Source organism: Hippopotamus amphibius, chromosome 11 (genome assembly GCF_030028045.1).
Source record: "Hippopotamus amphibius kiboko isolate mHipAmp2 chromosome 11, mHipAmp2.hap2, whole genome shotgun sequence".
Classification (NCBI taxonomy): domain Eukaryota; kingdom Metazoa; phylum Chordata; class Mammalia; order Artiodactyla; family Hippopotamidae; genus Hippopotamus; species Hippopotamus amphibius.
The window spans coordinates 41,867,647-41,996,134 of NC_080196.1; the positions used below are offsets into that span (position 1 = coordinate 41,867,647).

The 128,488-nt window shown below is 42.4% G+C and overlaps 1 protein-coding gene and 2 pseudogenes across 2 annotated transcripts; 1 reads left to right on the plus strand and 2 right to left on the minus strand.

Annotated features, from left to right (window-relative positions):
• Positions 1-3,538: 3,538 nt before the first annotated feature.
• Positions 3,539-107,598, plus strand: ILRUN (inflammation and lipid regulator with UBA-like and NBR1-like domains). 2 transcript variants are annotated; one of them, XM_057698983.1, is made up of 5 exons: positions 3,539-3,884; positions 42,580-42,734; positions 48,817-49,014; positions 89,304-89,632; positions 105,578-107,598. In XM_057698983.1, the coding sequence occupies exons 1-5, from the start codon at positions 3,727-3,729 to the stop codon at positions 105,611-105,613; spliced, it is 876 nt and encodes a 291-aa protein (XP_057554966.1). In that variant the 5' UTR covers positions 3,539-3,726; the 3' UTR covers positions 105,614-107,598. The 2 variants fall into 2 exon arrangements, with proteins under 2 accessions (XP_057554966.1, XP_057554967.1); XM_057698984.1 differs by having other exon boundaries at positions 89,304-89,407.
• Positions 55,807-56,244, minus strand: LOC130831183 (60S ribosomal protein L26-like; annotated as a pseudogene).
• On the minus strand, positions 74,056-74,225 carry LOC130831184 (40S ribosomal protein S29-like; annotated as a pseudogene).
• Positions 107,599-128,488: the final 20,890 nt, after the last annotated feature.

Here is a 128,488-nt window from a genome sequence, read left to right on the forward strand (position 1 = left end):
TCCACCAACTCACTGAGTTCCAATTCCAAATTGCTGAGAGAGAGAATCTGATTGGCTGATCCTGGGTCTGGTGTCTCCCTCTTGTCCAATCAATGAAAGCTAAGGGACATGGTTATGTGGGGCAGAGATGGCTGCTGAGGGCCAACCAGAGGGTTGTTAATGACTTGAAGAGAAAGGAGGTCGTCATAGGTTGGATGTATACCCAGGTTTCTGCTACAAGTTGCTATTATCATATAATGTATCCTGACATCAATTTGGACTGTTTATTCTCTGAATCAGTTATGCTGCAACATAATCTTGGTACTAGCTGGCTTTGGCAAGTCTGAATCTTAAGGACTTGGAGACACGGAGGCAATCTAGGCTGCTCTGGTGAAATGAATCACTTTTCTCCTAGACTTTCAACTTCTGAATGACAGAATGGTTTAACTTCCTTTAGAAACCCTGAAACTGACCTGGTCTGGGGATCTGGGATTAGTTTAAATTTTTTTACACAAGATGACCAGCCCAAGAAATTTGGAAAGAAAGTGGCAGGTCTTGGGCATATTCCAGGAAGTGACACATTCAAGCATAGCCCCTGACATGGTTCTAAGATGGTGCCTAGAAGCCCTTTTGTCGGCTTTCCTTCCTTAAGGTGGTGCTCAGCAATTTGTCCTTTTGCCTCTCAACCAGTCCTTCTCCAGGCCCTCTCCTCAACAAAACCAAACCAAACTGCAGAGCCATCAGGGCAGGACCATAGGTGTTGTTGTATAACCTTTCAGACTCAAGCGGAGATTCACATTTCTGAGAGTCTCCTGATTGGGTAACACCTCATTTCCTCCATTTCATATCCCACCCCAACAAAAGAATCTTTCCATGGGGGAGTGGGGGTGGGCTGGTTCTTCATATCTAATGTGCTAGTCACCTTGGTCAGTGTACACAGTGGTTAGAAATGGGACAGTTTTGCTTTTGTTTCTGTTTTTTTGGCTGTGCTGTGCAGCATGCAGGATCCTAGTTCCCCAACCAGGGATCAAACCTGTGCTCCCTGCAGTGGAAGCTCGGAGTCCTAACCACTGGACCGCCAGGGAAGTCCCATGGGATGGGACAGTTTTTTTTATTGCGCATGACTGTCCCAAGAATTGTAGATGATTAGCATCTCTGGTCCTCAGGGAATTAAACGGCCAGGGTACCACCCATAATCACATGAAAACCAAAAATGTCCCCACAAAGTTTCAGAATTCACTTAGGGAGTAGTTATACTTCTTTGAGATAATTCCTATCTTGAACTGAAGTTCTGAGCCATTTGGGTCTTTTATTTACAAGGGTCTTTTTGCATTATGCAGGCTGTTTATGTGACAGCTAAGACCCTAGTACTGCATGGGGTTGGCCAAGAGCATTTAATTTCCTTTGGGTTAGCATTCTAATAGAGTCATCAGATTCCAATAAGATTTTCTTCTTTTAGATCCTTGATCAACACAACTTTAATCCATGAATGTTGCAAGTTGAAACACTTCTTAGAAAGTGTATAATCTAACATCAAATCAGCTCTTGGGTCTACATTTCAAATTATTTTGTACGTAAGGCCACATTGAAGTCAAAGTGTAAAGGGAATTGTAGCAGGATGTAGTAGATAGGGTGCTAGACGGAGTGTGTGCGATTACTAGCTGTGTGGTTTTGCGTTAATCAATTCTCCTCTCTTGGTTTCAGTTCCTTCATCTGTAAAGCAGGGAGGTTAGATTAGACAGTCTCAGTTCTTTTCAGCTCTAATGTTGGGATTTTTATAATCTTTCTGCGTTCCCATTCCATCATCCGTAAGATTGGGACAGTGTGTGCTCACTTCTAAGGGAGACTAAATTTTCCTTAATAGTAGTGAAATATTCCAACATTCTGACATCCAAAAATTAGGCCTTGGCAATGATCTAAGCTTCTGCACAGATCTTAGATACCCAAGAACAGTTTCTTATAAAATGTTTATAACTACTGTCTAATATGAGTTTGTAAGTGTTTGTAAGTATGCTGTTCTCACAAAATATTCCTGTTGGAGGAAAAAAATCATTGGAGAGAGAAAGTGTGGTCCCTTTTTAAGAAAAAAGAAAGGGCACGTATTTCATATTTTAATGGAGGGCCAGTGAGGGAAGTGAAGTAGAGGAAGGACCAGATGAAGAAGTAACCCCTGCTTACTTATATCACTGTCTAACCCCATAGCCATCGCAAGTTTATGGCCACAATACTAGTTACCACTTCTTGAGTGCTTCTTATGGAGCAGGCAGGGTACTGAGCTTATGTATTGTTACCTCATTTAATCCTCACAACAAACCTATCTGGGCAAGCACTATGATTACCAATAACTGGCAGAATGAGAATTTGAATCCCAAATGCGTGTGACCCCAGAACCTAGGCTTTTAAAGCCATTGTTTTTAGTCTTATTCCAAAATCTCATAGCACCCCGGATACTACTGGCCACTTATTCTAGTTGTTGTCTGCCTGTTGAAATTGTTATGGAAAACAGACACCATTAGGAATGAAAGATGGGTTCTGGTTTCGCTGCTCTATATTTTTGGACAAGGCATACAAACTTTCTGAATCTCACTTTCCTTATTTCTAAGAAAGACAGAGAGCCACTTGAAGGTAGGAGACCATTTCTTATTCATCTTTTCCCCGAGTGGCTGTAGCAGAGTGTCGGGCAACTCGTGGTGAAAGAAGGAATGAAGGGAGGTAGAAAAGATGGTCCCTATGCTGCATTTCTCATTCTTTGATCTTGAAACGGGGCATTGACCAGTTAGGTGTACTATATGTACAGTAACACTTTGCCTTCTAAAAACTGAACAAGGCATGTCAAATTCTCGGGACTTAACCTTTGAGAGGGTTGGTCTTGACGGAGTGGGTGGAAGATTATGTGCGGTGTTCGTCTATGATTTACGTTTGTATCCAGGCCTCCTTTACTTTACGGAGACTGGAGACTACCGTTGCATAACGGAAACTGCACCAGTAAACTGTAGTAATCATCACTGAGGGTGGCCCAGAGCCTAGGATTTTAGGGCATTATCCCTCTGCGAAAGCAGCTCTAGAAACTTATGCAAACAAATCCTTCCAGCGCAAGGGGCAAAGCCCTGGCTGGGAAGACGGGCTCTTGCGTGCAACCTGGTACTTGATCTTGCCTCTGTTCTTCCCCGACTTCAGTTTCCTCACCTCCAAAACGCCACAGTTGTCGTAGACCAAGATCCCCGAGCTTTTCCCCCCAACCCCAGGCTTTAACTCCTCCCCTCAGGGTGTGGGCGGGGCGAGGAAAAGGTCAGGCCGGGAGTCACCTCCTTGCGCCGCCCGGCCGTCCCCTTCCTCCTTCCCACTGCCCACCCCCTCGCTCCACCGCGGTGAGGTCACGCGGGGGACGTCACGGGTTTGTGACGCTACTGAGGGGCGGGCCTCCGGGAGAGGAAGGGGCGGGGCCTAGGCGGACGACGCTTGCGCAGTGGGCGCGGCGCGGGAGGAGGCGGAGGCGGCGGCGAAGCTAGAAGCGGCGGCGGCGGCGGCGGTGGCGGCGCTGGGGGGGGTGGGAGGGGGGGGAGCTCGAGAGTGAGTGAGTGGCTGAGTGAGTTTACCCCTATGAGGCGGTGAGAGGCCCGGGGCCTACCTCAGAGGAGCGGGGTCGCGGCGCCAGCTAGCAGCGGGCCCCCTCCCGGTCCCCGGGCCCGGCGGCGCGGCGGCGGCTTAGTTGTGAGGAGGCGGGGAAGCGAGTGTCCGACCCCAGCCATGGAGGGCATGGACGTGGACCTGGACCCCGAGCTGATGCAGAAGTTCAGCTGCCTGGGCACCACCGACAAGGACGTGCTCATCTCCGAGTTCCAGCGGTTGCTTGGCTTCCAGCTCAACCCGGCCGGCTGCGCCTTCTTCCTGGACATGACCAACTGGTGAGCCGGCCCCGCCGCGCCAGCCCTGGCAGCGGCCTCGGGGCCCCGAGGGGAAGGGAAGAGACACCCGAGCTCGGCGGCAGGGCGGGACGGTCGGGCACAGAGGGGCACCCCCTTTCCGGGGCGGGGAGGGAGTGTGGGGAGCCCCAGGGGCCTAGGAGAAATTTGGGGGCCGAGCAAGGGTAGAGGGGATGTACGAGGAGAGTTGGGGGCCGTGGAGGGCAGGAGAGGCGGAAGGGAGGTGGGGGGGGGTTGTTCTTGAGGTTCTGCGGAGTATTAGCGGCCGAGGAACGTGGGAAGAAGCAGAAAGACTTGAGCATCCAGGCATGGGGTCGACCTGGGAGGAAGAGGGCTGTGGTGTTGGCTAAGAGTAAAAAGCACAGAAAATCTGAATTTCGAGAGTGGAAAACAGTTTGGGGTATGGAGTTAGGGGTTGAGGATGACAAGGATGAGGGGAAACTGAGGGAGAGAATTAGGTGCTTTGGAAGAACCTGGCACACGGGTGAGACTTGGAAGTTAAGAGCAGAGAACAGATATTGTGTGTGTGTGTGTGTGTGTGTGTGTGTGTGTGTGTGTGTCTTTCGAGGACAGATAGGGAAAAGGGAAAAACTTTATAGGGGAGAACAAGTGAATACAGTAAGAAAGATCACTTTCTGAAGAGTTGTGCCAGGGAGGGGTGGGATCGGCTAATGGAGGACCGAGAGTGCTAGACCTGGGGCAGGGTCTGGGAAAAACCTTGAGAAAAGTGAAGGAGAGGAGATTATCTTGGGGAAGGGAACTTTCTAAAGGAATTGGAGCTCTGGGCACCAGAATGCGGGAATGGGTGGGAGGCTTATCCAGAGGGACTTAGTGGAAAGAAAGCTGGGTTGGTAGATGTTTGGGAAAATGGAGAACTTGACTTAGGCTGGGAACCAAGTATTTTTGGCTTGGAATCTCGTTGTAGAAGAGTAAATTGGGACAGAAGACCATGATAACTTAGATAAAGGAGTGTTTCTTGGCTTTGGGTGGAGCACTTGCTATTTGTGATAAGCAGGGCTTCCCCTTGTTCTTTGAGGAGGGGTTGTCGAGTTCATTCAGGGTGAGTGATAAAGTGGAGACCATTAGACTTCCTTTGAAAGGATTTCAGGTGAAACAACTCATCTTTCTTTGGTCAGAAAGCCATGAGATGATTGCCCTTTGCTCTCTGTGTTGGGCATTCAGTCCCCTGACATGTTTCTCTTGGCATCACTTATACAACCAGCCTCTCCTTTATTCCCTGTCCGCTGGATGCCTCAAGCAATGCCAGAAAAAGAGGCTGTAAGCCTTTAGTGGTAGGCTGTAGTCTTTATCCCATTTCTCATGGAGCCCTATTCTGAGTGATGCCCATCTTTTTAATGGGAGCCTTATAGCTGTGGTGACTCCGGAGGTGATGTATGAATTTTTTTCTGTGCAGCATTATTGGTGAGTCCTGTTGTTTTATCTTTAAAGTTGATTGTTAAGAGTGGGTTTGAGTTTCTAGATGTTTAGAAAACTCTTTGAACGCAAGAGATAGTCTTTATGATTAAAGAAGCATTTGTGATCCCTTCTTGTATCTTTTATGTCCAGGATAATCTCAGACAGGGACTACAGCCTACATTAATTTTCTGAACATCAGCCTGTATGTTTAGTAGAGGGTGACAGGGGTTATTGAAAACACCAAGAAGAGGTATTACACTGGTGAAATTTAGAAGTAAAACTGTATCTTGAGGAGGGTTGTTCCTTTGCCTGCCTGCTTCCCACCCCCAGCTCCTTTTCTTCCTTGTTTACACTAGTTCAGCATAGGAAACTTGGCATATTGTTGCTGCCAGTTTGGTAGGGGAGGATCATTATTTCTCCCCACCCTCTTGTGAGTTGTACCATTTAAATTCTGCCCTAATAAGTTTTTAGTTTTTTAGAGTCAGTATTAGTGTAATTATTATGGCTACAAAAATAATGTAATTAATTTTATGTGCTTGAGGTGTGTGTGTTTAACATCTAAGATTGTTTTTAAGTGTTACGAAAGGTGAGGCCCAATGTAGATAAGAAACAAAATAAAAATTATGGTTACATTATAAAAATTTTATTTGAATTTTATATAAAGATTAAGCTTAGTGACACTGAATAGCATGTATTCTGTTGAGATGTTATCTTTGTATAAAACAAGATGATATCAACAAAGGAGTGAGCTATTAAAAAATTTATTCTGGTTTTAAAGCAGTTAGAAGTCAGTAGCTTCTTAGGAATCCAGAAAATTAAGTCATAACTCAGCTTTAAGTACATTACCTTATTTTTTGACTGTAGAAGTCATGTTCTTTTCTTTGATTATAAAATGAAAAATTTGTGAACTGAAGGAAGTAAGGCTTGTTATTATTTTCTTTCTAATGAAAGGAGTTAGTTTCATAATCCAATATTGTGTTTTGATACCTGTGTTGACCTGGCTAAGTTTGTCTTGTTAGATTTTTATTTTAAATAAATACTCATAATTAATAAAATCTAGTTAAAATACATACATGAATGCATACTTGGTCAAAATATTTGTGTGTCAAATAAATATCTAAAGTCTAGAAAAGTAGTTTTTAAGTATCATTTAATGTCTGACTTTGGCAACTGTTGAGATAGTCCCAATACAGGTTGCCAAAATTTCTCTCAAATTGCTGTGGTTAACCTGTTGAATTTGAGATGATTAACCTTCTTGTGACTTCATAAGTGCCTGCTTTGGGTTGTAATAAATAATCATCATTCAGTTGTCTAGTGACTATTAAAAAATAATGTGGTACAAATGGGCAGAAGACCTAAATAGACATTTCTCCAAAGAAGACATACAGATGGCCAACAAACACATGAAAAGATGCTCAACATCACTCATCATCAGAGAAATGCAAGTCAAAGCCACAATGAGGTATCACCTCACACCAGTCAGAATGGCCATCATCACAAAGTCTGGAAACAACAAATGTTGGAGAGGGTGTGGAGAAAAAGGAACTCTCCTGCACTGTTGGTGGGACTGTAAATTGGTACAGCCACTATGGAAAACAATTTGGAGGTTCCTTAAAAAACTACAAATAGAACTACCATATGATCCAGTCATCCCACTACTGGGCATATACCCAAAGAAAACCATAATCCCAAAAGAAACTTGTACCATAATGTTTATTGCAGCACTATTTACAATAGCCAGGACATGGAAGCAACCTAAATGCCCATCAACAAATGAATGGATACAGAAGATGTGGCATATATATACAATGGAATATTACTCAGCTATAAAAAGGGATGAGATGGAGCTATATGTAATCAGGTGGATAGAACTACAGTCTGTCATACAGAGTGAAGTAAGTCAGAAAGAGAAAGACAAATATTGTATGCTAACTCACATATACGGAATCTAAAAATGGTACTGTTGGACTCAGTGACCAGAACAAGGATGCAGATACAGAGAATGGACTGGAGAACTCGAGGTATGGGAGGGGGCGGGGGGTGAAGGGGAAACTGAGACGAAGCGAGAGAGTAACACAGACATATATATACTACCAACTGTAAAATAGTCAGTGGGAAGTTGTTGTATAACAAAGGGAGTCCAACTTGAGGATGGAAGATGCCTTTGAGGACTGGGGCGGGGGGGGGGGGGCTTGGGGGTGGGGAGTCAAGGAAGGGAGGGAAGATGGGGATATGTGTATAAAAACGGATGATTGAACCTGGTGTACCCCCCCCAAAAAATAAATAAATAAATAAATAAAAAATAATGTGGTAAAATAAAAATGATTATTTTAAAATGAAGGCCATGAGTCTTCTAAAATGAAACGCTATTTGGAAAGACTATGTATTTATTTTCAAAAGTAAGAATTTATTTTCTGTTGTTGGTAACAAACAACTTTTTAAGAAGCTGCTGAAAATTGACTAAACTGAGTGTTTTGGCCTTATAAATTACCTACCCTGTAAACATAGATTTTTTTGTTTGCTTTAGTGTTAGTGTTAGGTTGGCTGTGCATTATGTAGATATTTCTGTTTAATTTAGAACTCAGTATTATTTCATTTTTGTACTGTTAATACCTGAGGCTGGCAGCTATGCTGCTGGAGATTGGTAGAACTGCCTCTTAACAAAAGTAGTCCAGTTTTTAGTTCCTGAGTGAGTACATAAAGCGCATAAATGATGTGGTGAAGGAACCCAGTATCTGAAGCCAAACTGAAATGACTTGTAGATTAGATTAACTTTCTATAGGTGGGTTCTCTTGAAGAGACACTATTGGGCTGTGAGTATAGAGCTTGGAATTCTGAAACTGGAAACTGATTCTCTAGTTCATTCCGGTTTTTCCTGCAAAATTGCATGTAACCCTTCCAGGATAGCTTATTCTTGCATCCCTGAGGGCAGAGATTTGCATGATACTTTATTGTAGTGTTTAATTACCTTTCTAGTTAGACTTATGTCAAAACTAAATTTTTCTTACTGTAATTTAAGCTTTTTTCATTTGCTTGTGTCCTCCTTGGAGATGAAGAATATGTACTAAACACCTTCCTTAAGAGGTCAGAAATCTTCTATTAATACAAATCACTAGAAATTTTCAACCATGTATAGTTTAAACACACTCAGTTTTATGGTTTCTCATCCTTTAACATAGTCTGATAGATTTATATATTTTTTTCAGCGGAGACCAACAGGTTGGAGAGGAGAGCTTAATTGTGGTGAAATATACATAACGAAAAATTTACCACTTTTAATCAATTTTAAATTTACAGTTCAGTGTTACATAAGATTTTAAATTAAGTTGTGGTCCTCAAAGTCATTTGTCTCTGTTATGTTTTCAAAGTGAGTTATTCTTTAGCGTTTGTGACAAGAGGTTTTTTAGAGGATGTTAATGTAGGAGTTAGTTCTCATTATAGGGATAAGTAAATTATCTTTGACTAACATATAGACATTGTTGGTTGTTTTTGTCCCTCCTATTCATTAGGCTAGTGCTTTGCAGTTTTGGTATTGCAACATCCTAGGTTACCTCCAGGTGTCTTCAGGAAGCAGCACGTGTTTTTTGGAACTCCACATGCACCCATCATGAATACATCAGATGTTTTCTAGAAAAATAACTCAGGAAAAGCATTTTTGTAAAATAATGTCCTGTTGACTTTCTCAACATTGTCAGAGGCACCCTTCTGGATAAAATGAAGGTATAACCACTATGCAGTGAAGTGAAATCAGAATCTAGATGTGAAAATCAGTTGTATTTCTTATCTGATCTCACAGTGCCTCCCCTGCCTGATCTTAATCCATTTATCAGTCACCTGCATGCTGAAGGAGTTTCTCATCCACTCTCTGGTTTGTGTGTATGACTGGCAGAAGAAACATGATATTAATAATGGTTTCCTTTAAAAATGCGTGCCAAACAGCAACTTTAGGAAGAGTTGTAGGAAGGGTTACATAACAGTGATAGAGTGTCGTGCACGCTATTGCATTTTTAAGAAAGTTGGGAGTTCTTGATTTGGACATTCTTCTTTCCCACTTTTTTTGGTCTTTTTTGAGTGGCACACACAGGTTGGGATTCTGGGTATAATATAAAATAGTTTACAAATAGAGCATCCAGATTCATTTTAGTTTTAAAAGGAACACAGTAAAAAGTGCGTTGTGGTCCTGTAGGAAGTTTTTTTTTACTGTTCAATTGCTGTGGGACTTGCATTTCTGATTATGTATCAAGTCAGAACTAATCGCCATTATAGCTAGGGTGGGTGGAGGTGTTTCTTTACCACCTCTTATCTTCCGACTCCCCCACCCCAATTTGTCTAGCACATAACAGCAAAAACTCAACCAGACAGTGTTTATTTATTACTTATTTATTTATTTGTCGGTCACACGGCTGTGGGATCTTACATGGCCTTGTGGGATCTTCCAAGTCCTTACCACTGGACTGCCAGGGAATTCCCTCAACCAGATAGTATTTAAACAAATATATTTTGGATAGACCTCTGGCAGATAGTGTAATACAAAAGCAGAAGACAGCCTCTATCATAATTTGCCCTCTAATTGGAAAAGAACATACCTGAAACTATGAGAGAAAAAGTTTGGGGATAATAAGGAGGAAACATGCATATGTTAACTGAATTAACTGAGTAAAATTTTAGAACAGGTAGGAATGGACTGAATCAAACAGAACCAGTGATTCACAAATATTGAGAGTTTGCTGTGGACAGGTTGCTTTCTCAGAAGGTTTGAAATGGTTGGGGATTTGAATTGATGGAAAAGTTGTGTAATGTTAGGTGGAGGATATTTCCTGAGTGAAACCAGGAAGGAGCAAGGTGGAGCAGAGCTGTCTGTAAGATTGGCTTGGCAAGAATGTGGTTAATGGGATCAGAAGTGACAAGAGATGGAGCTTATTTTTATTTTTTGCTTTGGAATATTGTTGGTTTTTTAAAAATTGTGGTGAAATTGACATAAAATTGAACCATGGTAAAATGAACAATTCAGTTTTATTTAGTGTATTCACAGTGTTGTGCAACCACACACTGTCTAGCTGAAGCATTTTCATCAGTCCAGAAGGAAACCCCACACGGAATAAGAAGTTGCTCCCCATTCCCTTCTCCCCCCAGCCCCTGGCAACCACCAGTCTGCGTTCTTTCTCTATGGATATACCTATTCTGGATATCTCATATAAATGGAATCATAAGATGTTTTTCCTTTTGTGTGTGGCTTCTTTCAAGCTTCATCTGTGTTGTGTATAGCACGTATCAGTACTTCATTCCTTTTAATGTCTGTATAATATTCTAGTGTATGTGTATACCACAGTTGTCCATTCATCCGTTGGTGGACCTTTGAGCCATTTCCAGCTTTTGGCTGTTGTGAATAGCGCTGCTGTGAACATGCGTTTAGGTGTACTTGTTTGAGTACCTGTTTTCATTTCTTTGGATATATATGTAGGAGTTGAATTGCTGGGTCGTGTGGTAATTCTATGTTTAACTTTTTGAGGAGCTGCCAAACTGTTTTCCACAGTGGCTGAATCATTTACATTCCCCTAGCAATGTATGAGGGTCTGTATCAGTTTTTCTACAAAGTTGCCAATGCTTATTTTCCTTTTTTAAATTATAGTGAGTCTGAAGTGGTAACCTCATTGTGAGATTGATTTGCATTTCTCTGATTATTAATCATATTGAATGTCTTTTCATATGCTTATTGGCCATTTGTCTATCTTTTTTGGAGAAATGTCTATGAAAGTCCTTTGCTGGTTTTTTAACTGGACTTGTTTGTCTTTCGGTTGTAAGAGTTCTTTATTACATTTTGGATACTAGACCCTTATCAGATATGTGACTTGCAAATATTTTCTCCAGTTCTATGGATTGTTTTTAAAATTTTGTTAATGTCCTTTGATGCATAAATGTTTTTAATTTTAATGAGGTCCAATTTATTTATTTGTTGTTGCTTGTGCTTTTGGTGTTATATCTAATAATTTATTCCCAATCCAAGATCGTGAAGGTTTACCTCTGTGTTTTCTAAGAATTTTATGGTTTCAGTTCTAATATTTATATCATTGATCCATTTTGAGTTAATTTTTGCATACGATTGAGGTAGGAGTCCATCTTCATTCTATAGAGTTTAATTTTGATCATATTAAATAGTCTGGAACTGGCTTCTCATTTACTCTTCATTAACTATATCCTTTACTTGTATTAAACATGTATTTTACTTTCTTTGGCCACCACTGAAAATTGGGCCGGAAAAGCGTGCAAGGTTTTCTGATGGGGGAAAAAACTTATGCATGTTCTATTGGCACCCAGAACTAAATGTATGTTCAAAAGGTCAGTCCCCCCTACTGCTGCCCCCAGTCCTTCAGCTTTTCTTTCTGACTTTTCCCTGTTCAGTTAATAGCTCCAGTGGTCTTCCAGACATAAGGCTTGAACTGAGTTATCTCCAGTGCCCTCTTTTTCCTGGATACCCCAGATCATATGCCAAACCGAGTTCATTTCCACTGCAGTGCACCTCCCAACTGTCTCATTTTTCCATTCTCTTTGCCATCACCTTAGTTTATAGATTATGTTACCACTTAAACAGGGTAGTATAGAAGTAGTATCCAAACTGATTTTCTACACCAGGCTCTCCTTCTTCCAGTCCATTTTTTGGACATACCACTACCAGGTCAGTCTTTCTGAATCACAGCTTTGATCAGGGCCCTTCTTTTCTCAGAAACCTTTGTTCCCTGTTGCAGATCAGATGAAGAGCAGAGAGCTTTAGTTAGCTTGACATTCAGGACCCTCCATAGATTGATCTGGCATATCTTTTGTGATGGATATCCTGCTCCTCTGCCACATTCAAGCTGGCCGGTTGCTCATTTCCCACACATACTTTTGCTTTCCCAATTTTTAACTTTTTTCTTCTAAAGAGAATGCTGTTATTTTCTCTCTTTATACCTCATGAAATTATATTTTTATATATATATATTTTGAAATTGGGACACTAATTCTTGGTAGTGCTGTCTCCTCTGAACTCCACTCTTGCCTTTAAAAAAAAATTTATTTATTTATTGGCTGCATTGGGTCTTCGTTGCTGTGCGTGGGCTTTCTCTAGGTGCAGCCAGCTGGGGCTACTCCTAATTGCAGTGCTCAAGCTTCTTACTGCAGTGGCTTCTTGTTGTGGAGCATGGGCTTCTAGGTGCGTTGACTTCAGTAGTTGTGGCACACAGGCCCAGTAGTTGTGGCTCGAAGGCTCAAGAGCGCAGACTCAGTAGTTGTGGTGCATGGGCTTAGTTGCTCTGCAGCATGTGGGATCCTCCTGGACCAGGGCTCGAACCCGTATCCCCTGCATTGGCAGGTGGATTCTTAACCACTGCACCACCGGGGAAGTCCCTACTCTTGCCTTTTTAATAACAGTTATCACATATGATATATACACCCTGGAGAGGAAAATGTCCCCTAATAGCCTTTGTTTCTCTCTAAGTGTCTGATGCAACGCTTTGTATGTAGTAGGTGCTCAATAAGTATTTGTTGAAGTGGTGCCTGAAGGTAGATGGGAAAAATATTTTGTAAAATCTCTGAAGTTCTCCTGGATCTTTGCCAGTATGTTTTGTTGAGGAAAAACTTTAAAAAGCAGTATAAACACATAGTAAGTTCAAATAGTTTAGAAGGGTCTAAACAGGAATTGCAAACTAAAATGCTTGTAAATGCCAGGTGGGGTACGTGAGCAGTTCAAGTATGTGTGAACTAGAAAGCACTTGCTGTTTTTATGAAGAGGATATCTGGTACTTGCCTTAAATCAAATATTACCACGCTGGAATGGGGGCCCAGTGTTCTTAGATTTTTTTCCACTTTTTTCAAGAGAAGCCAGAAATTCAGATTTTTATGGGTAATTTCCTGATTTTCAAATGTTGGCAACTATCTTAAATATTTTTAAAACACTGTATGGGCCAAATAAAGCACGTCTGTAGGTGGGATGTAGTCCTTGGGCCGCTAATTTGCAATCTCTGGATGAATAGTGGAAAGCAAAAATCTCCTCTCCTTTCTAGATATAGCCACCACTGTTTCTTCTGTACCTTTTAGAAAATTTCCACGTCTGTAGACTTTTGTACGTATACATAAGTAATTTTTATGCGTGTGTACATGTGTATATACATATATAACAAGTAAAATGTATGTAAATTTTTTTTAACAGCAGTGGTATTGCTATTTGAATAATTATTCTTCTTATCCAGAGTAGTGGGTACCATATCTCTTGTACCTCCTTTGCTTCGTTGGGCACTGAATTAGCTGTCAAGGCACTTGGATAGGCTGATGAAATAGATATGCTTTTTTAATTGACATTGCAGTGGTGAAACTGATATATTGTAAATCAACTATACTTCAATAAAAAAGACACAATAAAAGGCAACAAAAAGCAACAAAAAACCCACGCAGTGGTGGATTTAGTCTCTTGAAGTATAGTAAAATTCCTTCACTGTATTAACAGACTCTTACCTAGTGATTACATATACTTATTAAACCTTTATTTTGCTGTGTTAAGAGCAAAATATGTTAAGTAAACTAGTAGTGAGCTCATCTGAATTTACTTATGAGGTATTGTCAGAGAACACATTTCATAATTTGAACTTTTTAGGGATCCAAAACACAAGACTGAAACTCACTGAAGAAGTTTAACTCTTTTTTTGGAAATATATTTATTTGTTTATTTATTTATTGGCTGTGTTGGGTCTTTGTTGCTGCGCACAAACTTTCTCTAGTTGCAGCAAGTGCAGGCTACTCTTCGTTGTGGTGCACGGGCTTCTCACTGTGGTGGCTTCCCTTGTTGCAGAGCACAGGCTCTAGGCGCGTGGGCTTCAGTAGTTGTGGCTCGAAGGCTCAAGAGCCCAGGCTCAGTAGTTGTGGTACATGGGCTTAGTTGCTCCACAGCACGTGGGATCCTCCCAGACCAGGGCTCAAACCCGCGTCCCTTGCATTGGCAGGCGGATTCTTAACCGCTGCGCCACTGGGGAAGTCCTAACTCTATTAAACTACCTTGTGCAGATGACACTAATCCAGTTTTCATTATAGAAGGGCAGTTGATTCTGTAAGTGATTTTCTAATGATTTGCCAAAGTTAATGTATGTCTTGAGAGAGGTAGAAGTTTATTCTAAATATGGAACTCAGCCTCACTGAATTTACTATGTACTGGGTTTGAAAAGACTCACTTTTAAATATGAACGGTTATGTTTTCTTAAAATGTTTGAGCCTCAGGTCTGTAAAGTGTTTCCAAGAGTTTAAACTTGAATTATTATGCTTGAGGTCAGTGATTCATAGCCTATTATGCAGCAACAGCGTGCTGTTGATTGATTGGTACATGATGTGCTTCTAAAATGCTTTCTGGTCAGCATCTATCTTCTAGAATAAATTTTGCTTTTTAAGTAAAAAAATACTTTGATAACAGGCTTTGTGTAGTGGAAATCATTAGCTGAGGGATGGGGTTTGCATACAACTGTAACTGGGAACTATTGCCTTTAAAATATTTTAAAATTTAAAAATAATTTTATTACAACATAGTTTTATTATGACATAAATTTTATTGCATATAAGCTAGAAAGTATCAAAAAACAAAAAGAAAAAAACAAGCCATACTCATAGGACCCAGAAATAAGCAATTTTAACCTTTTGAGCTATATTTTTCTAATACTATTGTGTGTGTGTGTGTGTGTGTACCTGTGTTTGCTTTACAAAAATGGAGTATTTACTATATTCTGGGTATTGTTTTAAGTGATTAAGTTTAATATATAATTTAATGTTCATAAGTAATGAAATAAATCCTGTTATTTAGAGACTCAGTGAGGTTAAATAACATCTAAAGTTATGTGGGTAATAAATGATAGAAATAGGATTCACATGTAAGCAGTCTGGGACCAGAGTCTGCTCTTGATTGTTATGTTTTACACCTGTATGGCTTTCTAGGACTGCGATAAAAAATTACCACAGACTGGATAGCTTAAAACATTTGTTTTCTTACAGTTCTGGAGGTTGCAAGTCTGAATTCAGGGCATCAGCAGGGCCATGCTCCCTCTGAAGGGTCTTAGGGAAGAATTCTTCCTTACCTCTTCTTAGCTTCTGTTAGCTCCTGGCGTTTCTTGGTGTTCCTTGGCTTGTAAATGCATCACTCAAGTTTCTGTCTCAGAAGTCACATGACCTTCTTCCGCGTGCGCTTGTGTTTGTGTGAGGTGGGGGGGAGGTGGGAGGGGTGTGAGTCTCCTTAGAAGGACACCAGCCAGTTGGATTTAGGACCCAGCCTAATCTTGTGTGACCACATCTTAACTGATTACGTCTGCAAAGACTGTATTTCCAAATAAGATCACAGTTCTGAGGTTATGGGAGGACATGAATTCAGGGCGATACCCTTCAACCAATATACACATTATTTGTAATCTGTTTTCACTTAAAAATCTTTTATGACCATTTCTCCATTCTTAGTAAGTATGATTCTACACTTTTATTTTAAAGGCTTCACAGTATTCCTTTATGTGGATATAGAACTTTACCCCTCCTCAGTGCTTTAAAACAAACTTTAACATGTTGTTGAGTATGGATTTTAGGCCAAGCCATTTCAGGTCCATCATCCACCTCAGTTGTCAAGGTGTTTTTTAACTGGGAGAGCAGGATGTGTAGGTGCACCATCTCATGTATAGAGGTCTTATCCCCTTCCTACTTTAAAACACACACACAAATGGCATCACACTATACATACTGTTCTTAGGTTAGCTTGTTTAACTTCACATGCAGATGTTATTTTTCTTTCTTTTTTTTTTTAATGGATGTATGGTATTCCATTGTGGCTGACTGCATTTTGTTTAAACACTTCCTTACTGATGGATAGTTAGTTTCTATGTATTTGCTTTTATAAAGCTCCTCTGGTATATGTATCTTTATACAGAGGTGTGGATACAGTCCTAGAAGTGGGATTATTGGGGTTAGGTGTATGGGCAGTTTAAATTTTGATAGGTAGTATCAAATTCACTTCAAAAGTATTGTACCAATTTTCATTTTTACTATCAGTATACAAGAGTGCTTGTTTTGCCACTCTCTTAGCGATGGAAGAATGGTCTTTACATTGTTGCTGGTCTGATAGGTTAAATATATATTCATTATAATTTGTATTGCTCTGATTATGAGTGAGGTAGGACATCTTTCCTTATCCTTATTGGCCATTTGTATTCCCCCCAACTTTATTGAGGCCATTTATATTTTTCTGTGACTATTTTGTGTTTTCCTCTCTACCTCTATTGGATTGTTATTCTTTTTTTCATTGATTTGTGTGTTATTTGCATATTAAGGAAGATAGCTTATTAAATGCTTGCCTTTCCTCCAGGTTGTCTTTTAACATGGTTTATGATTTTTTAAACTAAGTAGCAGTTTTTTTGGTGAATTTTTATGAAGTTGAATCCAACATTTTCCTTTTTGATTTCTGCTTTTGGTTTTATGCTTAGAAATCCTTCCTCCACCTAATTGTTATATAATTATTCACCTCTGTTTTCTTTATAATTGCATAATTTACATATAAATCTTCTTTACACAGCTGAAATTTATTTGGCAGTGTGCTGGGGTTGATATCTAACATGTTTTTCAGATGATGAGTCATTTTTCCCATTTATTATGAAATTCACATTTACCCCCAATGATTTGAAACACTATCTTTATCATGTATCAGATGCTTATGTATATATTTGGGCTTGATTTTGAGCTTCTTCCTCTGTTGTATTGGTGTGTATGTCAGGTTTTCTAAGATTGAATAAGAATTTTAATGTTCACTTAAAAAGTATTTTTAAAGGGAAATATATTTTCTTATAGTTTTCATTTTATCCAAGTTATAAATGCACCTAGTAAGGTGTAAAGGGTAAGGTAGTTCTATAGGCTTGTTATAAGGAACCAGGGATTCTAGGCTCCTTTTTTCTTATCTCATTCCCCAAAGGCAATCTTTTTAAATTGTTTCAGGTGATTTTGGGGTTTTTACCTCTCTACCGATTTTTTTCTTCTGTTTTGACCATTATCTGTTGGCTTCCCACAGGGAGATGAGGATGTTGAGCCAATGTGGTGGTGAAGAGCAAAGTTCAAAGCTTCTGCTGTTTACTATCTGTGTGACCTTTGGCAAGTTATTTTATTCTCTCTGTGCTTTGGTTCCTTATATATAAGGACAGTATCAGTTTTTTTTCTGAGGATTGGATAAATTAATATGTGTAAAGATTTTGAGCTGTACCCAGCACATGGTAATTTTTAGTTACACCTAACCTCTTTCTTATGCTCCCATTTCGTTTAATTGTAATTTGGTTAAATCAGTTTTCAGTGTTTATGTTGTTTTAACTATTTAAATCCTTATTGGCACTTGAGCTATTAGTGTACCAGGATTCATTTTCCTTTTCTGCATGATCATTTGCTGCCCTCACTGGAATCATAGTCTTGATTCTTTTGATCTACCCAGTCTCTCAGATAGTTTTAAAATTCTTTATTTATTAAGTTTCAGGTATACAGCATTATAGTTCAACATCTGTTTATAACATCTGTATACAGGATATATAGAAAATTCTGTTTTTTCTGTATAGGGATAAGATTTTTTAAACTAAGTTATCCTCAAACTCCTTACCAACTATGACTCTCTTCTCAGTAGGTTTAGACACTTCAGGTGTTCTTTCAGTTTTATCTTTGTGAAGAAGTCTCTTCTAGAGTGTTAGACCTACTATGACTGGACTGCTAGAACTCTAGGTCTGCTGCACGGCTCTGCTGAGTACCCTGGGGATTTCTTTCATACTTCCCCCACTTTGTTGGAACCCATGTTTCCTGGACCCCATTTTTGTAAACTTCCTAAGAGTGCAGAGGAGATAAAATTTGAGACTCTAGAATTCTGAAACTGTGTTTTACTCTGATCTGTGTTTAGTTGATATGCCAGGTTTGGTTAGGTAGCAATTTGAAGATTGGAAATACTTTTCTCAGAATTTTTTTATTTTTTGGCACATGGGCTTAGTTGCTCCGCGGCATGTGGGTTCTTCCTGGAGCAGGGATTGAACTCATGTCCTCTGCATTGGCAGGCGGATTCCCAACCACTGCGCCACCTAGGAAGCCCTTTCTCAGAATTTTGAAGGCACTGTTCCTTTGTCTTGTGTTTTTCAGTGGAGATGTTGAAATGGGATGCTGTTCTGGTTCTTTGTTCTTCGAATGAATTCTGTTTTTTCCTTTTCTGGAAGCTTTTGATAACTTTGCTGTGTCCCCGGTGTCCTGAAATTTGATGGTAATGCATCTCAGCCTGTGTTCTCTTACATCGTGCTTAGCTTTGGGGAGCCTTTTTAGTCTGGAAACTGTCCTCTGTTCTTGGAATGTTTCTTATTTTTTTCTTCCAGTTTTATTGAAATATGGTTGACATACAGCACTGTATAAATTGGAGGTGTACAGCATAATGATTTGACTTACATCATGGAATGATAATCTTAGTAAGCTTAATAAACATCCGTCATGTCAGATAAAAAATTAAAGAAATAGAAAAAAATTTCTTGTGAGAGAGCTCTTAGAATTTACTCTTACTAACCTTCATATATAACATATAGCAATGTGTATATTTATCATGTTGTACATTACATCCCTAGTACTTATTTATCTTATCTCTGAGAGTTTGTACCTTTTGACTGTCTTCCTGCAATTCCCCCCTCCGCCTCTGGTAACCACAAATCTGATCTCTTTTTCAATGAGTTTTTTTCATTTTTGAAGTGTAATTGACCTGCAACAACACTGTGTTAGTTCCTCTTACACAACATAGTGATTTGGTATTTCTGTACATTTCAAAATGATCACAATAAGTCTGATAAGTCTAGTTATGATAGGTCATCATACAAAGATATTACATAGTTATTGATTATATTCCTCAGACTGTACATTTCATAACTGACTCATTTTTTTTGCAGCTGGAAGTTTGTTCTTCTTAATCTCCCTCACCTATTTCTTTCCTCCCCCTACCCCTCTTCTCTCGCAACCACCTGTTTGTTCTTGCACTCTATACCTCTGTTTCTGTTTTATGATGTTTGTTCATTTGTTTGGTTTTTTTAGATCTTGGAAATTTTCTTGGATTAATTCTTTGTTTTCTTCCTCTTCATTTTCTCTGTTCTCTTAGATCCTATTTTTCAGCCACTGAGTTTTATGGTCTGGTCCTCTATCCTTTTGTTTTTTTCTCTTTTCATCTTTTGACAGAATTTTTGCTCTGTTTTCTGAGATCTCAATGTTGTTTTCTCCAAGTTGCCTTTCTGTTTGCTTGCTTTATTATTATTTTTCTTTCATATTAGATACTTTACCTTAAGTACTTGTTATTTCTTAGCTATCTATTCCTATTTAAGAGTAGGACACACACACAAAAAATAAAAAAAATTAAAAAAAAAAAAAGAGTAGGACACAAAAAGTGGTTTTAAAGTTGTGGGCCTGACTGTAGCATTTGTTAAATGAGGGCTTAACAGCTCCACCCATTTCCTCCAGGGTGGGGCAGTCACCAGCTGTGCAGTGTTTAGACTATATTGGGGATCTGAGGACTAATGCATAGTTTAGGCAAATGCATTTCTCCTGTTTTTAATCCATGTCTTCGCCTTCACTTGTGTAGGGTACCTGGTGCTCTTAATTTCTCTTCAATTCTGAACCTTTTGGGAATTCCTCATTTTAAGTTTGATTGCTTCTCTACTTGTCCCCATTGCTGGCTAAAGAGGAGTCATCTTTCTCAGGTTGGCTAAGTCATTTATCACTTGTCTGTCTGCTTTCTAGCAACGCAAATGTTCCCTCCTCACTTGCTCATTTTGTCCTTGTCAATATCTTTTTACCCCCCGCGTTTTTCTTCATTCAGGCTACTGTAACAAAAATATCAGAGAATGTGTGGCTTATGAACAACAGAGATTTATTTCTCACAAATCTGGAGCTGGGAAGTCTAAGGTCAGGGTGCCAGCAGATTTGATGTCTGGTGAGAGTCTGATTCCTGTTTCTAGATGACTGACTTTTCACTGTAACCCCATGTGGTGGAAGGGGCAGGGGAGCTCTCTGGGATGTCCAGTTCCATTCCTGAGGGCTTTACTCTCATGACCTAATCACCTCCCAAAGGCCTCACCTCCTATTACCATCACAGTGGGAGTTAGGGTTTCACAGTTAATTTTTGGGAGGACACAAACATTCATTCAGATCATAACACTGTACCTATATTTTAGGAGGATTTTGGGGGAGAGCTGAGGCTAGTGTATGAAATTTTATTAGGAAGCTGAAAGGAAGTATTGGATTTGCATCTAAAATGTTTTTATTCTTATTATGATTAATGTGATTGGATATAAAATTTCAGTATACCAGTTGAATAAATTGATCAAGTTGTGATGATGTATTTAGAATTTTCTTGTTTTATACTTTTTCTTTTTCACGTTATTTTATTATTATTAGTTTTAAAATATTTATTATTTGGTTGCACCAGGTCTTAGTTGCAGCAGGCAGACTCCTTAATTGTGGCTCATGGGCTCCTTAGTTGTGGCTTGCCAGCTCCTTAGTTGTGGCAGGTGGGCTCCTTAGTTGTGGCATGTGAGCTCTTAGTTGCGGCACGCATGTAGAATCTAGTTCTCTGACCAGTGATTGACCTCGGGCCCCCTGCATTGGGACCGCGGAGTCTTAACCACTGTGCCACCAGGGAAGTCCCTCTTTTTCACTTTTTAAAAAAAATAAATTTATTTATTTATTTGTTCATTGGCTGTGTTGGGTCTTCATTGCTGCACACTGGCTTTCTGTAGTTGCGGCGAGCAGGGGCTGCTCTTCTTTGTGGTGCGCGGGCTTCTCATTGCCATGGCTTCTCTTGTAGCAGAGCACAGGCTTTAGACATATGGGTTCAGTAGTTGTGGCACGTGGGCTCAGTAGTTGTGGCACACAGGCTTAGTTGCTCCGCAGCATGTGGGATCTTCCTAGAGCGGGGATTGAACCTGTGTCCCCTGCGTTGGCAGGCAGATTCTTAACCACTGTGCCAACAAGGAAGCTCCCCCTCTTTTTCACTTTAATTCTCAAATTTTCTATAATGAATATGTATTACTTGTGTAATTAGGAGAAAATACTACCTAATTAGAGAAAAATTGTTAATCACATCCTTAGATAAAAATTGGCCCTAGGTTCCAATGTGTTCTTCTCTTATTTAATCCTAAATCTATCACAGTTGTGCTCTGTCCTTTACTTCCTTTAGGTAATATGCAGTTAGAAACACTAATTTTGGGGTGAGTTTGTGTGCTTTGCAGAGTTCATTCTGATCTATCCCCCCAGCTTTTTATTTTGAAGACTTTCAAAACTGTAAAAGTTGAAAGACTAGCACAGTGAATACATGTATCATTGCCATTTTACCATATCTGCTTTATTTTTTAAGTATCTTTATTGAAATATAATTTATATATCATAAATTAACCCATTTAAAATAGATAATTGAATGATTTTTAGTAAGTTTACAGAACTGAGCAACCATCACTACAATCCAGTTGTGTAATATTTTCTTCATTCCAGTAAGATTTAGTCTGTCTGTTCACAGTTAATTCCTATTCCTACTCCCAGCCTCAGGCAAGCACTAATTTTTTTTCTGTCTCTAAATAGTTGCCTTTTCTTTACTTTTTATACTGATGGAATCATATAATAAGTGGTCTTTTGTATTTGGCTGTTTTCACTTAGCGTTTTGTTTATGAGGTTTATCCATGTTTTAGCATGTATCAGTATTTTTATTGTGGAGTAATTTTCCATTGCATGGATATACCACATTTTGTTTATCCATTTACCAGCTGACGGACATTTGGAATTTTTCTGCTTGGCTATTATGAATAAAAATGCTGTGAACATTCACTTGTAAGACTTTGAATGTGTGTTTTAATTTCTTCTGATTGCTATTTTGTATTGTAAAGTTATGTCTTCTTAAGAAACTGCCAAACTCTTTTCCAAAGTAACTACCATTTTACATTCCCACCAGCAGTGTATGAAAGTTCTTGCTCTGGATTTTATACTTTTTTTTTTCCCCTGAACCATTTGAGGTAAATTGCAGACATCATGACATTTCAGTCCTTAGCAGATATCTTCTAAGAACAAGGGTGTCATCCTACATATGTGTAATGTCATTGTCACTCCCAAGGAATTTCGCCTGGAAATAATAGCGTTATCCAATATACAATTCATATCTAGATTTTCCTATTTGTTCCCCAAATGCCCTTTATAAGTTTTTAGAAAAAAATCCAAAATCTTGTCAAGCATCTCATGCTATATTAGGTTGTCATGTCTTTAATCTAGAACAGTCCCTCACCTTTGCCGTTAGTGTGTTTTATGTTATTGACATTTTTTAAAAGTCCAGGCCAGTTGTCCTCTGGAGTGATCCATATTGTTGATTAGTCTGTTTCCTCAGGGTTAAATTCAGGTTAAACGTTTTGTTGTTGTTGTTAGAAATAATTGTCTGCTGTTGCCTCACATCAGGAGGCATCTGCTCTTTGTCCCATTATTATGCTAAATTTGAGTAGTTAAGACAGAGTCCACCTGTTATTCTCCTTTGTAATTAATAACTAATCTGTTAGAGACTGTGAGAATATCCTTTTCCCCAGCAATCTTTCTCCTGTTTTAGCATCTGTTGCTGGTCCTTGCTTGAGTTGTTTATTGCCTAGTGGTTGCAAAAAGATAATTTCCTAATTCTGCTGTTCCTTTTGTGTTTATTAGTTGGCAGTCTTTTGTAAAGATATTGCTAATTTTTAAATGGAACTTATCAAAGTCATGAATAATTTTATGGCAAATGAAGCAGATTTTTATTACTTGTCTTAATAGTGTGGAGCTAAGCATATTTACCTTACTCTCAGCCACGGAGGATCCAAAGTACCGGTACTGGAGAGAGAGAGATCTCCTTGACCTTTGCGAAGCTTGAAATACATAAACTTTTTCACTGAGTTTACATTATTTGGGGATGTTTGCTGCTTTTCTCTCTTTGAGAGAGCACTCTTTTTAAGGAAGAATTAAAAAAAGCTACAGAAACGGTTTTTCCTGAGTTTTTATTAGTTTTTCTTGTAAACCAAATTAGTTACCCCCCCCACCCCCCATTTGTTTGGATGGTTTTGTGATATATGTTTTGGTAGTAATTTAACTGGTGGTAATTATGCAGTATCATGCAAAGTAGCGATTTTTTAAAATTGTTTTCTTCTGTAATGTAAAAGAAATGCCATAGTTGGATGAGCTGTCCAAACCTGACTGCTTCTTATGTGCAGGTGGTTGCCCAGACATGAAAACATTAACAAGAGTATGTGAGACTGTCTGCAAATGTCATAGGACTTTTACAGGAAATATTCTTTGCAAGTTGTCTTCCTTGTTTTTTCTCAGGGATTAGTTACTACTAAAAATGGCACCAATTTCTGACTTCTTAGTATACTGTTTTATTAGTTTGTAAAAGAAAAGGGGGGGCCTGGTCCTCTCAGGTTCGTGGGCTGTGGTAAAGTCTGCCTTTATCCTGGTCTTTTTCCAAATTCTTTCCAATTTAATTTAGTCTTCCAGCTGTAAGTATGTAGCTTTTTAAGGTACCTATCTCACATGTACCAGAGAACAGCCAAATGTAGCCACACAGTATTTGGAGATGGGTTGGCTGCAGAATGAACAGAGTAGGCATTTAAGGCCCTGTGACATTATTTGGTGGTGATGATAACAGTTGCATTGGCTTTGTTCATCATATTACATAGAACTTGGCCAAGTTTTATTTATCTTTTTGTTCTTAGAGGACAGAATAAGATTCATAAAGTAGGGTCTTAGACACGTATGCTAGTATGCATTTTTGTAGATGAAATATGCTGAGGCTTAGTGTTGTATTCTCCAAAGATGGTCAGCGTGGTTCTCTAGGGGTGATGAAACTGAAGAGGCTTTGATGCTAGCCACTGTAGCACACCATCAGGAAATCTCTAGGCAAGACGTTAGACGGGTGTGGAGCATTTTAATCAAAGGTTTATGTAAAAGATATGTGATTTCTTTTCAAAGCTCCTGCATTTTTTTTTTTTACCTCTGTATGCAGAAACAACAGCTAGATTTGAGAGTGGAATGTTGGTTTACAATTTAGCTTTTTGGCACTTTTTCCTTTTTTAAAAATAAAACAGAAGTTCCTAGTATCTTTTATAAAACAGGTCTCTGACTAGTCTGTAGGATGAGACACATTTTAACCATTGCTGGCTTATTCTAAATTCTTCGTGAGGTAAACACACTTTTGAAAACCATGCTTAATTATCGTTTTACCTGATTGTTTCATAATTGCTACTTTAAATTATGTCCCATGAACAACAATAAGCCACAAATGTTTTATTTATGAAGATGGTTTTGTCTGAATCACGTTTTCTCTTTGTCATCCTGGGACTTTTTTGGGTATCATGCATTTTCATGTCTACTTTGGTCATGTCTGCTCTGTTCTAGTATCTTCAAAAATTTCAGTTAGCACTGAACTTAGTGATTACTTACCTTTTTAGGAAGTATCCATGACAGTTACATGGTGGGTGGGTGGGATGGAGGCAACAAAAATAGGAGTTACTTCTAAATGTGCATCTTTAATGGATAATTGAGTTCTTGAGAGCAGAGTTACCATGAAGGAAATGACTCAGCAGAAATAGCACCTTTTTGTTTGTAACCTTTCTTTAGTTTTTTATATTCATAGTTGTATGATGAAGAAACATAAAGTAGAAAGAATAATACAACAAATAGCCATTGTATTAATTTTGTGCTGTTGTTAATAAATTACCACAAACTTAGTGGTTTAAAAAAACACCATTTTATGGTTTTACAGTTATGGAGGTCAGAAATCCAAAATGAGTCTCACTGGGCTAAAATTAAGGTGTATCAGGGCTGTGTTCTTGCTGGAGAATTTGTTTCTTTAGCCTTTTCCCACTTACAGAGCCCACATGCCATCCCTTGGCTTAGGGCCTCATTTCTCCATCTTCAAAGCCAGCATGTCATGTGGGTCACACTGCTCTCTCTCTCTAGTTCTCTCTTCCAGTTCCCTCTTCCATGCTTAAGAAAGTGATTACATTGAGTTCACCTGGATAATCCAGGATACTGGTACTATGTTCAGGTCACCTGATTAGCATCCTTAATTCCCCTGTGCAGTTAACATAACAGATATACATGTTGTGGGGATTAAGACATTATTGCGATGATGAAAATATTCTGAAACATGGTGATGGTTTTACAGTTCAGTAACTACCAAAAATCATTGAATTGCATAGTTGAAATGGGTGAGTTTTATGCTGCATGTCATACTTCAATAAAATTGTTTTTTTAACCTTTAGATGTTCTCCTTTGCTTTTAGGAGTTAAGTTCAAATTTTTTTTTTTTTTTAATTAATTAATTAATTTATTTATTTAATTGGCTGTGTTGGGTCTTCGTTGCTGCGCATGGGCCTTCTCTAGCTGTGGCGAGCGGGGGCTACTCTTCGTTGCGGTGCGTAGGCCTCTCATTGCGGCGGCCCCTCCCGTTCCAGAGCACGGGCTCTAGGCGTATGGGCCCCAGTAGCTGCGGCACATGGGCTCAACAGCTGTGGCCCACGGGCTCTAGAGCACAGGCTCAACAGCCGTGGCGCACGGGCTTAGTCGCTCCGCAGCATGTGGCATCCTCCTGGGGCAGGGCTCGAACCCATGTCCCCTGCATTGGCAGGCGGATTCCCACCCACTGCGCCACCCAGGAAGTCCCCAAGTTCAAATTTTTTAATGAAGCATATTGGTCTCATTCTAATTAAAATTTTTTAAAATTGTGGTTAAATACACATAACATAGAATTTATCATCTTAACCATTTTTAAGTGTACAGTTCAGTAGTGTTCAGCATGTTGTACAGTTAATCTCCAGAACTTTTTCATCTTGCAAAACAGAAACTATACCCATAAACAATAACTCCTCATTTTCCCCTTCCCTTAGCCTGTCAGTCATCATTCTACCTTCTGTTTCTATGAATTCGACTACTCTAGATACCTCATTTAATAATACAGTATTTGTCTTTTTGTGACAGCTTATTTCTCTTAGCATAATGTCCTCAAGGTTTATCCATGTTTCAGCATGTCACAGTTTTTCCTTTTTAAGGTTGAGTAATATTTCACTGCATATGTAGATCACCTTTTGTTTAATCTGTTCATCCATTGATAGACATTTGCTTCCATCTTTTGGCTATTGTGAATAATGCTGCTATGAACATGGTTGTGTACATTTCTCTTTGTGACTCTGCTTTCAACTCTTTTGGATATATACCCAAAAGTGGATTGCTGGATCTGAGTTTTTTAATTTACCTTTCCAGCTCCTCTTTGCCTTTTGTAATAGGCTTTGCACCAGACATACACACTCTATCTCTGGACTACACTATACAATTTTGAATTAATCTGGGATTACTATGTTGCAGGTAACTTCAATCTAGATAATGCTAAAGGGTTGAGGGTATTTTAAAGATGTTTCTGTGTTACACAGAACCCAAAGGCAGGAATAAGTTTGGGCTTCAGGAACAACTGGAACCAAGGACTAAAAAACCCTTCAGAGTCCTTTCTATGTATGTTGTATCTAGGTGTTTGTAGTGGTCCCCTATCTTTGCTGAAGAGAACCACGACTGTCAGAAGCCCCCAGATGTATAGTTTATGGCCCAGATATTAAGGGAAAAACTCGTTTCTAAATTTCAGTTACAAATTTCTGGGTGTCCATACCCCCTCATCAACTCTGGAATGACCTCACTCTGTATTAAGGAGTTCTACTTGCAGGTGGGGGCATTGCCAAACATATAACAACTACACATGCTCTCATCCCCCTCTCCAGTGGGAGATGACCCCTAGTTGGGTCCAGCTATTACTTTATGACTTATATTGTCCCAGGTACCCTATCCCACCAACTGAAGGTCTTTCTTTGAGTGATAGCAGTGCTTTGCCTAGTTTGGTCTTGATTGGCCCACATGTACATTTGCATGATCCTGCACTCTGTAGGCTAAATGATACATTTTGTTGTGGTTGGCATTCCTCTGCTGTCTGTTATATTGGGTTGGCCAAAAAGTTCATTTGGGTTCTTCTGTAAGATGTTATGGAAAAACCCAAAAAACTTTTTGACCAGACCAATATATAGGCATACCTTGGAGATATACCTGGTTTGGTTCCAGACCACTGTAATAAACTGAGTATTGCCATAAAGCGAGTCACACGAATTTTGTGGTTTTCCAGTACATGTAAAAGTCATGTTTAGACTATACTGTAGTCTATCAAGTGTGCAATAGTATTATGTCTAAGAAAACAATGTACGTATCCTAATTAAAAAATATTTTATTGGCAAAAACTGCTAACCATCATCTGAGCCTTCAGTGAGTTGTAATCTTTTTTGCTGGTGGAGGGTCTTGCCTCCATGCTGATGGCTGCGGACCGATCAGCTTGGTAGTTGCTGATGAAGTTTGCTGCACTGACTGACTCTTCCTTTCACAAACGACTTCCCTGTAGCATGCAGTGCTGTTTGATAGCATTTTGCCCAGAGGAGAACGTCTTTCAAAATTGGGAGTCAGTCCTTTCAGACCCTGCCACTGCTTTATCAAGTAAGTTTATACAATAGTCTGAGTCCTTTGTTGTCATTTCAGCAGTCTTCACAGCATCTTCACCAGGGTGGATACCATCTCCAGGAGCCACTTTCTTTGCTCATCGTAAAAAGTAACTCCCCATCGGTTACAGTTTCATCCTGAGAGGGCAGCAATTCAGTCACATCTTGCAGGCTCTGCTTCTAGTTCTCTTGCTACATCCACCACATCTGCAGTTACTTCCTCGGCTGAAGTCTCAAACCCCTCCAAAGTCATCCATGAGGGTTGCAATCAACTTCTTCCAGACTCCTTAGTTAATGTTGATATTTTGACCTCCTCCCGTGAATCACAAATGTTCTTAATGGCATCTAGAACAGTTTTCCAAAAGGTTTTCAATTGCCTTTGTCCATATTCACCGGAGGATTCACTACCTATGGCAGCTATAGCCCCACAAAATGTATTTCTTAAAGAATAAGACCTGAAAGTGGAAATGACTCGTTGATCTATGGCTACAGAATGGATGATGTGTTAGAAGGCAGGAAAACAACGTTAATCTCGTTGTATATCTCCATCAGAGCTTGTGGGTGACCAGGAGCATTGTTAATGAGTGGTAATTTTTTTCTAAACTACTATCATTTAATTATTTATTTTTTAATTTTAATTTTTTAATATTTATTTATTGGCTGCATTGGGTCTTCGTTGCTGCATGCAGGCTTTCTCTAGTTGTGGTAAACAGGGGCTACTCTTTGTTTTGTGGGCTTCTCCGTGGCAGTGGCTTCTCATTGTGGAGTACGGGCTCTAGGTACATGGGTTTCAGTAGTTGCAGCACATGGGCTTGGTAGTTCTGACACACAGGCTTAGTTGCTCTGCAGCTTGTGGGCTCTTCCCGAACCAGGGATCAAACCCTTGTCCCCTGCCTTGGCAGTCAGATTTTTTTTTTTTTTTTTGATAGGAAAGAAGTGGATTTATTTAGAGAGACACACACTCCACAGAGTGTGGGCCATCTCAGATGTGAGAAAGGCACCAAGATATGGGGGTTGTCAGTTTTTATAAGAGTGGGTAATTTCATAGGCTAATCAGTGGGAGGAGTATTCCAGCTATTTTGGGAAGGGGCAGGGATTTCCAGGAATTGGGCCACCGCCCACTTTTTTGATCCTCGTGGTCGGCCTTAGAACTGTCATGGCGGGCAGGCATCCGGATTCTTAACCGCTGCGCCACCAGGGAAGTCCACAGTAATATTTTAAAGGAAATCTTTTTCTGAGCAGTAGGTCTCAGCAGTAAACCATGTTGTAAACAGATGTACAGCCATCCAGATTTCATTGTTGCTTTTACAGAACACAGATGGTAGATTTAGCGAAGTTCTTACTAAGGGCCCTAGGGTATTCGAATGGTAAATAAGCATAAACCTCAACTGAAAACCACCAGCTACAGTAGCCCCTAAGAGAGTCAGTCTCTCCTTTTGAAGCTTTGAAGCCAGGCATTGACTTCTCTCTAGCCACGAAAACCCTAGTTGACATCTTCTTCCAATATAAGGCTGTTTCGTCTACATTGAAAATCTAGCCACCTTCATGAGTTAATCTTATCTGGATCTCCTGGATAACTTGTTGCAGCTTCTACATCAGCACTTGCTCCTTCACCTTGCACTTTTATGTTATAGAGACGGCTTCTTTCCTTAAACTTCAAGAGCCAACCTCTGCTAGCTTTAACCTTTTTTTTCTTTTTTCTTTTTGCAACTTCCTCTCCTCTCTCAGCCTTCATAGAGTTGAAGAAAGTTAGGGCCTTGCTCTGAATTAGGTTTTGGCTTTAGGGAATGCTGTGGCTGATTTGATTTCCTATCAGACCACTCAAACTTTCTCCACATCAGCAATAAGATTGTTTCACTTTCTTATGATTCATGTGTTCACTGGAGTAGCACTATTCGTTTCCTTGAAGAACTTTTCCTTTGCTTTCAAAACTTGGCCTTTCGGTGCAAGATGCCTAGCTTTTGGTCTTGTCTTTTGACATGCCTTCCTCACTAAGCTCAACCATTTCTAGCTTTTAATTTAAAGTGAGAGATGTGTGACTCTTCCTTTCACTTCAACACTTAGAGGCCATTGAAGGGTTATCAGCTGGCCTAATTTCAATATTGTGTCTCAGGGAATAGGGAGGCCCAAGGAGAAGGGAGAGAGAGATGGAGAAATGGCTAATTGGTGGAATGGTCAGAACACACACATTTACCAATTAGTTCACAGTCTTATGTGGGCACCGTTAATGGCACCCCAAAACAGTTACAATAGAAACATCATAGATCTCTGATTACCTATCACCATAACAAATATAATAATAATGAAAAAATTTGAAATATTGTAAGAATTACCAAAATGTGACACAGAGACACAAAGTGAGCAAATGCTGTTGGAAAAATCGCACTAATAGATTTGCTTGCTCTAGGGTTGCCACAAACTTTCAATTTGTAAAAAAACAATTTTCTGTAAATGCCTATAGTCCTGGTATCAAATCGTGAGGGGAAAAGGTGATAAAAGGAAAGGGAAAGTTGAGTTGACCTTTTAACAATTCAGGGTTTAGGGATGCAGACCCTCTGTTCAGTGGAAAATCTGTGTATAATTTATAATCTGGCCCTCCATTTCAGCACTTCCGAATCTGTGGATTCAGCCCATCTTGGATTGTGTGGTACTGTAGTGTTTACTATTGAAAAAAATCTGAAAATCTACAAACACTAAATGTTGGAGAGGGTGTGGAGAAAAGGGAACTCTCTTGCACTGTTGGTGGGAATGTAAACTGATACAGCCACTATGGAGAACAGTATGGAGGTTCCTTGAAAAACTAAAAATAGAGTTACTATATGACCTAGTAATCCCACTAGTGGACATATACCCAAAGAACACCATAATTCAAAAAGACACATGCACTGCAGGGTTCACTGCAGCACTATTTGCAATAGCCAGGTCACAGAAGCAACCTAAATGTCCATCAACAGATGAATGGATAAAGAAGATGTGGTGCATATATACAATGGAATATTTCTCAGCCGTAAAAAGGAACGAAATTGGGACATTTGTAGAGACATGGATGGACCTAGAGACTGTCATACAGAGTGAAGTGAGTCAGAAAGAGAAAAACATCGTATATTAACACATATATGCAGAATATAGAAAAATGGTACAAATCAACCAGTTTGCAAGGTAGAAATAGAGACACAGATGTAGAGAACAAACATATGGACACCAAGTGGGGAAAGCAGGGGGTTGGGTGGGATGAATTGGGAGATTGGGATTGGGATTGCCATATATATATTACTAATAAGAAAAAGAAAATCAAATTGTACACTTTAAATATATGCAGTTTATTGTATATCAATTGTATCTCAATAAAAGTTCTTAAAAAGAAAAAAAAATCTAAGTATAGTGGACCCACCCAACTCACCTCGTGTTGGTCAAGGGTCAGCTGTACTATATTTTGGTCACTAGGGTATTCCATTCAACAGATATTTGTTAAGCACCTTCTATATGCCAGGTACTGTTCTCAGCCTGGGGGATATAAACAGAAAGAGTTACAAGTGTACACTCTCTTCATTGGGACACGAGCAGTAAAATACTGTCAGCAAGTCTCATGGTCACCTGTTAACTCATTTCATTGGCAGAGAACTGAAGGTCTTAGCCTAGCTTCCCCCAGAAAAATTCCCGGTGTCTGATATTCTTCATGACCATCCTTGAGAGGAGCACAGGAAATGTAGGGGCAGGGTGGGAGATAGTTACTTTATGAGGACCATGCTGCTTCAGCTTTACTCTTAACAGTAAGATGCTACTTTTGGGACCTAGGACTTGACCAGGGGTATAATAATTATAGGCTCTCGATAACAGAATTTTTTTAAATCTTAAGTTCATTGCTCATCCACTTCATATTTGGACATTCCCTTTGATAAATAACCAACTCCAGTAATGTTGTAATTAGATTTTAGTCTCCAAGATTGCTAAGGAGAATTGCTATGACTGACTTAGCTTTAGCTTTGCTTATTATTCCAGGTTAAAGGTCTCTACTCAAGGCATGGATGGATAATTCTGGATTTAGAGTTTTCTCAAATCTTCTGTGGAATGTCACCCCCTAAATTTCCCCTCTCCCCAGCTATGTTTCTTTCACATATGCTTTATAATGAAGGGGAGGAGATGGCAGTTTGGGGAACCCTGGGAGAAGTGCTTGAAAGGGGCTATCTACGTTGTATTCATCGGGGTCTAACAGTTTTAGTGATGCAGAGAATTCAGGTGCTCAAATTCAGCACCTGAATTCTTATTATCTGACCATTAGAGGTTTCAGATCTCTGGCTTTAGGCAGAAAGTTATATTCTTATCTTGCATATCATATCTTCTATCTGGAAGGTCACATTGGAATGGGTTGTGTTTTGCAGATTGAATTGTCCTGAAGAACGTTACTGAAGTTTGCACAGTGTCCTGTGGGCAATTTCCTTTTATTGTCCAAGATCCAAAAGCTCCATCTAGTTTTGGTGTGCATATGGAGTATAACCAGTTGCTTTGCTACATACAAGGACTGCTACCTTGTTAAGCCCGAGATGGAGGGGAGCCCATTTCTTCCTACTTCACCTTGACTTTATTATACATTGTGGATTTTTAACTTTTGCAATACCCAGTCTTGTATCAGTTAGGACTTTATTGGAGGTGAACAGAACCCTGTCTTAAACTAGCCTGAATAAAAGTAAGAATTAATAAGGATACAGAAGGATACAGGAATATCTTAGAACCTAAGTTAGAAATTCGTTTGGGCTTCAGAAACAACCAGAACCAGGGACCTGAATGTTGTCAGGCCTCTCTTTTTCTGGCTGTTTGTGAGTTTGTGGTGTTCTTGTGACTCTCATATATCTGTGTGCTTTTACGTATTCTCTTCCTCTATCTGAAATGCCCCTTCACCCCCTTCTCCAGGTGGTTAACTAGTTCATTGGGGTACAGTTTTGATGTTACCTGGTTGTTGAAGCGTTCCCTGAATTCATAAGTTTGAGTAAGGTATCTTTTCTGTATTTTTTTTTTGTTAGGGAGTGCTGCGTGGGGTCTTCGTTGCTGCACACGGGCTTTCTCTAGTTGTGGCAAGCGGGGGCTACCCTTCATTGTGGTGTGTGGGCTTCTCATTGCTGTGGTTTCTCCTGTTGTGGCGCGCAGGCTCTAGGCGTGCGGGCTTCAGTAGTTGCAGTACACGGGCTCAGTAGTTGTGGCACACAGGCTTAGTTGCTCCGCGGCATGTGGGATCTTCCCAGATCAGGGATCGAACCCATGTTCCCTGCATTGGCAGGTGGATTTGTAACCATTGTGCTGCCAGGGAAGCCCCTCTTTTTTGTACTTTTGCAGTTCTTGGTTATGTTGCTTCTCTGAAATTTACCTCATTGAATTGTGATTACTTGTTTCCAAATCTTTCTTAATAGACTTTGTGTTCCTTGTAGTAAAGACTATGTCTTATTTATCTTTACATTTCTAATACCTAGAATCATGAATGAGTGGAAACTGTAAAAAAAAAAAAAGAAATATAAAAGAAGTAAATACTATATACTTATTGATTGGCAGATAGGGAAAAAGTTTTTGTGTTGATAATTTAGTTTGATTCTGAACATGGATGTTGTTGATTCTTTCAGTCCTAGAAACTGTGTTTGGGAATAGGAAATATCTTTTAGGGTGATCAGAACATGAGCATACCATATTTGAGTTATGGTGAGGTGCAGTGCAAGTCTCAACTTGTTCTCCTACTCGGTTTACCATGTCTGAGCTTTGCCGTTTATTGCACTTGCCATGGAAGTGTCACCCAAGGCTAATAACTAGGATCACACATAGGGCAGTATCCCACTCATACCCAAGAGTCTGTCCAACTTTTTTTTCTCTTAAAAATGTTTGATCTTCTTTAACACATGGTGCTGGTACAACTGGATAACCACAGGCAAAAGAATGAAGTCAGCCCCCCACCTCTCTTTATACAAAAATAAACTGAAAATGAATCAATGACCAAAGTAAAAGCAAAACAATAAAACTGTTAGAAGAAACATAGGGATAAATCTTCACGAGCTCGGATTTGGCTGCCAATTCTTAGATTTGACATCAAAGTCACAAGCAACAAAAGAAAAGCTAGATAAATTAGACTGCAACAAGATTAAAAACTTTGTTGTGTATCAAAAGGCATTGTCAAGAAAGTGAAAAGACGGTCACCATAATGGGAGAAAATACCTGTAAATCATATATCTGATAAGGGTCTAGTATTGCTGCACGATAGGAAGACAAGCAACCTAGTCACAAAAATGAGCAAAGGATTTGAATAGACATATCTCCAAAGAGGATATTCAAATAGCCAACAAGTACATGAAAAGTTGTTTAGGATCATTGGTCATTAAGGAAATGGAAATCAAAACCACAGTCAGATATCACTTCACACCAACTAGGATGGCTATATAAAAAAAGAAAAAAACAAGACGAGTTGGCGAAGACGTGGAGACATAGGACCACTTGACTTGTACGTTGTTGGTGGAAATGTAAAATGGTTCAGCTGTTGTGGAAAGCAGTTTGGTGGTTTTTCAAAAAGTTAAACATAGAATTACACATGGCCCAGAAGTTCTACTCCTAGGTCTATCTCTAAAGAACACATATACCCACACAGACATTTGTATGTGAATATTTATGGCAGTATTACTCAGTAGTCGAAAGGTAGAAACAATCCAAATGCCCATCAGCAGATGACTGGATAGTCCAAATGTGATATGTACATATAGGTGGACTATTATTTAGCCGTAAAAAGGAGTGAAATACTAATCAACATGTTACCATTTGGGATAAGTTTCAAAAATATATATGCCAGGTGGAAGAAGCCAGACACAGAGGTTCATATTGTGTCATTCCTTTTGTATAAATTATCCAAAATAGACAAATTCATAGAGACAGAAAACAGATTTGCAGTTGCCAGGGGATGGAGGGAAGGAATAATGAGAAATGATTACTGAATGGGTATGTGGTATTTTTAATGGGTATGAGATGATGTAAAAGTTTTGAAAGTAGAGGTGGTGGTTGTACAACATTGTGAATGCAGTAAATACCATTGAATTATATACTTTAAATTATGTGGTTAATTGTATGTTATGTGAATTTCACTTCAGTTTTTTTAAAAGAGGAAAAATAGTTTGATCCTGACACATTAGCCAAAGGCAGTCAGAAATTAAACTCTATAATGCCAGTGTCAAATTGGTGTTTCCTCAGAATCTGCCCCTTCCCTTGCCCCCTTTTTAAACAATGAGCCAATTGTATTTTCTCAAATGACATCAATACCCAATGTAAGATGGCTCTGGGCTTGCCTGATTTAGCAATTCAGCTATATCATCAAGGACAACACAATTTTATTTCCCTTTTTGATCTGTCATTGTCATCATGTCAACCTTATTCTCATTAGGTCTCCTGGGGTTCCCAGTAAGTTCCTTCATGTTCCCCAGATGCTCCTAAAAAAGATACCTTTTCTTTCTTCTGTTTTTTTTTTTCCATTTACCTTTTTTTTTAATGAACTCTTCAAACCTACAGAAAAATTTAAAAGAATCAGAGTATATACCCTTATACTCACCACCTAATTCAACAACAGTGATTAACATATTTGCCGTAGTTTGTTTTCTTTATGTGAAATTTTTTTTGGAATCATGTGAGAGTTGCAGACATCACGACCCTTCATCCTTAAATATTTCAGCATGCTTCTCCTAAAAAAAGGACATTCTCTTACATAACCACGTACTAAGACACTAAGATAATTTACGGAAATTCTTTACTACTAAAAAGCATCAAGGGACTTCCCTGGTCCGAGGAGATCCCACATACCTCAGAGCAACTAAGCCTGTGCGCCACAACTACTGAGCTCATGTGCTGCAACTGCTGAAGCCCAAGTACCTAGAGCCTGTGCTCCGCAACAAGAGAAGCTACTGCAGTGAGAAGCCTACTCACTGCAACGATGAGTTAGAATCCACTCGCCACAAGTAGAGAAAGCCTGCATGCAGCAACGAAGACCCAGCACAGGCCCCCCCCCCCCCACCAAAAAAAATCCAGTGCATGTTTTAAATTTGCTTAGTTGTTTCCAAATGTATCATATATAACCTTGTTTTTTGTTTTTTGTTTTTTGTTTTTAGTAGAATCAGAATCCATTCAAGGACCTCAAGGATAATATATTGCATTTGGTTGTTATGCCTCTGAATTTTTGGGGGGGTGGGTGCTCAGTGAGGTTTGAGGAATCTTAGTTCCCCAACCAGGAACTGAACCCTGGCCATGCCAGTGAAACCATCAAGCCCTTCCATTTAAACCTAGAACAGTGTCACCGCCTTGGGTTTTCATGGCAGAATGCTAGTTATTGTATTTTCTCTTTGGAAGAGGTGTAGCTGCTCATGTTAGTTAGAGGGACCAGTTCTAAAAAGTATTAAAATTAATGGATCAATAAACAGCCAGGAAAAGAAGCGAGAAGAAACAGACTTGCTAGGGCTCTAAGAAGTGGGTAAACACTGGTGTGAGCTTCATTGCTCCTCTTATTGAAATCTTTCACAAGTTCTTTCTTGTTACTGTCTTCAGTATTAAATACTATCATCTATTAGTTAATTTTTAGGTTTGAAAATATTTTGTCTTCTTTAGTCCAACTTCTATTCCCTGCCTGCATTCATCTTTGTTTTAATGAAATTCTCAGCTTCTTCGCAGGCCTTAAAATTCACAAGTCACAAGTACATATTTTTTGGCCCCTCTTTTTGGTCTTGCATGTTAGATGCCTGTTGAATTGATGTTGGAAAGCCCTGGTGAGAACTGCTATCTGTTTTGCTGAGCCTTTTTCTAGTCAGGTGTTTTCCAGTCATTCAGAGATAGTGAGGTCTTTCTGGTTCCTGATGAGCTTGTGCCTTAGGAGCAGTATCATTGGCACTCCATGAGTGAGGGAAACTTCTTCAAGTTCAGGATAGGTATTGCTTGAAGCCTGAAGATGCTACTGTTCATGTTTAACTGGATTGATTCATTATTCTGATTTCCCATTTTATGTCCAAATTAGATGGATAGTTTTTTTTTTCTTATAAATAATTTGGATCCTTTTGAGTTTCTTACTTGTTCAGAGAGTGGAAAGAGAAGGTGTCTAATTTTATTTTGCTGAGAATCTGAGCTAATACTCAGACTTCTGGCATTCCCTCTTTAATTCTGATTTCTTAGTTTTCTTAACGGTTTTCTTCTACTCCCCCTCCCCCCCTCCGTTTTTTGGGATGATGTTCCTGTTTGTGTATTCAGTATACAGATGATTTTTCTCCTTAAGACTGTCAGTCTGATTTAAGTTTCTGTAAATAGTACAAAAATAAATGTTTTGTGTTTGTGACTATTTGCAAAATTAGGCATTTGACCACTTTTGGAATTCAGCTTAATGAGAAATTACAATTCATTTATAAAATTCATGATGGTATTTAATATGTTCATAAGAAAATAAGATGTTCAGAGCATTAGTAGATAATTGGAAAATTCTGGGTAAGTTAAAAGTTTTATGTCTTTGAATAGATGTGATTCTGAGCTCTACTAATAATTGACTATCTAGCCTGGGGCAAGTTATTTATCTGTCAGCGCACCTGTGGCCTCATATATAAAATGAAGGTTGGACAGTATTGCTTCTGAGTTACAAAATTGCATTTCATCAGGAAACACTGTCAGCATCACCATATTCTTCTACTCCAGAATCAGGTTAAGCGGATTATCAGTGCAGTTGAAACTGTGTTGTGCACCAAGCCCATTTTTTTACCCTGAGATGGAAAAGCTGCCTTGGGCTGATAAGCCTCAGTGTGAGACATAGTTGCAGTTACCCTTGTTTGAGTGTCCCTGGTTTGCTGCAGTCTGCTCGGCTTTGTAAGGGATAGGGCGCTTGCCTGTTTTGCTGTCTTTTCTGTCCCTAGTCCCAGGCCGAGTGCCTAGCACATGGATAAATGTTCATTAATTAAATATTTGTTGAATGAGTGACTGCCAGCCTAAGGCACTGGCATTTATACACACTGCCTTATGCAATCTTCACAGCCAACCTTATAACACCAACTTCGTAATATAAAATATAAGCCAACCTTATAATAAAAAAAACTCAGTTTTGACCATGAGTAAACTAACACAGATGCTTAGCCACTTGTTCAAAGCTCCACAACCAGGGGTTAGGAGCTGCCTCCAAACAAAGCCACTTAAAATTTTACCGTTTTAGGACTTCCCTGATGGCACAGTGGTTAAGAATCCACCTGCCAAAGCAGGGGACGCGGGTTCGATCCCTGGTCTGGGAAGATCCCACATGCCTCGGAGCAACTAAGGCTGTGCACCACAACTACTGAGCCTGCGCTCGAGCCCACAAGCCACAACTCTTGAGCCCACGTGCCACAACTACTGAAGTCCGTGCACCTAGAGCCCATGCTCCGCAAGAGAAGCCACTGCACTGAGAAGCCCACGCATCGCAACAAAGAGTAGCTCCCGCTCACTGCAACTAGAGAAAGCCCGCACAGCAATGAAGACCCAACACAGCCAATAAGTAAATTAATTAATTAATTTTTAAAATGTTACTATTTTATAATCAAATGGGACCTAATCAAAAACTTACAAGCTTTTGCACAGCGAGGAAACCATAAGCAAAACGGAAAGACAACCTATGGACTGGGAGAAAATATTTGCAAACAATGCAAACAAACTGCCAAGAGCTTAATTTCCAAAATATACAAACAGCTCATACAACTCAATGACAAAGAAACAAACAACCCAATGAAAAACTGGGCAGGTGATCTAAACAGACATTTCTTCAAAGAAGACATACAGATGGCCAATAGGCACCTGAAAAGATGCTCGATATCATAAATCAAAACTGCAATGAGGTATCACCTCACACCGGTCAGAATGGCCATCATTAAAAAATCCATAAATAACATGCTGGATAGGGTGTAGAGGAAAGGGAACCCTCCTACACTGTTGGTGGGAATGTAAATTGGTGCAGCCATTAGGGGAAACAGTATGGAGCTTCCTTAAAAAACTAAAAATAGAGTTGCCATGTGATCCAGCACTTCCACTTCCATGCATATATTGGGAGGAAACTCTAAGTTGAAAAGATACATGCACCCCCATGTTCATAGCAGCACTAGTCACAATAGCCAAGACATGGAAGCAACCTGAATGTCCATTAACAGATGAATGGATAGCAAAGATGTGGTAAATATATACAATAGAGTACTACTCATCCATAAAAAAGAATGAAATAATGCCATTTGCAGCAACATGGATGGACCTAGAAATTATCATACTAAGTGAATGAAGTAAGTCAGAAAAGGCAGATGGAATCTAATATATGATCCAAATGAATTTACTTACAAAACAGACTCACAGACATAGAAAGCAAACTTATGGTTACCAAAGGGGAATGGGGATAGGGGAGAGATAAATTAGGAGTTCGGGATTAGCAGATACAAACTATCTGATAAACAGCAAGGTCCTACTGTATAGCACAGGGAACTCTATTCAATATCCTGTAATAAACCAAAATGGAAAAGAATATGATAAATCTATATATATAATCTGAATCACTATGCTGTACATCAGAAACTAACATAACGTAAATCAACTACACTTCAATAAAAAATAAAGTAAAATGACATTTGACCATGTTAACAATATTTAAGTGCACAGGTCTGTGGCATAAAGTGTATTCACAATGTTATGTAACCATCACCATCATCCATCTTCGCCTCTGCCTTTTTTCCCCCCATTACACTGCCTTCCTTTGCTCTTTAGGGCACTTTTAACTACTACTTGAAAATAAAACATTTCTTGAGCAAAACCACTGAAGGAACCTGGAAGTTTAAACTTTTAGGCTGGGCTTAATACTGAGTCAGTGTCCTCCCTTTCCCATCTCCTCAGCCAGCTCTGTTTCACGTAGAGTTTCTTATTGGCTGATAATAGTTGAGTATGTTGTTTTGAACAGGAATACAGGCTATCATGTCTGCTTGTTCTTACACTGAATTGGAGCTGTTTAGTCTGTTCCTGCTGTTCCTTGGCCCAGTGAGGCAGGGATCTAAATGGTGCAGGCACTGAGGAGCTTTGTACCTGCCTGATAGGTTAGAGCACCACCCAGCTAATGTCTTCTATCTGCCTTGTACTTGGGAAATGATTATGCTTTGTCATCCTTCACTCCTTCCTGCCAGGAGTCCAGTTCACTACTTTCAGTTTCACTTTGGGCTTTAAAAATGTTTCTTAATCTTTCTCTGGCTGAATTTTCTGTATAATATAGGTACAAGCAAGCAGTTTTGTTGGCTTGGCTGTGGAATAAGTTGGAATGTGTGAAAGGAGATTTGAGGAGGGGGATGGATCTGCCCAAGTAGGGTAGCTGGACTTTTCCACTTGTTTAGTGTTTCTGCTGTGCTGGTCTTGAAGTCCTGTCTGATATCAGGCAGAGCCAAGTGGTGAAATATGACACAGGCTGAGGATGAGAAGTGGCAATTGTCCTGAGGGCACAAATAGTCTCTTCCCTCCCAAGCATATTTTACGGCCAAGTGAACAGAAAACACAATTCAGTCTGTTTGCCTGAGACCTTCAGCTGAAAAGTTATCTTTATAAAAAGGTGGACACTTAAATATCAAAGTGTACACTTTAAATATATGGAGTTTATTGTATGTCAATTTTATCTCAATAAAAGATCTTTAAAAAATTTAAAAAATATAATAAAATATGGGGGGAAAAAAAAGGTGGACACTTGGCTTTTATAAAAAGTTTTCCGAAGAACAAAATGCAAACTAGGCTTATTTTTCTCTCGTTTTATCTCTGATCCCTAAGTGTAGAGCTAGTTGCAGATGTACTTCTAAATCTGTTTGTGGGTGATAGGATCTGACCTTCCCAAGTTTGACCAGTGACTTATTCTTCACTTTAGATCAGTGTCAGCTAGATAAGGAAGTTGCTGGAAAGACTAAAGTCCAAGCCTTCCTACTGAATGGTCAAGTAAACAGGCACAGATTGGACCCTGGCCCAGCTCTGCTCCATGCAAATTTTATCTAGCACACACATGACAGGCCAGCAGTTGGTGGTGGTGTAATTCCAGTCATTACTCACTAATACTGCAGGCCACCATTGCATGACGCTTGACCTGAGGTAGCTGCTCTAAATATAGCCTTCCTTTCTGGCAGCTGCAAACACCTGGAAGAGCAGACAGGCCCCCAGCAGAAAAGTATTTGCTGTTAATAGCATATCTGTAGAACAGTTGTGTACTGTCAGAGCTTATTTCATGCTATGTTTATGCATAAGTAAAAACAACCTGCTGGATCCATTGGCTTATGGTTGGGTTATGTTTAGAAAAGTGCTATTTGTGTTTTATTCTGTCGGGACTGGGGATGGTGTCACTAATTTGAGAAAGACCATAAAAGAAACAGGAAATGTGATTACCAACAATTTCTTTGATCTTTAATGAACACGGCTAACTTAAACCCCTTAGTGGCCTTTGGTTTCTGGCACTGAAGAACTAAGCTGTCAATCATGTGATTCTGTTCAGTTAGGGACTCTAGATTGTGTGCTTGATAGTTTCTTCTGACATGGGGGGAGTGGTTATAAGTAATAAAAAAGAACACCAATATTTACAAAATGGTGCTTTCAAAAAGAAGCTACAAATGGGTTGTAAACATGTAAAAGATATTTAGCCTCTCATAAAAAAGAGAAAACCATTTTAAGACCCTGCCGAGATCTTATTTTCTTACCTATCAGATTGACAAAAATCCGAAATGTTGGCAAAACACTGTTGATGAACAAGTGGGGAAATAGATACCCTCATACATTCTTGGTGGGCGCATTCATTAAATGTATAACTTTTTTATTGAGGGGAGTTTAGATATATCTATTAAAGCCACAGATATATGCCTTTTGACCCAGCAGTATCACTCGTAAGACTTTATCCAACAGATGTATACTAAACTATGTGTGCTTAAGCTTATATGTGGAAGAATTAAAGATTGGAAGCAAACTCAAAAGTGGATTGGTTACCTAAATAATGATATATCTATACAGTGGATACAGCTGTAAAAAACAATGAAGATACTCGTGTACTAACTTAGAAATGTCTTCATGATACAGTGTTAAGGGAATAAAGCTAAGGGCAGTGTATAATATGCTACCAATTGTGTAAGAAGGGAGGAAATAAGAATGTATATCATTTGCTTGTATGTGCATAAAGAGGTTCTGAAAGGGTATTTAAGAAAGTAATGTAAACAAATGATTACCTTTGTGTATGTGTGTGTGTAGGAAAGAAGAGATAAGATAGATATTTTTCATTGTATGAAACTTTTGAGCCATGTTCATGTATTACTTTTTTAAAAAATTAAAAAATTAGAATTTTTTTAACTTAAGCTTCTTTGGATTTTAGTCATGGCTACAGAGGAGCTCTCTTTTAATTGACTTCCTTACCTATATTTGCTGTCCTTGTGGGTTAGAGGGAGATTTCCTCAAATTGTTGCTGATGTTGCTAATAAAATTTGTTACTTTCTCTGTGGGCACCTTGGGAAGAAAGTGATGCACAAGTTTGTTGGTCCTGGTGTGTTTCCAGTTGTTCCTCAGCCAGACTCAATGACTCTGAAGATTAACATACCAGGAACCACCTATATATCTTCTATATATAGGTTCTGTAGGTTCCTTTTGTTTGACAATTAGGGTAATATGCTCTGGAGATGACTGAAGTCTTTTGTCTTTTCTCTTTATTTGTAGGAATCTACAAGCAGCAATTGGCGCCTATTATGACTTTGAGAGCCCAAACATCAGTGTGCCCTCTATGTCCTTTGTTGAAGATGTCACTATAGGAGAAGGGGAGTCAATACCTCCTGATACTCAGTTTATAAAAACATGGCGGATCCAAAATTCTGGTAAATGTATAATGAGCAATCTTCCTTGCCTAGTTTTCTTTTTCTTAGTAGTTAAAAGAAATAAGGAAATGTAGCTTAAATTATGTGATTGTGTAACTCTGAGCTTTTCCTTATACATGATGTAGCATTTTCTTGTACTGGTATGTCCTAAACGCCAATAAAAGATTCCTAGATTAGGAAGAATTTAGGTCTTGATGACATTTAAACACGATTCACTATCCTTTTTTAATTATTTATTTATTATTTATTATTTATTTTGGCTGCACCAGGTCTTCGTTGCGGCATGCAGACTCTTAGTTGTGGCATGCATGCAGGTTCTAGTTCCCTGACCAGGGATGGAACCCGGGCCCCCTGCATTGGGAGCAGGGAGTCTTACCCACTGGACCACCAAGGAAGTCCCTCACTATTCTTTTGATACCAGGAACTGGGCCTGTGTGTGGTGGTGGTATTGTCTCTTCCTGTACAGTTGTACTCCATCATTTTACTTCTGCTCTAATTAACCTTCCAGTTATTTCCAGCAGGCTAGAGGAGGTACATCCTTGAATAGAACAAGGTAGTTAAAGCTGTGAGCATCTGCTCTTTTGAAAGCTCATTCCTTTGCAACCACAAGGATAATGTTTTTCTTTGAGCTATCTCTCTGAGATGTTAACATCACTTTGAAAAATAGGGTAAGAAGTATAGGGGTTTGCTCAGTACAGAAAAGATGGAAAGATTGAGAAATTGCTTTTTTAAAAAAACATTGTTTTGACATACTGCTGACTTAAGAAAAATTTAACATAAGTTAACTGTAGTTCTTTGAAAATAGTGTCTGAGTATGTATCTTGTAACTGTTTATTATTACCTTTTACTTGTTAAATTCTAATGACTTTTTAAATTTGAATAAATTTAGTATTTCTTATCTCATCCAGTAACAATTTATGCTGATGGTGAGGATGCTTTAACTTCCTTATTAATGAGGATTTACAAAAGAAATTCTATGAGATGGAAAACTAGACAAAAGGAATATTTAGCTAAAAATTTGTTGGTGTAGGGGAACCATGTCTAGCAAGGTAATCTGATTTGAAATGAAATAAAACTCTGGGGAATCACACCTATAAAAGTGACCTTTTTTTTGGACCTTGTTTACTTTTCAGTTCTTTATACTTCTGTTCTTTTATGTTGGGGAGAAACTGGCTAAGCTAGCCTTTTATATAATAATTAATGTACCAAATTATTATTATTAGTTTTCTGGCCTATTTGGAAGTAACTTTACCCTGGATGAAGGTTTGGTGTGTCACTAAGCAGAAGCACATAATCTGGATTGACCCAGTGTTGCAGATGACTGGGGACATCAGTGGCTTCATAAAATTTTCATTAACTTCTTTTCCCTTTTGGTTATAACAGTGTGGTACATTGTTAGTTTGAGAGGCAGATGGTAATACAGGAAAGTAGCCATGTTTTCTATTTTTCTTGAAATTCTTGTTCCAAGTTTGATTATCTTTACATTGCCTAATTTCTTTCTCACCTTTCTTAATGTTGCCTGCTTTTAAAAATATTGAAACAGTCTCTTTAGGTCAGCTTTAATTCATCATGTTCCTTCTCTGAATTACTAAAATCTGTGTTATTGGTCAAAAAAGCTTTTGAAACCTAGCCATGAATTTTTAAAATGAGTAACATTTGTTTAGAAAGTATAACTTATATTAAAAGTTTTGTTTATTTAAAAGAATTAATCCAAGACCTTGTTTGCTTAATAGCGAAAACACTGGAAATGGTCTGGCTTTCCAGGAGTTATTTATAGTGTTTTTTAAATATTGGAAGTTGTTAGAGTACTGTTGAAATGTTTTAAATACCATCTTGTTGCAGAATGACCATTTTATATTTCAGAAAACCTCTTGGAATATCTATTCACTCAGTAGATAGTTCCTTGGATTAATGGGAGGTTGTTAAGGGATTGATATAAAATGGCTAGAATGTTAAATCAGAACCCCAAAGAGCCTGCCTTTCACCTTGACTTGGAGAAAATTTGTTTTGGTGGGGCTGCCTGCACCTTTCTTCCTGTAAAAGGACATTTTTGTCCCTGTACACCTTTTGAAAAATTGGGCAACAGTTGCTAGAGATTTTACCTTTCAAGATACTTTGAACAAATAGGTTTTTTATTCTTCTGGAAATTGTTCCACCAGTTGTAACATAGTTTTGTGTATGTAAACAAAATGCTTCCCATTTGATTAAGAAGAAACTGGCCTCCCATAATTAAGCGGCAGGTATGTTATGTGAGAGAGATATGGGGAAGCATGCACATGTACTGGTTCTTTGGCATCATCCTAATCTGGCCTGAGTTCTTTCTGGAAATAGAGCGGTAACACAGAAGTAGGGTAGGCTGGGACTTCCCTGGCAGTCCAGTGGTCAAGACACCCAACGCAGAGTACACGGGTTCGATCCTTGGTCAGGGAACTAAGATCCTGAATGCGGCACGGTGCAGGGATGGGGGTGGGAGTGGGGGAAGAAGTAGGGTAGAGCTTAGCTCTTTCTCCTCTGGCTCTCTTACTCTCATTCATAACTTTCCCTAAGAGAGAAGTGCTCACTGAAGGAGTTTCATTAATAATTTTCATGGTGCCTCTCTACTGTCATGTTTCAGGCATACCAGGCATTCAAATTTACAACAGTTGAAATTGATAGGAACTGCATATAGCTGTCCCAGCACCTTCCGCAAAGAAAGATAAATGTCACGCATTGTTTGAAATTAAACGCCTAATATTGTTTAAGTCCTTAGATTCAGATCATAGGAAAACAGAAGTGAGGCATTTAATGACATAGATGCAGAACCCAAACTTTTGGTACTATGTAAGTTTTAGAAGTTTGGGAAACATAACCAGGAATCTTTGCAGTTGAAGTTTAAAATGAAAATTTTGAAACTGTCCCTCTGAAGATGAAAGTAGGCAATTCTCTTTACCAACACTTAAACAGCTTCTCAGCTGCTGCAGCCATGCTCTGCTGCCCAGCTGCGGTGAGTGTTAAACTAAGCATATTATGATGACTCTGGTGTTTCCCTGACTTGAATGAGATACGGGAAGAAAATAGCAACAAGATCAGTGAAGGTCCCTATTTGCATGTAGCTGAATTTGAAATGCAGTCTCTAAACCTACAAAGGTTAAAAAGAGGAGGGGGGTCTTCATTGAGGTTTGTCTTCTGTCTTGCTCTTTGGATGTTCCTTACTGTCTCCAAACTATTACTATAATCACTTATACCTAATAAGTCCCAGACTTTCTGGAACTAATGGACTTTTATTTCGTTTTTGCCGTGCTCTCTATCAGAATTTCCACATGACAGGTTTTTTGTCTTGTTTTGTTGTAACTTTCAATTTTTTTAAATAAAATTACACTCCACGATAACTGGAGAATCACAACCTTAGTCATATGTATGCTTGAAGTACTTAACTTGGAAAGTCATAAAACACAGATTAGTCTTTCTTTTCTTCTAGATATAGCTACCCCCCCCCCCCCCCCCCCCCAATTAAGCCAGTTTGTAACAGACTTAGTTTGAAACCCTAGTGTGTTATACTTTTCAGATCCAGGTTTTTTCCAGTATGCTTAGTGGGGTAGGCCAAATAGCTCATCAGTATTCCCTTTCTTCTGTATCGAGTCAGTATCAGTGACCTTTTAAGAGTTACCTGACCTGACAGTTGGGGCTGTAAGAACTATATGTCATAATAAACTGTTGGTAACTCTCAGAAGGCAGATAATTGGTTCTTCATTTTATAGCGGATTAACACTTTAGAGTTGATGGTGCATTACTCCCAGTTTTTTCTTCAAGAGTCTCTCTAAGTACCACATCAGTAGGGTCTGACGTACTAAAGCTCAGGACTGTAGCCGCATAATTGTTAATAATTTAGCGTTTTACCAACTAACTCAGCTTCCTGGGAATACAATAGTACTCCCGCTTTTGCATAGATGAGAGATCCAACTGTCTCAGCTGCTTGTGCTTGTCTGCTCAGGACAGCCAAGTATTATCTACACATAGTTTGGTTTTCCTTGTTTTCTTTAAAATTCAAAAACAGACACATTCTTGGATTTTCATATAAACACATTTTCTTGTCATAGACGTGTGTGTGTGTATGCATGTGTGTGTATGTGTGTCTTTTAAAACATAATTGTGAATTCAGCCCTATAATAGCAGTTTAATTTTGCTCTTGGATCTTGGTCTTTAAAGAGACTGACATTTTCCAGGGTACTTCACGTCAGCTGCTGCTATTCTTGACCTAAGACAAGTATGCTTTTGTCAGGCCGTAGGCCCCAGAAATGAAAAAAAAAAAGTGCATGTATTGCCAGTGTATCATCCACAACCTTTTCAACAGCAGCAGTTGCCCTTTATAATGTTAACTTAAGAGGGCGCTTTGCTGGCGTGTTTTTTTTTAGAGGGTCTGACAAAGATACAACCACCACTCCATCTGCTAACCACCCCCCCCCCCCCCCCCAGGAAAAAAAAAAAAAAAAAAATCCAAGAACCACAGCAGGTGCCATTCATTATGGGGCTGAGATCTCAGCAAGTAGAGCGTTGGTTGCTTTTCTCTCCGGTTCTCTTTTTCAATAGTAAACCATTAAGTATATGAAAACGGGCCTGCACTTCAAGAACAAGGTACCGAGGAATCCTAGAGTACTGTTAGGAGATGAGTCTCATGCATGCTGAGAGTCCTGCCATGTTCAGCTTTTCGTAGTGATTTATTTTTATAATGATTGTATATATCTCAAAAAAAAGATACATAGAGGTTTCTGTATATAGTAAAAAGGAGTCTATTGGAGAGACTTCACAGGAAAAATCACATCTAGTCACTGTGTGGCTACCTATGACTGGTCAGAATTCAATATATTGATTTCTCATTTGAGTTAGTTTACATGAAAATAGGTGCACAAGAGTGGGGATCAAATAAGACCTTTGTCACTTCCAAAGGGAGAGACATTCCTGCCAAAGCCCTTTCCCTGTCTTGCCACTCCTATTCTTTTTACAAGCACCTCTGGCTGGTGCCATCATCCTTGAGACCACGGGTCATTGTATTGTTACCAGGGCCCTCTGTTCATATTTTCCCCACTGCTGTTTGAACCTGAAAATGAAACTTTTTTTTTTATAAATTTATTTATTTATTATTTTATTGTCTGTGTTGGGTCTTTTTCTTTTTTTTTTTTTGCTATGCGCAGACTTTCTTTTTAGTTGCGGTGAGTGGGGGCTACTCTTCGTTGCGGTGCGCAGGCTCCTCGTTGCCGTGGCTTCTCGTCGTGGAGCTCGGGCTCTAGGCGCGTGGGCTTCAGTAGTTGCAGCACATGGGCTCAATAGTTGTGGCTCATGGGCTCTAAAGCGCAGGCTCAATAGTTGTGGCGCACGGGCTTAGTTGCTCTGCGGCATGTGGGATCTTCCTGGAGCAGGGATCGAACCCGTGTGCCCTGCATTGGTAGGCGGATTCTCAACCACTGCACCACCTAGGAAGCCCTGAAAATGAAACTTTGACTTGACTCCTCTGTCTTATTTGCAGAGTCTTTTGACCCTTGATCTTTGCAGTGTTAGGGACTCCAGAAGAAAAGTCATACATCAGGGGAAAAGCAGTTTCAAAATGAAAATAATACAGAAATTATTCCTCCTGTGTTTCATCCTCTTTCCTCAATGGAAAAACTGGGGACAGTCAGACATATTTTTACTTTGAATGTCAGTTTAAAAAGGTCAAATGCAAATAGACACGTGTTAACTTCTTAGTAGAGAGAGCAGTCCTCCAAAGATGTGGACCTGAGCTTTATTTCCATGGCTCTTTTCAGACATCATTCTTAGGTTCTACAGACTCAGTGCGGTATGTGGCCTTCCCTGGGTCACCCAAAGCACATCTTCTTGAGGAACTGCCTTGCTTTTGCTGTGTATGCTTTCTCTTAGGAATAGACTGTTAGTCAGAGGTTGTTGACTCTGATTCTTTCCGATCAGTGAGATGTTATATAGCTCAAGGATATGGGGATAAGGTTTACATATGTGTGAGAGACAAAGAGGCCTCTTCTACAGTTTTGTAATGAACTGCACCCAGCACAGGACCATTGATTGCCTAACATTTTTTTCTTTTGCTTGAACTCAGGGGCAGAGGCCTGGCCTCCAGGGGTTTGTCTTAAATATGTCGGGGGAGACCAATTTGGACATGTGAACATGGTGATGGTGAGATCGCTAGAGCCCCAAGAGATTGCAGATGTCAGCGTCCAGATGTGCAGCCCCAGCAGAGCAGGAATGTATCAGGGACAGTGGCGGATGTGCACTGCTACAGGACTCTACTATGGAGGTGAGTATGTCCCTGTGCAGCCTAGGGTGAAGGAATTAAGGTAACATCTTACAGCATCCCCAGTGTTGCTCACAGAGCCTGTCAAATTATGTAGTAGGGTGTGGTCTGTTTTAAACAGCAACACCATTCAGGTAAATGACTTGAATTTAATGACTAATTTGTTTAGTCCAGTGCTCTCCTTCTTACACTAGGAATTTAGTTAAAATTTAGTGAAGTGTATGAGATATATCTGGCATCCTAGACAATGATTTAATAGTGCTGTTGTTTTTATTGTATAATCTAGTAGGTGCTGTAAGAATACTGAAGGCAGTCCTTGTTCTCACAGTCTCTAGTCACAAATTGTATAAAAAGAGACAATGCGTGAAATGTGCATACTTCTCTCCACCTGATGAGCTGTCAAGATACTGACACCTCTCACTCCTCTTTATTGCCATACTTTTTGGACAGAGTCTTTTACACTCCTTGTCTCTTCTTCCCATTTACTTTTATTCTTCAGACCAGTCAGTCCTTTACCCACTCCAATGATGTTTATCAGCAACTACCTAGTTTCCAAATCCAGTAGCCACTTTCCAGTCTTCATACTAACTGACCCTCTATCATTTGACACCAAACTCTAAATGTTTTTTGACATGTATACCTTCTTAGACTCACATGATACCTCTCTTGTTTCTCCTCTGAATGTTTTTTCTCTGTCTAGTCTCTTCTTGGCCTTGGGACTACAGGCATACCTTGATTTATTGCTGTTCATTTTATTGTGCTTTACAGATAATTTTGTTTTTTACAAATTGAAGATTTGTGACAACCTTTTGTTGACCAAGTCTGCTGGCACCATTTTTCCAGTAGCATTTGCTCACTTTGTGTCTGTGTCACATTATGGTAATTCTCACAACATTTTGGACTTTTTCATTATTATTATATTTGTTACGGTGTTCTGTGGTCAACAATTTATGATGTTACTATTGTAATTGTTTTGGGGTACCACGAACTGTGCCCACATAAGAGTGAACTTAATTGGTAAATGTGTGTGTTCTGACTACTCCACCAATTAGCCATTCCTCCATCTCTCTTCCTTCTCCTTGGGCCTCCCTATTCCCTGAGACACAGCAATATTGAAAGTAGGCCAGTTAATAACTCTACAATGGCCTCTTAAGTGTTCAGGTGAAAGGAAGAGTCACACATCTCTCACTTTAAATCAAAAGCTAGAAATGCTTAAGCTTAGTGAGGAAGGCATGTCAAAAGACAAGACAGGCCAGAAGCTAGGTCACTTGCACCAAACAGCTAAGTTTTGAAAGCAAAGGAAAAGTTCTTCAAGGAAATAAAAAGTGCTACTCCAGTGAACACACAAATCACAGGAAAGTAAACAGCCTTATTGCTGATGTGGAGAAAGTTTGAGTAGTCTGGATAGGAGATCAAATCAGCCACAGCATTCCCTAAAGCCAAAACCTAATCCAGAGCAAGGCCCTGACTCTCTTCAACTCTGTGAAGGCTGAGAGAGGTGAGGAAGCTGCAGAAGAAAAGGTTAAAGCTAGCAGAGGAAAGAAGCCGTCTCTATAACACGAAAGTGCAAGGTGAAGGAGCAGGTGCTGCTGTAGAAGCTGCAGCAAGTTATCCAGGAGATCTAGATAAGATAATTCATGAAGGTGGTGGCTACACTAAACAACAGATTTTCAGTGTAGACAAAATAACCTTATATTGGGAGAAGATGCCATCTAGGATTTTCATAGCTAAAGAGAAGTCAGTGCCTGGCTTCAAAGGACAGGCTTTCTTGTTAGGGGCTAATGCAGCTGGTGGCTTTATGTTGAAGCCAGTGATCATTTACCATTCTGAAAACTCTAGGGCCCTTAAAAACTATGCTAAATCTACTCTGCCTAAGCTCTGTAAATGAAACAACAAAACCTGGATGACTGTACATCTGTTTGCAACATGGTTCTCTGAATATTTCAAGCTCACTGTTGAGACTTACTGCTCAGAAAAAAAGATTCCTTTCAAAATGTTACTACTCATTGACAATGCTCCTGGTCACCAAAGACCTCTGGTAGAGATGTATAATGAGATTTTCATGTCTGCCAACACAACATCCATTCTGTAGCCATAGATCAAGGAGTCATTTCCACTTTCAGGTCTTATTCTTTAAGAAATACATTTTATGAGGCTATAGCTGCCATAGGTAGTGAATCCTCTGATGCATCTGGGCAAAGTAAGTCCTTCTGGAAAGGATTCACCATTCTAGATGCCATTAATAACATTTGTGATTCATGGGAGGAGGTCAAAATATCAACATTAACAGGAATTTTGGAAGAAGCTGATTGCAACCCTCATGGATGACTTTGGAGGGGTTTGAGACTTCAGCCGAGGAAGTAACTGCAGATGTGGTGGATGTAGCAAGAGAGCTAGAAGCAGAGCCTGCAAGATGTGACTGAATTGCTGCCCTCTCAGGATGAAACTGTAACCGATGGGGAGTTACTTTTTACGATGAGCAAAGAAAGTGGCTCCTGGAGATGGTATCCACCCTGGTGAAGATGCTGTGAAGACTGTTGAAATGACAACAAAGGACTCAGACTATTGTATAAACTTACTTGATAAAGCAGTGGCAGGGTCTGAAAGGACTGACTCCCAATTTTGAAAGACGTTCTCCTCTGGGCAAAATGCTATCAAACAGCACTGCATGCTACAGGGAAGTCGTTTGTGAAAGGAAGAGTCAGTCAGTGCAGCAAACTTCATCAGCAACTACCAAGCTGATCGGTCTGCAGCCATCAGCATGGAGGCAAGACCCTCCACCAGCAAAAAAGATTACAACTCACTGAAGGCTCAGATGATGGTTAGCAGTTTTTGCCAATAAAATATTTTTTAATTAGGATACGTACATTGTTTTCTTAGATATAATACTATTGCATGCTTGATAGGCTACAGTATAGTCTAAACACAATTTTAATATGTACTGGAAAACCACAAAATTCGTGTGACTTGCTTTATGGCAATACTCACTGTATTTCATTGGTCTGGAACCGAACCAGCTGTATCTGCAAGGTATGTCTGTACTAGATTGTGAGCTGGGCTCTGTTCATGCTTAGTGACCTCATCCACCCACCTGACTTCAGCTGTCACCAGTACAGCATACATGGCATTGCTCAAAGTCATGTCTGTGGTGCAGACTCTTCGGAGCTTCAAACCTGTATTTAAGTGCTAGGGAAAGAATTCCTGGATATTCTGTAGAGTTTTCAATTTTAACATCTCCTAGGCAAAACTTTTATTCTTACCGGCACCCCACTGAGATGATCAGGCCAGAAGTTTGAGTCATTTTTTGTTCTGTCTTATCATCCTTAATCACAGACCGTTTCCTATTTGTTTCTCTATATCCTAGGTCCTAGAGATCCAGAGAAAAATAAATAAAAAATAGTTCTTGTCCTCAAGGGAGCTCTTAACTGGACCCATGGTCAGTGGGACCTTTGGAGTTGTTTCAAGGAGTCCTGCAATTAATTTTCTCATATGTGTTTTTGCAGCCAGTGGAAACTTGAAGTATTTTTCTACCTGAAAAAATTTTAATGTTAGAATGTGTATCTCATAGTGTCATGCTTTGTAACATTGTTCTTTGCCAGAAACCTTAGTGCCTCCTGTCATGGAGCCAAACTCCTTGGCATAGGGCTTACAGCTCCTTATGATCTGGTCTGGCCTCATTTTCATTTTCATCCTCAGTCACCTCTTTACTCCCCATAGCCAGTCTCCAAAGACACCACATGATTTCACTTCTTCATGCCCTTGCTTATTGTTGTTCCATTGCCTGAAATACCTTTTTCTTTACAACAAACCCCTGCTCATCCTCGGTGCCCTGGTGAAGTCACCTTTCTTCCTTCCTCCTCCCTTTTTTTAATTCTCCCCTCTACCCCAAGGAAATACTTGCCTCCCTTTGCACTTATGCACACACTTGTTATTACAGTTAACACGTTGTGTTTAGGTGTTTGCTTGCTTATCCTGTTCTCCTACTAGACAGTGAACTATTTGTTGAGTAAAGAATCAACATCTTGTAACAATCATGTATCAGAATGCAGAGGGATTATTTTGTCCCTTCTTTTCTGGACTCTGTTTTCAGGCCACCTCTCCTGAGAATTTTCTTACTTGCACAGTTGGAAATAGTTTCTCCCATTGCTGAGCTCCATTTCATAATCTCTTTCCCTCTCACTCCTTTACCTTTCTTTGGCACTTTACCTCTTTCTGCCCAGTTCATTTGATGAGTGTCTAATATCTCCTTTAAAACTTAAGGTGATACATGTCTCATTTATCTTTGTAACTTCTGAAAAAACTGAGCCCAGTGCAGAGTGAAGAGTGACTGCTCAATAAATTTTTAAAAAATAAATTTATTTATTTATTTATTGGCTGCGTTGGGTCTTCGTTGCTGCGCCGGGACTTTCTCTAGTTGCGGTGAGCGGGGTCTCCTCTTCGTTGCAGTGCAAGGGCTTCTCATTGCAGTGGCTTCTCTTGTTGCACAGCACAGGCTCTAGGCGAGAGAGCTTCAGTAGTTGTGGCACATGGGCTCAGTAGTTGTGACTCACGGGCTCTAGAGCACAGGTGCAGTAATTGTGGCGCACGGGCTTAGCTGCTCCACAGCATGTGGGATCTTCCCTGACCAGAGCTCTAACCCATGTCCCCTGCATTGGCAGGCGGATTCTTAACCACTGTGCCACCAGGGAAGTCCCACAATAAATTTTAAAATGCATGTCAGTGTTTTTAAGGGAGGAGGAAGACAACATACATGATTTTTTTAAAAAAATGTCTTTGATGCAAAGATACTGCTTCATGGTGTTCTCCCATGTTTGAGAGCTCTAGTCTTATTTGTGTGTGTGTGTGCTTTAGTGTTAAATTAAAAATAATTATCACTATATGGGCCATTAAAATTTATACTTGTAACATCCCTCTCAAATTTTATAAGTAGGTAGAGTATAAATATACTATCTCTGAAGGCAGTAAAAAATTTAAAGCTTTCTTGGTCATATAGTCTGTGAGTTGTCTTTCAGGACTTTGAAATCTAATACCTTCAGGAGATCTTAATAATTCATCTGGGGACTTCCCTGTTGACGCAGTGGTTAAGAATCCGCCTGCCAACGCAGGGGACATGGGTTCGATCCCTGGTCCAGGAAGATCCCACATGCCGCAGAGCAGCTAAACCCCTGAGCCACAACTATTGAAGCCCATGTGCCTAGAATCCATGCTCTGTAACAAGAGTAGCCACCGCAATAAAAGAAGCCACCTCAGTGAAAAGCCTGTGCACCATAAGGAAGTGTAGCCCCTGCTCACCACACTAGAGGAAGCCCGCACGCAGCAATGAAGACCCAACGCAGCCAAAAACTAAATAAATAATAAATAAATCTTTGAAAAAAAATTAATCTGATTCCATGATTTTCAAGCATTTTTCTTAATCAGTGGAACCCTTTCATTGATAAAAGTGTGCGTGGAATGCTTCCTCCAAAAGAGAGAAAAGATAAAAATGAAACTGGCTTTGTTGAATTGGGAGCCTCTTTTGCCTGTGTTTCCCTGCTTTCTGTCTGAGATGACCTCCAGGGCTCTGTGGAGTATAGTTTGCAAAGCCTTCATCTACTCTAATAAAGAATTTAATTCCATTTACAAGCTACCATATTCCATTGAATTCACTTTACTGTTGATTCTAGAACATATCATTATAGCAGAACTGTTAAACGACTAGCAGAAAGTGAAATATACATAATATACATAAAACTACAACTGTGAACATGTGAAAAAAAATAAGGTGCCATGTTAACCTTGGCATGAATGGCTCTTTCAGTTTTTCTGCTCACTCTTAGCTTGCTAGTGCATTGAGTATAGTGTAGTGGTAGGAGTTTGGAATGTAGGACTACATTGCCTAGGCACAAACTTGGGCAAGTTGGTAACTTCTCTATGTCTCATCTTTCTGGGTTTTTTTGTTTTCTTTTGTTTTTTAATTTTTTTTTCATGTGTACCTTTTTTTTTTTTTTTAAGTCTTTATTGAATTTGTTACAGTATTGCTTCTGTTTTATGTTTTGGCTTTTTGGCCATGAGGCATGTGAGATCTTAGCTCCCCTACCAGGGATTGAACCCGCACCCCAGGCATTGAAAGGCAAAGTCTTAACTGCCGTACTCCCAGGGAAGTCCCTCATCTTTCTTTTTTAACAACAAAGCTTGTTTTGTTTGTTTGTTTTTGTTTTTGGTTGGGTGGTCTCTTCTTTAAAGTAGTAAGGATTTTTATTGTCAAAACAAGTAAGAGATACAAGCAACAGGGATCTTCCTGGAGCTGGGATCAAACCCGTGACCTCTGCATTGGCAGGTGGATTCTTAACCACTGCGCCACTTAGGAAGCCTGGTCTCTTCTTTAGTCTTTAGATGGTCTTCTCTAGAAAGAATCCGTTCTTCTTATTTTTCCAATAATACTTAAGTTGTTTGAGCTCATTTCTCTTCCTGAAAGGAATTTTTGCTATATTTAATAATTTACAAGGTGGGTCTTCTCCCCTCATTTTAGATTGGTTGTATTCTTTCAGTCTCTCAACAGGAGTGTGCTATTGGCATATTATGTGGACAGTTCTTCATTCTGTGGGGCTTATTTATAAGACCCTAGGCCCTCTGACTAAATACCTATATCTTCCCATGTTCGTCTTTACAGCCACCCCTCCTCTCCCACCACACACATTTCTAACTCCCTTGGTTGAGTACCACTAAGTATTTGATTCTTGGCAGAGTTATTTTCTTTTTCTTTTTCTTTTTTTTCCGTTTTAATAGTTTTTAATGAAAGTTGTATACAAGATTTCTTTACTCCTGTGTCTTCTCAATTGTTTCTTCCATATATTTGCCCTTTTCCTTTCCTACTTGGCGAGATCTGGCTTTATGTTCAAGAATCTTTTTGCAGTCTTTGTCCAGTTTTAGTCTGGTGATGACCACCTTGCTGGGGTGAATGCCCACACGGACAGTCATGCCATTAGCCTTCTGCCACTGCACTTGTTCCATGTAGATGACATGTTTCTTCCTGTAAACCTGGACTGCTTTGAGAATTTGCTGCCCTTTGTAGTGCCCTCAGACAACCTGAACTTCATCATCCTTTCAGATGGGCATGGATTGGACATTGTACTTCTGTCTCAGCTCTTTAGAGAGAGGAGAAGACATAATCTTCCTGCGAATGTGGGACAGTGCATTGAAATGCCTTTTCCAGTTCTTGGTTTGGTCAGAAGTCACAAACGGATTGGACTTCATTTTGGCCGCTGGCACTCCAGCGATGGCCGCAGAAGGGAAGAGCAGCAGAGTTATTTTCAAGGCCAAGCTTTTTTTTTTTTTTTTTTTTTTTTTACTTTTTTTGGCTGCATGGCGGGAGTCAGAGTCTTTCCCTTTTTCTTTTTCTTTTTTTCCTATTTTCTATTTTTTTAGGCAGCGCCGTGTGACACATGGGATCTTAGTTCCCTGACCAGGGATTGAACCCATGCCCCCAGTTTTAACCACTGGACAACCAGGGAAGACCCCCAAACATTTTATTTTATCTTTTTTCTACAGATTTTTACTTCTTAGATAAAAGCAGCGTGTTATCTAATGCCTACTTTATGTCAGGCATTGTAGTGGGCTTTTTCATATAAATTATCTCATAAGGGAAGTATTAGCTGCGCTTAATGGGTGAGGAAACCAAAGACCAGAGATAATTAATGACTTATCTCAGTTTCAGTGAAAGTTATAAATTAGCTATAAGTTATAGTTATAAATTAACAAAAGTAGTTTTATGCTCTTTGCCATTGGACACTACTGTATTTGGTTCACAGGGAAACTTTGACTCCACGGTGTTAGTACTTGGCAGAGTTTAGGGAGACTGGGGTATATGGTCCCTAAATCCTCTCCATTTCCAGAATAAATGGGAATGACGGACAGGCTGAGATCAGCAAGGTGACTCTTAGGTAGCTGAGTGAATATCTGCATTCCCCAAGAAGTTCCTGCTTGCCAGGAGGTAGACAGTTCCTCTGGGACACTTGACTCTTGGGAAGGAGTAAGGAGTGTGAGTGCTTGTCACCATTTTGGCCTTGGTACAAGCACGCCTCCCCTCTTTCTGGTAGAGTGCCCTCTTTCAAAGTTCCACAGGAGAGGGAATTCCCTAGTGGTCCAGTGGTTAAGACTCCCCACTCCCAATGCAGGGGGTGCCAGTTCCATCCCTGGTCAGGGAACTAAGGTCCCATATGCCGCACTGAGCAGCCAAAAAAAAAAAACCCCAAACAAACCCGCACACAAAAAACAAAGTTCCACAGGAGAGCTGTACCCCTGCACTTAATAATTCTTTCTAAAGCAGAAGGGTTCTAGTTGTGAAGCAGGCACTGAGGTCACATGATACATGCTGATGAGGGTTTCTTCCACTTGAAATAGCTCTTGTTAAATGCTTCACATGGGTTCTTAAGGACAATTCACATGTAGATTAAATACTTATACATTATTCATTTAGTTTTCTCAAAGGTTAGAAATGGAACTTCCCTTATTAAGCTCCTAAAACATAATATGTAATATAGTCCCACAGGTTAGGAAACTTAATGGGTGCTGTATGTAAACCACACTGTTTATTTCTTAAAACCTTTGTAAGCTGTTCTTCCAGCTTCTCCAGTTTACGGAATGTCCACCTTAACCAGGTAGTGCAGGACTGCCCCTCCTCATTCTTCTCCAGTGTTTTAACTGATCATATTATAAAAGAAACTCTGGTTTCATAGACTTCCTCCAGACTCTACACGGGTGTCTTCTATTTAGATATTGTTCTGCTTGGTATTTCTACCAGTTCTCTTGCGCTTTTGCCTGTTGACCCCACCTTTAGAATGTCTCTCTTTTATGTTGCACTCAAAAAGCCTGCTTAATTTGCTTCTAGAAGATCCTCAGTAAGATGCTCTCTGTTTCAATTCTGATCTCTAGATCCCTCCAGTATCAGAAATAGGAGTAGCCCTTGAAAATAACAGATTTCTTTTTTGATAAAAGAAATGCTAGCCTAAGCTGATTGTGATTTATATGGGTAATGTTTTTAGAAGGGACATTTCAATATGTAAAGGAGATCTGAAATCCTTAGATATCTTTACATTATAAGGTCTACATTGTTTAAAAGGTGATGGGCAAAAAAAAAGTGATGGGCTATTTCAGCTTCAGAGAAGGAAGCCTGCTGGTTTGTACAAGCCACTTGATTGCACTGACACCAAGTGGTCATTTGTTTGGTGGTCGTGTCCAGGCAGTTCTGCAGGAGTCAAAGGCAGTGTGAAGTGGCTCTACTGTTCAGATTAATCTCTAAAATGCAGACATCTGGGTCTGAACCTCTGTGAAGCATGGGAAATCAAGAGATTAGATGAAACAGTGATAGATCTTTAAAGTGTAGTAAATGAAATATTTGCATGTCTAGGTATGAAGCGTCAAATGTTTTAACTACTTGGAAATTCAAATGTGAGCAGTTTTCATGTGAACTGTTAGTGCTAACACTCTTTGCTTTGTAATTAGTTTTATTATTTCTCAGTAGACCAAACATATGTCTAAAGGTTTGGTAGAAGAGCAAAAATATAATTTGAAAGCAGCATCTTTTTCTTTTATGGTAGCCAGAGCCCTTCTGATAGCAGAAATGTCTTCGATCTGGAATGTTAGGTTCCAAGAATTCTGAATTTTGGGATTGACAGTTCCGTAAAATTTTTTAACCAAATATAATTCTTTATTAAAATATTGATATACTTACTGTTGAAAATAGTTGTAAAACCACTTACCATTTAAAAAATAAATACTTAGGCATAATTTGCTTTTTAAAAAAATGTAATTCTCTTTTGTGTGTATGCATTGGCTAAGGGCTATAGCTTAGATAGAATCTAATTAAAAAGTGTTTAGTTACTTAGAGAGTATATCCCTATCATAGTAAAACATATACACATAAAACTTCCTGCACTTCTTTGATTCTTATGTGACAGTAATTTTATTATTATTTTTTATTTTTTTATTTTTTTCTATCACATGGGCTCAATAGTTGTGGCTCACGGGTTCCAGAGCACAGGCTCAGCAGTTGTGGCTCACGGGCCCAGCTGCTCCACAGCATGTGGAAGCCTCCCAGAGCAGGACTCGAACCCACATTCCCTGCACCGGCAGGCGGATTCCCAACCACTGCGCCACCTAGGAAGTCCTGACAGTAATTTTAATATGCATTGTTGGTTTAATGACGACTTTTCTTTTGAGGAGAAGGGAAGAGCATTATCATATTAAATGAACGTATTTGATCATATGATGCATTTTGATTTCAGAAATATTAAAAATGAGGCAAAAAGTAAGACTTACAATGTTGGAGACAGGTACACTTCCCCGTCACAAAAAATGTTTACATACATGCTGAAATTGTTTCAGATGAGTAATTCTTAAGGTTTTACTGAATTGTTGTGTGATGGGAATTTTTCATAAGTGCCATTATGTACACTTGCCACTGAATCAGACCAGAGCATATCTCTTATAAATAAGGAAGAAAGCATAATTACTTCCTATTCAAGTCATGGTGAATACCTAATTTATCAGTACAGTGGACCCCCTGCCTTGTCCTTGGGGTATACATTCTAAGACCCCCACTGGATGCCTGAAACCATGGATAGTGCTAAACCCCGTATATACTATGTTTTTTCCTGTACGTACATACCTATGAGGAAGTTTAATTTATAAATTAAGCACAATAAGAGATTAACATGAACTAATAATAAAACAGAACAGCTATAACAATGTGCTGTAATAAGAGGTATGTGAATGTGGTCTGTCTCCCTCCTTCTCTCTCTCCCCCTCTCTCAAAATATCTTATCATTTGTACTCACCCTTCTTGTGATGATGTGAGGTGATAAAATGCCTATAAGGAGGATCATAAGCTTTGAATGATCCTAGGTCATTAAGCCATAACAATGTTGAATGGTTGGATGTCAGGAACAGACGATGTCAATAGTTGGGGGCTCTGGGTGGGATGGAGCAGGAAGGCATGAGATTTCATCATGCCCCTTAGAATGGTGTGCAATTTAAAACTTATGAACTGTGTGTTTCTGGAACTTTCCATTTAGTATTTTCAGATTTGAGGTTGGCCTCAAGTAACTGAAACTTGCAGAAAGCAAAATGGGATTGGGGGAGACTACATAACTACTGAAAAATATGTGGTTTTTTTTTTTTTTTAACAGAATGGGGATTAGTGTCTAAAATAATATGATGCAGTTTATATTCCTTAATTATTGCTCATAATGTAGCCTTTTTTTTATTTTAAAAAACCTCCTATTAGTTTTGTAGTTAACGGTAGGAATCTTTGAAGAGGGGATCTTCTTACTGAAAAGCAAATTCCATTCTGTTCCCATAATGATGCTCTGACACTAGCCACACAGTGTTCTAATGAGTTTTTCCTTGGAATGGCAAAGATATTTATCATTTAGAATTAGTTCATTCTGTAATCTTTATCTTGAAAGAAAAATCCCTTTTTAAAAAGCTCTCAGTTTTTCTCCTTTTAACTTTAAAGAGCTTATGGTTTCCTTTCTTTACAAAGAGAATGTCAGTGTCAGACATTTGGCTCCAGGTAGGAATGTTTTACTTAGTAGTGATCAGTGTCCTTCCGGTTTCCTCTTATGCTTTCTAAGAGTTTTGCTTGTACTTTGTTTTGAGATGGTCTTGAAAGTAAGTGAATTCTAGAGTGGGTCAGGCTTTGGCTTAGTAATTACTTCAAAGTCATTTTTTCTGTTTTTTAGTTTTACAATTGTCTTTTGTATTTAGAAATCAGAAGTGATTAGGAAAGCAGACCTTATCAGACCTAAGTCTTACTAAGATTTTAAAGGACATTTAATAGTACATTTTATTTAACTCATTATAGCCTAAATAGTATCATTTTAACATGTGGCTTTAGTTACATTTCAGGCACTCAGTAGCTACATGTGGCTAGTGGCCTGCAGCTCTATAAATTCCTATGTTGTACCAATTTTTTTTCCCCCACAAATTGTATAGAATTGGTGGCCGTCTTCTAAAGAATTTGCTAGTGAAACCTTCTGTGCTGGGGGTGGGGGTCTTTTTTGAAAGTTTAAAATTACTAATACAATTTATTTTTATAGTTGCAGATCTGTTCATGTTATCTTTCATCTTGGGTGACTTTGGGTAATTTCAAGGAATTGGTCCTTTTCACTAAATTGTTGAATTTATGTGTGCAGAATTGTTTGTACTAACCTTTATTATCATTTTAATGCTTTCTGTGTCTGTAGTGATAATCCTCTCTCATTCTTGATATTTTGTGTCTTTTTTTCTTTAATAATCTTGATAGATTTCTTAATTTTAAGAAAACTAGCTTTTAGTTTCATTGATTTTTCTCTATTTTTCTGTTTTCAGTTACATGGATTTCTGCTCTTAATTTCATTATTTCCCTCCTGCTTCACTTGGGTTTATTTTATTTTTCTTGTATCTTAAGATGGAAGCTTGGGGTCATTGATTTGAAACCTTTCTTTTATAATGTAAATGTTTAGTATTATTCTCTTAGTCTGTTTGAGCTGCTGTGGACTGGGTGGCTTTTATTTCTTACATTTCTGGAGGCTGGGAAGTGTAAGAGAGATGCTGGCAGATTCAGTGTCTGGTGAGGGCTAGTTTCCTACTTCATAAGATGGCCTTCTCACTATATCCTCTCTGGGGTCTTTTTTAATAAGGATGTTAATCCCAATCATCAGGGCTCTACCCTCATGACCTAATCACCTCTCAAAGAGACAACTTCGAAACACACTCACAGTGAGGATTAAGTTTCAAGATAAGAATTTGATGAGGGGAGGATACAAGTGTTTAGTCCATAACAACTGCAGATTTCCCTCAGAGTACTGCTTTTAGCTGCATACCATAAATTTTGAAATACTGTATTTTCATTTTCATTCAGTTCAAAGTATTTTCTAATTTCCCTTGAGACTTCCTGTTTGACCCATGGATTATATTGAAATATGTAGTTAAGTTTCCAAATGTTTGGTAATTTTTCTGTTGTCTTGTTTGATCATTTCCAGTTTAATTCCATTATGTTAAGAGATTTGTGTGATTTTAATTCTTTTAAATTTAAGGTGTTTTTAACCCAAGAGATATTGTCTGTCTTGGTGAGTATTTCATGTGCACCTTGAAAGGATGTGTATTTTGCTATTGTTGGCTGGAGTGTTGTATAAATGTCAGTTGGATCCAGTTGGTTGATGCTATTGTTCAGTTCCTCTGTATCTTGATAGATTTTTATTGGGACGGGGGAACAACTAGTTCTATCTCTTACTGAGAAAAGAGTGTTAAAGTCTTCAGCCTCAGTTTTGGATTTGTCTGTTTCTCCTTTCAGTTTTGTCAGTTTTGGGTTCGTGTATTTTAAAGGTTTGTTGTTAAGTGCATACACATTTAGGATTATATCTTCAATGTGCCCGACGCATTTATTATTGTGTAATGTCCCTCATTGTAGCTGGTAATTTTCTTCACTCTGAAGTCTGATATTAATATAGCCACTCTAGCTTTCTTTGATTAGTGTTTGCATGCTCTATCTTTTCCTAGCCTTTTAATTTTAACCTACCTATATCACTATATTTGAAGTTTCTTATAGATACCATATAGTTATGCTATTTTTTTCCCATTCTGACAATCTCTGTCTTCTAATTGATGTGTTTAGACTATTCACACTTACTATAATTATTGATATATTTGAATTTAGTTCAACCATTTTATTATTTGAGGACTTTGAAATCAATTACATCACTAAACTTACTTGTGATTAAACTCTTTTAAAAATGTATTTGTCCTGGTAATAAAAGAAATATATGACCTATACAGAAAATATAAAGAAAAAAGGAACATTTATTCTGAAATACAGATATAGACACTTAGTGTATGTATCCAAATATTAAAAGCATAAAAAATTTTGGTTTCCAAATTTGGTATTGTGCTACATATAGTTGTGCAACCTACTTTTATCTTACTAATATTTTAGAACCTTTCCCCCTACTATTAACCAAAATATTGTAGATCATTCTTTCTTTTTCAGTTGAGATAAAATTCACATAACAAATTAACCATTTAAAGTGTACAATTCATTGGTGTTTAGTACACTCACAGAATTGTGCAACCATCATCTGTTTAGTTACAGCACATTTTTATTACCCCCAAAGGAAACTCCATACCCATTAAGCAGCCAGTCATTCATAAAGCCCCTGGTGACCACTAATGTACTTTTTGTCTCTATGGGTTGATAATTCATTTTGCTGTGTTGGGGCAAGATATATAAATAATAAAATATATTAGATCAAATAATAAGATATATTAGCCATCTCAAAAACAGAATCTGGGCTGCTTACTAAGAATGAACAAACCGTAACTTATTTGACTCATTTATAGTTAAATTCTTAAATGTTCTTTTTTATTAAAGAAGGACAGTAGAGTAGCAGCATGAACTTTGAAGTCATACCATCTAGGTTTGACTTCTAGTTCAGCAGTGCAATAGCAGTGTGACCTTTAGGAAGTTATTTTACCTTTCAATGACTCAGTTTCTTCACCTATAAAATAAGGAAAACAGTACTTACCTCATACAGTTTTGAGGGAATTTGAGGAGTTAATGCATGTAAAAGCTTTTAGAACAGCACCTGGCATGGTAAGCAGTGAATAGGCGTGTGGTGGTGGTGGTGGTGCTGCTGGTGCTGCTGCTGCTGCTGCTTATTATTATTAAAAGATACAGCTATATTGTGAAACCTTATGCAGTAATCCTCCCTCAACTCTCAATATATCTTCTAAGAACTCTCTTAGTAAAGATTCCGTAAGGTTTTTCCATCTCAAATATCTCAGTGATCTCTTGACCTGGTGGCATCTTCAGGGTGGAGTCAAAGATTACAGGTCATAAAACCAGAAAGGTGTTACACTTAGGTGGAGTACCCAAGGCAGAAGAATATGAAGCTTAATATGCACTGAAAATTAATGCAGATAATTAAAATTTTACCAGAGCAGAAACCTCCAGCAGAAACCTCTGTGGGAAGCAGTACTGGGGCAGAAAAACCAGAACTGTAATTGACAAATTGCTTTAGGCTCAGCGTGGACAAGCCTGAGAGGTGAAGACTCTGGGAGTGTCCCCACGCTTTTGTGAGTTTTACCTCAAGAGTCTCTACCTGGTTTTCCCAGTGAATATTGGGGAAAAAAAATACCCTAATTCTTCTGGCAGGAGAAGGGGGAAAGTAACTGTTTTGAAATTACCCAGAATTATTGTGTTTTTCTTAAGGCCTGCACTCAGGAGAAATTATTTTACCAGAACCTTACCTGCTGTGGGTTTATCAGAGCCTAACTGACCTGGGGGAAGGGAAATGCCCAGCTGCAGTCCCCTGAGCCATCCTGTCCCATAAATAGGGAAGAAAACTGAGAAGCACTGATGAAGTTCATAGTCCTGGGGCACAGGCTCACCAAAAGACTGAGGCCTAGGACTGCAGAATGCTTCCCCTCCCCTTACACCTAAAAGGCTTTTTCTACAGTTCCTTCTACGCTGTATATCATGTATACCTTTCAACAGAAAAGGAAAAGACAAAAAACACAGTTTGAAGAGACTGAACATGCATCAGAACCAGAGTCAGACATGGCAGGAGTTTTAGAGTTATCAGACTGGGAATTTTCAAAATCTGTGGTTAATATGCTAAAGCCTTTAATGGGAAAAGTAGACAACATGCAATAACAGATGGATAAAGTAAGCAGAAAGGTAGAAATTCTAAGAAAACAAAACCAAAAATGCTAGAGATGAATTCTTTGATGAGCTTATTAGTAGACTGGGCCCAGCTGAGGAAAGAATTTCTGAGCTTGAGGATATATGTCAGTAGAAACTTTCAAAACTAAAAATCATAGAGAAAAGAGACCGGGGGAAAAAATGGAAAAGAATACCCAAGAAATGTGGTACAACTACAAAAGATGTAACATACACATAATTGGAATACTAGAAGGAGAAGAAAGAAAGGAACAGAAGAAACATTTAAAGCAATAATGACTGAGAATTTTCCTAAATTAACATCAGACACCAAACCACAGATCTAAGAAGCTAAGAGAACACCAAGGAGAATAAATGCGCAAAAAACTACATATAGGTAAATCATACTCATAATACAGAAAATTGAAGATAAAGAAAAAATCTTGAAAAAAGCCAGAGGAGAAAAACAGTTTACTGACAGAGAAACAAAGATAAAAGTTATATATGACTTCTCCTCAGAAATCATGCAAGGAAGAAGAGAGTGAAGTGAAATATTTAAAATATTGAGAAAAAAAAAAGTCCCTCCCAACCTAGGATTCTATACTCTGCAAAGTTATCCTTCAGAAATTAAGGAGAAATAATTTCTCAGACAACTCGAAATTAAGGAAATTTGAAGAAGGAAAACTGTAGGTCACAAACTCAGATCTATGCAAAGAAAAAAAACGCATTGAAGAATGAGTAAGTAGGGATAGAATTAAGTGTTTTATTTTTCTTATTTTTTCTTTATAATTAATTAATTAATTTTGCTGTGGCCGGTCTTCATTGCGGCACACGGGATAGTCATTGCTGTGTGCGAGGTCTTCATTGCAGCATGTGGGATCTTTAGTTGTGGCATTCAGGACCTAATTCCCTGACCAGAGATCGAACCCAGGCCCCCCTGCATTGGGAGCATTGAGTCTTAACCACTGGATCACCAGGGAGGTCCATATTTTTCTTATTCTTAATTGATCTAACATAATTTGTTCAAAGTAATAGCATCAGTGTAATCAATTATGTATGCTTGTGTTCAGTTATACCTGTGTGTATCTGTGTGTGTATACCTATATATGTACATATGAATAAGTGAAATGAATGACAGCAGTGATACAAGGGACAGGAGGGAGAAATTAGGAATATTTTGCTATTATGTGATACTTGCATTACCCATGAAGTGGTGTAGTGTCATTTGTGGTTTCACTTCATTTACTTGTAAATGCACATTGCAAACTGACACCCTAATTGAAAAAAAAACAAAAACCCACTATAATTGTTATGCTAAGAAAGGAAAGAAAATGGAATCATGTAAAATGCTCATTTAAACCTAAAAGACAGAAAAAAAAGGGTAGAAGACAAAAATCAGAACAAAGAATAAGAGCAACAAATAGAAAACAGTAACAAACATGGTAGATATTAATCCAGCTATATCAGTAATCAATTTTAAACCTCAGTAGTCTAAATACACAAATGAAAGAGAGGGAGTGGAGCACAGAACAAGACTCAACTCTGTGTTTTTTTCAGGAAACTTACTTCTAATATAAACATACATATACATTAAAAATAAAGGGATGGAGAAAGATGTACAATGCTGACATTAATCCAAAGAAAGCAGGAGTAGCTATATTCAGAGCGGACTTCAGACCAAAGAAAATTATCAGGGATAAAAGAGGGATAGTATGTAATGATAAAGGGGTTAGTACTCCAGGAAAACATAACAATTATTAATGTCTATGCACCTAATAACAGAATATCAAACTCTGTGAGGCAAAACTGATAGAACTACAGGGAGAAATAGACGAATCCACTATTTTAGTTGGAGACTTCCACACTCCTACCAGAAATGGACAGACCCAGTAGGCAGAAAACCATTAAGGGCATAGATGAACTCAGCAGCACTATCAGTTTGCTGGATATAATTGACATCTGCCGACTACTTCATCCAGTAGCAGCAGAATATACATTCTTCTGAAGCTCACATGAATCTTTTCACCAAGGTAAACTGCATTCTGGGCCATAAAACACCTTAACAAATTTAAAAGAATAGAAGTTCTACAGTGTATCCTCTCAGACCACAATGGAGTTAAACTAGAAAGCAGCAACAGAAAGATAGTGGGAAAATCCCCACACTTCTAAATCACACATGGATCAAAGAAGAAATCTCAAGAGAAATCTAAAAATACTTTGAATTAAATGAAAATGAAAATAACACCTACCAGAATTGTGAAATGCAGCAAAAGCAGTGCTTAGAGGGAAATGCATTGAGTATATATGTTAGAAAAAAAGAAAAACCTAAAATGTGTAATCTAAGCTTCCACTTTAGGAAATTAGAAAAATAAGGGCAAATTAAATCAGAAGAAAAATATAGATCAGAAATCAGTGAAATTGCAAACAGAAAATCAGTAGAGAAGATCAATAAAACCAAAAACGGGTTTTTTAAAAAAGTCAGGAACCTCTGGCCAGGCTAAGAAAAAAAAGGGAGAAGACACAAATTATTAAAATCAGAAATGAAAGAATATCACTACAGATCCCATGGGCATTGAAAGGATAATAAAGGAATATTATGAGCAACTCGTGTTGGTAACAAATAGATGTAATACCCACAAATTTGATAACCTAGATGTAATGGGCCAATTTCTTGAAAGGTACATCTGCCAGAGCTCACGCAAGAGAAGAAATAATCTGTTTAGGCCATATCTATTCAAGAAATTGAACCAACAGTTAACAACCTTACAAAACAGAAAGTGCCAGGCTGAGATGAGTTCACTGATGAATTCTACCAGACATTTAAGGAAGAGATTATACCGCTTCTCTAGAATCTCTTCCAGAAGAGTGAAGCAGAAAGAATACTTCCTGACTCATTGTATGAGGCCAGCATTACTCTAATGCCAAAACCAGACAGATGGTACAAGGAAAGAAAATTATAGATCATTATCTCTCATGAACATAGATGCAAAAATCATCAAAATATTAGCAAATCAAATCCAACAATGTAAAAAGAATAACATACACTATGACCAAGTGAAATTTATCCCAGGTATGCAAGGCTGATTCAACCTTAAAAAATCAATTAATATAACCGATTATATTAGGCTAAGAAGAAAAGTCACATGTTCGTATCAATAGATACAGAAAAACCATTTATTAAAATCCACACCTGTTCATGATTAAACTTCCAGCAAACTAGGAAGAGAGTCTACTTGATAAAGAATATTTACAAAAAATCTTCAGCTAATATATCTTAGTGGTGAGAAATTAGAAGCTTTCTGCTAAGATCAGAAGTGAGGCAAAGGAAAATCCACTGCTTTTCAACATCGTACTGGAAGTCCTAGCTAGTGCAATAAGACAATTAAAGGAAATAAAAGTATTCATATTGGGAAGGAAGAAATAAAACTTTTTTTTGCAGACGGCAGAATTTGAAAGAATCAACAACAAAAAAAATCCTGAAACTAATAAGCAACTATAACAAGGTTGCAGGATGCAAAATTGATATACAAAAATTAAATACTTTCCTGTAAACTAGCATGAACAAGTTGAATTTGAAATTAAAAACCCATTACCATTAATGTTTTTATTCCCCCAAAATAAAGTACTTAAGTGTAAATCTGTCAAACTGTGAGCAGGATCTATATGAGGAAAACAACAAAACTGTTGAAAAGAATTGAGAAGACCTAAGTAAGTGAGAACTCCCTGGTGATCCAGTGGTAAAGAATCTGCCTTCCAGTATGGAGGATGCGAGTTGGATCCCTGGTCAGGGAACTAAGGTCCCACGTGCCGAGGGGCAACTAAGTGCACGCACCACAACTACTGAGCTTGCGTGTCTGAATTAGAGAGCCTGCATGCCACAAACTACATAGCCCACACGCCCTGGAGCCTGCATGCCACAACTAGAGAAGAGAAAACCCTCATGCCACAACTAGAGAGATGCCTTCATCCTGCAACTAAGACCTGATGCAGACACACACACACACACACACACACACACACACACACACACACACACACACACACAACTAAATAAGTGGTGAGAGATTCCATGTTCTTGGATAGGAAGACTCAATATTGTCAAGATGTTAGTTCTTCCCAGCTTGATGTGCAGATTCAACACAGTCCCAGTCGAAATCCTAGCAAGTTATTGTGTGGAAATCAACAAACTGATTCTAAATTACATACAGAAAGGCAAAAGACCCAGAGTAGCCAATTCAGCAATGGAAAAGAACAAAGTTGGAGAACTGACACTCTCCAATGTCAAGACTTCCTATAAAGCTGTAGTAATCAAGATAGTGAATGGTGAAAGAATAAACAAATAGATAAATAGAGCAGAATAGAGAGCCCAGAAATTGGACTGACACATATATAATCAACTGATCTTTGACAGAGGAGCAAAGATAATACACTGGAGAAAAGATATTCTTTTCAACAAAAGGTGCTGGATAAAGTAGACATCTACATGCAAAAAAATGAATCTACACACAGATCTTACATCCTTCACAAATAGTAACTCAGAATAAATCTAAACATAAAAGGCAAAACTGTAAAACTCCTAGAAGAGAATATAAGCAAAAACCTAGATGATCTTGGATATAGCCATGACCTTTTTTTTTTTTTTCAGTTGTGCTGCACAGCTTGTCAAACTAGTCCCGTCAGCAGTGAAAACATGGTGTCCTAACCACTGGACTGCCAGGAAATTCCCCATGGCTTTTTCTTTTTAATTGAAGTATAGTTGATTTACAATATTGTGTTTCAGGTGTACAGCAGAGTGATTCGATTATAGGCAATGACTTCTTAAATGCAACACTAGAAGGGCATGGTCTAAAGAAAGAATGGTAAGCTGGAATTCATTAAAATTAAAAACTTTGCTCTGTGAAAGACAGCGCCAAGAGAATGAGAAGACAGGCCACAGACTGGGAGAAAACATTTGTGAAAGACACATCTGGTAAAGGACCGTTATCCAAAATATACAGAAAGCTCTTAAAACTCAATAATAAGAAAACATCCAACTTTGGGACTTCCCTTGTGGCGCAGTGGTTAAGAATCCTCCTGCCAGTGCAGGGGACATGGGTTCAATCCCTGGTCTGGAAAGATCCCATATGCCACAGAGCAACTAAGCCTGTGTGCCACAACTACTGAGCCTGCGCTCTAGAGCCCACAAGCCAAAACTGCTGAATCCGTGCCACAACTTTTGAAGCCCATGCACCTAGAACCCGTGCTCCACATTGAGAGAAGCCACCACAATGAGAAGCCCGCACATCGCAAGGAAGAGTAGCCCCCCGCTTGCTGCAACTAGAAAAAGCCCGTGTGCAGCAGCAAAGACCCTGTGCAGCAACAAAGATCCAACACAGACATTAAATAAATAAATAAATAAATAAATAAATACATTTAAAAATAATAATAATTACAGTGAGCAAAAACATAAAAAATTAGGAAAAAAAGAAAACAATTAAAAAATAAGCAAAAAAGAGTTGAACTGTCATCTCACCGAAGAAGATATACAGATGGCAAATAAGCATATAAAAAGATGTTCAACACTATATGTCATTAGAGAATTGCAAATTAAAATAAGTTACCACTACCCTCCTGTTAGAATGGCTAAAATCTAGAACACTGACAGTGCCAAATGCTGGCAAGGATGTGAAGTAACAGAAACTCGTTTATTGCTGTGGTGAGAATGCAAAATAATGGTACAGTCACTTTGTTAGGCAGTTTGGCAGTTTATTACAAAACTAAAATATTCTTACCATATTTATAGCAGTTTTATTCATAGTTGCCAGAACTTGGAAGCAATCAAAATATTCTTCAGTAGGTTAATGGATAAATAAACTTTGGTACATCTAGACAGTGGGATACTATCCAGCACGAAAAAGAAATGAGCTTTCACTTCATGAAAACATATGGAGGAACTTCAAGTGCATATTACTAAGTGAAAGGCACCAATCTGAAAAGGCTGCATACTGTGTGATTCCAACTATGTAACATTCTAGAAAAGGCAAAACTGTGGAAACAGTGGTTGCCAGGAGTTAGGGGAGGGAGGGATGAATAGGCAGAGCACAGAGGATTTTTAGGGCAGTGAAATTATTCTGTGTGATACTATAGTGGTGGAAACATGTCATTATACATTTGTCAAAACCCATAGAATGTGCGATACAAGAGTGAGCCCTAATGTAAACTGTAGACTTTGGGTGTTAGCAGTGTGTCTTTATGGGTTCATCAAGTGTAACAAATACACTACTTTGATGTGGGATGTTGATAGTAAAAGAGATTGTATGTATGTGGAGGCAGAGAGTGTGTTATCTTCTCAGTTTTGCTTTGAACCTACATCTACTTCTAAAAATAAAGTACTAAAAATAATAAAGTCTGTTATAAACATTAGGAAATAATAACTTTCTAGGTCAAATGGTGTCTGAGGGGGCTTTCCCAGATATTGTAGTATTTTAACTAAACAGAGTCACATTGGTGACAGGGTATCACATTTCCAGATTGCAATAAATAAGCATAAACTCTGGTTGAGAGTGACTGGTGCAGTTTGGCATAAGTTGGGGGTTCTGTGTGCAAAAGAAAATGGGGGAGAGATTGAAGGTGATGGTACTCTGGAGAATATGTACACCCATAGCTCATCTGGAAGAGAGATGAGTAGCAGACTGTCATGGCCCAGACTAAAAGGCCCAGTGCGCTGTACCTTAGCTGTGAGAGGGTGGTGGGGGTGGTTCCCTTTGTAGGGTGGCTGCGAGTGAGTTGACGCCCCATGTGTGGATGCTGCTGTTTCATTCTAGGGATAAATAGTCATTCATATCCTCAAAGCTTTGTGCCCAGATTCAAGCCAGGAAAATTTTTGGCCTGTTAAGGGCCTGCAGTGGAAAAGAAGAGGAAGCGGGGGAGCTTAGGAAGATTGGGTAAGACCAAAGAGATAAAGAAAAAAGTGAAAAATGAGAAAACTGAGGGAAAAAAGGAGACTGAAGAAACTTTTAGGAAGTTCTGCTTTGTCTGTCTGACTGACTTGTCAGTGAATGTGATGTCTGCAATGCAGTTCTCTTTGGAGAGAATGCTTAGAGGGAGGGGTTTCTATTTTCTTTGTTTTGCTAATTCTCACATTGGTCCAGGTAGGATGATGGTGTTGACTGGGAGCAGTTTCCCTGAAGCCAGAAACAAAGCCCATCCTCTTTTAGGAGGAGGGGAAAGGGAGAGTTGATGTAGTACGTTAGCAGAGATCTCTAGGACATAAAAGCTTTCACCAAGGATAACTAATTCCATCAGTAATGCTGTTTTACCCTTTTTGTCCATAATTATGTCCAAGATAGGGTTTGAGTTTCTTAAAAAAGACAGATGGGGCTTACGTCTTGTTACTATGCTTTTTAGTTTTCAAAACATACATAGTAACTCTGTAGAAAGGTGTCAGAGTCCTAAGTTAAACCTTACTTTAGTAGCAAATGTACCAAGAATAACAGACCTTTTTCTCTCTTTTTTTAATGGAACTACTTAAGGGTGAATTAAGTAAATCAGTTACTAGTCTAAAATTTGACTTTCTGATTTTTGAACTAAATACTTGGAAAGTAGTACTTCTGCTCGAATATTCTATTTTAAATTACCCTTTGGTAAAAATACCACAGATATGAAGAAGCACCAGGTGTGCCCCAATCAGACTGATTGAGAAATTCAGCAGAAGTAGTGAGGGAATGAGAATACCAGTCATTTTTCTACCTATTTGTATGTAAAATGGACAATATATAAATGTTAAGCCCTTTTATTCAATGTTATATTTAAGTGCTTTTCAAAGTTAATGCAAAATGAATGTTAAAATACCAGTTTTAATCTGTGTATTTCATGCTAGTTACATATGCTTGGCTCGTAATGTGCTATAGTTTTGATTCTGTATATTATCCTTAAACATAATTATACTTTGAGATTTAAATTAGCAATTTAAGTTGCTTAAATGTACTTTCATGCTGTAATAATTTTTTGCAGTTGTGCTATCATACACTCAGTTATACTTTGTTAGTAGGCTATCAAAGTTTAAATTATTAGGATGTTAATATTTCTGTCTTTTCTGCCAGGAATAGTTGTCTCCATAAGTACTCTTTCCTGGTTGATGAAACACTCAGACTGACCAGGGGTGGGGAGAAAGTGCTGCATGATGGTATGGATAAGTGCTAGTCCAAGAGTTAATAGATCTGACCTCTGGTTTTGATTCTGCCATATAATATATTACTGATTGACCTTGAGCAACGAATTTAAAGTTACTGGGCCTCAGCAGTTTGTTTGTTTGTTTGTTTGAATTGTGGTGAAATACACATAACAATTTACCATTTTTAAGTATACAGGTCAGTGGCTTTAAGCATGTTCACATTGTTATAAAACCATCATCACCATCTATCTCCGAAACTCTTGCAAAACTGAAACTGTGTACCTATTAAATAATAACTCCTCTTTTACCTTTCCCTCCGGCCCTTGACAGCCACCATTCTACTTCCTGTCTCTGAATTTGACTACCCTGGGTACCTTATATAAGTGCTATCACACAGTTTTTATCTTTCTGTGACTGGCTTTTATTTCGGTTCATCTTAAAGGTTCATCCAAGTTGTAACATGGCTCAGAATTTCCCAGCTTTATTAAGGCTGAATAATCCATTGTATATATATTCCACACTTTTAAAATCATTTATCCATCGATGTACATTTGGATTGCTTCTACCTTTTGATATTATGAATAATTCTGCTGTGAAAATGGGTATACAAATATCTGTTTGAAATCGGCTTTTAGTTCTTTTGGGTATATACCTAGAAGTGGGATTGCTGGACCATATGGCAATTCTATTTTTTAATTTTTTGAGGAAATTCTATACTGTTTTCCATTGTGGCTGTACCATTTTACCCTCCCACCAGTGTACAAGGGTTCCAGTTTCTCTACATCCTTGCCCAGACTTGTTATTTTCTGTTTTCTTTTTCGACAGTAGCCATCCTAATGAGTGCGAGGTGGTATCTCATTATGGTTTTGATTTGTAGTTCCCTAGTGATGAGTGATATTGAACATCCTTACTTGTGCTTTTAGGTCCTTCAGTTCAAGTCTTTTGCCCATTCCCCCCCACTCCACCCCCCGCCAGCATGAATACTTTTATATAACGAAGGGAAAATAAGCCACATATTTTTAAGATGAATCCATTGAGAAGATAACAGTAAATTTTTAAAAGGAGATTTCTATAGTCAGTTACATTCACATTAAAACACACAATTGAAAAGGTTTTTTGTTTGTTTTTGCCTTTTTTTTTTTTTTAATATACTAAGAGCTAGCATTGTTGCTGTGGTAAGGTAGATGTCCTAGATGACCCATTCAAGGAAGTTCGCTTAGTCCAACTTAATAAAGACTATATCCTTCATGTACCACTGAAATGGTGGTGGTACATATGGAGGCTGTATTTTTGGGTCAGACTGTGCAGGTTTGAGCAGACGCAGCAAGAGCAAGAACCCTGGCCTGATTTTCTTGGATGGCTCCAGCAGAGCTGCTGGTGATCCATCTTGCTTTCTCCGGTACAATGAGGCAAGAGGCCCTTTGTCCATTTTACAATCAGGTTATTAGTTTTACTTTGTAGGAGGTATTTATATATTTTGCATATTTTTCCCATTATCAGATATTGATCTGTAAATATTTTCTTCATCCCGTGGTTTGCCTTTGCACTCTGTTGATCATGTCATTTTGATGCACCAAAATTTTAATTTTGATGTAGTCCAGTTTATCTTTTTTCTTTGGTTGCCTGGGCTTTTGGAGTCAAATCCAAGAAATCATTTCCAAATCCAGTGTCATGAAGCTTTCCTTCTGTTTTCTTCTAAGAGGTTTAGTTCTTACATTTAGACCTTTGATCCATTTTTTTATAGTGAGTTTTTTTTTTCATTTAAATGCTGGCTGATTTTTTTAAATTAATTTATTTAATTGGCTGTGTTGGCTCTTTTTTTGCTATGCGTGGGCTTTCTTTGGTTGCGGTGAGTGGGGGCAGCTCTTCATTGTGGTGCACAGGCTCCTCACTGCTGTGGTTCTCTTGTTGCGGAGCATGGGTTCCAGGCGCTTGAGCTTCAGTAGTTGCAGCACATGGGCTCAATAGTTGTGGCTCACGGGCTCTAAAGCACAGGCTCAATAGTTGTGGCGCATGGGCTTAGTTGCTCTGAGGCATGTGGGATCTTTCTGGAGCAGGGATCAAACCCATGTCCTCTGCATTGGCAGGTGGATTCTTTTTTTTTTTTTTTTTAATGGACTTCATTTTACTTTATTTTTAAAATTTTTTAAGAACTTTTATTGAGCTATAATTGACATACAATAAACTGTATATATTTAAAGCATGCAATTTGATATTATTTTTCTTATTAGTAATGTATATATGGCAATCCCAATCTCCCAATTCATCCCACCCCAACCCTCTGCCCACCCTCTGCTTTCCCCACTTGGTGTCCATATGTTTGTTTTTTACATCTGTGTCTATTTCTGCCTTGCAAACCGGTTGATCTGTACTGTTTTTCTATATTCCGCATATATGCATTAATATACGATATTTGTTTTTCTCTTTCTGATTTACTTCACTCTGTATGACAGTCTCTAGGTCCATCCATGTCTCTACAGATGTTCCAATTTCATTCCTTTTTACAGCTGAGTAATATTCCATTGTATATATTTGTACCATATCTTCTTTCATCTGTTGATGGACATTTAGGTTGCTTCCATGACTGGGCTATTGTAAATAGTGCTGCAGTGAACGTTGGGGTGCATGTGTCATTTTGGATTATGGTTTTCTCTGGATATATGCCCAGGAGTGGGATTGGTGGGTCATATGGTAATTCTGTTTTTAGTTTTTTAAAGAACCTCCATACTGTTCTCCATAGTGGCTGTACCAATTTACAGTCCCACCAGCAGTGTAAGAGGGTTCCCTTTTCTCCACACCCTTTCCAGCATTTACTGTTTGTAAAATTTCTGATGTTTCCTCTGATTTCTACTGCTGCTACCATGCTGGCCCCTTTAGAAGCAGAGTTCTCCCCTTGGTGCCTGAACATAGATTTTCCTTGCTTCCTTTTTGAACAGCTTTGACAGCCTTGAGGGTGTTTTTTTGGCTTATTTTTTTGTTTTTTAAGTTTACTGTATGAAAAGTAAGGCAGAAAAAAATAATTGCACACAGTTATTCAAATAACCTCAGCATAGGTTTCGGTGTATACATTTCTGTTGCTGCAATAACTCTTCTTTGACCTAAAGGACTGTTACAGTTTGGAGGCACCTCGCTGGTTTTTTGCCTTCTAGCTCTCTGCCTATCTCCTGGTGCAGTCACCATCTGATCTCCTGCCTTGTGGAACATTCTGACCCCCTGCCCTGAATTCAGACAAAGCACAGATTGAAGTCTGCTCGGGCCCTTTGGACAGAACAGAGATGACTGATACAATGAATGATATCATGGCAGGCGGATTCTTAACCACTGCACCACCTAGGAAGCCCTGGCTGATTTTTAAAAATGCTTTTATCTAGAAAATGCACATGTGATCATCAAAGTTAAGATCGTATCCCATGATTGAATCTTGAAACTATTTGACAAATGTGATACGTGGTTAGAAGTATACATGACAAACAAGAATGAAGAGTATGAGCATGGATGATCTATTTAAACATGCAAGAATGTTTCAACATAATGAACAAACTTACACTTCAAACTAAGGCAGACAGTTTTGGATAGCAAACCTATTTAGAGAATGTTTTTGGTTTATGATCCATTTTGAGTTAATTTTTGTATATGGTGTAAGGTAAGGATCCAGATTCATTCTTTTGCATGTGGATATCCAGTTTTTCCAATACTATTTGTTGAAAAGACTTCCTTCCCCTGTTGAATGCTCTTAGTATTCTTGTAGAAAATCTTTGACCATAGGGACTTCCCTGATGGTGCAGTGGTTAAGACTCTGCACTCCCAGTGCAGGGGGCCCGGGTTCAATTCCTGGTCAGGGAACTAGATCCCACATGCATGCTACAACTAAGAGTTCACATGCCACAACTAAGGAGCCCACCTGCCACAACTAAGACCCAGCGCAACCAAATAAGTAAATAAATAAATATTTTAAAAAAGAAAAAGAAAATCATTTGAGCATAAATATGAGAGTTTGTTTATATTGATTGACCGATTGGCTATTTTGGGTCTTTGTTACTGCACGTGGGCTTTCTCTGGTTGCAGCGAGCAGGGGCTACTCTTTGTTACGGTGCCTGGGCTTCTCATTGCAGTGGCCTCTCTTGTTGCAGAGCACAGGCTCTAGGCGCGTAGGCTTCAATAGTTGTGGCTCACAGGCTCAGTAGTTGTGGTGCATGGGCTTAGTTGCTCTGCAGCATGTGGAATCTTCCTAGACCAGGGATCGAACCCATGTCCCCTGCATTGGTAGGTGGATTCTTAACCACTGCGCCACCTGGGAAGTCCAGTGAGGATTTATTTTTGAACTCTCCTTTCTGTTCCATGGTCTGCATGTCTGTCTTTCTGCCAGTACCACACTATTTTAATTACTGCAGTTTTGTAATAAGTTTTGAAATCAAGACATGTGAGAGCTCTGACTTTCTTCTTTTTCAAAATTATTTGGCTCTTAGTGATGCTGAGAACAGTCAAAGGGTTCAAGTAGTGACAGCCTGTTCCCTCCAAAGGTCCTCCCCATCAACCAACCTTTTGCCTAATGGTTTTGTTCATTGATTATTGCCTGAATCATTTCAATTAGGGGTTGCAAAGTGGCAACTTTTTTCCATGTATATTAGCTGGAGTAGTTCTAGGGGGAGGACACTTTTCCTTATCAACAATGACTTATTTTCCTGAAATTCAGTTTTACAAATAAGCTTAAATTAAATGCTTTAATTGCCAGTTTTTTAGAGTAAGGGTTTGGTGCTCTATTTACTTTCAGTGAAACTAGTGAATTAGGAGGAGGATTAAAGATTATATACCCTTTTTATAGGTATCATAAACGTTTAGATTTTACATAGGAAACCTGTTTTACTGTTGTTGTTAAGAGTCCTCCAGACAGTTAAATGTAGCCAGTCATCAAACATTACTCTTAGCATTGACCCTAACTTCCAACAGGACAACACAGTAAACTTTTTTTTTTTTAATGTCATTTACAGTGCTAAGTACTTCTACATAAGTCTTTCTTTTTTTTTAATTTTTTTTTTCTATTTATTGAGCACCTACCCTGTGTCAGTCACCATTCTAGGAAATTTATTTTTTAATCCCCAATTCTTACTCTTGTTCCCTGGATTGACCTACTGGGGTGTTTTTTTTTTTTTTTCTTGAGTATGTAGAACATTTCTATGATCCTACGTCTCAGTTTAGGAACGATATATTTAGAAAGGTCTCCCTTCCTTTCTGTCCCCTCCAGGTAGTCCCTTCCTCCTCCTATAGGTGCTCATTTTTATTTATTCATTTATGGATTATTCAGTGTTGTGTTTTGTTCTATTTGCAAACACCAGCAAATGTATATAAATGTGTCCTTTTTCTTACAAAGAAGTGTCATAACTATAGATATTGATCTGCATCTTACCTTTTTTCACTTTATAATTATATTCTAGAGATCACTGTAGAAATAATTATTCCTTTTTACGGTTATGGCATATTCCCTCAGGAAGATATGTCTTCATTTTTCTAGCTTAGTCCCCACTGATGGGCATTGAGTTTTTTAAAACTTCTTACAATATAAAATAAAAATTTTTTTAAATCCTTTGGAGACATAATATGGCACACATTATTGTTTTACCTGCCTCAACTGAAACAATAAATATAGATTGGATTGATTAAAACAATTTCTTGCTGTTACATATAATATAATACTATTAATTTTCCTCCAATTTCTTCCCCATTTCTCTGCTCTCTCTCTGTCTCTTTTTTTAAATTAGTTGGAATATACCTTTATTCAGCTTTGTACACATTCATTCACTCAACAAATTGTTTGTTTGTTTGTTTATGGCTGTGTTGGGTCTTCATTGCTGTGCGTGGGCTTTCTCTAGTTGCGGTGAGTGAGGGCTACTCTTCGTTGCGGTGCCTGGACTTCTCATTCTGGTGGCTTCTCTTGATGTGGAGCATGGGCTCTAGGCATATGGGCTTCAGTAGTTGCAGCGGGTGGGCTTAGTTGCTCCGTGGCATGTGGGATCTTCCTGGACCAAGGATCGAAGCCGTGTCCCCTGCATTGGCAGGCAGAGTCTTAACCACTGTGCCCACCGGGGAAGTCCCCTCTGCTCTCTTTCATGGCTAAAGTCCTTGAAGCATTTAGTATCAGTAATGGTTGTCTTTACCTCCTGGTTTCCTAGTCACATGAATTCTTTCCTTTCTGGCTTCTGTCTCTACCACTCCACTACAAGTGCTGCTCTTTTCAGAATAACCCGTTACCTGCAAGATGCTATATCCAGTGCTTTGTTCTCAGTTCTCAACTTACTTGATTTATTAGCTGCACTGGACCCAATTAATAACTCTCTTTTCCTTGAAACACTTTTGTTGCTAGGCTTCTAGAATACTGTATACTCCTAATTTTTCTTTGTTCTTGGGGCTGCTCCTTCTCTTTCTTTTTTTCTGACCTTCTTATCATTGACTAAATACACTCCTCTTTCTTTATCTGCTGGTGGTAGGCAAACTGGGCCTACTTCAGGGGAGGGCAGTTGTACAGGGACAGAAGACCGGTAGGAAGGGGTGGAGTCTCTGCTTCTAGGAGTTGAGGCTGGGAGGGGGAAGAGAGGAAGGCATCTGGGTTCAGAGATCACCTGAAACAAGCCTGTAGTCTGACAAAACCAGATTGACATATGTGGTGAGAGAAGGTGCTCTAGGGGACCTGTGGGATGCCGTGCTTACCGCAGGGAGGAGGGAAGCAGCTTCTGTGAGGTTGGGTTCCTGCGGAAGGATTTGGAGGAGGCTCTAGGGAAGTGGGATCAATTTTGGATTGGCTGTTGTTTCTGAGGCAGGACTAGAAGGGAGGATTAATTAGGGTTTGGGTGCTGTTGTGGGTCAAGGGCAGTTCAGCAGTCCGGTGTCATCAGCAGTAGATGGCTGTAACAGAGCTGGTCTGTGGACATTGTTGGTAAGAAAGCAGTAGCCACTCAAAGAGAGGGTCAGTGTAGCATTTCACAGCTGCTGTATGACCTTGGGAGAAATAGTGTTTCCTGTTATCTTTGCACCTGCCTTTATCTGTGTCTGTCCTCCCAGCCCAATTAATGGCAGTTTTGGTTTTTTCCCTATTTCGAGCTGATTTTCATCATTTGTCTCTGACATGTTTTCACTGTTTGTTTCATGGCACTGATTTTACTGGGTTAGGGAAGTAGAGATTCTTATTTCCTAAGACCTGAAGTAAATAAGTGATTAAATGGTTGCTATTACCTCCCCCCTCTCAAGTTAAGGCAAAAGTTCATGATTATTAAATAGGGCATGATTTGAAAAAATTGTGAAGAGGAATAGTCTCTTTTTTGTTACCATCTCTACTTTTCTTTCTGAGCCCCTCTGCCTGTTTTGGGCACTGGGGACCCCTAACTGTCTTGTCTCATCCAGGCTTCCAGTGCTCCTTCCTGGGCTTCTCTTTCTTCTCCCCTTTGTGAACTTGTGCCCATTGGTTGATCTGATAATGGATTTACCGTAGCTTACCATGTTCCTTTAGGGGGTATTTGCATTTTAAAAGGAAACTCCTGAGAATAATATGAAACTAAGGAATACGTTTTTAATGCACACTGTGGCAAGTTGGGGTGGGGAGTGAGAATGGGTAGGGGAAGCAGAGTCGAGCAGAGGCAGCCCTTCAGCAGTCCCTCTGCTGCAGACGGGGCCTGGGCCCCAGGAATCAGGAGTTGTCCTCTGAGGGGCTGATAACTGGAGCCTAGCTCTCCCATCTTCCCCCGTAGATGCCAAGGTAGGTATTGTGTTAATAGATAGTGAAAGTATCTGAGTGCCTGGGCAGGTGTCATGGGAGCAAGGCATGTGTTGAGTAAACAAAGTGGAAATGCAGACTGAAAGTTGAGACTGGAAAGAGACAGACACAGAGATGACCTGCTCACATCGGTGACCTTTGTACTGCTTACTGTCAGGGCATGTTTCAGGCCACTAGACTACCAGTGCTCAGACTCTCTCCTTTCAAGCCTCTCTCACTGAAGCCAGGCAGCACATACCCAGGCTTCCTGCTCTGGAAATGAAATGTGAGCCCGAGGCTTATAGCGCAGCAGCTGACTAGAGCCTGTTTACCTCTGCAGACCCAAGTTGTTTCTTAGCCCTCAAGGGAAATGTGGGGTTCCTGTTGTGCTATTGAAGATGAGTTGAGCTTTAGGAAAGATTTGAATTCACAACCTGCAAATCTGGAAGTGACCTCCATGGTAATCTTGTAGGTACATGCAGGCTAAAATCAGCCTGTGTCTTCTGGTGCTGTTACAGCTCTTGAGGACGAGGTCAGAAGCCTATAAGATTTCAGTCCTAGCCACAGTTGAAATTATTTCGAGGTGTCCTTGTAAACTGGATTATTTTTTAAAGTGATGCTTTCCCAAGTCCCCACCCTTTCCCCTTGGAAAACCCAGACCAAGTGGCACCTATTAATGTGGCAGCTTATTGTTTGCTTTCATAGCTTCCATTTGCATCCTCTGTGGGCCAGAGGCAGGCTCTGGAATTATTCAGGCAGCCTCAGCACAGCATCCGCATCAAGGTGGTTCATTTGGGCAGTCATTGCTGTTCCCCCTGTTTGAAGACTGTTAACATCTTTACTGCGCTGCTGAGAAGGGGTTGCACTGGAAGGGCAAGATCTCCCTGCAGACAGGAGCGACTTGTGTCTAGTTGATAAGGTGATCTTTTTGAGGCCTCTGAAGAATTGAGCGTGTGATAGCCTCTCCTACCTGCCCTGCTACAACCTTGTTCTACCCCCTGCTAGATCAGAGTACTCTCTTTCATAGTCACTTCACTACAGAGAGAATTGTTTGTGTTGGCTGTGTTACAACTTTCCCTCAATGTCTGAAAGTACACTTTTTTTTAATGCTATACTAATTTCTTTCTTTTTTTAAATTTTTTTAAATTTTATTTGGTTGCTCTGGGTCTTAGTTGTGGCAGGCAGGCTCCTTAGCTGTGGTTCACCAGCTCCTTAGTTGCAACACATGGGCTCTTTAGTAGCAGTATGTGAACTCTTAGTTGCAGCATGCATGTGGGATCTAGTTCCCTTACCAGGGATCAGAACCGGGCCCCATGCATTGGGAGCACGGAATCTTATCCACTGTGCCATCAGGGAAGTCCCTATGCTAATTTCTTTTAGTAAACTTTACTTTGGAACAATTTTAGATTTATAGTTAAGTTTCAGCGATGATATAGAGTTCCCATATACCCAGTTTCCCCCATTGTTAGCATCTTACAAAATCATGGCATACTTGCAAGAATGAAGACACCAACATTGATACATTACTATGAACTCAGCTGAGACTTTATTTAGTTTCCTCCAGTTTTCCACTCATGACCCTCTGTTCCCAGTCTAGGGTCCTACATTACACTTAGTTGTCATGTCTCCAGTCTCCTCTGGTTTGTGACAATTTCACAGTCTTTTCATGTTTTCCATGACCCTTGATAGTTTTTAGGAATATTGGCAAGCATCCTTTATATAAAGTATCCTTTATAGTGATCCCCAGTCTGAGCTTATCTGATGTTTTACACATGATTAGACTGATGTTATGGATCTGGGGAAGAATACTACAAAGGTGAAGTGCCCTGCAGGGATGGGGGGTACTTGATATTTGCATAACATCACTGGTGATACTAACCTTGGTCACTAGGTTAAGTAGTTTGTTTGCCAGTTTCTCCAGTGTAAAGTTACTCCTTTTCTCTTTCCCTACTCTATCACTAAGATAGAGTGGGTTGGGGGAGTGTATAAAATTAAGCCCCACCTCTTGGAAGGGAGAGTATCTATATATACGAGGGTGAGGCAAAAATTATCTGTTCTCTGGTTATATTAAAACTTCTATAAATTCTACAGCCAGAGTGTGGATAATTTTTGACTCATCCTGATATTATTTGGAGTTCTTTTGTAAGGAAGTTTCTCTTCTCCCTCATTTATTTATATAAGTGTAGACTCATGTTTGTTTACAAAATTTATTTATTTATTTATTTATTTTGGCTGCTTTGGTTCTTTGTTGCTGTGCATAGGCTTTCTCAAGTTGTGGCAAGCAGGGGCTACTCTTCGTTGCAGTGAGTGCACTTCTCATTGCAGTGGCTTCTCTTGTGGAGCACAGGCTCTAGGCGCACAGGCTTCAGTAGTTGTGGCACATGGGCTCAGTGGTTGTGGCTTATGGGCTCTATAGTGCAGGCTCAGTAGTTGTGGCACACGGGCTTAGTTGCTCTGAGGCATGTGGGATCTTCCCAGACCAGGGCTCGAACCCATGTCTCCTGCATTGGCAGGTGGATTCTTAACCACCGCACCACCAGGGAAGTCCTTTTATTTTATAGCTGGAGTTAGAATCCAATGCTACATTATTTATTTTGTTGCCCAGATTGTTCCAGCTCCAGAGGGAGCTCTTTTAGGTGGCTCCTGTATCCCTGTAACATGCCTCTGTCCTTTTGTGTTTTGAGCACTTCCTTACTTTCTGGTACAAGATGTTCCAGGCTTTTCTTATATTTTCCATGCCCCAGCCCTAGAATCAGCCATTTCTCCAAGAAGGCCTTGTTCTTTTTATCGGAGAATAGTATTTAGAAACTACTGAGCACTAGGTATAGTCATTGCTTCTGGGGTGTCATTACTTCTAGATAGAGCTAGATAATGTATGTATACATACTAACCTTTGTATATAGACATATCTGTAATTGTTTCTGTTTATTCATCTGTATATGTATTAAGATAAACATGAGTTTATATTGATGTTTCTGACTTTAATCCAGTATCTCAGGATTTCTTTTAGAATGCCTTCTTTGCTTGCTTTACTGCAGTATCCTTCTTTGATTAAAAAAAACACCTTGCTTCTTCCATCCATTTACTTATTTGTTCAATCCCGTATATCTGTAACCAGTACTGTACATATATTGTAACCTATATTCCCACAAGAAACAAATTTACCAGTTCTAATATTGTACTGATTTTTAACAATTCTATTTTAAATAGGTGCTTGTTTACATTTATTATGATGTGATTTGACCCATGATTCTAGCTTTTAGATATATGCGGATGTTTTTAATATTCTTACCATAGTCTGAGATGTCTTTATATGTGAGCATGATTCATTAAGATTGTGGACTTGGGCTCCAAGTAAAGTATTTTCCTTTTACGCTACACTTCTGATAGTCTAAACTTAAGAAATAAAAGGTTATGTTCTCTCTTCAGTAATTTATTACACATTTTGCATAAGGAAATTTATACTTATTAAAAGTTTATAGTTATTATTAAAGGTTTTATCATGTGTAAAAGGGATGAGTTGAATGAAATTATATTTAAAGCTCCAGAGTTCTGGCTCAGATGCTTTTAAAAAATTACCTTAAGGCAAGGCATTTTAAAATCGATTTCTCCATTTGCTTACTAAGCCCTGACTATGTAGGCTTGGCACTTGGTTTTACTTTCTTGGCTACTTTTCTGGGACACCAATCTTGTTATTGGTGCCAAAGATCTTATGTCTGTCAGTAAAGATACTATGGCCTGGGAAATGGGACTGACTTAACCATAGCTTTCATTCCCTGGGCACTTGGCTTCCCCAGTTCCTATTGGGAAGAAACAAGTGTGGGTTTAAAAAGCTATACTAAGAGCTGGAAGTTCTTGGCCATCATCATGGTCAGCTTCTAACTTGAAGTCTGATCTTGGGCCCATCACTTCTACCTCCAGACCTCAGATCCTCATCTAGAAAGTGAAGCAGTTCCATTAGATGACCCCTGAGATTCCTTACAGCTGTGAGTTTTATTATCAGAGCGAAATATCTGGCTGGCAGTTTTAATCTCAGTAATTAAGGTGTTCTGGCAAGAACTGAAAATGGTCAGTAAGCTTATTGGGCTCATCTTTATCATCTTTCTTATTTGTTTGATTGAAAAAAAAACCCACACACACTGCATGTGGGATGAACACATTCTGAAATGTGAGGTCTGTAGGTAGTACCTGGAGGCCTCAGATGGTACCATGTAGAAGGCATGGTGTGCTGTTCATAATGACCCATAATGATAGTAACTTTAGAGGATCAGAACTGGAGTGTTTGTTATTGGTGTTTAAATCAGTGACTGCTAAGTGACATTCCTTTTACAGCTCCTACATAGAATCTATGAACAGTACAGAAAAATAGCCAAGGTGAAGAGAGTGTGGTGGCTTTAAGTATGATAAGGCCCAGGGACTTCCCTGGTGGTACAGTGGTTAAGAGTCCACCTGCCAGTGCAGGGGACACAAGTTTGAGCCCTGGTCCAGGAAGACCCCCACATGCTGTGGAACAACTAAGGCCAGGAGCCACAACTACTGACCCGGCATGCCACAACTACTGAAGCCCTCGCACCTAGAGCCTATGCTCCGCAACAAGAGAGGCCACTGCACTGAGAAGCGCACTCACTGCAACGAAGAGTAGCCCCCGCTCGCTGCAACTAGAGAAAGCCTGGGTGCAGCAGCGAAGACCCAAGGCAGCCAAAAATAAATAAATATATATATTAAAAAAAAAAGTATGATAAGGCCCAGTGGGTTGTATTAAAGAAGCTTTAGTTCTCAAAAGCCATGGGGGAAATGTCATTAGTCTCGTACAGCTAACAGCCTTCAGAAAAGTCTGTCTTTTCTCATAAGCATTTAGTTTCCTGAGCTGAGTGAACAAAGCATATGACCCATAGCTGAGTACGCTAAACATACCACGTACTTACAAAAGAATTTTGGAAAACAGAGGGGTGGAAGACAAAAGAAGGAATTAATGTACTGTAAGACAAGGCACATCCACTTGGAAAAAATGAATAGTAGAGTGAAGGAATGTTACCTTTGGTTAGAAAGCCTAGAATAAGAGAGCACAGAATAAGTCTTTCTCAGGCTGCCTGCACTGAATTGTTCTTTAAGGTCCACATTATATTGCTTTATGAGATTGAGCCTCGTATGAAAGTCCTCTGACCCACCATTCCTGGCACTGTTCCAGATTTCTAAGTGACGTGGTACTCTGTCTTTTTTGTTGTTGTTGGTTTTTTTTTAATTAATTAATTTATTGGCTGCATTCGTTCTTCATAGCTGCACACGGGCTTTCTCTAGTTGTGGCAAGCAGGAGCTACTCTTCATTGTGGTGCACGGGCTGTAGGTGCGTGGGCTTCAGTAGTTGCGCACGTAGGCTCAATAGTTGTGGCTCATGGGCTCTAGAGCACAGGCTCAGTAGTTGTGCCACATGTTAGTTGCTCCACAACATGTGGGATCTTCGTGGAGCAGGGATCAAACCCATGTGCCCTGCATTGGCAGGCAGATTCTTAACCACTGCGCCACCAGGAAAGTCCCTGCCTGTCTTTGTTTACAGTGTTAAATCAGCAGATTGAACTTTTGTGATACTAGTTTATGTACAGATTCACGTTTGCTTCAGTGATAAGTGTGTCTGGAATGGATGCCCGTTCCCTGTGATCCACACTAGTGTTGTTAGTGGCTTTAGCTTCCTCTTCACAAGAGGTGCAAAGAGCTGCTCATTATAGAAGTGAACGGTAGATGTCACTGCATCCCCACTTCTAGGGGTTTGGCTCATGGCTGTTTGGATGCAACCAAGTTCTTAATACAGCTTCCAGATCACTAACCTTAAATTGAGTATTTAAGGCTGACACTTAAGATCCTCTTCCTCAGCTATAGAACCCAGACTGAAAATTGAGAACAAACACAGCTCAAGAGTTTTCCTCAATTTCTTTCAATTCCCTTTTTAGTGTATTTGTTCTAGGCTTATATATTATAAGGTAGTCCCCCACGTATCTGTGGAGGATATGTTCTGAGACCCCTAGTATGGATGTTGAAACCACAGACAGTACTGAACCCTATATTTACTGTGTTTTTTCCTGTACGAACCTACCCATGATAAAGCCTAATTTACAATTTAGGCATAGTAAGAGATTAACAACAATACCTAATAATTCAGTTGAACAGTTATAACAATATACTGTAATCAAAGTTATGTGAATGTGGTCTCTCTCAAAATATCTTATTGTCCAAATTTAATGCCTTTTCCATCTTAACTAAACACTGTGGCTCTCACTTTTGCAATTTGAAGTGAGACAGCAAAACTAGCACGTTTCCTTTTTCCTTCTTCACAATTTCATGGATAGAAGATTTGTTACTGTAGGTCTCAGCATATGATTTTTTCTTTCCTTATTCAGTTGAGAACCTTGGTCTTTTCACTTGAAGCACTTTACAGCTTCTCTTTGGTGTATCTGAATTGCCAGCATCGGTACTCTTGTGCTTTGGGGTCATCATTAGGAACCGTACGGGTTACTTGAATACAAGCACTGCCGTAGCCAATTGTGATTGTCAGTCTGATAACCCAGATGGCTACTGAGTGACTAATGGGCAGGTAGCGTATACAGCATGATCCACGGACAAAGAGGTGATTCATATCCAGATAGGATGGAGCAGGACAGCGAGAAATTTTATCACTACTCAGAACAGTGCACAGTGTAAAACTTATGAATTGTTTACTTCTGGCACTCTCCATTTAAAATATTTTTGGACCACCATTGACATGGGTAACTGAAACCATGAAAAGTGAATCACACTTACCGTTGCTCAAGGGCCTGCCAGAGTCCCCTGACTTGTGACCAGATGTGCCTCAAGCTGACTGGCAGTATTAAGAAATATGTGTCTTTGGTGAGGGAGTGATCTGAGAAGATTGACTGGCTGTCGAGTGATGACAGTCTCCTCCTTCTAGCCCACCTCCTCTGCCTATGATGTGGGGTTGGCGGGGGGTGGTGCCTAGCCAGAAGCTGGTCTTCTCAGAGCTGTCTAGCTTTCCTTCAAGGGATTGATAATATTCTCTAGCAGAGTATCCAGAAAGGTGAGTTGCTTCCCCAGGCACTCAGGCAAGGCTTTTGAGAAAGATGGGTTGGTATTTCCTGGGGGTCCTAATTAGCTATGGCTGTGTAACAGGCTGCCCCAGAACTTAATGGCTTACATGAAAAAGAATGAACTAATGCCATTTGCAGCAACATGGAAGGACCTAGAGATTATCATACTAAGTCAGTCAGACAGAGAAAGACAGATACCATATCGTATGGTTTATAAGTGGAATAAAAAATGATACAAATGAACTTACGTACAAAACAGGAATAGAGTCACAGATGTAGAAAACAAACTTAGGGTTACCAGGGGGTAAGGAGGGAGGGATAGATTGGGAGATTGTGACTGACATATACACACTATATAAAATAACTAAAGTGGACCTATTGTATACTACAGGGAATTCTACTCAATACTCTGTAATGGCCTGTATGGGAAAAGAATCTAAAAAAAAATGGACATATGTATATGTATAACTGATTCACTTTGCTGTACACCTGAAACTAATACAACATTGTAAACCAACTATACTCCAATAAAAATTAAAAAAAAAAAAGTGAATCACGGATAAAGGGTCTACTGTATTTCCATGTAGCTAACTGACGAAGTTTTATTTGCCTTTTCCTGTCAACCCTATACCAGTTATTTAGGAACCTGAACAATTTTTCGTACTTGTTTTCAACAAGGTTCACACTTAAAAGCTTCTTGGCCTTTCTATAGCTTGCTTTTTGAAAACCTTCCATCAAGAAAGTAGATGCCACTGTTCTCTGAATTGAGATGCTGAGCATCAATTTGATGTGCCACTTTTTTATTCATTTCTTTTTGAATCCATGACTTTGACAGTTGAGGAAGTAAGGAACTGAATTATGACCAAAAGCCCTGTGGTGCATCTTTTAAAACAAATCTCTTATGGTTTCAGTGTAGATGGTAGGGTTTCCCTATCTGATAGAAAGGCAAAGGTGGTATTAAGTTGAATTATTTTATCAGTAGAAAGTCTGAGGCATACTAAATTTGGTATCTTTTGAACACACAGTTGGTGAAAATAGCCAGGGTGATATCTGTTCTAATATGTTAAGAGTTAGTGCTGGCTTACACCTATGTCCTGATGTAGTTATTAATAGCTTCCTCTTTTACTCTCAGTTGTCCTAGTTTGGACAATATATGGTCACTTTAAATTTCCCCCCGGGGGGGGCGGGGGGCGTGGGGCGTTGATAAGTTGCAGTTCTAGTAACTATAAGAATGTTTTTTTTTTTTGACTCAAGAGTTATGCCTGCCCTGAGTTTTCTGAGTTAACCATGTACAAAATAAAGCAAAAACCACAAAGAGCTTGTAATTCTGGAAAAAACAGCTTTTGGGTTTCTATGTATTGATCATTATTCTCTGGAGTAATGATTTCCAAATATGGTTATGCATCAGAATCAACTAGTAACCTTTTTACTGCTGAATTTGTACCAGAGTTTGAACTTGACATTACCAAAAATGTAGAGCTGAATGCAGTGCAAATGTACTGGATTACTTTATCAGCAAGCTTCTAAACTAGCATGTAGAGGAACGTTTCCTTGTATGGTTTGGGTGGTGTTTGGGGTTCTCTTTGGTGGCTGCTTTGAGCCTTGAGGGTTTGCCTGGCATTGACATGAGTTACCTTTTTGTTTCAGATGTCATCTGGGTCATTCTCAGTGTGGAGGTGGGTGGACTTTTAGGAGTAACGCAGCAGCTGTCATCTTTTGAAACGGAGTTCAACACACAGCCACATCGCAAGGTAGAAGGAAACTTCAACCCGTTTGCCTCTCCCCAAAAGAACCGACAATCAGATGAAAACAACTTAAAAGACCCTGGGGGTTCCGGGTTCGACTCCATCAGCAAAAACACATGGGCTCCTGCTCCTGACCAAACCGAGCAAGATGAGAATATACTCTCACAGAACTCTGTAAATCTGTCCCCCAGCAGTCACGCAAACAACTTATCAGTAGTGACTTACAGTAAGGTAGGTGCCCTCGGAGAAGAGGAGAAGGGGTAGGTGGTGGGCCTTGGGATTTGTGATGCTGCTTCATGGCAAACCTAGAAGCCTAGAATGTTCTTTAAGACTGCTTCGCTCTCCTGCCAATGCAACAGCATAAAAACCTACCCCTTCTCCCCTCCCCCCCTCCCCCATCTCCATGTCCTGTGGATGTTACTCATCCATGTTTATAATTTACTACTGTCTCTCTGCTCTGGTTTGGGTGCTAAAAGAACAGAGTTCTCTACCTTTAGTATTAAAAATAGAAGAAGAAAGTCAAAATATCACCAGCCATTCTTGCAGTGTAATTGTGTATTAAGTGTAGAGCAGCAGCACCATCTTTGCAATTTGTTCCTATTATGGTTTTTTTTTTCGGTTTTGGGTGGGGTATTTTTCCTGAAGAAAAAGACAAGCTCAATTATTTATCCTAAATGTTGTTGGGCTTCCACTTTATTTACCTAGTTTTGCATGTCTTCTTGTCGATGTCTTTCCAGTCTCTTATGGCCCATCTACCTCCTCACCCACAATCCAGAGTGGCCTAAGTGATATTTTGACTTTTCATGTGTGAGGAATAAGTGAGAGAATTGTTTGTTGAATTAATCATGATTTTAAATATTCTGATTGTTCTAAGATAGTCTTCTGGGTGTTTGATTTCTTGATCTGTTTTTCTATGCTGGCTGATTATACAGCACCTTCCATACTCTAAGGTGATGATGGTTCCTGGTTGTTGGTTTTGGTTGGTTGAATAAAGCCCTGATGCTACAAGCGAACTGTTGTAGGTGATTTGTGTGGCAGGGCCTGTGAACATTCATGTTTGTTCTTCTCTGATTAATAATGTGGTGTGTTAGGCCCAGACTCCCACCTGTATAATTGTATACCTATTAATAAGTCTTTCCTTGCTTCGTGGTGGCATTCACCCTCAAATTTTTAAAAATAAAATTGATGTTTATTTGAGGGACAACCTGCTCTGTTGTAAGAATGGCATTTTTCTGACCAGTGCTATATATATATATATGTGTGTGTGTGTGTGTGGTCTAGATCCAGAGGCAAATTAAGAAAAGAAACTTGGTGATGTGAATTCTCTTTCTGCACATGGTCTAGTAAGAGGGACTTCGTTCAGTAGTAGTGCAACAGGGTTGATTTATTGGTTGAATGGTCATTATAAAGGATTGTGTATAATCATGTTAGTTGTACAGTATATAAGAAAGGTAAATTAGCGAGGCAAAAAATGGTTTATATTTGAGGAAAGACGTCACATCTTAACACTAACAAAAAATTTTCCTCTAAGTTCCTATTGCTCCAAATTTCTCTTCCTTAAATTTAACCCTCCAGGATATGACTGTTCCGGGGTGGTACAGGCCCTAGGCTAAGCATGCTCTGTTAGAAGAACTTTAGGGCAGTTGAGTTTAACGGGAGGATGAGAGTTGGAGGAGGCAAAACCATTTGCTCCAGTGCTTTCTGTAATGGAAGCCCCTTCACCCAACTGTGAACTCCCTGGCTCAGCCATCACTGTAGTCTTAGGAGACGGCTAGGGTTCCTGGCCAGGGCACTGCTCTTGTTTTCCTGAGTTGTGAACCTATTGGTTGTTCTTCGCTGCTTTAGGGACTGATGCCTTTTAAGTCGATCCTTGCCCTGACCTGGGGGTGGGGGTCGGAATGGGTTACCTACCAGCCCTAATTGAGGTCCTACCACGCTGCTTTTTTTTGGAAGGGCTGGACTGTGGTGAGGCTTTGAGGTATTTCTTGAGGTTGGTGAACTCATGGTATGTTACCTGATTTTTTTCATGAACTCTGCAGAATCATTTAGAAATAGTATTTGCAAGAACCACAGAGAAAAGGTTCTCATTGGAGATGATATCCAAGACTTGCCTATAATGCATTGAGAATGTGGCACTTGGACCCCAAAGAGAAATCGGAGCTTCCTTTTCTTCTTAAGGAGAATCTTATTCAGAAAGCACTTATGTGAGCACTAGCAAGTCCTCTGAAAGCATTTCTGACTAAAGTTGAGTCAGCTCCACCTCTTAGGGCTCCTTAGAAATGGGGTAGGGTATAGACAGTTGTCAGCAAGTGTTTGTTAACACACTTCTGCACTGATGTACAGAGTAGTGTATGGTATTGAGTAAGGGAACTTGAAGGATAAAAGAAGTTATCCCTACCAACTAGCAGCTCACCATACAGTAGGGGAGATGAAACATACATACATTTCAGTCAAGATGAAGGATAAATTTGGTCAGAGCACTGCACGTCAAAATGTATAATGTGTGTGCATGGCTGGGGGTCAGAGTTAAAGAAAGCAGAGATAAAGTAGAGGTGGAGTTGACAGAAGGGGCTTTTCAAAGAATGCACAGATTTGGAAAGACAGGAAGGATGATGGTAGGAGAACAGTCGAAGTGCTGAGAGCAGAATGCCAGGTAAGGAATGTGTGGCCGGAGATGCGGGTAATGGCAGTTGGGAGGTACATTCAGTTGGTTGCAGTATGTTCCTTTGGATGAAATAATTTGATGAAAAAATTTGGGTGAAATAATTATAAATGGCTTTGAAAAGAATTGGGACTATACTTAAATGGATATCTTAAAGCAGAGGTAATTCCTAATTCTAAGCATTTGTGTTTGGCATGAGACTATAGATTTATTTATTTATTTTTAAAGGCAAGAATACTTGGGATTCTGAAGGGGTATACTTGACCAAGTGGCGAGATCAGGTATATACTAGAGTTATTTTTCAGTCGTTCCGATGTGCCAGGTGTGCTGCCAAGTACTTTACATGTATCATCTCATATTTTGATAAAAGCTCCGAGGAGCTAAGTAACTTGCCCCAGTATCACACAGCTAGTGAGAGGCAGAGCTGGAATTCAGACCCAGGCGCCGCATTACTAAAGGTATTAGTAGGTGAACCTGGGCTTCCCTTGCATCTTCCTGTTGGGCTGGAGGCTGTGTTGAGTGAAAGCATTAACTGCGTTGATGATCAGTATCATCAAGGTGTGAAAGAAGCAGAGTTGAAATAAGTGCCTCTAATGTAAACTGGGGATTGCCTGTGGCATCCTTTTTTTTTTTTTTGAAGAGTTCCCTTGTTTGTTGAGTCTTTAGTGATTTCTTTTTCTGGTTGATAAAAATAAAAACTTTTAAAACTCTCAGGGTGTACCAGCCCTGTGGTGTTAATAATAAACAGCCCCTTTTATTTATGAATGAGTGCAAAGGATGAGAGCCCCCTAGAGCTCTAGAGTTGGGGCAAGTGTGTTCAGTTCACCCCAGGTGCCATCTTTATTAGATGGGTTGGAGGAGTATCTGATGCCCTGGTATCAGGGTTCACTGAGTTGGCAATAGATTTGATTTACTCTAAAGAAATTCCCTGCCTGCCCTGAAGGCTGGGAAAGAACATGATGCTCTTGGAAGCCCATGAGCACAGTTTTAGTAGGCAGATAGAGTTTCCTGCTACCTCCATAGTTACAGTTTAACTTGCTAAGGTTGGTAGGATGAAATGAAAAGATTGCTTCATGCACCTTCTGTGAGGGCTGGGTGGATGTCAACATAATGGCACATCTGTCAGTGTCAGGAACTGGACACCCCTGGAGCCCTTCCCCAGCTACCCTTGAATAACCTATAAGCTCTTTGAACACAGTGCTCTGTGATACGGGCAGGGGGGCGATGGGGGAGCTCTGGGTGGGAACACCTGTCCTAGCTCCATCCCACAGCATCCAGAGGGCCTGGGCCCTCTCTGTGTGAGAGCTGTCAGAGGGAGTCAGAAAGGTAAGTATATGTTGACCTGCTCCAAGGATTCATAAATCTGACTTCATGCTTTTGTGAAAAATTGGCTGTCCTCATTATCAGCTCAGTTGTGGCTGACCTGTCCCAGGTGAACAATCAGACCAAGTATTGGTGAAGGGTAGGTGCTGTTTTAATGAACCCTTTTTATGTGATTAGCTTAAGAGCCTCTGAGGACAAACAGTCACAGCAGGGTAGGGGCTCACTCTGTTGACTCAAGGCTACATCTTGCCATGAATTCTGTGTCTCATCTCTGGAGGCTGGGATAGCTTCTGTTTGGACAGTGTTACAGTAGCAAAAAACAATCTATAGAGGTGTGGAAGGAAAAAAGTCTTACTGAAATTAGGTACTTCTTTTTCTTACTCACCAGTAATTTTTAAAATTGCTCAGTGTTTTCTAAGAAGGCCTTACAGAGGAATAAGACACCAACCAAATGGTCTTATTCAGGACAGCTGGGAATAAGAGTGTGGTCAAAACCAAGGGACTGTTCTTCAGCCCAATTGCTTTGCTTCCTTTCTTTAAAGAATAATGATTTACACTGGGGGAGCTGAAAAGAACCCCAAATTCATTTATTTTGTTACTTGAACTATGCCTCTTATTTTGTGTTTGTTCTTATTTTAAAAAAAAAGAAGTTTGGAGCTGGTGTTTGTCATATACTCCTCCTTTAAACTGATTACAGTCTGAGCCACTGTTATTACTTCCGCCAAGTGCTGGTTCAGAAGGAGAAACGTGTTATTATCTTTGGGAGAGGTTCTTCGTGCTCTTCAAGCGGCAGCCACTGCCGAGTGCCATCTGCCCTGCCTGCCCACATTTCCTCCTGCTCCTCTTCCTCTCTCTCTCTTTGACAATCACCCCTTAGTGTGTTTTGGATCTGGAGCTAGAGAGGTTAGTCTGCTTTTATTATACCAGAAATCAGCTCTCTTCTAACCTGCTGCTGTCTGTGTTGAATTAGGCACAGAAGAGCTCATTTCTCTCTGTTTAGGTGAGGGTTTAGAAATGTAGTAGAGGTTACAGGGAGAGGTTTGGAAAAGGCAGATTTTTTGCTCTATGGGCCTGAGGATGTAAGGGCTTGTGGATCTGATTGTCTACTTTGAGGTAGCCAATCAGTTTAACATAATAATAAGGGACGAGTTCAATAAGGATGGGCCCAACATTTGCTCAGTTCACAGGGCACTGAATTTGACCCAGAAGGCAGGTGGTTGGTGTCCTTAGCTGGGCAATAACCTTCCCACTGCCATAAAGCGTGAGTCTTTGTTCTCAGGTGCAGACCCTTTCCCTGAAAGGTCTAAAGATGGCTCAAAGAGAAGCTGGAAGGAAAACTTGTGTCACTTGATATTCTATCCAGCTTGTGTTCTCCTCTGGCAAGGGGTGGGGGCCAATGGGAGTGCAGTAATCAGAGCTGTAAAGCTACCGTTCATTAAGCAGTTACTGTGTGCCAGGCCCTGTGCTGAGGACTTCTGAAATTTAGTTTTTATTGTTAAAATTACCAATGTACATAATTTAAGGAGCCAAGTAGATCTACAAAGTTTATTACAGAAAACCCCAGTCACCTCCCTGCCTCCCAGCTCCCAATATTTGTTTCCCAGAGGCAGAGGCAGCAGTTTGACATGAATTACTTCATTTAGTCCACACAGCAGGACCATGATACAGGCATTGTCATTATCCCTGTTGACAGCTGCTGAGACTTGAGGTTCACAGGTTCCATGGCCTACCCAAAGTCATGCAGCTAGAAAGTGATAAAACCAGGATATGAACAAAAACAGTTGTTTTTAACAACTGAGGCTACTCTCTTAACAGTCTACCACATTGCTTCCCAGTTACAAATAGTGTTCAAGTACATATTTTTATCAGCTGAGCCAACAGCTGTGGGCTAGGGAGAACATGCTTTCTGTAGTACACTGCTGCATTTCAAGTGAGGATCAAGCCAATTATTGACCAGATATTATGTGATTTCTCTATTGCTAAACCCCTTCTCTCCACAAGCTGCTATCTATGGAAGCTACAGAAATCAGCCTTTCTCTCCAGCCTCCATGAAGGGAAAAGATTCTCTAGAACCTCCATGGTCACTTGGGTTTAGATTTTTTGTAACATTGAAATTTCCATTAACTCATTTTTGGGACAGCAGCACCTATACCTCTTGAAGTGTCCTGTCTATATTCCTTGATTGTGGCCAAAAGATATAGTCTCTGGAGTTTTTCATTTTTCTGTAATGAATTTAAAATCTCCCCTTGAACGTACTTAGTATTTTAAAACTAGAACGTACTTAGGGGCTGTCTTACTTCCTTTAAAGCCAGATTTTGTTTCTGTGAAGGCTATCTGGAGAGAAAATATTTTTCAGTCAGTACAAGCCCTGAGGTGGAGGTTTACCTGGTTTGTTGAAGACCGGAGTGGGTAGAAACAGGGTAGAGGGAAATGAAGTCAGGGGATGGAAACCAGATCATGGAAGGATTTGTGGGCCTTTGTAAAGCTTCGGGCTTTTGCACTGAGGGACAGAGGAAACCATTAAAGGATTCTGAGCAGAGGGCTGATGTGGTCTGACTTCATGCTGTAAAAGGGTCACTCTCTGGCTCTCATGTGGAGAATACAGATAAAAAGAACAGGTGCTTTGGACCAAAGTGGTAGCAGCAGAGGTAGGAAAAGAGGTCTGTGTCTGAATCTGGTTTGTTAGCTAGAACTAACAGGATTTGCTAATGGGTTGGAAGCGAGGTGTAAGAGAGAATAAATGATGACACCAAGGTTTTTAGCCTGAGCGACTAAAAGGGTATAATTGCCATCCATGGAGAGAGAAAAGGCTGTGGTAGAGGTGGGGACAGATCAGGAATTCCATTTTGGGTGCATTGGAGAGTTCTGTAAACATCCAAATGGAGGTATCAATTAGGCTGTTGTATATCCAAATTGGATATAGAGTTTAGGAGAGAGGGTTTGGGTGGAGATAAAAATTTGGGAGTCATTTCATATGGATGGTATCTAATGCTGTGAGCCTGGCTGCAGTCTACAAAGTGATGAGTCTGTGTAGAGCAGAATAAGACTGTTGACATTTTAGGCCAGGTGAGTCTTCATTTATTGGGGGTGGGTTGCAGATCTTAGGCTGAAGATGTTCAGCAGCATCCCTGGCCTTTCCCCACTGGATGCCAATAGTACCTCCCTAGCCCCAAGTGTAAGAGCCAAAAACATCTCCAGACATTGCCAAATGCCCCCTGGGGCAGGGGCAAAATTGCCTTACTTGGAAATCACTGGTATAGATGAAGAGGAGGTCCAAGGACTGAGCTTAATACTATCTGTCTAACATGTAAAACTGCAGTTACCCAAAGCACCTCTACTGCATTTATTCTTATTCTTAATTCACAACAGTTGTGACTTTTGTAGTTCGTTATACTCTTCATTTGACAAAACAATAGGAAGTTGTAAGCGACTTGCTCACATTCACACAGCAAGTTGGGGGTGTGCCATGGACTGGAACCCCAGGGAACCTAGTTTTGAGTCTAGTGTTCTTCTAGACTACACTATGCTGAGGCTTGCTGGCAGAAGCAAAATTTGTTTGCTATTCTCTGAAGGTAGTTTATACACTTAGTATCAGGTTGTAGAGACCTTCTTGTTCATCTTCAGGAGCTACAAAAGAATTTGTGACCAAGGAGGAAGCAGTGTCCAGCAATTGAGGAACCTGCCCCTGTTCACTGGCAGATTAGCACATCCCGTACAGAAGGGGTTTGTCAGGAGACTCTGGCTTAATGATATAAAAATGACTCTCTTTTGAAAACCCAGGGGAACCAGTAAAGTCCTCCCAGCCTTGTTGGTGTTTGCATTGGCATGGGTCACATGTGCATTTTAAAAATAAATTAAGCAAATACTGTGGGCCTTAGAAAATGTCTTTTGTTGTTTGTGACATCACTTTCTGACTGAGAATAAAAAGTACCTCCGGGAACTCTTTCTCTTGTATCTCAACAGCTTCAAAGCTGAATGTTCAGCTCCATCTTCTTTGCTTTGGGACTCTGAGCATTGTTTTAGGCTGAGCTGACGCTGAGCAGTCTTGTAGCTGAAACAGAGCTAGTGTTCTCAAGATAGCCAGCATATTTTACTTTAGTTTTAAGGCTGTATTCTTTTCTCTATACTCTGAATTTAGCATTTTAATTTCTGATGAAGCTTCTTAAAGTGGGACTAGTGAAATTCAAACAGATAAGTATAATTCAAAAGCGTGAAGATTTGTGTCTGGTGTAGATGCTTGGGTTTCAGCCACTTGTTGTCAGCTAAGTTTGCTCTGTGTTCCAGCAGGACCAGTGCACAGTGTAAGATTAAGGACTGCTTTACATCAGGGGGAAAATGTGGGCTTCCTTAGAGCTCAACTGAAAGTGAGACCCTTTTCAAAGCTGTGGGCATTCACCTGCAAAAGCCTGAGGGTCTTCAGCTTTTTGCTGTGATTTCACCGCCCAAGAACAAGTCAAATAACGGAGCTTTTTGATATTATTTAGTCAATAAAGGAGGCCTCCTAGGTTGCTTAGCCCGTGCTAATCCTTCCTTATCTTCAAAGAGCTTACTGTCTGATTACATAGATGTGACTGGCTCGTAGGAAAGAATGAGAGCAGTAAAGATGGAGTATATTGAGTTCCAGTTGAGTTTTAAGTGCTCTCGAATTTGGAGGAAGGAGAAGGCAATGGGGTTTGGAGTAGCCAGAAAAATGATACCTTGGTGAATGATAGATTCAAACTGGGACTTCCCTGGCAGTCCAGTGGTTAGAACTCTGTGCTTCCACTGCAGGGGGTATGGGTTCCATCCCTGGTCAGGGAACTAAGATCCCACATGCCATGCAGTGTGGCCAAAAAAAAAAAAAAAAAAAAAAAAAGAAGAAGAAGAAGAAAGAAAAAGAAAAAAAGAAGAAATGATAGATTCAAAACGAATTGGAGGGAAAAGGAACCCACATGCAGGAAGGCCCAGAGGCATTCACAGGAAGGGTGTGTTCATGGGACACCAGCCAGCCTGATTGTGGTGAGTGAAGTGTGCTTAAAGAGGGTGGGGTGAATTTTGGAGGAAGACCTTTGAAAGCCAAGCAAAGGAGAGTTCACATTTAATGTGAAAGGAAACAAGAGTGCCAGCAATGCTTTTGAGCAGGGGAGTGGCAAGATGAAACCAAATATGGCTGAAGGAGAGACAATTTATGCTCCCTCAATCAGCCAGCCATTGGCCAGGATGGGGGTGGAGGAAGGTGAAGCTGTGAACTAATTGTAAGAGAGATGGGGGGAGACAGTGGCGTGTAACAAAAGTGTACAGAAGCTTCAACGGAAATTCTGAGAGGAAAGTGGGACCAGCAGCCTCCCCCGTGCCTCAGGACTCCCATAGTACAGTACCAGTGGCCACATGGCTGGGAACTTGGATAAGCGTTCTCTCCTTTTAGGTGTCCTCCCTAGTGAGACTCTTATCACTTCTTTCTTCCTTTCTAGGAATCTCCTCTACCCTAGGAGATGGCCATGAGAGAGCTCTGTCTGCCAGCATCTCACCTGGATTCTAGCACACTTGCTATTACGTGGGATCTTAGGGGCTAGAATTTCAAGTAGCGAATAGCCTTTTCTGAAGTCTTTAATGAAAGGGGAAGTCGAACTCAGCCAACATCCTTCATCTCCTTGTAGGACTTTAAATAGTATGTTTTCATTCGCAATTATGTTTGAGTTTTATTCTTCATGGTGATTTTCTTGATTCATCGGGGTAGGTGAACACTCTGGGAGTTGCCTTTGGCCATGGGGAGCTTGGGGGAATGGGAGGAAGAATGGAGGGAGGGTGGAAAGGTGGATAATGGAGGGAGGAAGAACGAGGGATGCATGACAAAGGATTGGATGGGTGGCTAGAGGAAGGATGGATTAATAGACGAGAAGGTTCCCAGCAGGACTGTAGAAGTTAGTTAAGAGCAGCAGAAAAACTGTGTTATAGAGATAAGTATAAAAAAATGCTTTTACAGGGCTTTTAAAACACTAGTTCATCACACTTATAACTGAGTTAAGCTTTTAAGCACAGCTTTGGCATAATCAGAAGGCTGTGAACTGAGCCTGCCCCATGAACAGCCTTCATGCATAGAAGTACGTTTATTTTCTTTTCTTTGGCTGATTCTCATACTTGTCTTCAGCTACTGCATCAAATACATCTTGGAAATTTTTAGGACTGTCATATGAAAGTGGCTTGAACACCAGTGTTAAAGCATCTGCAGAAGGTCCCGTCATGCTGATCTGGCCCTGCTCTTCCACCAGCAAGCCTCCTTGTGCAGTCAGCATCCATCAGGGAAGGGCCCGGCTTTGAGTTCTCCTGAGAGAAGAGTCCTCATTGCCCTGTCCATTACTCCAGTACAGATCTGATTTATAATTAATGAGAGATGAATGGGTTGGATGAGGGCTCAGTCAGTCACTGGCCCTCGCCAGCCAAGCCAGCCCCATGAACAGAGCCTCACCACAGCAGGTTTGCAGTACAGGCTCAGGACAGAACTTAGTACTAAACCCTGTATTCTTCTGTGTTTGCATTCAGTGTACGTAAGTGATACAAAAGGAGTGCTAAGCGGGCAAAGCGCTGACCAGGACTAACCCAGGAAATGAGAAAGGAGGCCTGGTGGTGTTATCTGATGCTGCTGTCAGTATACACCGCGAGAACATGTTATTTCACAGCCATGCAGCAAGTGCTCCTCTTTTTATTAACTAGTGTGCACCGTTTTATTTTTTTAAATCAAATCACAAATGAAAGCAAAATAAAGACAGGTATGTGAAAGTTTTCGTTTGTGGTGCTTTATCTAAACAAGCTTTCATACAGAAAGAGTATCCTCAAAAGCCCTCACGAGACATGCTTGTTTCATTAGGAATTTTAGCCTCGTTTTTTTTTTCTCCTGGAAGGTTAAACAGAGATGGCTCAGCATTGCAAAGCACTTCACAGTTCATTCATTCATTTTACTGACACTTGAGTCTTACTGTGTGCAAGGCACAAATAGCTGGCAGAAACAGCTTCCACTGGACTTCCAGTGGTTCAGACTCTGCACTTCCAGTGCAGGGGGTGCGGTTCGATCCCTGGTTGGGAAACTAGGATCCTATATGCCACACAGTGTGGCCAAAAAAAAAAAGAAAGAAACAGGTTTCACTCTCATAAAAGGGCAGCTTTCTCTTCTGGTAGCACTGTGCTTCCTACTGTTGAACATTGATGAGTAAACTTTTAAAAATATTCTAGCTGAGGGGCTTCCCTGGCAGTCCAGTGGTTAAGATTCTGTGCTTTCAGTGCAGGAGGCCCAGGTTCGATCCCTGCTGAAGGAACTAGATTCCCATATGCATACCACAACTAAACATGCTGCAACAAAGATCCTGCATGCCACAATTAAGACCCGGTGTGGCCTAAATTAATTAATTAATTATTTTAAAATTCTTTTAAAAGTATATTCTAACTGAAACAAAACTAGTTTCCTGGTTTTTTGTACTTCTTTTTGGAAAAGTTATTTTGATTTCTGAATAATTTTAGGAAGAACTTTAAGATAGCGTAGGTACCCACTCACATAAGGTCAGTGATAACCAAATCGCGGGCTGGAACTGATTCTGCTATTCCACAGGGGCAACTGTAAACTATTGTGAAAAACAAATCAAAGAGTTATTTTTTATTTTTAGTTTTTTAATTTATTTATTTATTTATTTATTTAACTGACTGTTGGGTCTTTTTTGCTGTACGCGGGCTTTCTTTTTAATTGCAGTGAGTAGGGGCTACTCTTCGTTGTGGTACATGGGCTCCTCATTGCCGTGGCTTCTCTTGTTGCGGAGCACGGGCTCTAGGCACATGGGCTTCAGTAGTTGCAGCACATGGGCTCAATAGTTGTGGCTCACGGGCTCTAAAGCACAGGCTCAATAGTTGTGGTGCACGGGCTTAGTTGCTCCGCGGCATATGGGATCTTCCCGGAGCAGGGATCGAACCCGTGTCCCTTGCATTGGCAGGTGGATTCTCAACCACTGCGCCACCTAGGAAGCCCTGTTTTTAGTTTTGCTTTGAGCACAGGCCCACAAGTACTGGATCTTAAATTGTCCTTTCAGGAGATTGTGATGAATGAAACTGAGCTTGCTTGTCTTTTATGTCTATAAGTGTTCTCTTTTAAAAGTATTTTAGAAAATTAGCTAAATTATGGCTCACAGTAGTTATTCCATCGTGGAAATGCAGCTCAGGACATGGCCCAACTACTGTAATCATTCAGCCGGCTTGAGGCCAAGGTCTCTTCCCAGACACCCACGAGCATAGAGGCCCCTCTGTCTTAGCTGGCAAGTATGGAGCTCCCGTGCTTTAAGAGGGCTCGCCTGCCCTGTAGCCAAGTAGAATTTAGTTGCCAGGGCTCACAGCCGTGACAGCTGTTGATTGAAAAGCTTAGGGAGGACTGAGGCAAACAGGCAGCACCTCAGCCCCTGTGGACCTAAAGGCTGTCTCTCCTTCGCCAGGAACACTTTCTTGTTCCCTGGCAGATGTGGGGCTACTCCCAAGAAAGGTAGCCTTTGAAAAACCATTTCTGTGCAAGTTGGCCCTGAGGAACTGGCCTTTAGACCTGAAGTCAGATAGAGGAGTTCTTTTCTGGGTTTGGTTATTCACACCCTCTATTAGTATGCATAAAGCCAGCCTTGCTTTTAGTCCCTATGTGGTGAGAAGTGAATCCTCATAGGGAAGAGAGTGGCCTTCTGCATCAGACTCACTGAGTTTTGTAGCCTTGCTGTGATGGCCTCCATTTCTGCTTGTCAGAGTTTAACTCAGGGCTCTGTGGTACCATCTGATGCATCCATCCCTTGATCTGTTTTCCTTATTAGTGGCACAGTTATTACAGGAGAGATGTCAGGGATGCCAGGTTCATGAAAACATCTGGCATTTGCTTTTGCTGTGGGTAAAAGTGAAGAGTTGCTAGGCCCCAGAGGACAGGAAACACTGTCTGTATTGCCAAACCCTACTTTTAGGCTGGGGTTGGAGACATTAGCCACCAGAACCTTATTACACTGGGTCTTGGAACTCTAATGGAACCTGAAATGTGGATGGACGTCTCGTTTCAAATATACCTACATCCCACTCTTAGGAAAGGCACTTCCTGCCTGGCGTCCTGCCATCAGACGCTCTGGACAAGCTGTTCTTGGAATCTCCGCTGGGCTTTTCCTCTGTAACTGGTGTTGCGTTGCCTGTGTTCTGTGATCCACTCGTGACACCTGTAATCCTGCATGTGGGGAGTCTAGATGATAAAGTAGTTTCAAAATAGAATCGGCTACCTCTCTCTTCCTTGAAGTGATAGTAATTAATTTGAGGGGAAGGAAAATAGAGCTTGTTCCTCAAGCCACGTTTCTGCACCAATTAAACATCAACAACACCAATATGCCATTCTCTGGATGAAAGGGAATTAGCATTTTTCTTTCCAAAAGGCACAGCACCACAGTCAGTCAGTAGAGGATCAACAATAACTCTCTTAATGTAAGCTAAATACCACACTGAATGGTCTAAGGGCCAGGGCGTTCAGGTGGAAATCTGAAAATGCCCATGTCTGTATGGCTGTCTCTGCCAGTTGTTTGGCATCCATTTATCTGTAAGATGGGAATGCACGACAGCTCCTTGGCAAAACCGTGAACTCCCTCCTCCAGGCATTCCAGACAAGTCACAAGGTTGGTGCTTGCTTTGTAAAGGCCTATGTGAAGTGCCTGGAGCTTTGGTCTGGAAAGCAGTTAAATGTAGGGTTAAAGGGAAAAAAATTCATAGAAAACAAATGCTGTTTGTTTTTTGGGTTTTCTTTTCTCTGCATGTTTTCCTGCACAGAGACCTTTGAGCATTGTATTAGTTTTAAATCTTATGGGAATCTAAGCCTTTGTTGCTCCCTTTGGATTGTTGTGGATGAGTGTTGTTTGGGAAGTACTGAGAGCAGCTTGTTTTAACCTTCTTTAATTTAAACCTCTGGGGCCTGTGACCCTCCAACCAGGCCCAACAAAACGGTGTCTGAGAGCCCTGTGCTAGTCCGGCCCCACACTTGGTTGAGTGAGTGGGTTTGTGACGACTGAGATGGTTACAGCCTTAGCTCGCCTGCTGGAGGCGTGGTTGACTAGGGGCCAGCAGTCGTGGCATTTTAACCACCACTGCTATGCTTACCAGCTTTGTGCTCTTGATCAGGTTAGCTCACGTCTCTGAGCTTGGAGAACATATTTGTCTCCATTTATGAGAATTAAAGAGAACATGTTCAGGTGCTCCAGCAGCATCCAGCACGTAGCTGAAGCTCTATCAGTGTTGGCCTATCTGCCCCCTTACTCACCGCTTCAGCGATACCACCATGCAGCTCAAGACCTATTTCTGGTCTCTTGAGGCTTTTTATGGGGGAGGGGGAGAAAAAGACAAAAGCAATTTCAGTACTTTCTACTGAAAAAAACTGAAAACTTTAATCTCTTGCTCCCTATTCTTGGCAGCTTTGCCTCTGGTCTAAATAAGCATGACCAAAGGGCAGTTTTTTCTTAGAATACTGTTTTTCAGCCTCCTGAGCTAGGTACTTTGTGTCAGCTCCTAGAACCTTAAATCTGGCAGTTTTAAGGAGCAATCTGAGATCCTTTGAGGGAAAGGGACTTTATTCAGGTCATTTGGTGCGTTAGTGCAAAGCCGGGAACAGAACCCAGATCTCCTTCTTCCACTTCTGTGTGACCCACAGCCCACTGAGTGGGAACTGTGAAGGTTGTGCATCTCTAGCTGATCATCCCCAGGGAGCCCAGTCTCTCCTGGGGCGTGGGAAATTGTGACCAGATGGATGGCATGACACGGACGCTTGTGTCCCCAGACCTAAGCTGAGCTGCTGTTTAAAAACTTGGTTTGGAAGGGCCAATATTCTTGTGACTTAGAAGGGTCTAACACTCCAGGTAGTAGTCTCAACAATACTTATTGGGTACCTGCTAAGGGACAGGTGCCATGCTAAGTGCTAGAGAGATGGCAGCAAACAAAGTCATACTGGAAAGGTATTCTAATCATTGGCAGCCCTGCAACCAAGCACATGTATTTCTTTTCAAAGGAAAGTGTCATTTTTAAAAGATAATCAAATTCTGACTGTCCACATCTTACCAAGCTAATGGAAAATGTCATCTAAGTCATTCTTGTGCCTCCTCACCCCAGTTATGCCTAGATTCAGGATTCTTACTTAACTTAGTTGTCAAGCATCAGAAAACCCCTCTGGTCATTTGTCATGATTGCGGCTATGCCACCTGCTCTCCATACCCAGTCGGTCCCTTTGGTCCAAGGGCCCTGCTGCTTTTGGGCCAGTTTGGGGTGTAGGACCTTTAGTGAGGCTGGTTACCAGTTACCTTTGTCCTCCCAGGTCTTGGTATTGACTGGGTCTTCTCAAGGAGCATACTCCAAGAAGGAGTGAAGGTGGGGGAGGCACAGGACATCCTCCAGTGAGTCCATGTACCTGCTTTTAGCACATCTTGGTGTCTCATCCTTAACGTAAGGGAAAAGCGAGACTATGATGCCTTCTCCACCAGCCAAGCAACATAGAAAATACCTTTGGGAATTTGGAATAAACCTTACCATCATGTGGCAGGGGAGAGGCAATGTGAAGAGAACAAAGATCGGACTTGAATTTGAATCTTGGCTCTGCCTTTTACTACCCACGTATCTTTGAACAAACCTCCTCATGTCTGCAGTCAGGTGGGCATCAGTCAAATGGGTGTAATAATACCTGGCCTTTGGGGTGAGGATTAAAGACATGTACGCAGACCCCCTGCTGCCTGCGTGCCCAGTGGACAGTTGCTGTTTCTGCTCCAGTTTGTTTGTTGTTAATAAAAGTGTCATCAGCCAGCAGTAGTCTACACCTGAGGTTAAGGTGCAGAAAGTGGTATCCAGGGATCTTTAGCAGAGAGGTAAGACATTGTCAAGAAGGAAGGAAGGCTTTCTGACCAAGGTGGAGGAAAGTTGGCACCAGTTGATCTAGAAGTTGAAAGATGAGTCTCTCCACCAGCCTCTCCTCTCTTGGATGGCGTGTTTGAGGGAGAACACTTAGCCACTTGAAATGCGCTGATATATGGCCTCCTGGGGATCTGCATGGCAGGGACAACCCTCAAGCCTTGTTTGTGCCTTGGGGCTTCCTTCTGGCTCACTGGGAACTGTAGATTCTTTTACTTGGTTTGGTTGTCACATTGTACCTGCTGTGTCTGCCACCACTGACTGTGTTCACTCTCTTCCAGGGGCTCCACGGGCCTTACCCCTTCGGCCAGTCTTAAACGGGTGTCAGCAAGAAGAAAAATTAACAAAAGACAGAAGGCTTGACTCTGGGGGGGAGGGCAAGGGGTTCCTCTGGATTGCAGACCACATCGCATGGACCCCTGGCTCTGACCCCCATCCTGGAAGAAGAGGAAGAATCAGAAAGACTAGTTTTGAGTAAACTCAGTGTGCGTGTGTGAATGCCGAATCGCGGGAGTGGTGTTGAGGCTACCAAGAAGAAATCCATGCAGCCACTTCAGGTTTTGTTTATTAGGTGTCAGTCTAACAAGTCATTAGGTTGCTCGGGAAGGAAAAACATGTTTAAAATGGGGGAAAAAAGCCATCTTTTTAAACAAAAATTATTTTGCCTACAGACAGGTTGTAGTTTTGAGCACATGTTAATTTTTTCCTCTTTCCCCACTTTTATTTTTTTAGATAAGGGATAACATGCTGTTTATAGAATAGCTGCTTGCTCTGGAAGCAATTCAGGTGAAAAGCTGGCATGGCCTGCTTGGGGACTCTGCGAGTCAGTGCCATGGGAGGTCACCTGCCATGCCACCTGACTCCACGAGTGCTCTGACCCTGTTTGTTTTTAATGGCATCAGCCTATGAGTTATCATGCTTTTCCTCTTCTTTTCTCTTTAATCTTCTGTTGATTAATACCTTCTGACATTTGTATTCGTCAACCCTGTGGCTTGTTACCATCAGAACCTCTCTGAAGACCAAACTTCCCTTTGTGGCCAGCAGAGGACGCCTTGAGGACAGATCTCAGGTGACGTGGGAGTTTCTGAGGCCGAGAGGAGTCCGCCTGCACACATTTGTAACAATTCAAATTCCTTCCCTTCCACGTTTCTCTCGCCGAAGAGACATGCCATCACGCTTACTGCTCTTTTGGATTCTTCATACACAGTGGCTCCCCGTTCGCTCTGGGAATGGCACGCGTGTGCCGCGTATATGCGTGTGCCGTGTGTACACACACACGGGTGTTGGTGCCACTCACCAGCGAGTGTGCAGTAGGCGAATGTGAAGGTGTCCCATGCTTCTCTGTTGTCACACAACTCCTTTCCCTATGTTTCCCTCCAGTTGTCCTTTGAGATGTTTTCACAGCCTGTTAGTGGAGGCTGAGCTGTTAAGGTATGAAAATATACCCCCAGATGGGGAATTTGCCATGGGGAAGGGCCACACTTAGTGGCTGTGTGATCTTGGAGACCACATTTTGCTGGGAATGAAAGGACCCCCCGCCCTGAGCCGGATGCTTAGTTACTGGGAGGTGGCGGGCAAGGGGCAGCCCGGCCAGAGCACAGGCTGATGGGCTGGCTGCTCACTGGGACAGGTGGCCCCACTGGCATCCTGTGGATCCCAAGCAGGTTGAGATGTGGACCTCTCCATGGGAAGCTTAAGCCAGGCCAGAACAGCTGTCTGCCAAAGATACAAGAATATGCAAAGTCCCTCTTCTCACCCCCTCCTTCCCTTGAGTCTTGGTTCATTTGATAGCCAGGGATACGGATCTAGGGTGCGGTTGCTGGGTCACCTGCCTGTTACCTCACCCCCACCCACCCTGGGGGTGTGAGACAGCAGGGAGGCCAGGTCGATGAGCGGCTGCAAGGGGTCATATAGCCTGGGTGTGGGTGAGGGTCTGCCTGCCTGTCTGTTTCTGTCTGGGTGTCTGAGTTCTGAAAACGTGTGTTGTTTGTTCCTCCTCATCCTCTTCTGAGACTCTTGTTTTTTTCAAGCTTGATGGTGAGAGAAAAGCTTGTATGAAATTCCCCGTTTGCCTCCCCACCTCCCCCCCCCCCAAATAAAAGGGGGAGTAACTTGGTTCACTGGAGAAGCCCCAGGGGAGGGTGGAGGCTGCCTGCTGAGAGGGCAGTGGAGCCGGGTCTGGGCCTGGACTAGAGGTCACACTGGAGCACCTACTTTCTATGCACACAAAGGGCACCCCATTCCCAGCAGAGCCAAGGGGAGTCCCTGCCAGGTGCCCAGGCCACCACAGGTCCAATCCAGGGGCTCACGATGGCTTTTTGTTTGAGGGCCCTGTTGGGCCCAGACTGCCACTACTGTTGGTGCCAACCTCCTGGGACACGGCCACCCTGGAGCCCACACATGCCCAGCCATTCTGCTCACTTGATAGCCCTCAAAGCATCACATCTTCAGCTGCCCCCACGGGGTCATGTGAGGCTTTTACATCCCCTGGTTGCCTGGCTTCCTCATCTGCTCCACATTATGTGCCCCTCCCCCTTTTCCCAGGAGGGGCTGCCTGCCGTTTTTCAGCAGTGGCTTCATATGTCACCATCGATGTGGGTCTGGCCCTGCCAGAGGGATCCTGCTTCTCTTTTGCTTTTAGGCAGTTTCACCTGGCAGGTAATTGTCCCGAGCACGTTCGCTTTCCTCCCAAGAACAAATCATTTCTGTACACATCTTTGGAGAGGTGAGCTCCTTGCAGAGGCCAGAGCGAGCACAAGCCATGGAGTAGGGGTGGAAGGAGTCCATGGTTACCCCAGGACCTGGAGGCTGTTAGCACCATTCATCCTGCCCCTTCTTGCTGGTTTGGGTTCTGAGCAAGTCCTAGAGCCCCTCTTCTCCCCTGCCTAGTGGGGCCGCAGAGGCTGCCATCTCAGCCCCAGTAGTTTCGGTTCCCCTTGGACTCTTCACCAAGTGTCAGGATACCTCTGGGCAGGACCAGCAGTGTCTGGCACCCATGAGGTGAGGCAGGCACATTCTTAAGGACCTGAGCCCAGTAGGGGAGGCAGAGGGGCTCAGACTTGGGAGGAACCTATCTGTGTGCATGGAGTGAGGTGTGTGTGGGTGTGTGTGCACGCGTGCATGCTTTTTTTCTTTTTGCCGTGGGGACAGTTGAAATTGGGGCATTTTTCTACAAGAAACAGCCTTCTCTTCCCCCAGCAAGGACTGGCTGTAACCTTAAGTCCATCAAAGGCACTTCCAGCCAGGAGAGAAGTGTGGCCCGAGGGTGGCCAGGGTGGAAGGTGGGCATAACAGTAAACATCTCCCCAAATTCAGTGCGAGCCCCAGTGGGAGAGGGTGGTGGGGTTACCAGGGCCCAGAGATGTAAGCTGATTCCCCACCCCACCCCGCCCTGGCTTTTCTTTGTTTCGTTGGGTGAGTGCTGGAGCAGCAGCAGCTGCCTCCTCCACCTGGACCGTGGTGTGTAGCAAGCAAGCTGGGTGGGCGTTTGTGGTGGGGCCTCATGGTGCCTGGGAGGAGATGAAGATGAGGAGGCTTTTCCTTACTGTATAAATGAATATTTGTATGATTAAATTAACACACGCCAAAAAAAAAACTCCTATTTTCACGTGTGTCAGTGAGTTTTTTGCGCCCTGAAAGCTCCTGTGTACCTGCTTGGCCCCCTGGTGGCTCTGATGTGTGCTTTTTGGTCTCTGTCTCTCCTTGCAAAAGGGAATACTGAGACCCTGTGGTTATTATATGTTTGTGAAATCAGTTCTGGGATTATAATTAGATATGTTGCCATTCCTGGTTTCCAGTAACCAGAAAGATGAAACTCCTTCCAGTGGCTTTTAGGTCCCCAGGGTACCTACTTGGGTCTGTTGAGCACTGTTCTATCCCCAGCACCTAAGATATACTGGCCAAGTTAGTGTGGGTCAGCCAGCAGGCATTGCGTGGGCATTTATTGTACATCAGGCATGGCACATAGGTGTGAATGCAGGAAGAGCACCGTGGGCATCTTCCTGCTGGGGAAGCAGACAAGGTTGAGTTGGGGAGTCCTCAGTCCCAGCTGGGACTGGGTTTGGAAGAGGAAATGCATCTTCCCTGATGTGTTTCCCTTAGTGGTTCTGGTAGATTACGGATTAGGTACATTTTTGCAGACTGGTCTGGGAGCCTGAGAGCCAGATAGGGACCACACTTCAGGCAGTTGACAAGCTGACTTGGATCCTACCCCTATGTACTTAGGTGAGACAGGCCTATGACCTTGGCCAGGAGATGGGGAGGCGGGTTACACGGTGGTCCATCGCATGAAAGAAACTTATGTCACCAAACAGTAGGTTCACTGGATCCACCCCTTCATGTCTGTAGCACTCTTGGGAGCTCAGAACTCAGCTTTGTCCTCAGTCGCATCATCACCCTTCCTGTGTTGAAGGGAAAGTGAGATCAGAGTGGGGAGGGAGTTGCTTGTCTTAGAGGCTCGGACCAATGGCATTGGTTCCCAGATACTGGCATTATTTTCACTTAATTACAGACCCCCACGTTGGGTCTTCACCGTGGCTGTCAAAGCTGTGTGTTCTAAGTGATGGTGGCCCTGACAGAGCCAGGGGGTCTCAAGTGCGGGAATTGGGGGGAGGGGATTCCCCACCATCTCCCTGCAGGCAGCTCAAATTGCACAAGACAGATGGAGGCACCACAGAAGAACTGGTCTCTGCCCCAGGGCCCCAAGATCTCTGTATAGCCTGACAAGAGCCCAGCACAAGGGAGTCTGGCCCAGAGACCCCTCTGGGGTGAGCACCCTTGCCTCCACCCCCGGTGCTGTGACAGTGCACCTGCATCCTTCTTTCTTCCGGGTGCCCATGGCTATTTGTTTTCTGCAGAAGATAGGCCCCCAGCCTGTCACCTGGGTCTTACGGCAGCTCAGACCCACTCCCAGGCCTTTCCCAACACCCTCACCATTGGACAGTTATTTGCTTGGCAGAATCTGTTTGTCTTTGGGGCTGTAACCTGTCGAGAAGTCACCAGGTCCTGGGAGAAAGGAGTAGATTTGATGTTAGCTCCTGGCCTGAGCCATTCCCACGGGGGCTAGGTGACAGGGAGGGGGCTCTCAGCTGAGCTTTTGTCTGGGGGCGGGGGTTGGGAGACAGTTGCAGTGGTCTGGGCCCAGCCCTCCAGGCAGAGCAAACAGGTCCTCTCAGCCACCTCCCTGCTCCAGCTCAGGTTGTACTGTGTGCCTCCCACCGTGTTCTTAGGAAGGCCTCTCCCTCACCTGCTTGCTGTGACCCAGCCACTTTCCCAGACACCACCTGGTGTCCAGCCCTGTCTGGCGGCCAAGAGAACAGGCACCAAGGGCACTCATGGCAGCCCTTTATTTCAAAAATGGGAGTGGAGCAGGGAGCAGGCGAGGCTGCTTGAGACAGGAGAGGGTGTGTGAGTTTGGGAGTCAGGGTATCCAGAGAATGGATTCTGACAGGCTAGCGTGACTGACTGATGGGTCGCAGACACCTCCTCTATAAAAGATGGAGATGTACTGGTTTAGAAACCAGGACTTGGGTGAAACTCACAGATTTTTTAAAATATCCTTTTTAGCCTATTCTGAGATGCTGTGATCTGGGGCAGTGCTTCTCAAATTTAAATGTGTTAAAATGCAAATTCTGATTTATAGATCTTGGGAAAGAGGGCAAGATTCTGCATTTCTAACCAGCCCCCAAGTGAGTGGACACTGCTGGTCCTCAGATCACACTTTGCGTGAGGATAGTAGGGGGTGGTCTGAAGGTGTTCTCCCCCCAACCCCAGCCACCCAGTCTGTGAGACTGAGCCAGATCAAGCCAGGGCTGTGTTGGCCAGGCACACTGGAATTTGAGGGGTCTGAAGTCATCTCAGACAGTAATGTCCAAACTGTGGGCCATGGTTCCCCAGCATTTCCCAGGGTTTATCCAAGGCTGTGATTTCTGGCTTAAATGTTATTTCTAGCGTGCCACTTTTCCATCACAAACAACAAATGTCTGAGTGTCCACTGTAATTATGGTAATATTGGCTGACCAACTCCTATTAAACTGTTTATATGAATGACCTCACTTAATCTTCACAACCGTCCAGACAAAGCAGTCGAGAGCAGGCCGGCCTGGTGCTCAGTTTGTGAACAAGTAACTCCAAGGTGTCACGACTCCTGTGGAAACGGAAGTGAAGGCTGGGAGCATGGAGTAAGCAACCTTGACTTAGTTCAGATGTGTCTGGGGGGCTTCCCTGAGGCAGCTGAGACCTGAAGAATGGAGAGATGGCCGGGTGGATACTCAGTCTGCAGTTCAGCAGGGAGGTTGGGTCAGGAGACACGGTGTGGGGGTCACCAGAGATCAGATGGAATTTAAAGCCTCAAGACCAGATGAGATCATCAAAGGAGTTGCAGCAGCCTTGACCACACGTGTCACACACTCCCTCGTGTTCTATCCATTGCCGCAGCTCCCTCTGCCATGATCTCTGACCAAGAAGACGTCCCTCCCGGACTCAGAGTTCGCATGGCTGCACTGTGCCTCTCTCCTGAATTGTCCAAATCCCCGCCCTGTCCCCAGACCCTTATGTCCCAGCTCTCTCTGCAGTTCACTCCTGCAGATGGTTGTAGAGTAGACAAGGGACTAGATGCACCCAGGGATGGCCCGCATCTGGGGACCAGGTGCCGGGGGCCTGGAGGAGTGAGGCCGGAGCCCCAGTAGCTCGTAGCTTAGTTCCTGTGGTCCTGTCCTCCCAAGGACAGTGCAGGGCCCCAGAGCCAAGTTCTAGGAATTCCTCCTGCTGGGCTGTGGGAAAGGGAGAAGGCTGAGAGAAGACGGGGGCTGTATTTGGTTGGGGGCCCAAGGAGCAAGGCCCCGTGGTGCCATGCTCACTTGCACCAAGCCCCCAGCCCTGATCAGGAACCAAGACACCCGAGATCCCTGACAGGCTGGGCTATCATTGCTTGAGGCCTCTGAGCAACAGAGGCCCCCACACATAGACGGCAGTGGGACAGCAAGGGCCGGGGGGTGGGGGTGGGGTACTGTGGCCCAAGCTTTGAGGGATGTCTTCTCAGGGTATGGCTGCCCTGAGCTGCGTTGTAGGTGGGAAGGGGGAGGTGTGGAGGGCTGGAGTAGTCCCTTGGGGATGCTGGGAGGGGGATGCTGGGAGTGGGCCACCACAGAGCCAGTGCAGGTGGGCCCGTGGCCAGCAGAGGGCACCACATGGCCCAGGCCTTGTCTGAAAAGGATGGACACTGCCCTGGCCTGGCTCCCCTGCAAGTATGTTTTCCAGATTCCCACGCCTCCAGGGTGAGTGTGGCCTCTGCTCTCTGCTCCAAGTAGGTGAACTTGGGTTTGAATCTAGGCCCTGCTATTTGTCTGCTTTGTGACTGCTCCATTTAGGTCAGCCCTCAGAACCTCAGTGTCCCAATCTATAAATGAGGACAGTTCATTTTTCCAGAGGTTTCATGAGAATTAAAACCCTTCATAGGGACTTTCCTGGTGGCACAGTGGTTAAGAATCTGCCTGCCAAGGCAGGGGACACGGGTTCGATCCCTGGTCCAGGAAGATCCCACATGCCTCGGAGCAACTAAGCCCGTGCGCCACAACTACTGAGGCTGCATGTTGCAACTACTGAAGCCCATGCCCCTAGAGCCTGTGCTCCGCAACAAGAGAAGCCACCACAATGAGAACCCTCCATGCCACAAACAGAGTAGCCCCCTCTCGTCGCAACTAGAGAAAAGCCCGTGCGCAGCAACAAAGACAATGCAGCCAATAAATAAATAAATAAATAGCTTTCATAATATGCAGTATGTGGTGACCATTGTTACCTTTTTGTGACCCTCCGGATGTGGGAAGTCTGGGCTCCCAAGGAGAGGGAACTGGGGCACTGGGCATTTGGGAGGCAGAGTCCAAGAAATCCATTGTCTGCTCAGGAGTCTCTCCCTGGACCACAGCCCTTGTTTCCGGCAAATTCTTGCCCTGAGGGTATTTCTTGGTCTGGGGTGGGAGTTCGGATGCAGTTAAGGACCACTCTGAAAGAAAGTCTAGTTTCCTCTAAGAAGAGGCTCTAGAGGGAGGGGCTGTCCTCAGCAAGTGCATGCAATAGGCTCTCAATACACTTTGATTGAGTGAAGAAATGAGTAAATGTGTAGGAGAGACTGCCTTGTGCTGGACTGGCCTGATTTCTGGAGGTGGACACTGCCCAGCCCAGCCCAGAGCCCAGCCAGCACAGGGGCTCCTGGAGAGGGGTCAGCGAATCACAGGTGTGCTCAAGGTACAATGACAGCCCAGAAACCTATTCCTGGGGAACTGGTTTGGCCACTATGGTTTACCACTTCCGAGGGCGGAGCACTGAGGCTGACACGTTTGCTTCCAGGTGCTTGCAGGGACCTGTATCAGTACCAGGACCAGGGATGCAGGCCAGGCCACAGGTGAGCACCAAGGTGGCATTTGCATCCCATCCTCATGGCATTTACTGGCATCATTGGCACCCGGATCCTCTGAGCATCTCCAGTTCTTGCCTTCACACTGTTGTCTTAACTTACCTCTCTCTGCCCCACATCCTGGCTTCCTGGTAGTTGAGCACACTCTAACCAGGAGCCATGAGGGTGTAGGCTTGGGGTTCGGGGTCCCATGGAGAGCTGGTGAGTTTTGGGCAGCTGTTACCAAGATAAGTCAGGAAGACTGTCCGTGTGTGTGTTGAGCCCCTGCCAGGCCTCACGTAGATCATCCAGGGCTGATGAAGACACATGCCCCCGTGGGGGAGATGGGACCTAGGAGATGGGAAAAGTGAGCACCACTGGGGAACGCGGTAGGCTGAGTGTCCTGTGAGTGGGGCCCATGCAGGAAGGTCTGAGAGAGCCAGGCTTCCCTCCAGCGCTTTGGGTTGGGGACGGTGACCATTCAGTGCATCCCCAAACATGAGACCAGAAAGGGCCTTAGAGCCCAGACAGAAAGGGCACTGCCCTCCCCGAAGTCCCACAGCCAGTGTGGGCTGCACCCAGCCCAGGCTCTGAGCCAGCAGGGAGAGCCAAGGTCCCCCAGGGAAGAGAAAGAATCAGTGGTTGGGAATCAGGAAACAACTCCAGCTGGCTCTGATCCCCCAGCTGCTCCCCAAGCCAGGCAGCCAGGCTGGGGGGGTCCAGTGGGATCCAATCATAGTGGTGGTAGTTGGGCCCCAGGGGAGGCAGCCTTGGCTCTGGGGACTCATTTGCATGTCGTGAAGTGGAATTTGCATCTTTGAGAAGTTACAGCTGTGGGAAAGGAATGGGCACTGGGAGCTATTAGCCGCCCTCTGGGTGGAGTGGGTGTGGGGGCGCAGGCCCTGTGCCAGCCAGCCCCCACCTTAAGGAGCACAGCTGAGTCCCAGTGCCCTTGGCTCAGCATTCAGGCTCTGTCCTTTGTGGGACACGGGTTCAGAGGAACAGAGCCATCTGCACAGCTGCACATGTTTGCAGACACAGCATGTGATCCAACACACACGTGCAGCACTGTGCACCACTCACACGCAGGCAGGTGTGTTCATGCAACACACATGCACCCACATACTAACACAGGTGCCCACTCGTGACCTTAGTTCATGCAGATACACCTCCGCACCCTGGGGTCATGTTGTCTCACACAGCACGTGCCCACCCAAAAGTTCACACCCGTTTCCTACGTTCATACTCAATAATAGTTGATATTTTTTACTAGTTTTCCTTGTAAGTCAAATGTCAGGCATATTTGAAATTCTGTTCCATCCTCACAACAACTGCTGAGGTAAGAACTATTTTTTCTTTTTTATTGGTATATACTTTACACACAGTAAAGAACACAAAATTCACGGGTTCGCTTGATGAACTCTTTCTTAAGCACACAATGCAAACCATCATTCAGGTCAAGCTCTAGAACGTGTCCACTGCCCCAGCAGCCTTCCATGTGTGCCTTGTCAAACAACAACCCACCCAAGAGGAGCCAATGCCCTGTTAAGGCAAGTGCCCTCGTTATTCCCATTTAAGAAATGAGAAAACTGAGGCTCAGACTCATGGTCACATACTAAGCAGTGGCCAGACTCTCCAGTCTGGCTCTCTGACTCCAGACTACCACACCACATAGACAGCCGCTCTTGTACACGAGCACACCCTCACCCTAATAAAGGGCCGTGATCACAAAAGGGGTGGAAGGGCCTATTTTGTTTTTTCCATGAGGAAAGCAGCGGAGACAATTTAAGCTTTGTTTTCAATCTGCCCTTAAAAGGGGAAGACTTGGCTCAGGAAGGATCAAAGGATCAGTGAGCTCTGTTAGCTCAAGGGCTGTAGCTCCTGTCCTGGGGCAGAGTGTATCCAAGGGGCGGGGGATGCATTTGAGGACACTTCTGCATTAGAAGAAGCCCTTCAAACATTTTGTTCGTGCCCTCCATCAGTGGAAGCACTCTTGGCAAAGCTTGACGTTCATTCATTCATTCATTCGTTCCTTCATTCTGTTAATAGATATATAGTGAGCACTTACCTACTTTGTACCCAGCCCTGTCCTAGGTGCTGAGGATGCAGCCGTGAAACAGACACAAAATATCCCTGCATCATGGAGCTGACCTACAGAGAAATAGATGGTATTTTGGGTAATGAAAAGGGAGAGACACAGCAGGTTGGGGGGAGTGCAACCTTAAATAGGAGGTCAGGGCAGTACCCACTGAGAAGGTGATGTTTGAGGAAGGATGTAAAGCAGCCAAGGGAGTGATCATGGTGGATATCTGGAAGAGCATTCCAGGCAAGGAGAACTGCCAAAACAAAGCAAAAAGATGGTACCTGTTGTGTTTAGATGCCAGTTGTGGGTTATGTGAAATGCAGACTCTAGCATCCGCTCCCCTTCTCCCCTAGTGCTGTGTGACTTTGGTGGAGCCACTCTTCCTCTCTGGGCTCTGTTTCTTCACCCACATGATGTGAGGCCTAGATAATGAGCTGCCCTGTCCACCTGAGAACTCTCTGTCCTCAAGGACCTGCCCTAACCAGTGGAGGAGCATCTGTAGTCACCTAAGTTCTGGTCACAGGGCCTGGCATTCCATAGCAATGCCTCTGGCCTGGCCACTCTCACTCCAGGGCTGGCCACAGGCTCAGTCCAGGGCCCTGACTCCTCTAGATGCAGTGGCCAGGGGTGTCAGTAGGGGAGGGTCTGGCATAGTTCCTGAATATTAGAACATTTTCAAATATTGGCTATGTGTATATGGGAGAATGGAGTGGTGTTACTGGGGATTTGTAGGTGCCTTGGGAGTCATGTTTATCTGCATATTTATTGTTGAGGGGAACAGTGGATGAATCTAGGGTCCTTTCGACTCCACCTTCCCTGGATACTCCCAGGCCTAGCTTATCTCTAGAGGACCCCTCTCCTGGGGACTCCCTGCCCTCCTTCCAGGGTTGGCTTCACATCTAGGCACTGTTTCCCTTCCCTTCAACCCCTTAGCTGCTCAAAGGCTTCCTTAGGGGAAATGGTTACCCAAGACCATCTAGACAAAGAAGGAAATGGCAAAGAAGGAGATATTAACAGGCCCTATTGAGTCATTTAGGAATTGCAATCAGCTGTAAGTAACATAGTCTTGAAAGACAGTGGTTTAAACAAGATAAAAGGATTTATTTTCTTCTCCTTAAGTGTAAAGTCCGAAGGTAATTACAGGGCTGGCTTCCATTCTCAAGGCCATCCTATTGCCACAGCTCCAGCTATCACATCCCAATTCCAGGCAGAAAGGAGAAAAGACTGAATCAGCATTCTTTTAAAGGAATTGTTGGGCTTCCCTGGTGGCGCAGTGGTTAAGAATCTGCCTGCCAATGCAGGGGACACAGGTTCAATCCCTGGTCGGGGAAGATCCCACATGCCACGGAACAACTAAGCCCATGAGCCACAACTACTGAGCCTGTGCTCTAGAGCCCTTGAGCCACAACTATTGAGCCCATGTGCTGCAACTATTGGAGCCTGTGCTCCACAAAAACAGAAGCCACGACAATAAGAAGCCTGCTCACTGCAATGAAGAGCAGCCCCTGTTCTCTGCAACTACAGAAAGCCAGCACGCAGTAAGACCCAGTGCAGCCAATAAATTTAAAAAAATAAAAATAAAAAATAAAGGAATTGTCCTGGAATCTCTACCCAACAACTTAATTTATATCCCACTGGCCAGAACTTGGTTAACTTCCTGGAGGCAACTAGCACTCTCTTCCTTATATATGCCCTGTATTCTTCCATCTCTGTGCCTTAAAAAAAATTCACACTGTTCCCTCTATCTGCGAAGACTTCTACCCTCACCCCCAGTCATCTATCCTCTGGTAAGGAGCATATTGCATATTTTCTGAACCTACTGGGGTTACCCTAACAGAACCCCCCAGGGTTGCTCAAGTGAAAGTGGGAGGGTAGAGTTAATTGTAAGAACAAAGAACACCAGCCTATGGTGTCTGTCATGGGGGAGGGGCAGGGCCTCCCCACTCCCCTGCTCAGCAGGGGTCAGAGCTGGAGACACAGCAGTGGACAAGCCAGGCCAGTCCCTGCCTCCAAGAAACTGACATTCTGATGGGGAGAGACTGTCATCATACAGACCAAAACCTAAAGAAGATTGGTTCAGGCTGCCCTAAGTACTGAGAAGGTAAATCAGGGAAAGGCGGTAGATAGAGGTTAACCAGGTGGTCAGCTAGTGCCAGGCACACAGCTGGCACTTAATAAGTGTGTGTTGAATGTAGCCCTCAGGGAAGTGGGCCAGATTCCAAAGGCTGTAGACCCTTGAGGGACAGAGGATGAACACAGCTCCAGATGGAACGCCCCAGGGCAGGCGTCAGGAGCTGGGGCTCTCAGCCCAGGGGCTGCCCCAAGCCTGGAGAAGAGACCAAAAAAATCACAGGGGAGTGTGTGTGGAGAGGGGGTCCTGCGTCAGCGCTGCAGCGGTTCAGAAGAGCTGCTGGATCCAGACGCCTAGCAAATGCCGAAGGTCCGAGACTGTGGTTCCCATGAGTCCCCAGTGTGGTCCTCGCAGACCGGGTCACAGGTGTGTGGTTGAATGGACTCCAGGAGGCCTGATGAAGGAGGCAGGGCCTCCTCTCCCCCCAGACCCCTACACACCCGGCACACTTCCTGGCAGGCCACTGGGCTTGGAGGGGAGCCAGCCCAAACCCTACAGGCCCTGTGAGAGACGTGGCTTTCACCCCTGGGGGCAGAGACACTGTGCCCTTCCTTCCCCAGCACCCTTCTCCTTAGAGACTGCAGCCTCAGGGTGCTGGGGGAGGAAGGAGAACCGGCTGGTTCCCCAAGTCATCCCTTCCTGCAAGTCCTGCTGCCCCAGACCTTGTCTCTGACCGTTACATCTCTGAGGCCGTTAGGAAGATCAAATGAGCTTTTCACTGAGGAGCTAAGGACTGATGCTGCTTAAGGGGTAATGCCGTTATTGAGTAACAATACTATGAGCCTCCATGGACCCTCTACAAAGAAGGGGGTTATCTGCCCCCCAGTATCTGATACAGAGAACACTGAGGCTCAGAGAGGAGATGGACTTGTTCAAACTCCCCCAGAGGGAAAGGGGCAGTGGCTGAGGGGGGAGGGCCAGAGCTGCATCCTGTGGTCAAGGGTCTTGGGTGCCAAGGTAGGACTTTACCCTTTGGCAGCAGTGAGCCCTGTGGGGTCATCAACTATAAACACACATGACAGAAGCACCCCCACATCCACCCTGGAACTGCTGTCCTCGTGCACAAATCCTGTCTCAGCTGTTTCTCCTATTATTTGGCCCAGAAGGTATATTGTATCCCCACTTGACAGTACAGGAAACAGAACGCTAAGGAGGTGAAGACCCTTGCCCAAGGTTTCAGGGCATCTGGGCCAGGTCCTCTGGTTCCAGGCTTGCCCTTCGTGCCCAGCACCCCGTGGCAGTGCTGAGAGGCAGGTAGACAGGTAGCTGATGGGCCCCATGTCACTCATAACTGGCCAGGTGTGATGTGGGGCAGTTCACTGATCTGCTGGGCCTCAGTGTCCCCACCCATGAAATGGGGCTAGTTTCTGCTTCATAAGGTCTTCGTCAGACTGTGCTTGGCTCAGGCCCACCTGAGGCCCCTGCCCTCCTTTGGGGCCAGGCAACAGCTGGGGGGCAGCTCTTCATTGTACCCTGGTGCCCCCTTCCCTGCCCTGGCCCTGTGCCAGCTAGGCCCGCCCATGCCACATCTTCCAGATGGTACCATAAAGCCACCCCTGAACCTGGGCTGCCCAGGAACAAACAGCCCTTCCCGGCCCCTCCCAGGAGGCCACACCCCACTGGAGCCCTCTCCAGCAGGATGCCTCATGCCTCGGGCCAGGGGTAAGGGGTAGCCACTCGGGGCCAGGGCTGTGGTCTGTCCTTTCTGAGAAGGGGGAGGGACGCCAACCTGGGAGACTGAGGCCAGGGCGGGGAGCTGTGAGAATAGGCCCCAGGAACCCTGAGACCGTCCCGTCCCCTTTCTCTCGCTCACCCTCCTTTCTCTCCCCACTCCTCTCTCTTCTCTACTCTTCCTCCCCCTTCTCAAGAGAGACACACTTCCAATCTGCTCTATGACCTTGGGCAAGTCACTGAATCTCTCTGAGCTCTAGTTTCTTCATCTGTGAAATAGCCCCCTTCCTGGGCTGGCTGTGGAGGCTGAAGGATGCTTCGGGAGGCCTTGGGTGAAGGGTAGGCCTGGCCTCTCATCTGCTACCCACTACTGTTGAGGGGCAGAGGAAGAGGGGCGATCCTTCCCTGGGTGGGCAGGTACTGGAAGCTTGGAGAGCTAAGGTCCCAGGCCAGGCAAGCAGGGGCCACATCCCCTCCTTCTGGACCCCCAGGAACTCCTCCCTTCAGCTCGATACCCCCCACCTTTCTCAGAGGTCCCTGCTGGACAGCGCTCAGGCTTCAGTTTTCCCGTCTGTGCAATGGAAGGCGCAGAGTTGGTGTGGGGGGGCGGGTAGGCTGGGTAAAGTGCCTGGCCCTGTGGAGCACGGCCCCAATATCTCGAATGGATCAAACACCTGTACCGGGAGACCTATGCCTCAAGCCTAACCCACCCCTCCCAACACTTTGGTCACCAGGACTCAGGCTTTTTTCTCTGAAACTTTGATCTCCTCCCTGCTCAGCTTCCCTCTGGCACAGACAGTCTGTCCTGTACAGTGAAATTCTTAATTACAGATTGCCTGTCCTATTGTTTTCCTTTGTTTCATATATGTCGGGAGGGATAGAGCACAGAGGTTCTCAGGCCAAGCTGCCAGGGTTCAGTCCTCACTCTGCGCTTGCCTGCTGTGTTGCTGGGGGGTAATGTGGCCCCTCCTCTGCCTCAGTTTCCTTATCTGTAAAATGGGGTTGATTGTAGTAGTACTTGCCTCATAGGGTCGATGTATAGCTCGAACATTAAAACATGTAAAGTGCTGGGAACCACGAGGGTCTGTGCCTGGTCTCATCTTTACTCTTCTCATCCACCTGGTCCCAGGGGGTTCGCGTGATGCACGCCGCCAGCCCCTGCGTGTGCAAAGGCTGAACCACGGAAAGAGGACCCCAGGTGGTGCATGGCCACCAGGCAGGCGAGTGAAGGCACCTGTCCTGGAGCCTCCCTCCCCAGGTCTGGTGGCTGGAGGACAAGCCAGTGGTGGTCTTTGCTGGGCCAGGTGACTACCCACCCTGGGAGGGGAGACACGGGTGTAGAGATCTGGGCCCCTGATTCTGCCCAGTCTCCTCGCCTCTGTGGGGCCTTGGCTGCCCACTTGCCTTCTCTGGGTCTCAGTTTCCTTATCTATAAACAGGAAACGAAAGCTTCCTCTCAAAGGTGTATGGAGATGAAATGAGACAGTGTGTGTGAAGAGCCTGCCCAGCCAATGTGCGTGTCGTCAAGGATGGTGGTGGAGCGTAAACTCAGCAAGGGCAGGTGGGGGTCCCTCCCACAATGAGGGGGCTTGTGGGCAGGTACCAGGAGGGCCCACAGGGACCTAGTGACTGACTGTCTAATCCAGCCTCTTGGCTTTCAGAAGACCAGGCTGAGGCCCAGAGAGGGAAAGGAACTTGTGGAGGTTGCACAGCAAGTCAGGCAGAGCTGAGGCTAGAGCCAGGTCTTGAGCCCCCCGGCCCATGCCATTGGCCTGCCCACCTTGAGGGGTATGAAGAGAGGGTCTTCAGCCTCTGCTCCCCTCTGGCCCCCAGACTTCCCACCCACTCCTGCTTCAAGTGCTCTAGGATGCCTGGTCAGGCAGGCCCTTGCCCTAAACAGCTCTGCTTCTGCCCAGCCACAGGCAGGTCACCTCAGGTTAGAATAGGATCCTGCACAGGGTTGCCGTGCACACGCGCGCACACACACACACACACACACGCCGCCCTCTCCACCCCACGTGTGTCAGAGAGGCTAATCCGCACCGCAGCCTAAGAGGCCCAGGGAGTGGGTGACTTGCCTGAGGTCAGGCAGATTATCTGTCCCCGCCCCCACCTGCTCATGGATCTGCTCACGCGAGAGCGGAACACTCAGCACGTGCCTCCCCCTCCTCGCACCTCCGCGTCCGTGTCAGTCCCTCAAGGCCTGGCTCCTACTCCTCCTCCCTCCTGTCTGCCCTGCGCTGTTCACACCCGGCAGCTGGCCTCGGCTCCCAAGCCAGACCTTCAGCTCCCTGCGTGCAGGGCACTCGGCTGGGCACACGACTGGGGCTGAACAAGAAGCCGTGAAGGAGCGTGGCGGGGGAGGGGGTACGTGTGAGGGAGGGGTGAGCCTGGACAGCGGGGAGAAGTATTATGAGTGACACCCGAGATAGTGGGCGGCTCCGCTTCCTGCAGCTGCTGCCAACTGCGTCCCAGACTGGGTGCGGGGATCCTGGCTTCCCCGACATGACGCAGGAGCAGCGTCAGGTGGCCGAAGGGGGCAAGGGTCATCAGTTGGGGGTAGGGCAGCTTCTGGGGGCCATTAAGCTGCTGAGCCCAGCCAAGGGTGCACGTGGCAGGATGTCCACTAAGGCGGAGGGAGGAGCTGGACAGAACCACCTTCCTGGGACCCACTGACCCTGTGACCCCTCAGATACCCCAGTCCATGTACAAGGCTGGACGGAGCTGTGATCAGAGGCTGGGCTTGGCTGGCTTCGCATCCTGGCTCTTTCTTACTAGGTGTGTGTCCCTGGGCAAGCTAATTAACGTCTCTGGGTCTCAGTTTTCTCATTTGCAAATGGAAGTATGATAGCTATCCCATAGGGTTATTATGAGGATGAAATGACACTATACAGTTCCTATACCATAGAAAGTGTTCCACAAATGCAAAAAGTAATATTACTGTATTTATTAGTTATAGGCACAGAGACCATGAGAGACTGAATTGAAGCCCAACAGCAGGCAGAGCCAAGGAGGGACCAAGACTCGTACCTGGTAACTATAGCAGGAGTCAACAAAGCATGGGGCTGTGCATGAGGTCCTGGAGCCAGGGTGCCTGGGCTCGCAGGTCAGCTTTGCCACTTACAAGCTGTGTGACCTTAGGCAACTTCCTTAACCTCTCTGTGCCTCACGTTCTCCATCTGTAAAATACGGATTAGAACAGTGCACCTGGGACTTCCCTGGTGGTCCAGCACTTAAGACTCCCCACTCCCAGTGCAGGGAGCCCAGGTTCGATCCCTGGTCAGGGAACTAGAGCCCGCATGCCACAACTAAAGATCCTGCGTGCCTCAGCTAAGACCTGGTGAACCAAATAAATAAATTGTAATTGTGCCCCTGCCTCATAGGGTTCCTGGAAGGATTAAGGAGTTAATTTGTGTAAAGTACATGGAGGAGTGCCTTGTATCAAGAAAACATTCCATAAGCTTAGCAGTTATAGTGCTGTGTGACCTTGAACAAGTCCCTTCCCTCTCTGGGCCTCTGCTTCATCCCTGTAAAATGAATCATTAGACTAGTTCAGCTGGAGGCTCCTTCCTTCCAGCTTTGAGATCCATAATTCCGGGGAGTGGAGGCACACTCCCCAGAACCCTCCTTCCACACACCCGAGGGCAGGACCCCTCCTCAGCCTCTCTCCCTCCCCGTCTCCTTTCCCCTCCTCCAGGAGAGCCAAAAGAGAGGGGCAGCCTTGGTGGTAAAGGAGGCGGGAACGCAGTCACAGGGTTGGAACAGTGAGGCATCCCCTCCCACCAACCCTCTATCCTATTCCAGCTGCCCACTGGTGCCCCAGGGATGGGCAGCTGGGCCAGGCCCCTGCTCATCTCCAACCAGGGTGGGAACCACAGAGACAGGGCTGGCTTGCCCCCTCCATCAGGAGGGAGGACCCCTCAGGGAAGTCCCCCTCCTTGGCTTGGCGGAGCCAGACAGGCCTTGCCCAAGAATGAAGACAGCAGAGGCCAGGAGTCAAGCCCTGACAGCTGCGGGACCTCAGGCAGACCCCTGATTCTCTCTGAGCCTGTCTTGGGGTCTCAGCACAGGAGGGGGAAGAAGGGAATGCCTTGGGCCCCCTGGACCTGGTGACAGAGAGACCACAACCCAGGGAGGTAAAAGCTCAATGTCCCCTACCCGCAGGGGCCTGACGCAGGTGGTCCTATCGCCCGCCTCTCCCGCAGCCCTCCCCACCTGGCAGGGCTTGAGTCACTTCAGGGAGAGGTGCTTCTGACTGGAGTCCTAGGGTGCGGTGGGAGCAACTGGAAACCCCAGACCAGGAAGCAAAGCCTATTCTCTGTCACCCCGCCCCTAACCCTCCTTCTTCCCACACCTGTGGCCATTGTTGCCCAAGGAAATCAGGCCTCACATGGGAACCAGGAGGAGAGAACCTGGCCCTGCACCCTCCCCACACCCTCTGCCCTCCCCAGAGACATTCCCAGGCTGACCTCAGCCCCAGCCCCCATTTCCCTCCCACTTCCTGGTTGGTGCCCCCAGCCCCAACAGATTCCATCCATCCATCCATCCATCCATCCATCCATCCATCCATCCACCCACCCACCCATTTATCCATCCATGCATCCCTTTAATGCATGCATAGCTATTTGCCAGGCACTACACTAGAGTGCAAAGATGCCTAGCAAGTAAGACAAAGCTTCTGTCTCTATGGACTCCCAGCCCAGGGCAGGAGACAGCCTAGGAGAAGGACTATTTGATAAGGTGGGATTTGTGCCCTGATCCCAGGGCCCTGACACTGGCAGGATCAGGGAATGCTTCTCAGAAGAGATGATGCCCATGCTGGATCCTGCAGATTAAGAACAAGGGCATATGGAGAAGTCTGGAAGCAGCAGGGCCTGTTTTGTTCAGTGTTGTCACTAGTGTCTAGAGCAGTGTGACATGCAGTAGATGCTCAGTGTTTGGGGAGAGCTTCCTAGATGTGAAGCAGCAGCTGTGGTTGTGAGCTGAAGCGGCGTGGGCGATGGGGGCAGGACCACACTGGGCCTCACAGACCCTGTGCGCTTGCTCTCAGGGCGTTGGGCAGCCATGGGGCAGTAAGTGGCCGAGTGACACTCCACCTCACACTCCATTCCCTTCCCCTGGCTCTGCCTCTGAGCCCCTGCACGACCCAGCTGCAGCTGCCCTTTCCCTCATCCAAGTCCATATCTGTTGGTTTGTGAATATAAGCACATATTAAGCACCTACTGCATGCCAGAGGTTTTCCTGTGAGCTGGAGGTGAATTGGACACTCCTGCCCTCATATTACCCACAATCCAGGACAGGGACTCTTTAAAAAAAAATGTTTTTTAAATTGAAGTATAATTGATTTACAGTGTTGTATTAGTTGCTGGTGTACAGCAAAGTGATTCAGTTATACAAATATATATACACATTCTTTTTCATATTATTTTCCATTTTGGTTTATCACAGGATATTGAACATAGTCTCTTGTGCTAGGGGACCTCATTGTTTATCTATTTTATATATGGTAGCTTGTATCAACTAATCCCAAACTCCTAATTTGTCCCTTCTCCTACCCTCTTTTGCCTTTGGTAATCATGTTTGTTTTCTATGTCTGTGAGTCTGTTTCTGTTTCATAAATAAATTCATTTGTGCCGTATTTTATATTCCGCATATAAGTGATATCACATGGTATTTGTCTTTCTCTTTCTGACTTACTTCACTTAGTATGATAATCCTTAGGTCCATCCATGTTGCTGCAAATGGCATTATTTCACTCCTTTTTATGGCTGAGTAGTATTCCATTGTGTGTGTGTGTGTTTGCGGGGGTGTGTGTGTGCATGTGTGCATGCTTTGTGTGTGTGCGTGTGCGTACATGTGGGTGCCTCTGTGTGCGTGTGCGCATATGTTGCACGTGTGTGTGCGTGCACATATGCGTGCACATATTGCATGTGTCTGTGCGTGTGTGTCTGTGTGTGCGTGCATATGTGCATGTGTGTGCGTGTGCGTGCGTGCGTGTGTGTACCACATTTTCTTTATCCACTCATCTGTCGGTAGACACTCAGGTTGTTTCCAGTGATCACTGGGGTGCACGTGTCTTTTTGAATTAGAGTTTTGTCTGGATATATGCCCAGCAGTGGGAGAGCTGGATTATATCGCAACTCTGTTTTTAGGAGGACAAGGCCTGTTAATCTGAGGTTCATGGAGGGGCTGCAGGGGGTCTGTGAGCCCCTGGAATTCTGTGTGTATTCTGAGGTAGAGGGTCTACAGCTTTTAGTAGATTCTCAAGGGTGACCAGCTCACCTCCAGGTCAAAACCCGCACGTGTAAGGAAGAAAGTTACTTTCCAGGCATTACCTCTGGACGCTGCTGAGAAGGGTCAGGCCCCAGGACCTCCAAATTTTAGCCTAACCCTGACTCTGCCCTGGACACCAAACCCTCTCAACCCGGGAGCTGATCATTCCTGGCAGCAGGTGAGAGCCCCGAGCACTTCCTGCCTGGTGGTGCTTCTGCCCGGCAGGGGTGTGCCGCCCACAGTCCTGGCCCCTGGAGCAGCTTTAGCTGTGTCAGCTTAGGATGGTTCTGGGAACTCTGTGGCTGCCACTGTATCTGGGAAGTCACCATGGGGGAGGGGGCAGGACTCAGGGTCAGTGCATGGCCAGTGGGATCTGAGGGTCAGATCCACACAACCAAAGGGCGCAGGGGCTCCCTGATTGCAGCAGCTGGCAAAGGAGCATCTTTCAACACTAAGTCCCACCTCACCCTCCTCCCACTCCTCCCCTGCGGCTCTCATAAATCTCTTTTTTTCTTTTCATATCCCTTTCCCCCTTTTAGCATCTTCATTCATTCGTTCATTCATTTCTTTCATTTATTCCTGGGCACCTAGAAGGAGGATAGGAGAGTGGCTAGGAACACCAGGCTCTTCTGTCACCCAGCTGGGCTGGAGGAAGCCCTGGGGGTGAGGGGGGTGGGGAGAGAAGGCCAGCAGGGAGCATGGGGCCAACCAGGGTACTCCCCATGGCTCCCACAGGTGTCAGAGCTGGGGCCCTGCAGGGAGACGGGGGCTGAGCCCGTGACTGTAACCCCCTGAGCTGAGCTACAGAACATGGCAGGGGTGGGGTGGGGGTCGTGTGGGGACCGCATCATCTAGGGCTCTGGAGCCCAGAACAGGAAGTCAACCGGAAGAAGGTACCCAATGAATCTCCAGCATCATTCAGTGGAAAGGATGCCCTGAACCCTCAATTGTGCCTCAATTTCCTCATCTGTAAAATGGGGACAAGTTGGGGCAAAGAATAGGAGAATTAATGTGAGAAAAAAGTGAATTAATTCATGTAGCATTGCTGGTAATAACCTTGATCCTGGGTTGACAGTGGGTTCCCTGTGTTCATTATATGATTAAAAATTGAGAGGGCCATGCATGGACCCGTGGTGAGTGTGGGTCATAAACCCAGGATTATGGTTAATCCAAGTAACACGGGTCCTTAGAAAAGCCTCTAAAGTGCCTGACACATGCTGAATGCTCCCTAACCCTGGCCACAATCTAGATGAGAGAGACAGAGGTCCCCACAGAGAGAAGCTTCCACTGTCGACAGGGCCTGGCTGTGTGCCAGGCACTTGCACTTTCTTTCATTTGCTCCTTACAACATTCCTTTGAAGAAGGAATCCTTGTTGCTCTTTTGCTGAGAAGGGAAGTGACTTGCCCAAGGTCACACAGCAAGGATGCAGCAGAGCTGGGATATGAACTTGGTTTCCAGCCTCTGTGCTCTTTCCAAGCAGCCCAGATGCTTCGGGCTTCTCCAGCTCAATAGAAACAGGCCTCTGGACACCTTCCCCCACCACCCCAGGGCCTTGAGGGACAGCCTGCCCAGCAGTCCATGAGCTTGAGCCCCCCAGCTCCGTTTTCTCATCTGTCTCCTTAGAGCCTGTCTGGCCTGAGCCAGGTCCTGGGGTCTGCCCATCCTGGCCCCATGACTCCACACGCCATCGTGCCTGTGGCTGCCTCTTCTTCCCTCCAGGCCACTCACCCTTCACCACAGGAGAGCAGATGCGTGTTGGGAGGGAGGGCGTTGAGGGGTAGAAAGGGGCTTCTCCTGGAAGAACACACTCTCAAGCTCAGGCCATTGGTGGACCTGGACATCCAGGGGCAGATGGAGAACACAAAGGGTGGTAAGGGAGCCAGAGGACCATGATACTGGGCAGGGGGCACGGAGGGCAGACCTCTCAGCCCACAGTGCCATCTGTATGCATCCTGCACGCCTCCAACCAGGGCCTGAGCCCTGACCCTCAGCCTCAAACACGACCAGGTGGGCCCCTTTTCTACAAAAGGTAGAGTCAAATGGCTGTGAGCACTGCACTCCCAGGCTCAGCCCACCCCCCAGACGGTCCAACGATGGCCAGACTGTCCTGCCCAGGGCCCCGGCAGTGCCCCAGCCTGGGGGCAGCAAGAACGCGGAGAAAGATCCCGGCTCGACTCCAACTCCTGCTCAGCTCTGCTGCCATTGTGCTGTGTGACCTTGGACACTTCATTGCCCTCTCTGAGCCTCAGTAAAAAGGCATCTTGGAGGACTGGTTGATCTCTGTCCTCCTCCAAGCTCTGCCCTTCTGTATCTGCGATTCTAACCCCATGGAGGGAGAGAGTTAGAATCCTTCAGGTCTTGATTCAAACATCACTTCTCAGGCAGGCTTTCCTTGACCCTTCACCCCTGCCTCTCTCTCTCTCTCTCTCTCTCTCTCTCTCTCTCTCTCTTTCTCTCTCTCTCTCTCTCTCTCTCTCTCTCACACACACACACACACACACACACACACACTTAAAATCGCCCAACATGTCCCATCCTACATCCCTGCTTCATTTTTGCCCAATGGCAGAGTCATCACCTTTGCACACACTCTTAACCTACTTATTAGTGTTTATGGGGTGTCTTTCCCCAGCTCCAGTGTCCC

Coding starts and splice junctions, on each gene's coding strand:
- ILRUN (XM_057698983.1), top strand. CDS start 3,727: ATGGAGGGCATGGACGTGGACCTGGACCCCGAGCTGATGCAGAAGTTC. Junction 3,885..42,579: donor TTCCTGGACATGACCAACTG/GTGAGCCGGCCC, acceptor CTTTATTTGTAG/GAATCTACAAGCAGCAATTG. Junction 89,633..105,577: donor CAGTAGTGACTTACAGTAAG/GTAGGTGCCCTC, acceptor ACTCTCTTCCAG/GGGCTCCACGGGCCTTACCC.